At 38.4% G+C, this 124,444-nt stretch overlaps 3 protein-coding genes across 9 annotated transcripts; all 3 read right to left on the bottom strand.

The window, feature by feature from the left end:
* Window positions 1–50,349: 50,349 nt before the first annotated feature.
* On the bottom strand, window positions 50,350–75,612 carry flvcr2b (FLVCR heme transporter 2b). 3 transcript variants are annotated; one of them, XM_059356304.1, is made up of 11 exons: window positions 74,348–75,612; window positions 70,386–70,527; window positions 66,677–66,817; window positions 63,933–64,000; window positions 63,593–63,696; window positions 60,360–60,470; window positions 57,536–57,641; window positions 56,205–56,316; window positions 54,305–54,360; window positions 53,096–53,245; window positions 50,350–50,927 (listed from the first exon to the last, which is right to left on the bottom strand). In XM_059356304.1, exons 1-10 carry the CDS (start codon window positions 74,918–74,920, stop codon window positions 53,165–53,167), a joined length of 1,494 nt encoding a protein of 497 aa, XP_059212287.1. In that variant the 5' UTR covers window positions 74,921–75,612; the 3' UTR covers window positions 50,350–50,927; window positions 53,096–53,164. The 3 variants fall into 3 exon arrangements, with proteins under 3 accessions (XP_059212287.1, XP_059212285.1, XP_059212286.1); XM_059356302.1 differs by lacking the exon at window positions 74,348–75,612 and adding an exon at window positions 71,265–72,038; XM_059356303.1 differs by lacking the exons at window positions 53,096–53,245; window positions 74,348–75,612 and adding an exon at window positions 71,265–72,040.
* Window positions 75,613–76,032: 420 nt separating this feature from the next.
* batf (basic leucine zipper transcription factor, ATF-like) lies at window positions 76,033–83,375 on the bottom strand. Of its 3 annotated transcripts, XM_059355740.1 has the most exons (5): window positions 83,168–83,375; window positions 82,031–82,134; window positions 81,223–81,326; window positions 80,177–80,281; window positions 76,033–77,403 (listed from the first exon to the last, which is right to left on the bottom strand). In XM_059355740.1, exons 3-5 carry the CDS (start codon window positions 81,283–81,285, stop codon window positions 77,197–77,199), a joined length of 375 nt encoding a protein of 124 aa, XP_059211723.1. In that variant the 5' UTR covers window positions 81,286–81,326; window positions 82,031–82,134; window positions 83,168–83,375; the 3' UTR covers window positions 76,033–77,196. The 3 variants fall into 3 exon arrangements, with proteins under 3 accessions (XP_059211723.1, XP_059211724.1, XP_059211722.1); XM_059355741.1 differs by lacking the exon at window positions 82,031–82,134; XM_059355739.1 differs by lacking the exon at window positions 83,168–83,375 and having other exon boundaries at window positions 82,031–82,478.
* Window positions 83,376–88,837: 5,462 nt separating this feature from the next.
* zc3h14 (zinc finger CCCH-type containing 14) lies at window positions 88,838–98,538 on the bottom strand. Of its 3 annotated transcripts, none has more exons than XM_059357214.1 (17): window positions 98,401–98,538; window positions 97,961–98,003; window positions 96,968–97,082; window positions 96,760–96,800; window positions 96,456–96,630; window positions 96,051–96,375; window positions 95,791–95,951; window positions 95,587–95,687; window positions 93,486–93,644; window positions 92,774–92,851; window positions 92,453–92,609; window positions 90,647–90,852; window positions 90,414–90,552; window positions 90,177–90,316; window positions 89,973–90,055; window positions 89,194–89,300; window positions 88,838–89,045 (listed from the first exon to the last, which is right to left on the bottom strand). In XM_059357214.1, the coding sequence occupies exons 1-17, from the start codon at window positions 98,434–98,436 to the stop codon at window positions 89,042–89,044; spliced, it is 2,070 nt and encodes a 689-aa protein (XP_059213197.1). In that variant the 5' UTR covers window positions 98,437–98,538; the 3' UTR covers window positions 88,838–89,041. The 3 variants fall into 3 exon arrangements, with proteins under 3 accessions (XP_059213197.1, XP_059213199.1, XP_059213198.1); XM_059357216.1 differs by having other exon boundaries at window positions 89,973–90,052; XM_059357215.1 differs by having other exon boundaries at window positions 96,051–96,372.
* Window positions 98,539–124,444: the final 25,906 nt, after the last annotated feature.

Below are 124,444 nucleotides of genomic sequence, written 5' to 3'. Positions count from 1 at the left end.
ATAAGGACAGTGTTTGCTCCTTTTGGGGGCAGGCTGACCACCTCAACCCCAAACCTGTAATAAACCTATTTCCAGCTCCTGGCTACTGGATGAGCAAAGCCATAATCTGATTGGAGTTCAGGGTTTGTTTCTGGGATTGGAACCTGACTTTCTCAGAACTTATGCTCTTCCAAGATTTACCAATGATGAATTGCATGACACGTAAATGCACAGAGGTTTGGAAAACTGTGTCTGCTGCTATTCCCTGAGCAGATTAACAGATGTGGAGGGAGAAAAAAAATATTGAGAGGGGGATGTGAGAGACAGACACAGAGAGGGAAAGTAAGTGTGTGTGTGTGTGTGTGTGTGTGTGTGTGTAGAGAGAGAGAGAGAGAAAGAGAGAGAGAGAGAGAGACCTCAAAAGGACTGTTGCTGCAATAAAATCATCAGGTCACATCAGACCAGTTCTCAGGCCCCCGGGTGGAAAGAGTTGTGTAATTCAGCAATGGGGAGAGCACACACACACATACACACGCATATATACAAGTCAAGCCAGCGGCCATAGTTACTGGAAAAGAGTGAAGGGGTGAACAAATATGTAAACACATATCAACTTCATAGACCTTCATAGCTAAACAAATGAATGGGAGGTCTGGATCAAACTACAGCATTATATTACAGCAGAGTGTGTGTTTCCGTGACAGAGGGATGGTGTGTGGCTGTGTCTGTGTGTGTGGAGAGAAGGAGGGGGAATAGAGACTGTGTGAGAAAGGCAGAGACACAGAGACAGTGTGAGATTATAATTTGCACACCGTTTAAATCAGACTATGACATTATGTAAAATGTATTACTCTGGGAAGAAATGAGCCAAGTTTGCAAGTTTGGATTAGAAATATGAGAGGCAGAGAGGTGAGAAAGGACCGACAGGCAAAGCTGAATCCCTTACAGCGCAAATGTTGAACTTTTGAAAGAATAGAGACATGTTCTTTAATCTTTCAAATTAAAAGTCAAATAAAAAAGCAAAGCAAAATAAATAAAAAGCAAGCTGTGTGAAATTATTTTTGGGGGAATTGAGGTGGTGTGGTGACGCAGCAGAGGTGCCAAAGCTTTTGCTGCAAAGAAGCATCATCTGATTAAGCACTGCATGGGCCAATCAAATACATGCGAGCACACATTTCTGGTGGATTGACAGTGTTTCTCTGCTGTTTACCTTTATGGCATCTGGTATGCTGTTAAAAACAATTTCTCACTCAAATCGAACTTGATTTTGGAGATTGTCTCTACATTACTTGGTCTCCTTTGGTCTACTTTGACCAGCAGCTTGGCTAATGTTGGCAGATATTTTACTATATTTACAACACTACTTTTTTTTCACTAGCTTACTCATTTTATGACTTGTGGCTCAACCCTTTCTCCAATAAATTACAGGTATACAGTACTAATTTGCAACAGCAAATACATTGTGAACATGTTTGAAGAATTTCCTCTGAAAACGCTGATTGACAAAATATTTCATTTGTTTTCCCTACAATATTAAGATGTAACAATACAATGTCAGCAATGTTTGTTTGTGGTGTTGTTGTGTGACTTTGGCGAATCCAAACTAACCCTTTAAAACCCCAAAGTCACACAATAACACCAACAAACCAATTTAGGCAGCAGTAAACCAGCAATTCCAGTGTTCTGCGAGGTAAAATTACTGTTTTTCTCAATGGAGTCTGGTGGCTTTGACAACTGCAAAGAATGGCTTTATTTTCCCCTGTATACACTAAAAAAGGGCTGTCTAACAGCAAGGTAAAACTGTAAAAATACTAAAAATATAGTATACACAAACTAGGGTTGTCACGATACAAAAATGTTCAACTCGATACCGATAATTAGGAAAATATTTGATACTCGATACCATTTTCGATACCACAAGGATAAAAACAAAGACCCCAAAATTTAACAGAAAAAATTTTATTAACAAGAAAAATGCAACATGTAAAAATGAACAGAAGCACAGGTTAAATATTTATAATAAAAAACAGTTGTGCAAAAAGAAACTGCAACTATGATAACAAGGTTCAGATACTCGAAACTTTTGAAAATGAGTATCGTATCCGGATACAACCTTTTAGAATCTATACTTTTGACAACCTTAACAAAAACAGATTTTTTTAGGTTTCTAAAATGTTTTTGAATATTAATAATTTTGCTGCAGCCCCATCCACAGCAGTGTATCACTTAGATGCTGTGTCAGCTCTCCTGCCTGCTTCTATAAACTGGGAGTGTACTGACCACCATTAACTGTTGGTAATACCCTGACTATGGGTAAATACATCATACAACCCCAATTCAATAAATTCAAACTGTCCCTTTAAGGCACTCAACACATGGTTGAGGTAAAAGAAAGATTGTGATCTTGGTTAAATAATAAGCCTGACTGGAAGCCCAAGACAGGATGTGTTTACTTTTTCAATATTTAAATGAAATCTTTTCCGAACCTTCTGTGAGCCGTTTTTGTGGCCTGAAACTAACCACATGTGTGATGTGGACTCTGAACCCCTGCATTTTGTAAGTTTTGTAGTATATTAATGTTTCTGTGAATCTGGGTTGTGTGACTATTCAGCCTTATTAAGTCTCAGTTTAAGTTTGATACTTTATGAAATTACATCGAAAATACAATATCGTAATTTAAGGGTTTCAAGTCTTAACATAAAAAATGTCTGTACTCACATCATGTGACACACCAGGAAGACACCCACACACACACACACACACAGTCAAACTGCACAACATCCTGACAATAAAATGATAAAAAGGAATCTGTGTAACACTGCCAGCGGCGGGGCTCAGGTTTCCTATAGCTCATTTATTTTGTCTCTATGTAGCTGTAAACACCTTCTCCATTTACATCAAGTTATAGGTCCTGATGCTTTACCTACTACTATATAAACCCTCAGAGAAACATGAGGACTGAGGATAAAGCAGGACGTTTGTGTGGCATTTAAAGCATCCTGTGTGTGTGTTCAGCTGCGTTTCTCTGCTCGTACATGCACAGACACTGTACATGGGTCGTGAGAAAAAGGCAATCTTAAATCATGTGGACACCTGAGGGGTGATTCTCGTCAGATCACCCTCTAGGTAATGGTAACACCGGCTTTCTCCCCCATCCTCATCCCAGAAGTGCAAACCAGATTGATGAGGGAAGTCAAACCCTTAACAGCCTCTCATACAGCTGCGTCCACTCAAACAGGTAATGGAGACCGTGTCAGCGGGGCACTTTCTCCTGCACAAGCTCCAAAATGAGGACTTAAGTGGTTTTGCTAAGTTTATTATCTTTCTGCCTGTCTGGGCATACTGTATGTTCTCACAGTTACTGGGGATCAAACTGGTGAAAATAGCTATGCAGCAGCCTGTCCACAAAGAAGAAGAGATTTATGCCACTTGGCTAAAGGCTAAGGAACACAAAGCGTAAAAGTCAAGCAAGTCAATGAGCTTCAAGAGGCCCCAGCAGATGTAAGAAGTCCTGAAAACAAAGGCTTTTTTGACCTCACTTTCATCATTCGACCTTGAATTAAAAAAAATACTGGAAATAGCAACAAGCCAAACACACACACGCACATCGCAGTGCCGTACTGTGTGTAGGTCATTAAAATGGACTGCACTTAATGTCGGTCCACAGGTGTTTCATATACTGAGTTTGGAATATAACTGAACAAATGAAAACCAGGTATTTGCAAAAAAAAAAAAAAAAAAAAAACTTTAAACAGGTTTCTACAGCGGAGGTTTTTTTTACAACTTTATGTCCTACACCTTTGTAATAAAACCTCATATATGTAATATTCTCCATCTGCAGGCAAAGGTGGTGTAAAATCTAATTTCCAGCCCAACTGTCATACATTTAATTATATTTGGATTGCATGCAACTACATGGACTGTTGTTGGAGTATACAGTGCTGTTAGAAAGTTTGTGAACCCTTTAAAAATCTCTATTTCTGTATAAATACGATCAGATCTTCATCTAAGCCCTTAATATATTAAAAATGACTCAGTTTAACAAATAACAAACAAAAAAGTGACTTTTTATCTGTTTTTATTGAGCAAATGTACCCAACACTAATTATCTTTGTAGGAAGACTATGTGAACACATGCTTTCAGGATCTGGTGTGACCCCCTTTGAGCAGCAATAACTTCAACCAAATGTTTTTGTAACTGCTGATCAGTCCGGGAGTGTATCTCTGTGCCCAGAGTCCTTGTTCCCTAGTTCAATATTCTGTTAATATTGTATTCAGACCTGCTTCAAGTTAAAATATTTCTTTAAAATTATCCAGTATCCAAACCCTCCCACCATTACCCTTCTTATTACTATAATCAACTCTATACACATTATTGAGAAAATTACTTTCACTATACAATTACAAAAGGAGAGGGGAGATAAATATTGCGAAAAATGGGACTGTTACAGCCATGTAGATCTATAATATATGTATGTGTGTGTTTTTTCTTTTTCTAACTAGACCCCATTGGGTCAACAACCTTTTCTTTTGGCTTATCATTATTTTGTATATGTAAAGACATCACCCGTTCTATGTTCACTCAAAAGCAAAAAATATATAAAAGTATTATAACAAAAAATGATCCAGTTAACCCTTACCTCTTTTCCTTCCTGTTTGTTTTGGGGATGGAAATAGTTGATTGTTGTTGCTTTTTCATGCCAACTGACTCTAAATCTCTTTCCTAATCTTAACCTGTTTGGAAATGGCAAAAGCCAACAGCTTTTGATTTCCTAAACCTACAATGTTTTATAATTATTTTTATCTCCTTTTTCACTCTTTAGATTGGTTGACTAATTCTTAATGTAAATCAATGGGCTGAAATATGTAATGGAGTTGTTCTCTATACAAAATACTATATTTTCGAGAGTAAAACCTGTGCCAGTGCAATTTCATGACCCTCAGAGTCCTGATTTTATACCCCTAATCTAATCCTAACCCTATTTTTTTTTCAGGATCCCCATATGTGCCATACAGAGCGGGGACAGAGGGGAGAGCACAGATGTAGAACTGAGGAACAAAGAACCCTGGGAAAATAGCACCCCATTTCATGTTCCCATTATGTGCCATATAAATCTGGGAAACAAAGGACCCTGGGAATGTATCAACTGTCCCATCAGTCCCACACATTGGCCTTGAAGAATTTTGGCTTATTCCACCTCACAAAAGTGCGTCAACATAGTGACGTTGGTCGGCTTCAGTCAGGTCTTTCCACAACATTTCTATTGGATTAAGGTCTGGACTTTGACTCTCCAATGTTAATATGGAGATTAAGTTGGGAGGGACAATAATAATATATCTATAAAAGATCTTTACTCTAATGCAATGCATCATCACCTAACAACTTGAGTTGTTCACAATTAGCCAAGCCTGGGACAATTTTGAGTCTAACAAACCATAAAACCAACACAAGGTCCAAGTGCAAAACAGGGCCAGCTGTGGCTCAGCTGGTAGGTCCAGCAGTCTCCACTGATCAAAAGGTCAGTGGGCGATCCCTGACCATGGCAGCCTCCATGTCGAAGTATCCTTGGGCAAGATACTGAACCCCAAATTGCTCCCGATGCTGCATTCATCGGTGTATGAATGAATTCCCAATGGTGGCAGATGCCACCATTTAAGGTAGCCTCTGCCACCATTATGAATGGGTGAATGAGCACAGTCTGCAGTGTAAATCACTTTGAGTGGTTGCAAAGTGACTAGGAAATAGTTATATAAGTGCAGGTCCATTTACAAAAATTGGTTTCAAGACTGGACAGGAGACCAAATTTTAGTTTCATTTAAACCTATTTTGTTCTCATCCACCCACAAAACATTATTGGTTAATTCACATGGCCTGAAGCAAACTCTACATGGGCAGAAATGTTCATCTTGGGATTCGTGGCTTTATTCTTGCCACCCTGCCATGCACACTGTTGTTTAGTGTGTGATTCATGATCATTGACGTTTGCCAGTGCAAGAGGGGCTTGCAAATTGCTAGATGTTACCCTGGGGTTCTTTGTGACTACTTACAGTAATACATGCCTTGTTTCTTGTGAGTGATTTTTGTTGGGCGACAGCTCCTGGAGAGATAACAATGGTGTTATATTTCCTCCACTTGCACACTATCTGCCTGAGTGGATCTGTGATGGCCAAACTCTTTGGAAACGGTTCTGTAACCTTTTCCAGTCTGGTGACCATCAGCAACTCTTTGTCTGAGCTCCACAGAAATCTCCTTTGTTCGTAGCATGGCACACATCCAAGACATTTGATGTTGCATAATTTTGCTAAATTAATAAATAAATAGGCATCTTGCATAATTTGTTAAACTGGGTCCTCTTTATGTAGTTTTAGCACTTTAATTGATTATCTGATTTCATTTTACCAGCACCAATCAAGGTTTTGGCTTTTAACCAAGGACTAGCAAACAATAAGAGGTTGTTCAGGCATCAAGCGACCAGAGATCATGAGCCATCCAAACGCAGTCACAAAGTATCTTTGGTCTGGTACACTTTGACAAAAGCAACAAACTGCAATGTGCACTGAAGTTTCCCCAGTGAAGAAAAGTATTTAAGTTTTAACAATAACTTAACTGTTCAAATGTTCAGCTTGTGGATACAGGAAACTGCTCTGTTGGACTTTTGTCCATTAACATGCACAACTTCATGCCAACATTACTCAACAAAAGTGGAAAAAGTAAAATTTGTACATCTCTAATAGCGCCGTAATTACTCTTCTATTAGTAACAAGATATTTCAGCCTCGGTGTTGCCGAGTAACCAGCAGAAGCAAAGACATGCTGTTCGTCCACAAAGTCAATGAGAAACATGTTTGGTTTGTGCCTCCCCATTAATCTGCACAAGACCTCATGACTCCTTTGGCTGGCAGCTCTCCATAGGCGACAGGCTGTCTCACACTATGTGTGTGTGTGTGTGTGTGTGTGTGTGTGTGTGTGTGTGTGTGTGTGTGTGTGTGTGTGTGTGATAATGTACAGCAGGCTTAAAATCCTTCATGGAGGTTTGCACTTATGTGTATCAGCTATATTAGGGTTTGGGCCTTCATAAATAAAGGTTGAGTTTCATTTATAGAGCCCACATCCCAAACTAAGGCAGACCACTTTGTTACAAAGCATGTACTGCTTCTGTCCGACCTCCACAGTCTGATGTGGAGTTGCTGATTAATTTACAGTGGCAGGAATAACTTGCTAGTTTGGGATTTTCTCTAATCATCAAAATCCATGATTCCTTTCTTTGTTATCAGAAGAGAGGCCCTGTTTATTTAAAAATGTAAACACATGGTGCTGTAAAAGTGGAACCGCCAGATGGGAAAAAATATATATTTTTAGCCGTCTGTTAATGGAACTAAATTACATTTCAAATTTTTGTTTTTTAGATTTAAACCTTCATTTTAGTGGCATTTAACCTGTATATTTTCTGCTTTATAGATTTCCAGGCAAAGGAAATCAAAACAAAACACAAGTCCTTTACATATATTACAGACATATGAACAGGTTTACAAGACAACTGCCATACAGTTTTTAGCCATCAGGGCCTTAAATGATGTCATGAGGACATGTGCAAATGTAGTTGTTTGATATGTTCTTTTTGTTTGTTTATGTTTGTTGTTGTTAAATGTTTCTCTTGTTTTTATATCCCTATTATTTATTCATTTTTGCTTTCATTTATTTATTTTTTAATCTAGCACTGACAAGGAATGCACTTAATTCTGTTGTACATGTGACAATGATAATAAAGATATTCTAATCTATTCTATTGTAGGTATGGTAGCTCATCTACTTCCAATCACAGACCGGATTTGACTCTACAATTTACATCTCGACACCAGGACAGTGGAAGAGTTTTTTTTCTACATCATGCTAAAGTTGTCAAAAGTATCAATATTTATTTTGATGTGTATAAAGAGACACGATCTCTGGTAATTATACATGCACCGGTTTTGGACATACAAAAGCTATATATATAAAAAAGCAGATATACAATCAGTTTTTCAACTCAGCTGCGATTGATGAAATAATGAAGAAAATGAACTTGTCCTCATCCTGTGGCTGTTTTGACATTCTGGCAATGATGCCATGACATGACTAAAAGGGAGAACTATTGGAGTGCAGATACGTGTCCTGCATATCTTACAAGGTTAAAATCATCAAATGCAACAAAAGGATGCGGTAAAATTACTATTGATGGTCCAGGCGATGCACACTATTTTTCGTTGCTATATCTTGGACAACAAATCCATGATTAAATCAGTTGGCTGTTAGCAGCTGGTGGGCAGCACCTGTGGTGTGTTATGCTATGGAGGTAACAGCTGCACCGCGTTCTGGCTGTGACCAGGTTTGGTTATGCCCCCCATACAGCTTCATGCCACACTGGGAGTGTTTCAGAAGCGCAGCAATTGCCTGCCTGCTTGGTTGACTTGCAGATTTTGTTGATATGGTCATTTTTTTTCTCGATATCCGTGCTAATAGACACACAGCAGGACTGAGAGTTTACCATAAATAATTGTACTGTAGTACTTCAGCTGAAAACAGTTTGGAGTTTAACCCTTTAACAGGCAAATAACTATATTTGGTAACTTCAGGTAATATTTCGAGAAAAAAGTTGCAAATTTACTAGATTAAAGTGGAAAATCTACAAGAAAGAAAAAGTTGCAGATTTAAGAGATTTAAAGTGGCAAATCTGCGCGAAAAAAAGTTGCGGATTTACAAGAAAAAAGTGGGGAAAAAGCAGCTTTTTCCCCCCACATTCGCCACTTTAAATCTCATAAATGTGCACATTTTTTTCTCGTAGATTTCCCAATTCTCGTAGACTTTTTTCTCAAAATATTATTTTCATATGTTTTTTTTTACACATTCTAGCAGTATGTAATATCCAATATTCTCTAGGGTTGAAATTTGGAATTTGCAAGTATTTCAATGAGTGCTCTATTAAGGGTTTAAGTGGTGAATCTGGGAGAAAAAAAGTTGTTTTTTTCCCATTCTTTCTCGTAAATCTGCGACATTTTTCGCGCAGATTTGCCACTTTAAATATCTTAAATCTGTGACTTTTTTTCTTGTAGATTTTCCACTTTAATCTAGTAATTTTGCTACTTTTTTTCTCGGAGTGTTACCTGAAGTTACCAAATATAGTTCTTTGCCGGATAAAGGGTTAAGACACTTTACATCAGTGTCCAAATTTCTGTCAAAGAGATTAAAGTAACCAGATACATTTACTCCTGTTCTGTACTTTTGAAGAGGCATCAAGTATCTTTTTTTTTATACATCTGCATATACTAGTACTGCATCAAAGTTTAAAGTTGGGGTATCGTGACAACCTAATGTCATGCAGTAGCAAATCAGATAAAATGGTCAGTGTGCGAGTGATCCTTTGACTCGCTCATGTAGGATTTACAATCTGTAACTCGCTATGATATTTAAACAAACATTGCATAGTTTTCAAGCCACATCCTGTCGTCACTGTAAACAAAAACTAATATGGGCAGTCCCCTCTCACATTCCCACTACATGCTCCAACACACCACAATAACATTTGGACTTGGCAGGCTGCTCTCTTAAATACAGTCAGTGATGTCCTGATGGAAATGGCCTCACACGGAGCTCCACTCTACGTGTTCTTTAGTCTCAGGAAGGTGTTTCCAGTGACATTTAATGCCTCAAAACAAACTGTTGCTGCTTTGGTTTCTCTGTTCTTCAATGCTGAGATAATCAGATTTATCCAAATGGCCAAATCGGATGTGTAAACATACAAAATAAGATGTCTTCTTCCTCTGTCACTGCTGTTCACCCCTCCATGTGCAGACCCCAATCCAGTTTCTCTTTGTATCCCATTCCAAATGAAATAGTGGTTTCACTGTGGCTGTAAACGGAGCTGATCAGCTGTGTTCTGTTATGTTTGCAAAAAGGCAAATAACAAACATCCTGATAGTTGAGCTGTGGGCCGTCCAGCGGTCCACTTCTCCAGCCCAGTGCCTAACATGTTTCTTTTATTACACGGATTAACTTCTAAATTCAGTTTTATCTTTTCACCACCGCAAACATAATCAGTGTAATGGGAAGCAGAAACCCACCCTGCGTTAAAAACAATCGCTTTACTATTAAAATTTCCAAAGATGGAATAACAAATAACATTTCCACTTGAGAAGCTTTATTGAGTAATTCAGCTATTTTAATTAATTTCTCAAGTCAGTAATTTTGTTTTTACGGCTTTATGTTTTCACTTACATTTTGGCATATTTAAATAGGATCCATTAACCTCCAGAGCATAGAAATGCCAAATAAACACTGCAAACCTGCTAAGCATATTGACAAGTTAGGATTTCTCTTCACAGTAACACCATGCTCAAATTGATTTATGATAGTAACAACCACAAGACGGGCCAAACTACCATTTGTCCTACAGCAGGCCATGTTTGCTAGCATTGTTAGCTAGCTGGGTAGCTATTTGATGCTATTGGATATCCTTTGTGGAAAAACTAGTCATTGGTTCACTGCGGTTACACATAAGTTTAGTTTTTGGGGACGACATAAAAGTTTTGCTGCAAATCTCTGTGAGCTAAACTATAATTACCCACAAGCCCTTTCTTCTCCTCCCTGTCCCTTCATGAAAAGACAGTTGTGGGGTTTGTGCTTTATACTTGTTGCTCCAACAAAGACTTTGTTTAAATACACGTGGTTGTTTAGGACACTAGTGTGGATGGATGTAGTCTCCATGATGTCACACATGGGTTTCTTTATTAGTTTGATTGTTAAATATTTTGTCCATGTCTCTCACAGAAAGAAGGTTGCAGTGTGTGGAGTTTGCATGTTCACCCTGTGTCAGCACAGGTTCTCTCCAGGTCCTCCGGCTGCACCCACAGTCCAAAGACATGCAGTTTAGGTTAGTGGTGACTCTAAGGCCCCGTTTACTCGAGGACGCTTGTGGGTAAAAACGACAAAATATTTTATCGGAAATGCCTTTTGTTTAGACGGTGACGGCGTTATGGGGCAAAAATCTGAAACCACCTTCCAAAGTGGAAAAGTTGAATCCGCTCCGCCGTAGCGTGTCCGTCTACACTGACAAGATGCAAAACTCTGCTCAGATCTGCTCACGTCACGTATGTGTTTACGTCACATACATGCTCCAGTACAGGAAAATAAACAGACATGTGGGATTATTTCCAAGCGTCGGACCTTCAAGCTGCTCTGGCAGCTCTAATAAATTTAGAGGAGTCTTTCCACCAAATGTACAGGATATATATCTGGAATTACCTCTATCACATTTTGGATGCACCGATTGGTCGGAGGCGAGCCAGACGGCTTTGGACGAGACCTGGGAGATCTAGTGGATGGTGGAGAACTTTGTGGAAGGAGTAGCTGATGAAAATACGTGGCGTGAAAACTTCCACATGCCAAAAGATGCTCTTATCGCTTTAAGTGATGCCGCCTGGCATGCATACAATCCAATTCACACACTTTTGCGTCACCGTATGCAGCAGATTTCCTCCCAAAAATGCTCGTCTAAACGCGGAATAAAAAGTGAAGATGCAACGCCACTTTTACGTCTTCTGTTCAGACCGTCATCATGTAAACGTAGCCCAAGTTGTCCAAAGGTGTGAATGAGAGTGTGAATGGTTGACTGTCTCTAGAGCCCTTTTCATACTACACTTCCACGAAAGTGCGGTAACAAGTTCTGCCTTCATTTGGCCTTAGGACGTTCATATTGATTCTGAAATGGCTAAATATTGCCGTCCATTCATATTGCAATCCTGCATTGCGGAACCAAGTTGGAGGAGACGGTAGTGCGGTGGAACAAAGCAGCGGCAGTATGTGTACAATCAGCAACTGCATTGGCGAGTGCATTCAAAACAATAATGGCGGAAGACTTGCATGTCGTGCTGTGTCACTAGACTCAAGCAAAGTTGTTTTGCATTTTGCTGAACTTGTTTAGATTACTGTGAGACTCAAGTGAGAGGCGTGTTTCTGATGAAACGGTCCACTTCCTTACTATTAACCAGGTGTTGGTTGCACAAATAACTAGAGGTGGGAATCAGCAGAAGCCCCACAATATGATTTTATCCTGATACTTGATTCACGATACGATATCATTGCGATTTTAAGCATTTTGCGATATGTTGAGTATTGCAATACAATATATTGCGATTAAACTGTTACTGTAACTGCATTTTGTGTCCACAAAATGAAATGTAATCAAGAATTGTTTTCTCAAATAAGAGAAAATTCTCAGTCTATTTATCTCACTTCAGTCTTTTTTATTTTGCCGCAATTAGAGTCAAACCCACAGACTGACTGTGTAGTCAGTCAAACTGAACTGAACTGATATCAAACACGTATGGACGACAACAACTGCAGCATTTTCTCAAACTTTCCTCAACTTTAAGCTTCACTGCTCTGAATTTTTTTTGAATGAAACCTAAAAAAAAGCCGAACTTTGCAGCGTCATTTCTACAACTTCCTGACAATGTGTTTGGTTGATGCCCTTATTAGGGGTGTGAAAGCTCTGAAAAATTAGCCTTGTTCCTATTAAAAAAATGTCACTTTTATGTTTATGTTAAGCACACACAAAATGTATTCACATTTAAATAAATTGCACAAAAACAAATGGTGTAAAAGCTTTCCTTCTTCAACCTTACTAAATCTTAGTAAGTCATTATTACTAGTTGATTTTTCCTATCCATGGTTTATTTATCTAAACTGTTAAGAATCCACCCACAGCAAATGGATTTTAAGTTTGACGAAAGAAGAACAAGAATTGGCTTATTTAGAGGGAATTAAGAATACCGTGCATGCTGGCATGACATTAGCATTTAGTTTGTTTATTCAAGTTTCCAGAATCCGCTCAGTTTGCACGCCTGCTCTGCTCTCTATCTGCTCTTCCACAGTATATTTATGGTGTCAGCACTGCTAATTTTAGTTTGTACGTCCGTGAGGCGTTGAAGAGAAAATATATGCCATCACATACACTGCTTAAGATAAGCAACACTGTCAAAGTAAGTCAAACAGCAGTGAGTTTGTCTACAATGAATTAAAGTTGCAAAGACTCCTTTGTAAAAATGGCAGGTTTGTTACCAGTATGGTAATATAAAGGGGCTGCAGATAACTTTGAATACTGTATGGGAAAAAAAATTAAACTTCCTGAGCACTGTCTACATAACATTTGCCAATCTACGTGTGCATTTTGCAGATTCAGTAATGATAGAAAGTTTATGGTAGTTCAGGATGAGACGTAAGCCTCTGTAATCTCCAACACATCTTATAACCTGCCATTACCCAGCACAGTTTCACATGGCCTCCGTTTTTGTTAATCCACTATTATACATGGTTTACTGTACATTGGCAATTAACTTACCCAAAGCTTCCTCTTTTACGTGTTTTTTTGACAGTTTGTGTAATTATGCTTGCCACCAGGAATCGTTTCCATGAATGCATTTTTAAGACACTGCTACTTTTCATCCTCTAGCAGCACCTTAGTTATGCTTGAGTAGAATTCTGGGGTTTTTCAGCCCTGACAATTACACCTCGTCTCCCTTGATTACGTCAGATCGGTCATGCAGGATCAGCTCTTTCATCAGAGCTGTAAATGTAGGCAGAAACCTCGGGTTGGACTATTTTAAAGTCCCATGACGGCTGTAATCTAAATTTCTGGCTTAGATTTCACACCATCCATTACAATCCGATAAGAAATCAGGGCTACTAAACAAAAGATGGAGATCTAAGAGCAATCCTCCCTCTCGTCAGGAAATAAAACTGTCCAGAGACACTTAAAAAATGGCTTTATGGTGAAATGTATCAGGGAATTTCCAGAGAAGAATCCCCCTACCCATTTAGCTTATCTTAAAATCAGCTGTCCTTTGCCAAGAAATGCTTTAACCCTTAGATCCGCACAGGACGGCCAGCAAACTCTGCCGACATTCCTGTCTTTAAGAGGCTGTAGCAGGTTCGAGTGAAGGTGTCAGGAAGGAGCCGAAATAAAGCGCCAAAGTTAAGCTACATAAAGCCCCTTGAACTCAGACCTCAAGATATCAGAAGGAAAATGAGTTGTATAGGTACCCGTTCACTTTATGCTGATTCAATGCAGTTCGGGGACAAAACATGCACACTGCAAAAAAAGAAAATTTGTATGAACTCAAAATTTCAAGGCAACAAACTTCGATAAAATTTTAAGTTGGACAATTAAACTAAATATTTTAAGTTTTGTTTTTGAGTTTGCTTAATGCTGAATTCTTTTTTGTCAACTCAACTGTAAGTTGCACTAACTTATAATTTACATTGTAATAACTTGTCAGCTAATATTGCGACCACAATCAAAATTTCACTGCTTTCCCACATTTCACAACAAAGAAATAAGAGTTAGCATAACTATTGTCCCTTGTTGTGAACCCCAACTTAAAGATATAAGTAACAATAACTCACAAACTTGTTTTTGAGCAGACAACTGGCTTCCTTTGTTGTGCTAACTTACATTATTGCCCTAAATGTCAATAATTTATATTTCCAAGTTTTACCAACTTAAATCACTGTTTTAGGCCAAAAAATACAAGTTGGCTTTCTTGCAGTGCAGTATAAAGCAGTTTTTCCAACCCATTTTATAAATGTTGTATTTTTAATATTTCTTTACATTGTAATCCCTAAACAGTCCTGGAAAATCCATTTTTTGCAGAAAACCAAAAAGTATTTGATACCACATTACAATATGGATTTTTCTATGGTTTTCTTGGTGTTTTAATGTGGCATTTCAGAGGACTTTTGACATTTTTTATAAATTCCTTAGTGGTCAAACATTGGTAAATTTGCAATAAATCTATCCAATAAATGGTATCAACTCAAAAAACAAATGCAAAATCTGAAGGTGCATCATTTACTCCCATCACTTTATGTTGAGCCTTTATATAATCTAAACCAAAACATTCTTAATCCCCAGGTTCTCAACTTTAAGACGATATATACCATTTCTATCTACCATCTATTTTTAATCTTTATCTCATCCCTAAAAATCCCCTGCCCCCTAAAAAAAAAAAGGGTCGTTATCAGGTCTTTAAGGCTTAAGATAAAATGTTCACAACTTGCCAGTAAAGTCTGCTATTCTCTAGAATAAGTGTTGTGACTTTATACCAAAATCTAGGCTCTGTGTTTGAACCGTTTCACCAGCCTGAATTACTGTAAGATCCCCAGCGTTCAGTGCCCACTCTCTCAGAGGGGTTGCAAGAACATCTGTTATCATTTTTTACTTTTAATGACATAATGTTTTAATGTGGGATTCAGGCTTCACCCATACCTCCCAACACAACTGCACTGATTCACCAGGCTTTTTAAATGAACAATTGAGCCAGCAGGTCAACCATCAAACACCAAGAAAATTACAAACTTACTGCACAGTCAAAAAAGCTGGTGCCTCATTGTGAAATTGATTCTGCAAGCTGACCGGTGGTCTTAAATCATTCTGCTATTGCATGCATGACAAACCAGGCCCCCTGCTTAAAGAAAACCAGTTTGTTTTAACTCTTTAATCTATTGATGTAGAGGCTGCAACCCACCCCACACATTGTAAAGCATGAGTCAGAAAGTAAACAGTATCTGTGATGAATTTCCCAGCAGTGGTAAATGTCCCATACATGCTGGGTGGCAGTGACACTCCGGCGTCTGCTGGTTCACTGATGGTTTGCTTACTGTTGCTTTAAAACATTTATCAGATGAATTCGATAAATTAATCCCGAGGCACGGCTTCTCTTCCAAATGTTCGGCCTCACACAGAGAGTGCTGTGCTTGGAGGCAATCAAATGCAAACATGTTGTGGTTTTACTGATATGCTCGAGTCAAAAATGTGTCATCGCGCTAATACGAGCTAAAGTATCAAAGAAAATAAAGCCATGGTCTTACATAATCGCCCCTCAGCATTGATCAATCACAGCTATTCAAATGTGCCTGGGAGTGGATCCCACATAAAGATTGCAACTTCAGACTGAAACATTGACAATTACTGAGCACAGCGCCAGAGCTGCTGGGAAGGACTTTGGTAAAGAACATAATCTGGCAAAGTTGTTGCCCAGCCTGAGAGACAGTGAATGTGCAGGTTTATCTCTGCCCAGAATAATGGCCCCTGGAGGCTGTCTAGCACTGTCACTGGGCTCTCGTTAGCATCTAGCTGCTCACCGAGAGCAGAGTTGTGTTACCTCAGGGGATCAGGGGTGCATAGCCCCTCATCTGGCTCTGATTTACGAAAATGAAGGTGGAAAAGTTTTTTTTTCCCTCCCTTCTTATTTTAAAGGGGGTAAAAAAAACCTTTCATTTCGGCACTCCTACTCATTTCAGCTTCTCAATTAACTTTCTTGGACTGTCAGCGTTTTGGATGCTTTCACTTAAAGGAGGTTACATGAACTCGACCATGCAATTGCCAATTTAATCACCGCTTAATGCCAAGAATTTACAACAAAGAGAAGGAAAAGGAATTCAATTTCATGTCCAGCTTTCATCTTCAGAAAAGATCTATTACTGTATATAAAAGTCAACTGTACAGGATTATGTGACAGGACACATGATTAATGTATTGCTTTGAGGAACTAAGAATAACCCTGTGAGAAATTACCTATTTTTCTTCTTATCTTCATCAGAATCTGAGCCCCTCACTCAGTATCTTGCATTGTGAACCTTTGATGGCTAAAAAAAAGAGTTTTTCTCAGAGAGTAAAAAGGAACTAAAAGTATTTTTATGCTAACTATGGACAATATTTGCACTCTCATTTCAAAACTGGTTTTATGTTCCCAATTCTAAATTGTACCATATGTTCCAAAAATTACTTTTTGCAAAAGCACGTCCAGCAAGACCTAGAGTTAAAAATAGACACCAGGGAAATTTGGAGGTGGTTCAGGTATGTTGTTGGTTAGCTTCATATGGTAGATCCATTGGAGCCTCTCTATTATGATCAAGTATATCTACAGATGTGGTTGGAGAACAGATTTATAACAGACTTGTGTTAGGATTCTTTGGCTGAAATCAGATTAGATGTTAATCTTAAACTCACAGCCATTACTGAAAGATGCAGGGTGCTTTAAAAATATGTGTATATTGTGAAAAAAAAACTGGGATTGGTCTCATGAATCATGAATTAGTCTGAAAATATGGGAGGACTGAGTCCAAGTGGTTATGTAAAGATTTATATGCACATACAGTACTGTGCAAAAATCTCAGGCAAGTTGTGAAAAAAAAATGCCTAGAAGAATTGATGCTGGTTTGAAAGCAAAGGGTGGTCAAACCAAATATTGATTTGATTAACATTTTTCTTCTGTTCACTCACTTTGCATTTCATTAATTGATAAAAAAAATAAAAACATTTCTATTTTTGAAAGCATTCTTATCATTTCACACCTGCCTAATACTTTTGCACAGTACTGTACATAATATAGACAGACTTTACCATACTGCAGCAAATCAAAATTGCACTCCTAAAGAAAGGGTTGGACATTTTCGGAAATACTTTCTTACTTATGTCCATGCATACATAAAGCCAAGCTGGAGCCGAGAGTTTGTTAGCTTAGCTTAGCATAAAAAACTGGAAGCAGGGTTGGCTCTGTACAATGGAAAAAGAAAAATCTAAAAGAAAAAACCTTGCCTGCACATATCTCTAAAGCTCACTAATGAACACATCATCTCACTTGCTCAAAGGTGTGTAGACTCTTATAAAACTAATTCCTTTCAATAATCGTCTATGATCCAATAGAAATGTAATGTGGTGTCTGCATCTGCAGAGACGCCGACCTCTGCCTGTATTTATCCATATCTTTTTATTCTGCTGTGCTCAGAACGTTTCTCGGATCGCCCAAAGACATGACAAAATGTAAAGAGGTGAAACACCAAGCGGACAAATCTCGTTCTAAAAACGAGTGATGCTGGAGCTTTCTTCACTTTTAGCTGAGGAGGAGGAGATAAGTGTAAATGTGTTGTTTCAAAACCGTAACAGGCAATTCCTGCACAGTATGCTTTTCATCTGTATGAATCAGAAATGTAAAAAAACTTGTTGAACTGTGGATGTAGCCAAACAAACTGTTCCCCCTGGTTCAGACTTTTATTAGAAGCCAGCATGACTAGCATCAGATTTAGAGTACAAATATGAGAATATTGGTCAATCAAACACAGGACTTTCCCCCAAGAGACCGGCATTTGTGTGTAAACATCATTAACTACTTCACTTTCTGTAGTTATGTCAGCTACGCCACTACACATCTGTGCATTTATTTTATTTTTTTAATGCCTAACCATGTGCATTTTTGCTCTACCCTAGGGAAGTATCTTTGTTGCCTTAACCTTACCAAACTGCAACAGTTTCATGATATTAATGCCATGTTTACAAAGATGACACACTGCAAAAAAAGAAAAGTTGGGTGAACTCAAAATTTCAAGGCAACAAACCGATAAAATTTTAAGTTGGACAATTAAACTAAATATTTTAAGTTTTGTTTTTGAGTTTGCTCAACTCTGAATTCAGATTTTTGTCAACTCAACTGTAAGTTGTATTAACTTATAATTTTACATTGTAATAACTTTTAATCCTTACTTCTGCTAACTTCTGCAATGTGCTGCACGATTGTAATGCTGCTATGAAATGTCAGCTAATGTTGCGACCACAATTTTGAGTTAGCATTGATACGCTAATGGCTACTCTTGTAGCTAATAACAGAATTTCACCACTTTCCCGCATTTCACAACAAAGAAATAAGAGTTAGCAGATCTATTGTCCCTTGTTGTGAACCCCAACTTGAAGTAACAACAACTCACAAACTTGTTTTTGAGCATACAACTTGCTTCCTTTGTAGTTGGCTTTTTGCAGTGCATTACATTTATATATGGGGACGTGTTGATCTCCTGAAAGTGGTAAAGGCACTCAAGGGAATATTGGTATATTGCCCAAACAGCAGATTTGCTATGGGTGTAAGAATTTTTTAGGTGCAACCTGAACACATTTCACTCATACCTTTACTACTACTCACACACTGTCACACTGAAAATGAAGTTCATGAGGTCAATTAAAAACAGTTTTAAAAACTGTCAAGTTTTGACATACACAGGTGCTGACTGATAGTTTTCTTACTCATGAGTTTCCATGACTTGCTTCATCTGACATCTTTTGAGATTTATTGTATTATTATATTAATCATTATCATAACTAACCAACATCATCATGCTCATACGGTTCTAATATTAACCAAGAATTCCAACCAAAGTCACATCCCACATTTCTCTTTTCTGAGCTTTTTTTGCCCTGATTTTTATTCCTTTCTTCCTCCAATAGTCATTCTTAGAACCACGTAATATGTTTTACATCTATATTGGCCGTGTGACTTTGAGCGTTGCACTGCATGCCATTTACTGCCTGTAATACTTTACAATCTGCAATTTTAAGCTTATTCTGCTCACTGCAAGTTGTGGTAGATAGAATGACCAGATAAATGCCTGAAATGCAAATGTAAATACGGGTTCAGATATAGAAAAGCTCTTTTGAGGGAAGACTCGTGAAAAAACAAACAAAACCAAGAAGCTGTGCAACGTTTTAAAAACTTTCCATTTCCAAAGATTATATCAGTTTTTTCCCCTTACTAAAGACCCCTCGGAGACTATTACACTTACCTTTAAGTTTTACTAACTGTGACCCAATACCCCAAAGTAAGTGCCCATAAAAATGCCACAGAAATTAATTACAAGGAAAGTTGATCTTCCCATTGTTAATTTGCCAGTTAAATGTTGGCGTCCCAGCGGGAGTATAGAGATCTCAGAAAGGGCTCACTGGGAGAGGTCATTATTGTGGCTAGCTCTGTAAAGATACTATTTCAGTCCAGGAAGCTACAGGGTTATGGCCATAACCACAAACACACCGAAAAACACACGAGTTCAACTTTATTCCACATGGAGAAGATACAAGAGAGAGGGGCTTTTTGCTTTGATGCTCCGTCTGTCTTTTCTCAAGAATGAATACCATTATAGAAGGTCATTAAGATGCCTGCCTAGCAACCCACTGGCATCCGACTGCATTATGTTGGCTGCGAGCCTGAAAAGCAAAGAAAACATTGGCCCAAGTGATGATCCGGGCTTGGCTGAAGGAGCAGAGAAGATATATTTTCAGTAACATGACATCAATAAGAGCAGTGTGCCCGTTTGTTGAATCATATCTTATCATGGATGTCAGCCCAAAGTACTTTTTCTTTTCACGGCATCATACCAGAACAGTGTTTGCTTTTACCACCACCGCCGCTGATACGATCAGCATCAGAGCAAAAAAACAGATTACAATACTACGGTCTCAGCTACAAGTCTGCATTTCACAGAATATCTTTACAGCACATGAGCTAATCCATAGAGGACATGCAGCGCCCTGGGAATGGCTGGCCATTGGAGAATGGGGGGTATACGATTAGGAGACATGGTTCTTAAAAAGTCTTACTATGAGCAATCTTCCCTGACCGGCCGTAAAATTGTCTCCCTCTCCCTAACCCTCTCTTTCCCGTTGGCTTCGGCAGCAAGTTTCCATGAGATCGCAGTGCCTTCCTCACTCTCAAGAGCCTCTGAGATACCGCACAGTAAATGTAAAGCGATAATTCACTGGAGGAAAAAATGACTGCATGGCTAACTGGTAAAGACACGGTTGGGCTGGAGGACAATGAGAGGCGGATGACAGATTGATAACGGAAGAGACGGAGCATGTACTTCTGTTCCCTCCATTATCGTTTTACAGCGAATACACGCTGTGGTATGTCTGAGGCCGGACTGAATTTGATAGAGCGCATTCAAACCGCCGAATTTTACAGAAGCTGTAGGAGTTTAGTGTCTAGCCGGTTCGAATTCATTGTGCATCTGAGAATGAATGGCTCAAATTAAAGCCTATTCACTGCTCCCCTGGCCAATATTTACATTTTTATAGAGCCAATAGAGCAGGTTGGACATAATGTAAAGGCATATATTTGCGCAGGTATTCCTGTGAAAATGGGAAATTATGGTACTCCTATCATGACATATGTGACAGCATTTAAAACAGCAAATAAATTTCCCTCCAACTTGGTGGACAAGCCAAGACTTTGATAGCAGCTCTTCCAAGAATCAGTAAACACAAGCTGCACTTAGACGAGGACGGCATTACAGCGAGCATCACAGCGGTATTCAGCACATCTGTCAGCAGGTATTATCAAACACTGGTAGCATGACAATTACTCCCCGGACCTATTTACCGCCGAATTGGTGGGCGCCTCACAGGTGCAAGCAGTCATCTGGGAGGTATCAGAGAAAAGGAATGCTGAGGAGGAAGCCAACAGCTTAGTAATGTCAAGAGGTTAATGTTGGTTTAAAATAGTGAGGAGGACACGAACGTCTCTTTATGCTAAATGTAAGGTTGGAAGGTTGGAAAAGCCACTGGGGTTGAATTTGCCCAATAATATTTGCTGATTATCAGTGTAAAAATACTCTATTACAGGTCCTGAACTCAAAACATTACTTAAGCAAAGGTACATAGTAAGTATTTATAGTCTTAAAAGTGTTATTTTTTCCCTAAAACTGGAAAAACTCAAAAAAGTTGAGAAGCTAAGTCTTGTTGATATTCTGGACTGATTTGACTGAGTTTTTGTTGAGAAAAGCAATAAACAAAGTTGGAGGGGAAAAAAATTAAGTATTTAAAGTTAAAGTCATCATGCAAAATGGCTTCTTGAAAAGGTGTTACAGAAGATTATATTTTTTGTATTTAATCACTCACAAATTGTTGATGAGTCTATTTTTAGATAGTTTGTATACTACTGTGTACTTTTTTTAGTACATCAAATCATGAAAACATAGATTTTTTCATGTAAAATTAACTGTAACTATAAGTTCCAGACAAATGGAGTGGAGTTAAGAGATGTTTCAGTTGATGATTCGGTTTCTTCTAATGGCTTCTATCTTCTAATTTAATGATCATTAAAATATAAATGTAAAAGTACAAGTGACAAAACTGCACTTAACTACAGTACTTGAGTAATGTACTTTCCATCACCGCTGATCAATATATGATATACAACGTGCTGAAATCACTCCCTCATGCAATCATTGAGTGCTTCCTACAAAATATACACTGTGGTTTAGTCAGCACTGCATTATCTTGGGCTGCTTTAATGCTTAATTTCCCTCCTGTGAAATGAACACAACTACTCATTTATTTGCATTGTGCATACACTCAGAAAGTCAATTGCAGGTGCATACTCTAAAAGCTCAGAAACTGACAATGACTCCCACTTTTTTAAATGTACATCTTGGCTAAACGCAAAGAAGAATTGTCGAATAGTATTGAACATTATCCCCATTTGTACAATTCATTTTATCAAAACTACAAAGACAGTCAAAGCAGGTATACATACTGCTTAAGACGTCAGATGACGTTCATTTTCAGAATACTAAAGCCTGAAGTCTTTCATTACAGATGCTTTTCATATGTCAGATGAGTTGTTACATTATCTGTTGCAGACATGTCCAGTGACTTTCTTCTCTTGTCTTGTCTTGTCTTTCTGGTGACGTGTTATTAAACACTGGGGATGCCTGCCATAAGCAATCTGCTCTATTTCTAACCTCCGACGTGCTCAATGAATTTCCCACCGTCTTATCTACAACTGAAACTGAACAAACACAAAATGCTGTGGGCTGTGAGACTCAGTGATTGTGTTATTTGGCATTACTAGCACTACCTTGGGAGCTATTATTGCTCTGAAATTTTGCAGTGAGGGGACAATTATCTGGCCTCTTGAGCTCGTGAGGATGATGTCATTAATTGCAGTTCTATCCTTGTGTTGGACTTGGACTTGTGTGCAGCAGTATCTGTAGGTCATGGACACATTCTATATGAAGGGGTGATAAAGACAGAAGACTTGGAAAAGGAGCTAGGAAATGAAAAGGTAATAGCTGGTTTTCACAGATTTATTGACCTTGAGGACCACTAATGTCAGGGTTGCAGTGTTGAGAAGAATGGGAAGAATGTCGAAAATACATCCTCCCTGCTGGTTATGGCAACCATTGTTTGTTTTTGCACCTGTGAGCCGGGAAAGAACATAAAAATCCTGGTTGGATGCCATGGTGGAGAGCAAGAATCAGGATAGTGGCATTCAGTAAGTCACCATTTCATGTTATGGGAGGAAATAACTCAATGTATACGGATGGAGGTGCACAATCTTGGAAAAAACTAAACTGACATTGCAATTGCAAAAATCATCTGGGTGGTTAAGGGCCGTGATCACCCAGAAAAAAGGCTTGTACATTTTAAAGTTAAATGCATTGATATGGTGCACTTTAAGAACAGAATTAAGAGAATAGATCTATGAAGACGATGGTGCTCTCTTTAATCATAAGCACGTTGGTTGTTTAAATATGAATGCTGATGACACAGCAAAAAGTCACAACCACTAAGCATGGTAAACAAGACAAGGTGCTTGTTTCAAGATGGGTCGGCTTAGTTGGATTCACTACAGAACCCTGATGCACTGAGGATAGTCTGCCCCAGCTGAGAGTCACATTGATAGCAGGGGCGAGGTCTGAACGACATCACAGCTACATTCACCCCTCAGCCTTTGCAAGCCAACCTCGATCCAGTCTCGGTGCACGGTCAGTGATAAAATGTGGCCAGCGAGGGCCAGCCAGCACCGTGGTGAGGTCTCACAAGTGGATCATCCCACACCGACTGGCCTTCTCTGACCTGCCAAGTTGAATTCAGACAGGCAGAGTGCACGGATTGCCACTCAATGGACACAACACTAGGGAAGAAGTTTACTGCATGTACGTTTACTGGAAAACTCAAAAGGGCCGATCTAGATAGTAGTTTTGGGAGACACTTGACACTTGAATCATCCAAGTTTTCCTTTTTTATTAAGCGAAAAAAAGTTGCATTGTGATGACTTGACACTGCACGTCCTGTGATGTTACTACTGCACATGGCAATGTCAATGCTAAAACAATAAATCATGCAGCCCTAATGGAAAAAGTTGTAGCATGAATTGCAAGTAGTGAACTGTTCTGAATTGAAATTATGTACTTTTATTCATTTTTTTTGTTTAACAGGATATTCTTTTTTTCCAAAATGTGCAGTGATATCTGACATTTAAAGTGAAGCATTTCTTCTGGATTTTACATTATGATTTTGATTCTTTATACATGAGAATAAAAAAATGAAACATTCCTAAAGCTTGAGCTGATGCACTTTATTTTTGTATTTCAGGATTACCCTTGAAAGTAATTATGTTCAAATGTTTTTAAAAAATGGACATTTGACCCCAAAATGATGTGTGGCCGTTGAAGTGTCAGCTTGTGGGGTTCCCAATAAAAGAAAAAATTATTTTACACAAATGGCTTACATTTACTGCCGCACTGTTCTCGGCAGTAACTTTTACCCTGACTTGTGTCCATATAACTGGGGAAGCAATTATTCAACTTGAGTAAAATATGATGGCCGTTTTTTTTCCATCTCTGCCTGCAATAATCAAACCAAATCTTCACATGAAGGCCTGTCCACTCTCAAATGAAACTGTCAAACATCTTGTAAGTCATCCAGAACCGCAGAAACACTAAAAAGCATTTTTCCAGTGTAGGTTTTATGATCAGGAATAAGGGAGTTGCTAAACTGATGTCCGCCCAGCAACTGACTTGATTTTGTTTCTCTGTTAGGCTTCAGTTTGCGTCTCCATTCATCCCCGCTCAGCTGTCATCCCTGATATGTACCAAGATAAATCGCGCTTTGCAAACATGAACGTCTGACAATGCGGGATGAAATAAAACACCCAGTGCTGCAGTCATCCAGCTGTTCACTGTCCCGAGGTTGGAATGTGCTGCCATGTGAAGCTCCAGAAGAAGACATTCATTAAAGGATTAGGGCCCACACTTTGTACTGACACAAGAATGAGGGCAGCTGAAAGGAGAAGAATGAAATGATCAAAATGATATTCAAGCACCATTTTGCGCATGAGAGGAGATACTGGCGGTGTAAGTAGCGACAATCAAAACAAAGTGCAAAGATCCTCCCTTTTCTGAGGCAGCGGCCTACTGGCAAAGATAACAGCTGAGGTGGAATCCTGCCGTGGCTAAGCCTCTTTAGTGCACTTTTTCATGTCGTGCCTTAAGGTGTCAAAGAGGCTGAGATCAAAGAAGCCATGGCCACTTTAGAGTTTCTTTAAATGGAGCAAAGATCAACAAATTGTCAGTAGCCTGGGAAGACACTTTGTCTCTGGAGAGCAGCAGCAAGTAATTCAAAAGATGAATTCAGAAAGTAATTCAGTTAGGGAGCGTTTCATGGGAATGCTACTAATCTTCCAGGGCCTTCCAGTAAGAGCTCATATTTTCAATTTCAGATGTCTGCACCCTCCTCAAGTAGTTCATTCTTTGGTGTCCTAAAAACTAGTCTTAAAGTGTTTCAACTGCAGTTCCAAACCAAACAAAGGCATTACATTTCTTTGCTTGTTTATTGAAAGTTTCAATAATAGGCAATTTGGCAGCGACAGTAGGAATCCTCAGCCGAAAACCATAAAAGTGGCAGTATGTGTGGTCTGGTGCTGCCATTGCAGTGAACTCCTAAGAAGCAGGAGGACGAGGGCCAGCGTATTTCCCGTAGCATAACACATGCCGACAGCAGGCAGACATGGCAAACTGGACTCCCCTTGTTCTCACACTCGGTGCCAAATTGGGGGAAATTCTTCCAGTGGCAAGTATCAATTACTCACTTTAAACAAACATCCAAGGCTTTTGAATATCAACATGGTGCGTGCATGTCTCCCTACAGGGCATCTGATATGAGGAGACCACACACACGGAGTCACCTTTCAGCATCACCTTTCCCCTCAAACTCAATCACTTTCCTCATTTGCATCATCAAATCACAATCAAGACTATTTTGGGGCAATAGTGTGACCACAACTATTTAACGTGATCACTCACTGATTTTGGAAACTCTTTCCAAGAAACTTTTCACAGTGTATATTTGTGGACGATTAATATACTTTAAAAAATGATCAACGTGAATGAGATCAGTATGAGCACTTCCACAACCTACTGAAATGTACTAAACATAAATATAAAATGTAATAATTAGACATAAAAATGGATTTAATATGTTGTAATGTGCACCTCCCCAATCTCCAAAGAAATACAACATATATTCAATATATACATTAATAAATAAATAAAAATAGGAATTTTGTGAAGTTAGGGTACTTCTACTACTGAAAACTCCTAAACATATATATATTTTTTTTTTAATTGAAAATATTAATAATTTGATCTACTGAATTAGATCAAAACAAATTAGATCACATATGTTGAAGTACAGTGCCACAGCCTACTGAAAATAGACATATAATCAACATTTTGGTAAACTATATTCAAAATATTCCACTCAGTCAGAGAAAAACGGGCAAACGAGCAAAGGCGTTAAGAAACAGGGTGCGCTGAATTTATAACAAGGCTAAATGAGAGTGTCATTGTAAACTGGAATTTGGCATAATGATTGTTTTATCGAGATTAACTTGCTTTTTATAATCACTGGAAGCCAAAAACGTAATTAAAAATTCAGTTCAATTAATCGCCCAGCCCTACTCCATATGTCTCTTTCTCTCAGATATTAATCATGGTGAGAATGATGACAGCATCAGCAGCAGACAGCAGGAAAGACTTTCTCAACACTATTGTGAAGGTGTCAAAAAAGTGAAGTGAAGTATTAAATTCACCAGAGAGATTCTGTGTGATGCCGCTGTATTCTGTAGTCTTTTTTTTAAACAGTTGTGTCACATAAAGCATCAGTGGGGAAAACACATCCATCACTCATTCTGAAATGTCTCACTTACAAATCGCACGCAGGCGAAGTCAACAGCCATGAAGTCTGCATCGCCTGGCTCGGCCCCATCTGGTACAGATATACAGGCGACTTCAAATGGTCAGCTTCAGCCTGAACACATATCACACAGCGGTCACGTGACCATGTGGTCCCTGTGAAGCAGAGAGCGGTACAGATTACATATTAAAGTGTGGAGTAGATGTGGGTAGATCACACCATTCATGCTAAGGAGGGAGCAACTTGCAGCTAATAAGTTGAGTCTGCTTGAGGCAAAACCACAAGATGACAGAAGACGTTTCATTGGCTCTTGGTGGGTGTGTGTGCTCAAAAGAATATAAAAAACATGAAGGCACGCTACTATAACTAAACCTGCATGTTGGATTATTCCCTAGGGAATTAATAAATAGAAGGGTTTATGATAATGCTCCATTTGCAGTTAAGTGGTGGTGTTTGATTGCATTTTAGTTATACAGCATACATTTATACAGTATATAGTGTATACAAACATTTAACTCTTGCAGATTATTGCACAAAATGACAAGATGAGTAATTTCAGAATTTAAAGGGGAGTTTTTTATGCACACATTTTGCATTTTATTCTAGACTCACCAGTCTGCACAAATGCTTAAGAATCATATATGTAGACTGTGATGCAATGCAGTGGCCTACTTCATTAAGTGGAATCTTATGCATGACTAAACTGAAATGGGTCACACAACAATAAATAATAGTTATGCAAAGATTAGCAGTTATTACATTTTCACACTCATAAACTGCTCTGTGCAATCATGATAGGTAGCTGCTCAAGCTGACAAAGCTAACAATAGCAGACACCTCAGTGGTTTAGAGCAAAAGGTAAAATAGGTAAATGGGACATGGTCGACACACATATCTAAGCCAAAACATGCTGTTCAATGATGATGTAAAATGGGAAGATTTTAAATTACATATACCACAAATATAATCTATAAAATATATTCATACCACAAATTACAAATAGACATACCCCCCTCATTCAAAACAGCATGAATGCTATTAACTTTGAATGACACCCATCTGCATGTATGTTAATGACGCTGGCATGAATTACACAATATTTCAAATGCTTTTATGGCATTAAAGTAAAATAAAGTTTCCACTTAAGGAAATGGTTTTCAATTTACAAAAATAAAATCATTATGTAGTACTTCTGCTAACCGATCAAACTCAAGCACAAAACAGCAAAAATCATAAATCAAATCATCAAACAATTTCCTATTTAACTCGCAGTTCACAAACTCCTGTAAGCACATGGAATGTTTCTGTTCCACAAGCAAATGCAACAAATACAAAAAAAATAGTTTGGGATGAACACACCACAAAACATTCAACCAACATTTTGCAGTATTGTTCATTAATCTCCTCACTGTTGATTAAAGCAGCAGTGGCTTGTATGTTGTCTTTTCCCGGCGTGCCCTGACCTCCGCTAAGTCAAAATCTACCTACAGCGGGACCGCTGCAGCAGAGAGTCTCATTAAATATAGGTATGATGTTACCACCTGCACTGCAAAAAAAGAAAATTTGGGTGAACTCAAAATTTCAAGGCAACAAACTTCGATAAAATTTTAAGTTGAACAATTAAACTAAATATTTTAAGTTTTGTTTTTGAGTTTGTTCAACTCTGAAGTCAGATTTTTATCAACTCAACTGTAAGTTGTACTAACTTATAATTTTACATTGTAATAACTTTTAATCCTTACTTCCCCCAAATTCTGCAATGTGCTGAATTGGCACGATTTTAATGCTATGAAATGTCAATTTTGAGTTAGCATTGATACGCTAATGGCTACTCATGTAGCTGTAACAAGCAGCGCCGCTAGCATCAGTTAGCCGCTTTCGCTAATGAATTTCACCGCATTCCCGCATTTCACAACAAAGAAATAAGAGTTAGCAGGACTATTGTCCCTTGTTTTGAACCTCAACTTAAAGATATCAGTAACAACAACTCACAAACATGTTTTTGAGCAGACAACTGGCTTCCTTTGTTGTGCTAACTTACATTATTGCCCTAAATGTCAATCATTTATATTTCCAGGTTTTACCCACTTAAATCACTGTTTTAGGCAAAAAAAATACAAGTTGGCTTTTTTGCAGTGTGGTAACACATATTTACATAAAACAAAGACCTACATTTACAAAGGATGTGCAGTTAAGGCAGATATTCTGCTTCGCCACTGAGGTTTTGTTTTTAGCTGCAGTGACTTCCTGTTAATTGCTTTTGATAGGGTGGCACAAGAGATGTTTCTTAGCAACCGATTTAGACGGTGCAATTTAGTAAATCACTGGTTTGAGACTAGCTGGTAGTTACTGAGGACTTAGGGAGGAATTTACACACAAACTATCGTGACCCAATCCAGCATTGGGTTTTTCTGTGAAAAAAACAACACAAAACCGTGGCATTGTTGTCCATCCACTCAGACGTAATTTTTCTGTACAGGAAATGTCCATTATCAACTGTAAAAGTTTTAAGTTACAACCAAAAATAAAGGGTCTAGATTAAAGTAGATACCAAAAAGTGAATACACTTCATCACTTACAGTCATGGAAAAAAATATTAGACCATCCTTGTTTTCTTCATTTTCTTGTCCATTTAATGCCTGGTACAACTAAAGGTACATTTGTTTGGACAAATTAATGATAACAACAAAAATAGCGCATAAGAGCTTAATTTAAGCGCTGATATCTTGCCATTTTCCATGGCTTTCTTGATAATAACCAAAATCATTATGAAGAAAACTATGGAAAATTGGTGGAAATCAGCGCTTAAATTAAGCTCTTATGAGCTATTTTTGTTGTTATCATTATATCTGTCCAAACAAATGTACCTTTAGTTGTACCAGGCATTAAAATACACAAGAAAGCAAGGAGAAAACAAGGGTGGTCTAATAATTTTTTCCATGACTGTAGAAAATCCTGACTATAAATCCAGCATTTATTCACGAAGCAACCGCTTTGTTTAGTCCCCAGACAATAACAATGAAAAAAAAAAAAACATTTCTGTCCTCAGTAATGTAAATAAATTCTTAAAGACAAAACATCAGCCTTTAATTACCGGCAGATAACACACCACAGAGATGCTCACCGCAGTGGTCTTTCACCCCTGCTGCTAAAAAATTACCAGCGATGGCGGGATGACGTTAGCTGTGAAAGCTTAAGCTGGTGCACATGTCAGCAGCTCTGCAGGCTTTAACATACCGCATGGGCCTGTTTGTGTGAAAAGTATTGTGAAAAAGAGTCAAAAGTCCAACACTAGCTGGGAAATTGAAAACATGAGGGCGTTTTCACACAGGAAGGGACAGGGAGGCTTTGATTTCTTAAAGTGATGACAGTGCAAGGACACCTTATACAGAAACCTCTCTCCCAACGGCACCTTGAGCAGCTCTCAATATAACAAAGACTTCAAAAGAAGTGCAGTTTATGGTGGTACTGTGAGAAACAAATGCTTATGATGTAATTTTTTCATTGACAGTATGCTGTAATGTAATAGTAATACTGACCTAGGAAAGGAAATACCCGATCTGGAAATGATCACACTTAAATTGGTGTTTGGCAGCACGTATCATCCGCAACAACAACAAGTAGGGGGTCAGCAACCTTTACTATCAGAAGAGCCATTGTGGGCCAAAATAACAGAAAAAAATAGGAATGGAGCAGCAAACCTTATTTTTAGCCTACCAACATTAATAATATAGGTCATAATGAGTAATGTAACGAGGACCCAAGTGCAAATCAGAGGCTGTAAAAACCGACTAAATATCTCAGGAGATTTGGAATTGAAAGCTAACCTAACAAGGGAAATTCAAAACTCGACTTGAAGTTGGCAAAATTTAGAGGTAACAGGTCCTGCCTGTCGACTTTTATAAGCTAAGAAGCACATTTTAGTTGACTAAAATGTTTTTAAAACATTTTTACTCCCGTATATCAGCTACATATTTTAACAATTGAAGAATACACATTGCTTTGGGCCTACACCAATGATAAATTACATTTAAAATGTGAAGGAATACACATTTTGTATATTTTTTTTGTCACAACCACAGGGAGCCACTGCAGATGGCCTGAAGAGCCACAGGTTGCCTACCCCTGTTCTAGCAGGTCCAGGTTGTTATCAGCCTATCGCACTTTCAGTTTCGTACGAAAACGGCTGCCGTTTAATTAAATTTAAGCTACAAACCACTTTTCTAAGTAGAATGAGAGCACGTAATTGCATAAAGTAGTTACAAGGGCGACGTTAATACCGGAAGTTAAATATTTGGTTACGTAAAAAATGTGACACACTGAAGTTAAGTGATGTTACTTTAAATGTTATTGTTTACTTTTGGTTTCACATGCAGCAGGAACACTGGTCTACCACCCAGGTTTTCATGCTTTATACTAAGTTCCAATGTTTCCCTTACAATTATATTAGGGGGCGCCCCGCCCCCTAAACGGCACCCCCCGCCCCCCTTGACGATGAAGTTCATTTGATTTTCTATATAGCGCCAGATCACAACATAAGTCATTTAAGGTTACCTTTCCTATATATCTTATCCTTTTATTTAACAAACTAAATCCTTATGTTATTTATTCTATTACTGCTTTCAAAATAACAGAATCCACCACAGAATTTACAAGAAGACTGTCAAAATAAGATGCCTTAAATAAAACATACATGAACCTTTATTCTCCTTTACAATAATTAATTAAAATATGTAATGATTAAGATCAGTGTATATAATGGAATAGTGGCATTAGAAGTGGCAAGAGGCCACTAAATTTGGGCTCTTCTGGAGAAAAAAATAATTCTCCCCTGGGACCCCCACTAGCCAGCTAACAGCAGCACCGTAACAAGTAGGATAACGAAGATTCAATATCACGGTATCTCCTGACTGTGAAAATGTAATGTGAGGTGTTTCTCTTATTTAGCTCTCAAAGTGCACAAGATCGATGCATGCCAACAATACACATTAATATGAGCTGATAACAACCTGCTGGACCTACTAGAAGGTAGGTGCCTGCCTGCAAATACTTATGGGATGATAAGTGCTGATAAACTCTCATTCAATAGTCTGATAAAGACTGAATTGCCTGAAGGAAAGTGGTTTCACTGGTTTTAATGTAAATGACCTCCAAAATCCCCATTCACTGTTGCAATGATAGACAAAAATCTAATCAAGGAGTCACACTACAACTATCAAACAGGCGTTATTTGAACTTCAGGGTTGTGCAAAACCTCTCTACTGTACATCCAATACAAATAAGTCTGGTCAGGGACTGATTTGAGGTGGCAAAGACTACAGAAGGGAAGTTGAAAATCACACACAGTGAGAATGGCTCTCGACCATGAGAATAAAGATGAAGCCGGGTTTTCATATCAAACTAATAAGAGTCATGTGGGGAGAAAAAGGCATCAGCAGTCCACACTGGGGATTGATGTGGAGAGTAGAGTGAGAGATCATGGCAGCACTGTGTTTTTCTTGCGCTGTTGCGAAAACAGACAGCAGGACTCTGTGCAAGTAGCAGCCACTCTATAATGCGTGGTTTTAGAAGCAAATGAGCAATATAACCACTAGTGACTCTGTACGCTGACACCATTTATCAGCATAAAACCACAACAAGCTGCATTGTGTGATTCAAATCTATTTTGTCAATATATTCAGCAAAGAAATTGCATTTCAAAACCAATCATGCTCTGATCAATTTGCCATTTTACTAAATAGAAACATTCTTACACGCAACTTTTGAAACAAGAAATGTCTTCTTTGTGGAGCTCAAACTAGAGTTCATTGTAAAGATGATTGGAGCCTCCATCAGATCACTTTTCACTGGGAACAGCTTGCCGAAGGGCCCTGTAGGCTTCAAGCAAAACCCTAATTTCCTTGCAAATCCCATACAACAATATTAGTTTTAAACCAGCAAAGCATTTTACGTCATCTCAAGAGAGCAACCGTGGCCAAAACTGTAGGAAATAGAGTCACAGGAAGGATTTAACACTTGTGCCAAAAGACTCAGAGAACTGTATGAATTTGAATGAGTTCATATTACAGGCACAGAAGACCTCTCTGAGACTGCTTTCAATTGTTTATGACAGCATTTTTCACATATGAATATCCAATGTGATAATTATACGATACTATTGTTATTGTTTATAACCTGATCCTGAGAAAGTAATTAGGCATGCACATTATACATTGGGTAGATTAATCATGGGCCAATAATGGGAGATTTATGTATCGGCTGAGCAATAACGAGCCAAAATGCATAAATTGACTTCACAAGCATCCACAACCTCTGATACAGTAGATGTAATATGCACCTTTTTTGAGTAGATACAAGTTGGGTTTCCATCAACCAATTTCTATACACATTTTGAGGATTTGCATAAGAAAAACTTGATGGAAACACCAAAATTTGACAAAGCTTTTGAAAATGCACATAAAGTTGTTTATGCTCACTTGAGGTAGTTTTTGTCTTTTTCAAAAAATGTGCTTAATGGGAAATGGAAACGTTCTTTCTGAATAAGTTCTGACATAGCCATTTTAACTCGCATGACTGATCTACTTGTTTGCTGAAGGATTAGCCTACAGCAAAACATTACACTGCCATCTACTAACAAAAGTACGTTTATGCAGCTTTGTTTATTCGCTCTAATCCAGTTGATGGAAACGGCAGCTGTAGCTTTGTTGGTAGAGCGGTTGCCTATTTATTGGAAGGTTGGTGGTTCGATCCCTGATCATGGCAGCATACATGTCAAAGTATCCTTGGACAAGATACTGAACACCAAATGGCCCACCGATGCTGTGTTCATCAGTGTGTGAATGAATTCCCAGTATGAATGTGTGCGTGAACAGGTGAATGAGCGCAGTCTGTAGTGTAAATCGCTTTGGATAAAAGCACTATATAGGTGCAGTCCATTTAATTTGATTTTCTTTAATGCACCTATTCAAAATTTCACTTCAAATTCACTTAGAGTACCAACACCCACATCAAGACACAATTCAGTATGTCAAAATAAAATTCAGTATGTCCCAATACATAGTATGCCGATGCTGTATGCCTATATTCGGTCACCAGCATTGATTTCTTACCCATAATCCTTTGCACAGCATATATATACAAGTATATGATCCAATGGAAGCATGGTATCATAAAGTGGCATGTACCATTTGTATGCATACTGCATGACATAGTGCACATTTCAGAAATGCAGCCTACATCCATAAAGTAAAAGTAAAAAGAAATTTAGATTATTTGGATTTTTGGCTAAATGCCTTATATATACATATACACACTATATATGTATACTTTACGAGACAACCCGGTCTACTAAAATGATGTTCCACAATCGCATTCCTAATTGAGTTCGAGTAAAACGCATCTTCTCACGGACTATGATCCCTGTTTTTAAAACACTGTTAACATTGGCATCTGTAAAAAAATAAATAAAAATGTTAAGGTTAAGGGAAAAGTTTGTTTTTTCAGTTTATATATATGTTTGTTCCGTGACTTAAGTTTTGTGTTTGTTTGACCCATCCATTCACACCAACCTCTTCCTTGTGCAGACTTTGATTAGAAATACATTTGTGATTAACCAAAAAAAACATAATCCTTCAAAAAACATTTCCTTAAAAAATATAATTGACAATGCATTTTGTTGTATGGAAATTCAATTTATCAGGCTGAACCAGAAGGATAAATAGGGTCCCGATATTCGTAAAACTAATTTGAAATCATTCGTGTACTAAAATGAGCAGACTGTGTACTTGTATGATTGTGTAAGATCTATTAAAGTTAGCACATATGACTCAATATATTTAAAATTTGAAACATCTGCCGTTTCACAGTTATTTTATATTGTACATTCATTCAACCACTTCGATATTAAGTCCTTTGACCTTCTAGAAATAAGTGCAGACCAGTCACATTTACTTTTTCCATCATATCCTTTTGCTATTTGCTGATAAAGCAACCAAAGTTCCCCTCATGGATCATTAAAGCTTCATCTCAGCTTGTGATTAACTTTAGTTTTACTTCCAGCAGTGAGTGCAGGGAAAACCCCCCGACAACCAACTATACAGCATGTGATGCATCATCAGCCTGTATTTCTCTGAGAAGGATATCTGTTGCATCACTTTGCATTTCTGTGTGATGACAGATGTTTTGAAAGGGATACGAAAAGACCAAGACAAAAGCAAGGGCTAATTGCTGTGGGGGATTATGATAATAACTTCAGTAACTTCCCTTACACTGAGGCAGAGGGTGAACTGGGATAAAGGGGAATTTAACAGCCATTGAGCTGCGAGGAGCCCGTTTGACCCTGCAGGCTTTGATTCTGTATTTAGTGGTAGACTTAAAAAATACAAGCGTGCATGCAGACACACATGCATTCTTACCCACAAAAAGAAAATATTCACTTGACCAAAGTATAATGCTGTTAAGTGAAACGCAGACTAGCTAGCTAGCTAAACACTGGGTGTGTTAGAAATGTGTCTTTTTTGATCAATTCTTAAAGAAAATCCAAGGCTGTTGAGGCGGTGGGTTCGGTAGTTGACTAAACCAAGCCAAAACCAGCTCTTGCCGCTGCTACACATGCATTGGGCTTTGTGGAAGTCTTAGACTATGACTGATCATAATTCACTAACCTGGCTTCTATTGGAGGGCTGATGTAACTTCCCTTTTCACTCTCAGTGATCACATTCACAGTTGACCTTTTCTTGCCAGGGGATCGTTTCCAGAGGAATGGTGGGTTGTTGGGTTTTTTTTTACCTCGCTAAAATCCAAACATGAAGACTTTATATGATATTCAGCCAGAAGGGCAAAAAGGCAAACAGACGGACAGCTGATGTAGCAAATCAGAGATCTGTGTGGTGATTCATACACCTGCTCTGTCCAATAGTGAGCTGAACAAATGAGAGTCGGCCAGAGGATCCTGGACCAAGTTTTGTTAGAGGGGGCCAGAAAATGACTCAATAGCAGGTTTTTGATGCAGTGAGTAAATCAAAGAGGACAAAGATTGTGCACCATGGACCATAAGAGCAGGTGCCTTAAAATGTATTTTAGTTAATCGGTTAGTGAAATACTTGTTACCGAAAAACTTAATCAATTAACACCTGATTCCGAAACTCCCAGACGTAGAGTATTTATACATTTTATTATATTCTGTACAGTGATGACAAAATTAGAGACTTTTTTGGGATGTGTAAATCTCTACTCAAGAGGCTTAATTCAAACTTCTGAAAGATGTAAACTTTAATAAATCTTCATTTACATTATGCATTTTATTTTATTTCTTTTTAATTATCAGTTTCTTAAAGGTCACCCGAGGCCAATGTTAAAGCCAATGCAGAAGTGCCTTAAACCTGCATTCTTTCTAACGGCCAGCAGGGGGCGACTCCACTACTTGCAAATAGAAGTCTGATTACATAGAATTCTTCTTACTCAATTTATTACCTCAGTAAACATTTTAATAAGTTAAATGGTCTCAATCTAGTTTCAAGTCTTTCAATATGGCATAATGGTGATTTAGTAAATGATTTAGAGGAAAATGGACAATTAAGCAGGGTATCTTTTATGGCAGGGTAACCTTGTAAGTCCATCTACCATGGTGACCTGTCAATAAGGGCCGAGGTGTAGCAATAGGTTACAATGGCAATGTGTACATTCAAATAGCCGTGAACTTGTTTTTTAAGCCCGTTTTTGTTTCTTTGTTAGCCAGAATTACCGACCACATTATATCACAGTTAACATGAATTCTGAATGTACCTTGCTAACCAAACTAGCCAGCTGTTGTTATGGTTAACTATTATTTTAGCGTCTGCTTAGCTAACAGTACCTTTAACCTTTGTAACCAACACAGCTCTCTGTCATCCAAATATGGCCCCTTCTGGCTATAAAAAATCTAATGGAAACATCCAAAATGCTAAACTTGAGGCTTCAAAACATGTATTCATGTAATGCTTGCATTGGTGTCTTTGTAAAGACAGTTACATTGAGACAAACGACAAACTTACATTACAATATGCTTAATTGTGATGTGCTATTTAAAATGTATGTGCATGTGAATATACCTATATTTAATAAGGTGATCAATGTAATGAGTTTAGAGCATTACATTTATTAGTGTGTTTTCAGTGGTGAACTTACTGTACTTTGCACCAGTGTTAAGGCTGGATTAGTGCCTGGATGCTATCGTCCAACAGCAGCTGTGTTTGTTTGGTGAATCACAAACAGGGTGTGTTTTGGATGAAACTCTGCCTTCACTTTCTAACATCTTCATCCAGATGATTGTCAGTTAAAGAATTCGGTTTTCTTGTGATCTCAGAACCTGTTTGGTTGATCAAAGTGTATATAGAGGTGATGTGGCTACATTTTCCATTTTTTATGGCAGGTGATTGATCTCAGGGGTATTACTCTAAGAAGATTCTCTTTGAACACATGTTGGTGGGCGTTGGTGTCCAGCTGTGCTTTGGAACAGTGGAGCATGATGTAGTTATACTGAGTATAAAAAGAAAAATGGGGTTTGATTATTATGGCTTGTCGACATGTTTCTGAAGCTAATGTGGAGGAAAGGGCAAAGATTTCAATGATGAGCTGTGCAAGTACAAGCACAGAATACGGAAGGCTGAGAGCAGCATCAATTCTGGAACAGGTAACTGAATGATCAATGTTTTTTGGTTTAATACAAACCGTTTTTTAAATCACAACGTTGGGCTCAGTGGTCGATGCCTGTCAGCCATGACGATGGATAATGGCATCGTCCATCAGCCCAATCCTTTTTGCTCAATGTTTTGTTACTGACCATCTTCACTAATGCCCAGTTCAGGCTACACAATATTTTTGGTTGACAGATGGTCACTGTGTCATATTAGGCGATTACAGAGCTATAGTCTTGCCATGACTTAGCTGAGAGTTATTACTAACTGCATATTGATCCCAAACCAATCAAAAGCCACTTTATATTAGCCAATTAATATTCAGCTTGGATCCATGCAACTTCTGACAATAAGTTTAGCATGAAACTGGGGTGACTAATCTGAACTGAACTCATGTGGCAACAATTTCAAGATTGTGTTGATTCTCCCCATACAACATTAGGAAGATCAGACCCTACCTGACCGAGCATACAACACAACTCCTGGTACAGGCCCTCTTGATATCACAAATAGACGACTGCAACTCTCCATTTGCAGGTCTCCCTGCATGCACCTTCAAGCCTCTGCAAAAGATCCACAAAGTGGCAGCATGTCTGGTCTTTAATCAGCCCAAAAGAGCACAAGTCACTCCATTACTCATCTCTCTGCACTGGCTCCCTGTTGCAGCCTGCATCAAACTCAAAACCCTGTCTTTTGCTTACAATATCGCAAATTGCTATATTGCTTGTGCATTTCTATTACTTTATAACAGAAAAAAAGCCATTTTTGAGTTGTTGCTGGATGTCGCTCTCTACCACTTCTCTAACTTTATGGCATTCAGTAGCTTCGTTTAAATGTTTACAAGGTTGTTGGCATGTGTGGTGATTTTGCTTGTTACCAAATACTATCAGCATCTTTCATCAGGTCTCCTCTACCATCCAGGTTATAAGTGTGATGTGTGAATGTCTCCAGCAGCAATAAGTGAACTGTGAAATGAATAATATCAGTCCTTTCACTGATTTAGATCTGCCGTCTACACATTAAACTGGAAACTTTAGCAGTGAACACAGAACAATAACCAGAATCCAGGTGTATTCAGGTGTTCCAGGTCCCAGGTGCAGTTCAGATCCATTTCGACTCTTGTGCAGGCAAAGTGAAAGCAAACAAGCTATGGGTGTGTGACACATTTGGAGAAGGACAAAACCAGGCCCTCGCTGGTCTTCATTAGGACTGAGGTCATCATCTCTGGCCTGTTTTCAGGGAGGAAGGCAACCTTGTCCTTTCTGGGCAGAAAACTGAAGGTGGATGATATGAAGCGGATAGGATTTAGCCTGTGGGCAGGGTGTGAGAGGATGCTAGAAAACAACAACAGCTTGACAGTGCAGAGTCTGAGGATTTCCTCTGTCAGGCCTTGCATTTGTCCCCATGTTTTCCTGCCAAAAAATGTTAATTCCGAATAGGGCTGGGTGATACGGCCAAAAACCTTCCTATCCTGATATAGGCCACTTCATTTCAACAATTCATATGATGATATAGCATGTTTTCTACTAGAATAAATTAAAATTCTATATAATAACCATGTTAAAGTCTTTATTTGGAAACTCCATGTTAGGAAAAACAGCACTTTGGTTCTCTATGGTTCTCTCTAGCTTCATTCCCACAGACAAGGACCAGAAGATAAGATGTTGACAAAATGATGTAAATATCTCAGTGCATTTCTGAAACTGTGATAGAAACAATATAGAAAAATACATACATTTCGACAATATATATATTGTCACATAGTCCAGACCTAATACCCAGGTGAAGATGTCATAAAGCGTGGCAGTCTGAGTCGGATTAGTAGTTGTCCATCCAAGTTACTGGTAAAAATGATGAAACCTGTAACAACTCTACAATGACACTTGTTGGAAATTATTTTCCGCCCTTTTTCAAGTTTATGTTTAGACTCCTGAGGTGTTTTTGGATAAGATACGGTGTATAAATTGTCAGAGTGCCTGTCAGGTGACAAAATGCAGTCTGTCTGTCTGATGGTGTTGAAGTTTCCATCGGATGAAACAAGCACTTAACCCCGACAGATATGGCTGGATGCCACTCATCCATCTATTGACCTTTTTATTACCATACATCACCAGTTGCATTGGACTTTATAAAATGAAATGTCCAAGATCACAGTGCACTGATGAGTACTTTGGCTCTGAATAAATGCTCTCCTATTGGATTTGTCCAAAAGCAAATGGGAACAGTGACAGCTCCACTGTGACTGAGAGCTTGGATCCATACAGGCCATTTTCAACATTACACGTCCTTCTGGTTCACTGGATTCAGACCTCTGTTTGAAAAAAAAAGTGGTGAACTTTACAGTGCATGCCATATTTTGTCTTATGCGAAACATAATATTTCACACAGTACAGTAAATATTATGTCATTATGACGCAGTGCATGGATGTGTATATTATCTGCAGTGTGAAGTTAAAGACCTTTTTTGCCAGAACAAGTAAAAGTTTGACGGTTTCTATTAACAGACATCAATCATTCCTGAAATCGTGTCCAGAATTAAAATTGAGGGTTGCTCACATAATAGAAACGTGTCTTTTTATTACGATTGCTGGTGGAGGGATTGAGAGTCACATTGATGTAGATTGATTGTAGCTCTCTCTCTTCAGACTGAGGACAAATGCCGCAGTGGGTGATTAAATCCAGGCCCTTCGCTTGGACGCTTCTGGGGCGGATTTTCCAAGAGCAAGGGACTTGGCGCCGGGGATCCTGTGTATTTTCCACCCTGATCTCTGCTTGGCAGGGGCCTAAATAATAAAGCTCTTTTTACTGAGCAGCCCGGGGTTCCCTGTGTACAAACACAAGCCCTGCCCCCCCTCCGGCCTCTGCTGTTTTAACACGACCCGTCACCATGGGGGTTTACCTCACACCCCACTAAGCTCCCGTCCTGCAGTTGTCTGAAAGTCAGCCCCCACTCTGTCATGGACTCACACTGGGGTCAAGCCAATTTGGTCTTGAGGTAATTTTACTGGGACCAACGTGCACAATGAAAGGCTTGATCAGTGAACACAGGAGGCAGCTAACAACTGACAAACATCTAAATCAAATCTTGAGAGAAAAAAAAAATCATGGAAAAAGCTCCAAAAAGGTGAAGGAGGTCATTTAGAGAGTTTTTACACTGTAGTGCCCACTATGCCTACACGTCTCTGCCAGTCAATATTCCACATATGTTTTAGTGTTTTCAATGTTATTTTTAATTGCATCATGGAGTGCAGTAGGGTGTGAGACCAGTACGATCACGGAAATGTAGCAAGCGGTGATGAAACGTCCATTCATGCGGCCATGCATGGATGTGTGTTTATTTAACTACTGTGCAGGTTAATCTGGGCCCTCAAAGCCTGGTGCTGTGTGTTAGTGCCAAGGCTCACAAACCTTCTGAGCTCTGATCGGCCTGCCAGCTTTGAAACCTGAGGCGGCCAGAGAAGACTCCTCCGAAAACTACGGCCCAAGCCTGTCCTGCTCTCAAAAGACATTTAAAGGTAGGGCAAGGTAAGATAGGATAACTCCTGCATTTATACATATGTTACATGAAGTATCTGTACAGTAGAGAAATGCTCCTACAGTTGTGTTGGTCATTACAGTGTGTCACTAACAGGATTTGGTGGCACCTTTACCTCCACATGCCCATAAACATAAACCATTTTATAGAGATCCAGTCTCCAAGCAGCTGTGTAGGCGGGGGAATACACTCTAAAAAGCCAAAACAGTAGCTCGGGCAGTGCAGGAAAAATTAAGTGATTTTTCCATTTTTACCGGCTGAGCCATTTCTCCCATGAACAATAAACCAAAACAACACAGAAACCTCGGGGAACACTGGAAGAAATTAGTCCCCAACTGCAGTAGCTAATCAACACAGCCACAACACACACCACAACGCCCTTTCTGTGTGACAGAATTAAAGGCATATCCAAGTGTGGCACCCAAAGGTTTTGTGCTGTAATCATGGTGAACCACACAAAAACTCACCATGACATCAAGTTATTTAAAATTTGAAGCTAATTATAGAGGAGGGATTTTAATGAGATTGTTTGCATGCTGCTGAAAAAAACAGATTTAATGAGTGTCAAAGTAGTTTTGACGGGGGCAGTCTGCAAAAAACTTAAATCATCTTTATGGGGCTGAGATGTAATATAACAACCCACACAAGAGATATGGCTTCTCTGAGTTCAGGACTGGAGTCAATTCTTTTTCATTTCCTGCCCTACCTGAAGTCTACTGTATGTTTCAAACATATGTGGACCTATATGCTTATTTTCAAGTTTATACTTTTTGGATACATTTTTGGATGCTTAAAAAACCCCACAGTGTTTTCATACTGCCCCTCTATTCCCCCTCTGTCTCAGACACTGTGTTGTAGCGTCTGTCTCTTTAAGCCCCCTTCTCATAAAAGTCTACTAGGGGCGCAACAAATATAAATTAAAATAAATATATTGATACATATTATCCTCCTTAAGATACCCCTTCATTTTGAAATTCCCACTTTATATTTATGGCTTTTGTTAAAAAGAATAGTTTGCTTTTCATTTTAATGCCTGGAAGATATCAGTAATGAATCTGCCAAATCATAATTGTGTTGCTTTTTTGTAACAAATTTGGTATAATTGTAACTGATTGTGTTAAATAGAAATATGATATTGTCTCATATTGATCGTAGTCCCCTGTAATGAACTGAGTCAAATTGGTATCATGGCAAACTTTACTATATCAAAAAATATCGAGTCATTGTCCAAAGAATCGATACAATGTTGTGTCATGATGAAAATTTACACCATTAATGTCTGCTCTGGTCGGTCAGTGTTTCTCTGTGCTCACGGCATCTCTGTACCATACATCACTGCAGCTAAAGGAATGACTGTAACAGAGTATGGCAGCATTTTTACCCTGAAGAATTACCAGTACAAGCTTCAAAATGAAAAAATATATATACAATTGAACACATTCCAGCATGAATGTGATCCAAATTTGGGGATAAATAACCCACATCGGCCGTCAAAATCACCAGCTTCTCTAAAATTAGCATGAAGCTACATGTAGCATTGAACCGGCTGCAACAGAGTAAAGCAGCACCGCCACTCTCTGCCGTGCAAAATCACCAATAAAAGCTTCATAACCAAAAACTAAAGAATCAAACATGTTCCATCAGGAATCTGATGCGAAACCGGGAAGTTAACATCGGCATCCGAGATTACAGGTTTTCCTGACCATAGCATTTAGCATGTAGCAACATGTAGCAGGGTATTTAATGTAAACAATACAGTATCGTGCATGGAGCAGGCAACCACATATATAAATCTGTCACAAGCTTACCTTAGTTCAAGACAAGACTAAAATATACAGTTTGAAACATAGGGTTTACAGCATTACTTACTACTTAAATTTGGTCAGGTTTAATAACATGCAACACTGTAACATTATATAAATATATCACAGAAAATAAGGACGTATCTTAAGGCATATCTTAAGGGCCCATAAGAGGGGCCCGTTTCACAAGTGCCAAGAACACTCAACAGATGAAATCTGTGTGTGTTTTTGTATGTTCACAACTGAAAACCAAACATAAATTTTCTTTGTTTAGTATTTCAAACATTCATTATCTAACAACTGGAGGAGGCCACACACAGACACACACAAACACATAAAAAAAAGGGTGACTCAACTAAGAAAATGAGAGATATCTTTATCTCCTCTGTGGAGTGAGGAAGAAGAAAACACTGGTACCAAGCACAGCTCGCCTGGCGCCAAGCCACTGCCAAATATCAAGAATCAGTTTACAGTTTGACCTCACAGCAGCGCCTCCCTTTCTCTGCAGTCCATCTGTGAGTGAGTTTTATTTCTCCAGAATGTGCATGGATGAGGTGCTCGTTCAGCAGCCTCTCCAAAACACACCGAGTGGCCATCTGTGTATGACACAGTCTGTGCCGCACTTACTTGTGTTTCACTTTCAGCCCTAGGAATACTTTCATCTCCCTCTCTTTCAAGTCTTTGCAGTTGTTTCGACATCCTCCTCGTCAGCTAGAACCTCCTGTTTCTGCTTTTCTCATCTCTATAAACTGCTATAAAAGGTTTTTATCTATTTCTTTTTTTCCCTGTGCTCGGGAGCACACAGCTCGCTCTTTACTACTGTGTGTTGTACGTGGCCAGCACCATCAATCTCTGTTGCTGTTTGAACAGGCAACACAAACAGGAGGCACTGCGTCACGCGGTGTTCGCCTCAGCCTCCCCCTTCCACGTTTCTCCCTCATGCTTCATGATGTCTATCTGCTCTCCTACACTAACTAGCAGGGTTTGGGGGCAAAATCATGGTTTAAATCTAGCTTCTAACTAGTCGTGAGAACACCTACAATCCCCTCCCTAAACCTTGTTTGACATAAACAACATGCAGCTAATGCTGTTTTCCTCCCAACTCTCTAAACAAACTAAATATAGTGTTTGTAATTTTAGCTGTATTTTAGGTTTTGGGGTTTGTGGGTGCAGAATGGATCATGGTGCGGATAGTTGATAATAATCAGTGAAGCACCAGCAGGCAGATAGGATCAGCCACCCTCAGGGCAATGACGTACTTTACGATCATGCAACAGCGTTGCAGAATAAACCATCATGCCACGGATCCTCACACAAGAGTATTCAGTATTTTTGCTTACGGGCTGCGCGCCATGACAGTGAGGTACACCATCGCCCATACTGTGGTAATGCTGGTAATCTGTCACATTACCATTTCTTCAAGGCCGCATGCACCCGTGTCAAGGAGAGGGCGATGTGATGATATATACTGCTAGAGGATATACATACCATTATACAAAGTCAGATATCCTTTAAAAGGAATAATTTAACATTTTGGGAAATACCCTTCGTCGAGTTTGTGCCAAGATGAGAAGATTAATACCGCGCTCATGGCCAAGCGATAAAGGAACAGTTCAACCAAAAAAAAACAACAAAAAAAAACACATTTTCCTCCTACCTGTAGTGCCGTTTATAAATCTAGATTGTTTAGGTGCGAGTTTCAGAGTGTTGGAGACTGTAGAGATGTCTGCCTGTTTTCTCTCCCTCTCTCATTCTTCACTTGTGGTGCTCTAAAAACGAAAAAAACGAACATTTTTAAAACAGCAACGTCTCTTCTCAGAAATCTATGCTTTTTTTCCTAGAATACTTCCTACATGAAGTAAGAAGTATACAACACAACTGATACAAAGAGAACCAACATCTAAATAGACGAATAGCACAAAATGTTTTTAATTTAGGAATGAACTTTAAGTATGAAACGTGAGATTAGCTTGGACTGGAGGGGGAAAACTGCTAAGTGCGTGCAGTTAAAAAAAAACACCTACCTCTAACCCTCACTAATTAACAATGTTTGTTTAGTATGTACACAAACAGAAATATAAAAACTAAAATGTGTGTTTTATAATAATCAAAGCCTACTAGAGACGCTGCACAGGGATGCTGGCTAGATTAATAAACTGTTTTAATCAAGAAACAGTCACATATTCTCAGTTTAAACTCCATAAGACACATCAGAATGGTATGAATCTTCTCATAACTCTCAGATAAGCAGATAAGATCAAAATGTGCCTTTTTCTCGAAAGCCAAGAAAAGTTGATCTTCTCTTTAACCCATTGACGCCGGGAAAGCATTACCGCATTTCTACCATTAAAGCCGGGAGCGCTGTTGCGTCACTCTACCATTAAGGCCGGGACAGCGGATATGTCATTTTGTAGTATTTGTATTTTTTCCCACCTATTTTCGGTCTCTTGGACAATGAAATGCATCAGAATCATGATCAGAATACATGCGGGAGTGTCACAATGCAACATCTGACTTTTCTAGAACTTTAAATCATGGCGGAAGACGACTATAGGGGAGGAGCTCAGCAGTAAGTGACGTAAGAGATCTGATGAAAACAGCGCCGATGATTTAATTGCTGATCCGGACTTTGAACCCTCGGAACCAATCGACCGGCATTTGTGGATGGGGAATATGCTTTTAGACGACATATTTTCACCGAAGAACAGACAGATTTGTGGCCATCTGGAGATAATAATAATATTATTAATAATATATTAATATTAATAATAGGCTAATTGATTGTGATGATGATATAAGAAATCATGACTGTTTATGTCTTATATTACTTTATGCGTCGTTGAGTACCCTGAAAAGTGCAATATATAAAATGTATTATTATTATTTATTATTATTATGATAATTATTTATTTTTTTATTACAGTAGGCTAATGAGAACTATGTCTTGTTCTTCCAATGGTCATATCATGTTTGCTTCTTGCTAATGGGCATGTATTAGTATTATGCATAGGATTTTTTATTCAGTCAAATGTAACATTTGCTGAGATTGTTGATTTTTTTAAAATCTTTATTGAAGGTTTGGACAAATAAACTCAACTTCGCATGAAAGCCACGGGTATAAGCTCTCAAATACTTTTTGAATTTCATTTTTATCTGCTACAGAGGCTGAAAAATCTATTATTTAGTAGGTGTTGAATTTCCAGAAAAACTTCAGGTTTTAGGGGGTCATTTGAAAATCACCCATAGGTTTTCCAGGCATTTTTTTCCAGGTGCTTTAGGCCTTAATGGGTTAAACTATGGTCTGGGTGAATACTAGATTCTTACTGGCTGCAGAGTGTCCATTAATTCCGGGCAATGGACACATTCCAGTGAAACTTTAGATTTTGATTGCAAAATGCATGAAAATATAAATGAATGGTCCTTTTTTTTTTCTTTGGCAAGTGACCATGGTTTAAGCGGGATAATGCCGTAAGAGGTGTCAATTATCGGGAATTAATGACACCGTGTCATCCATTATTTCCTGATAATGGACTACTTGTGGTCAGATATTATACTTCTCAAAATCTCAATGTTGTATTAATCCATTTGCATAACTATGACTTCTTTATGGCAATATTGGATTATTTTGAATCAGTGTGATGAATTACCTCTCAGTTATTTATATCAATCATTATTTTATTGTAGTTTCTTCGTTGGATTTCTAAAAATTTAGTGAAATGTAAATCAGTGTCCAAATACAAAAACTGTATATTGTGAAAGTAAAAAATGTTGTCGTCCACTTCTACCTGTGTCACAGATGAGCACACGAGATGGTGAAGTGTGTTTTTGTGTGTGTGCGCCAATAAGCACCAAGTAAGACATCTCCCTGTGACCTAATATCAATAACAGTCATTTAAGAAAACATGCACCTGACGTTATCTTGAGACACACTTGAGTTACAATTCAGAAGAATCAAGCCAACAAAGAAATGACAACAAACAAGCAGAAGCCCTAATGAGTACAAACCAAGTGACCTAACTGTTTGCATGTACAGTAAGTTATTCCAGCAGCAGTGAAATGTCATATGCATACAAGGGGCCTTATTCAAACATCCATCTCTACATGTGGGTGGGCAGGCCGTCAGGAGTTTCCCCAGCGAGCCTGAGGTCACACCCTGCTCGTCCTCCTCCTCCTGTGACCTTCCTGTCTACAGTTCATTTATTCCACATTAATAAAGGTCATAAAAAGAAGGAAATTCTGTAGCGTGGCATGCTGTATAAATAGTGTTGACACAACAAATGACTAAATAGGGCAGTGTTGCATGGGTATGATGTCAGCCCTGTGCCTTCCCGATAAAACCAAACATAAATCTCTTCTTCTCTTTCTTTGCATTTTCCCATACTATCTCTCGCCAAAGTGTTACAATAATAAAAGTAGCAATTGATTCATGGCGCATAACTGACAGCTGTTTTTTGTGAGAATGACTTAAGCTAGATAAGAGTGCAGAGAGTGGTATTTTTATGCCATCTTCGCAGCTGGATTTTGCATTAATGGATAGTATTTCCACAGATCCACGTGCAAATGAACCTGTAGTACCAGGAAAAAGTCATGACAGAAAGTTTAACAACCAATCGATGCCAAGGATCAGTCATTAGCTAACTAGAGAACAATGAGATCATCAGAGAATCAGTCAAATGGGAGCTGCTCTCAGAGTACTGGCCTACAGTCAGGATGATCTCATAACTGAGCTGCTCAGAGGCAACTTTATCTCTATTTATGCCAATGAGAAGTTTAATGTAGTCATTTATTAAAACCAGCACTTAAAATCAGCCACAGTATTCATTTTCAGAGATGATAGGATGACGGCAGAAAAAATATGGTACTGAAAACACAAATTATACCCACAATGGACATTGATTATGTTTTATTTTTTTCTTCTGTGCCCCTGACATGAATCCTTCTGGGCCTTCTTGTTCATTCGAGGAGTCAACCATGTTTATACGTAGCAATGCTGCCACCCTGTGGCCAGGAGAGGCACACACAATCCTGTACTTATTTATACATTATTGGTGTGTGTGTGTGTGTGTGTGTGTGTGTGTGTGTGTGTGTGTGTGTGTGTGTGTGTGTGTGTGTGTGTGTGCTAGAATTCTATCAGGGCAAGGTACTTAAAGGTATTTGGAAAAATAAAAACTAAAATAAAAAATGGTGGGTGAGTATTCTTCCTTCCCTTAGGTATAAGCATCAATATGACAATGTAAAACACTAATAGAAAAGAATACACATTGTAGGATTGGGACTCGAATTTTCAACTCAAGTACAAGTAAAATTACTTGTGTAAAAATTTACTTAGATGAAAAAAGTAGTCAGTTAAAATCACACAGGTCAGTTAAAAGTCAGATCAGTTAAAAGTCAGGTCAGTTAAAATGTAGTAGGCCTACGCAGGCTATTTATGGTAAAAAATGAGGATGTTATATGAACGACACATTTAGCCTTCAAAATAAAGTGCATAACCATAGCCTGTATAAATGACATGACGTTATGTGCATATACATAGCACACCACAGAGCCTTAATGTCCAAACACACACAATATTAATTTCCTACAAAGTAAGCATACAACTGATTGTCAAATATTTCCGCACTATATCCAGAAAATACATAACTACACTTTGTTTTTTTAATGACCGCCAATAAATTTAAAAAAAAAGGGGGAACACCACAGCAGTTACAAAAAAGCATTATTAGGCCATGTTTTAGAAACAACAAAGAAAACTTCAGACACGAGTTATATCCATCACCATCAGTCTGTTGTTGAACTCACCTGTCTGAACAGCATTTAGTGAGACTCGTGCATCATGAAGTCCTCCTCAGTCTGTCCCAGGTCCAACTTCTCTGCGCGTAAATTCCCAGTAATGTAATGTATAACAATATATAACTGCAGAAACAGCAGAAAGTCCTCACGTTCTCAAGTTTTAGCATGTAGCGCGTTAGCTAGATAGACCCAGAATGCACCTGTTGTGCACCTGGGGCTGGATTCACAAAAGTGTTCTTAAGATAAAACTTAGGAACATCCTTTTCTTTTCCTTAAGAATTTTCTTAACAATTGTCGTATGTCTTAGGAACTTATCAGTTTTCTCACTTAGGATGTTCTTAGATTTTTAACTTAAGATCATTCGCCAGAAAAACAGTTGCGGGCCTAGGGAGCCTATATTGTCTAACCAAGACATGATCAGGGAGTGTCAGAGGATCAATTATGTCTCTCAGAGGCCTATTGGTGGTTTTTGCTCCCTAGCTGCCACCCAAAGAATCTAAAAGTAATAATAGTAAGGAAATATTATCAGTAACTTGGCCTACTTAAATCATGTATAGTGATTAATTAAGTAGTATCAAATACAACAACTGCCTCCGTGATTTACTAAGAGTACATTGTAGTGTAATCTAGGAATATGTCACACAGACTGAAAGGACATTTAAATGATATGTCAACAGCCAAAATAAGCTAAAAAGCTAGGGTTAAACTAAATATTAAAGAAATCAAATAAATGTCATAAAAAAAATCTTCAGGTAAATCCATATCAAGACTTATTTTTTCACTGTAGCTGTTTTCAGACTGCTGAGGGCTTCTCTTAAAGTTGTGAAGAAATATGAGAAGAAATTTAAGAACTTTGTTTTCAAGAATCTCATTTGTTCTCAAGTTCTTTGTGATGGAAAAAAAAAAGAAAAGATAAGAATTTCTTCATGAATACCAAATCTTCTTAAATTTCATCTTAAGAGCAAAATTAAGAAAAAAGTGTCACTTAAGAAGAATTTTTTTCTTAAGAATGCTTTGTGAATCCGGCCCCAGGAGTGTTTGATTTGGGTCACTTAGGGTGCATTATGACTGAATTATGTATGATTATGTATTTATATATAAATCTAAGATAAGAAGACATAAGAAGATACAATTACTTAAATAATAATTGCTTTAAAAAAATAATTACCAGCCTAGGGAGTCTGATGATAATTATTTAAATGAATTTAAATAATTTATAAGCCTTTTTTATGAGGCCTTAATTACTCATTTAAAAAGTAGGTAGCAAAAATAACAAAAAGAAATTAAACTAAATGTCCCTGTGAAATGAAGTGGAGTAAAAATAGTAACATAAAATAGAGATACTTCTTAAAATTACAAGTAGGCTACCTAAAAATGTACTTAGCTACTTTTCACCACTGGTAGGCTATATTTAGCTACGCAATTGTATCAGTAAAAGTTCGTACTATTTTCTATTTTTGTTCTTGAGAGAGCACCTTACCTTTATCATAGCAGCCTTTAAAATTAGTAAAATTAGTTTTTCACAACTGTTTGTTTATTTTTCCTTCATAGCACAAGAAAAACAGAGTCAAGGGAGATCTTCTAACCTGAACTTGTGATCACGTTGTGCTTTGATCACTGGAGAGAGACAACTGCTGTGTGTGGATCTGTGTTCACAATGATCTATATGGCTTTCAGTTCGTAAGAGATAAATGTAAAGAGTGATGTAAAGCATGACACCAAATGAAGAAAATAAACTTTACAAAACAGTTTTATTTCATGTTAAATAAGTAAAGTATACATTTTTTGGATAATTTCTACCAAAATCAATCATAGAAACATGGATATTGTATTTACAAGGTTAGCTGTTTATGCAAGAACAAGATTAACCACTTCATTATGAAATATGTGCCTACTGAACATAATCAACTGTATACTTGTAAAATACTGACAGGTAAAATTGTACAAACAAACATTGAATAAACTTGTCATTTAGATTTATTAGAGATATTCAATTTAAACTTCAATATAAAAATATTTCTGAACAGTGAATTTTATATGCTTAAAATTGTGCGTTAAACATCAGATTTAATTCAGCATTTTAGCTTTTTTTTAATTTATAAATAGTTAATACAACACTGTACATCTAACTCTTCCTAGAAGGGACGTGTGGTCTCAAGACTTCATGATTGTTCTGTTCTATCTCAGCATGTTACACTGGAACAGGAAGGAGATCACGACCGTTTTCAAAGCTTTAATGTTAGTGTCTAAAACCTGGCTTCTCTGATGATTTCCGGTCCAGCCAGGCTCCCATTCTGGCAGTCTGAAGGTCCCTATTGATCAGAACAGGCGTGTTAATTCAACACTTTTATGGATTAACACAGTAGTCGATTTTTGTCCCCCGAGAGTCAAAAGAATTCATGAAGAACGCACACATGACCCCAACACAGGTAAACATTGCTGTACGTTCTGTCGCAACCTCAAAAGATAACATATGACTGAAAACATGAGGGTTTTTTTGTTTGTGTCATATTCTCCTACCTGTACATGTTTCTGTAGCTTTAGGTCATTGATAGACTTAAGGGGCAGAATAGTTTTATTTGAAGGATACACTCGCCACAAAAGGACAAAAGATCAGTTAAAAAGCTGAAGCTGCAAAGCAGTGCAACGGTGACCTCTGACCTCAATATATCTGAATGCAAATGGGTTCTATGAGTACCCACAAGTCTCATGCAGTTTGGAGCAAAAACATGCAGTTTTTTTCATGCAACACAAATGCGTTATTTTGGCCTACTGTATTTGAATATTTGTGCATACTGGGGTCCCTAAACAGCCTGTGGATTGTATGAATTAGGTATGACTGAAAAGTTGAGACTCTTGTGGATTCACCCTGCCTAATTGTATTCATGTCTGTGTGATGTTTGTCTCCATAGCAGCATGTTATTGTAGTAAGAGCATTTTTTCCAAACTTGACCTCCCTTCATAAAATGAGCTGCTGTGACCTCTAGGATAATCACAGCCTTGTAGAACTTTACAAACACAAACTTGAGACCTAGAGCATTCAGGGGCTTTCCTTGGTATATTGACAATGAGGAGGTTTCTCAGCAGTTTCCAGAACAAAAGTGCTTGCCATTCAGATTCAGATGCTGAAAAAGGCAATTCTTGCAGAAATCATGAAAATGTCAAAAGTTATTGATACCAAATCAAAGCCTGGATTATTTTTCTAAAGTGTTCCTCTAAAGCTTGGTGTCTTTATGTAACGACTCAAACATTTATATAACAACCTAAGACACATAATAGAGCATATAAATGGCCTTAACATACTCATATCATGATGTGTTAATTCCTTTACTATTCTAAACTTCCAACAGTTCAATAGGCACCTAACCAAAACGCAATGTTTTTGACATATTTATGTACTATAAAAACTTGACACACAGCAATGAGCTGCATCTCAAAATATTTTACCAGCTTCCAGATCATGTACACCAGTTCTATGAGGCATTTACTGTTGACCTGCTATCTCCCCCAAAAGATGACCTGCCCCCTTACAAAAGACAGTAATGGGTCTATGGTCGGAAGGAGGGGAGTGTAACAGGTTTAGGCATTTCTTCTTGCAGCACAGTTTTTAAAAATGTCTCTGTACACCAATGAAGATCTTAACCCATAAGAACCCAGAACTATCCCTTATTATGGGGGATATACAACAGACCAAGTGAACCACATAGAACACATTTCTGATGTTTTAAAAAAAAATACTACGCCTAAATGTCAAAGATCTGTGATGTGACATATACGTTACATTGGGCATTTATGGTATTTATGTTTATGATATTTCTTATTTTTGAATTAAAAAACTAGACACATTTTCTACTTACAGAAACACAAATTTGTCTTTTTCTTTGCATCTCCACAACATATAATAAAATTGTGACATTAATCGTGCTGTTGAACAACAAATTATTTTTCAGATTTGTTTTTAAGTAACAAAATAAGAATAAATCAATAATAAATAAAAACAAATTACCATTTGCCTTTTTTGTTTTCATCTCCATAACATATACCATAATTGTGACTTTAATAGTGCTGTTAGACAACAAATTCCAATTTCAGATTTGTTTTATGTAACAAAATAATAATAAAACAATAATGAATAAAAATAAATAACAGTGCCTCTTTTGACGGCTTCTCAACAAGCTACTGTAGCTGTAGAACACTGAAAAACACACTTATGTACTAGAACATTTAAAATGTTTGTGACACCCGTGTCACTGTGGGTTCTCATGGGTTAATAAAGCCAGCTAGCATTGCAATTGATGTAATTGGAGAAAATCAGGCTTGGTGACAAATAAAAGCCTCATCTTTACATGATTGTGTGAATTATATTCAGCGTGACAATAAGAAACAGTGAGGGAGAGAAAAGGCAGATTTACAGGTGGAAGGATGTGCAGCAGGTGTTGGTGATTGCAGACAGTGTGTGCTGATCGCTCTGTGCTCCTACCTTTGTGTATCTGCGTGTTGAGCTAAGATTTGAGCAGATTTTTTTTGTGAAGGCAGAAAGGTTTATTGATCAGGCATGTGAAGGAGGAGTCTGCGGCTTGGAGATTAGCGCCGTGGCTCCGTAGTCTTGTCCCGTCATCTGCCCCTCCGCCTAAAACAACAGCTACTGATCACTTCTCATTCAGCGTTTACAGAGGCATGAGTCTCCAGGCTGGGATGAAGCTGCTGCGACAGAATCTGATCCAACAGGTTTTTGTAATTCCCCAACAGAAATCTTGCTTGAATTAATTAAAGTCACTTCAAATATTCTAAAATGTCAAGCAAAATTCAGCTTTAATGTAAAAAAAATAGTTTGACATTTAGGTTAGGTGAGAAAATTGATATCACCTCATGTTATGTTGTTCACTCTGTTAGCATTACTTGTGAGGAATATGACTGAATATGATTTGTTGTCATCAGTAACTTCACCACAGAGCTTGGAGACTCATGCAGGCATCCAGGCATCAATAATGACCATTTTGTCCATGATTTTGTCACCTCCCAAGGGAAGCACCGCAAAGTTATGCACCCAAAGGTTGGAAGTTACAAGGTGATAAAACAGAAAGACATTATAGCAATAAACATCCAGACAAATACAATAAATACCCATGGTGTTAGTCAGTTTACACATTTTCTAACATGCAAGCAGATGCATGCTCCTCTTTTTTGCAAGAGAAAGATAAAAACTCCAACATGGAGTAAAGACAGTGCAGCAGTATTGAGCCATATCCAGAAATATCATTACGAAATGCAGGCCGAGTCATAAAAGACGACAAAAATAGACACAATGAGGAGCACAATGTGAGTTATTTCTGGAGCAGCACAAGACGCACATGTGACTTTGATTGCATGCCTTTCATGCAAACTTACGAAAAGAAACTTAACTCACAGGCCTTTTTTACAGCAGTCAATTTGACTCATCATTGTAGGAAAAGCCTGTGCTACTTTAAACATAAACAATGGCTCTGTCTATTTAAACGTCTAAGTTGTAACAGAGCCTGGAACTGAAGCAGTGAAACAGTATATATTAATTTTATGATATGCTTTTCCTTTTGAGACATATCAAAATGTCTATGAAAAAGGCTTATTCAAAGTACACTACCACCACAGTTGTTACCCTACAGTGCAGAAAAACACAGCATCACACCCCCTTTCACACTTTCACACTCACTTCTGCTTTGGCCAACCGGTTTGCATTTTGCCTCCGCAGATCTGACTTGATAAAACCTACACAAAAAAGGAAACAGAACAGGAAAAGCCTGCATGAGATAAAGACACAAAGTGTGGTTGAACGACATGGTGTAATACAGGTGACTGTCCAGCAGGTGGCTCCTGTGCACAGAGACATCACAGTGGTGACTCTATCCAAGTATAACAGCACTTTGTTAAGGATTTTCCAAGACTGTGTGGCAACAAATGCAAATGTGAAGAGAGTACAGTATACAGTCTAACTCAAGTCATGCTTCCTATTCCCTCCAAACTCTGCAAAGTTGCACAAAAGCTTAATCATTACCCTCAATTTCCACTTAAAGAGAATGGTTTCAAAAACAAATGCTTACCTTTGAGACTAGAGAGTCATTCCTGTACATGCATTTTCATGACAAATCATATAGGTCTCTCTTTATCATAAATGAGGAGTTTCGTTGTGGTTTTCTCACCTTTCCTCTTAAAGCTGGCATGATGACCACAACAAGAAGTCCACTCATGTGTCAAAATAATGAGTAAGTTTCAAAATACACTGAGTCACTTTGTTGACCTTTGTGAGCAGACAAGTCTCATTAAATAGTCTGGCTGGGTTTTTTCTACTGTGCACAATGTTTAGCTTCAGTGGCTAATGAATTCTTTAAAAGTTATTCATTGCTCATAAACCTCCTCAATGGGCCATGCAAAAAGACTTGAGGGATGAAGTATTGTATTTAAAGGGCCAAGTTATCCCCAAATCAAAAATACATATTTTCTCTCTTACATGTAGTGCCATTTATCAATCTAGATTGTTATGGTGTGAGTTGCCAATTGTTTGAGATATCAGCCATAGAGATGTCTGCCTTCTCTTGAATATAATGGAACTAGATGACACTCAAGTCGCCAAATAAAACATTTCAGTCACTCAACAGCAGTGTGTCTTTCCACAAACCATGAACCGGTTACTCAAGATAATCCACTGAGCTTGCTGTGAGCAGTTTCATGTAGGAACTATTTTCTTTCTACTGAACTACACTTGCAAAACTTATCACTGCGCAGAAAGAAACATGCACCTACTAAAGATAAGTGGCTCTTGCTCTTGTCTTGATAGTGTGAAATGTAAACATCACTGACTTGGCAAGCTCAATGGTGCCAACTCTAGACTTCCTTCCACATAGTTCCATTATATTCAAGAGAAGGACGATATCTTTAATATTCAGCAACTCACACAAAACAATCTAGATAGGTGATAAATTACGGATAAGTTTTGATATTGGGGTGAACTTTAATACAACAAATCTGTGTGTATGTCAGCATACGTGTGTGAGCATTTATGACAGTTTTATAATTACCTTCTGATGAGACAAAGTTTCCACTACTTGGTCAATGAACAACAAAATGTTTACAGCACCACCCACTCACTTGTTTTTCAAGAAACTTCAGCTTTGAGTTTAATGAAAAACATCCGTTTTTGAGTTGGGAGATCAGAGGGAAGAAGAAAAATGCATGTGGCTGGTTACACACTTTTTTTCCCCAAATATCAGTAAAACTGTTTTAATGTAACTCATTTAAGGGGAAAAAGGAAAGATTTCTAAGAACTCTCAGCCCTGAGGTGCTTCTAAGTTCAACCTACGTAACTGTAAGTACGTGACATATTTATTTCAGTATATGCAACAATAAAACCATATTTGTCAACATGTTATATTCTATCTGTGTCATGACATTCAACCCTGAAACAGTCGTCCAGGTGAAACAGTAACCATCGTCTGCATTCTTGGAATTCAACAGTTTTCCCACAGAAACAGCAAACAGAGACAATTGTTAAGCATAAGACCAGTAGCTTGCTATGACTCTCCACAGCACGTGTTTCACAGAGAGCAAGCTCTTACCTGTCATTATTGTGCCGATTAGAAGAAAAACACAGAGGAAGATGTTTCCTGCCAGCGTGTTGAAATGGTCGATGATCTTCCCCTGGCAGATGGTGAAAATAATGCCAAACACCTGGGTATGCAGAACATGTAACTGTTAGGAATAAATCTGTTGTTTGCACGCACACAAGCAACCTTCACAACCCTCACAACCACAACAGAAGAACGATGGGAAACAAATGTCCTTAAAGAACCTCGTCGCTCCAGTTTCTCACTCAGCAGCCAGGCCTTTTAAGAAGCTGTATATTGATATCTTCTGGGGAAAATGCAACAATAAAAGGACCCATCTATGGTCTGTTGACAGGCAAGATTTGTGAACAGTGGTAGCATTATGTGTCAGATAAATTTGCATGGCTCCCACATGTTCATACGTGGTTTGCAAGAATTATGCTTGTTTTGTCTGTTGTTTGTTACAGATCTGGTGAAACAAGACCCAGATGCATAAACGATGAGCATGTACAAAACTTTTTCCTACACATAAACTATGTGGTTAAAATGGAAGAATGTGGGGACCTCACGCATTCTTCACACTATGCATTCACAAGGTTTAAGCTAAGATAGTTGTTGGTAATATGAAGGTGAACATGAAATATCAAGAGAGAGATGCAACCTTATAAAAAAATGCAGCATCAAAGGAACACATTTAACTGCATGGATTCTGGAAACTGTTAGTGTTATACCTCTGCCAAGGAGGTTATGTTTTCAGTTTGGTCTGTCAGCATGATTACAGAAAAACTACTCGGCCTGATTTTTATGAAACTTGGTGGAAGGGTGCAGCATGGGCCAAGAAGAATCCATTAAATGTGTATCTGAAACACTGGGCAGGTTCACAAATTATTTTCCTCTTACTTTAACATTGTGAGATAGGGCGCTATTTGTGCTGCATTCATGTGGGATCAAAATAATTGGAAAAATGAGTTCCTGACTGGGAAAATTACCCTTTAAGTTTGATCAATAACTCTAAAAGTCTGAGAAAAGTTTGGGACACATTTCATGGCTCACCTGATCCGTTTCCTTCATTATTCATATGCAAATACTAGAAACGGCTGTCACCATGTTGTGTAAACGCTCCAAGCAAAATAATACACGTGCATCCATGTTGTTTCCACATTACAGCGATAAGCTCATGAACACACAGTAATCAGACTATGTAACCTATGTATTGTTATATATATATACCCAGGTCTCCTTGTGTACAACCAGTAAAAACAAATATTCCTCCTCTCACTATCCCGCTGGCCTTTTCTTCATTGTTTTATGTTTTGCCTACAGAAGAGTTCACTGTGCTGCACCTGTGCTGAGCAGTTGAGGAGTCCGGATGAGGTTCCTTCTGACTCTGGGTATGTCAGCTCCACTGCAAACTCAAAGCCCAGCGGCAGGTAGCCGGTCATGAAGAATCTGGACAGAGACACACAGTAAATGTAATTGTTAAATCACATAGAACTGCAACTCTTCTTTCTACTAAATAACAACATTTCTGGCATTAAATGTCAGTAACACAGCCTGGATTGTACATGAATGGGTTAAAGCGAAAACACACCTCCTACACAGGTGCAGTTCAGTGATGTGTTCTGCCTCTCCCTCTATCATAATAACTTGTAATAATAATAAGAAGTGGATGATGAGCTTTGTACATACTAAATGTCAATATCCTCCTCTATTGTTTTGACAGTGTTACACAGGAATCACAGGTTCTGAAAGCTGTCCACTGTCACTAGATTTATTTCTCACTAATAGCATAACATTGTCTTTCCACTGAAGTGACGACAACTGAAACTAAACGGCAGCAAAACATCAGCCTGCGTCAGCACATACTGTATTTCCAGGCACATTTCTTTGATCTTTACATACACAGCCTCTGCCTATGAATACACTTTCATATCAAGAACATACAGCAATGATATGTGACGGTTATTGGTAAGGCTGTGTAAGAATTTGTCTTAGATGCTATTATAGGTTAAGAAAAAATATGTGGAGCGACAGTTGTACGCACTGGATAAAATGAAAGAAATGTTAACTTTTTGAATGGAGTATGGTTTAGAAGGAATGTGAAGTATGCTGGAGGTAATTTAGTCTCTAAATTAACAAATTAAGCATTCTGTGAGTTATTTCACTATTCAGCCTGAGTCGCCTGAGTGAATGGCATACACTGGCTGGCATTATGTGTGCATGTATGGTACATTGTGTAGGTGTGCCGTTACAAAAAGGGTGAGTCCCATCTAGAAGCCACAGAAAAAGTGTCATGATTTCACAAAAACCACATAAAGATTAAGACTAGAAGTAAAATACTGCTCCGTACAAGATCTGGTTTAAACTACAAATGGAGGGCCTAGTCGATTATTTTTACTTCAATTATTATTTTGGTAACATTTTACAATAACCATCATTTATAAATGGTAAACAGATAGTTTATTAATGTTTAATCATCATTTATAAACCGTATATAGACCATTTAGAATGGTAAATACATAATGTATTAATGTTTAACTAACTACATAATTTATAAATGACAAATAGAAGGTTTATTAATGTAAGTTTATAGTTCATTTACCAAAAACAAACAATTTAATTATAATTGATAGTTAATTAATAGTGTTAGTTGCACTCATTTTAACATTTTTAACACCATATTAAGTATGTTAATGATTTTAAAATGATTCATATACCTTTAAGAAATTGGTTTAAAACATTTAACGATTAAATATGTATAGCACTTTGTAAATGGTTAATAATTGGTTTATAAACCATCTATAAGCATTACTTAGTTGGTTATTGTAAAGTGTTACCATTATTTTTTTGTTGGTTTTGATAGCAGGATTAATAGAGAATGTATCATCCTGTGCAAAAAAAGTAATTTCAAAACTGTGGCCTGCATGTTTTTTCTTTTTCCATGAGCAGGAGGCAGTGTGATCTTTGCTCTTCCTGGCCTTTAATACTCGGCCAGTGTGTACAGAAGCAAGTCTTCACCTGAGGTCATCCTGTATGTAGGCTGTATGTGCAAATGATTATCAAGCCAAAGTTCACCTCAAAATAAACACGGCTGTAAATTATTATTTTAAATGTCAATAGAAATATTGCACTTGGAAAGTATATATAGGTTGCATACATTTCAAATTGGTTTCCATTTCTGATTCATTTTAGGTCCAACTGAAATTTTTTAAGGTCTTTGGGTGGAAGTGTTTTCTGATTACATTTGAAAAATTGATCATGCTGTTTGTCTGAGAAGATTTTCTTATCATTTCATTTTCAGGTACTTGGGACTACTGTTTTTTCTATATATTTTATCAAATTTTAGAAGCAAAAAAGAGTAGTCCCATGTACCCAAATAAATAAATTCTATAAATAAATATTGAATGATGTGAAAAAGGCTGTATCTTGGAAACTACAAGGAGCACAATCAATTATTTGAGATCTATGAACTCATCAGTTCAATATCAAAGATATGCACTCCAAGCAGTGTAAAATAAATTGAAATGGAATTTAATATGGAACATCAGAAAAATGTTGTGGCAGTTTTCTTTATCATACAAGGTAAAGTCTTTGGGCAAAAATGGGTTAAAAAACCTGCCTTGGAGGACACAGCCTCTGTGTAAGGAATGTGCAAATGGTTAGAGCTGATGTTAATGAGCTCATCCAGCTTGCATACTTATAATCAGTATAGTTTTGGTGACTTTGTTGTAAATGTTTCTATATACAAATCAGTTTGGTTTCCCGTCTCTTGACTGAATGAATTAAGTGTAAAGCAAAATCATTAAAAATAAAACATTCCTTTGGTACAACCCTAATTTCAAAAGAGTTGGCACACTGATAGAGTGCATACCACTAAGGCTTAGTCCCTGTAAGCAGACTGTAGGGTTTGAATCCAGCTCGGAGCTCTTTCCTGCTTGTCTTCCCCTTTCACTCTGTAACTCTAACTATCAAAGTAAAGCTGAAAAAATGCCCCCCCCCAAAAAAAAATATAAGTATATAAGTAAAAATCACAGTTAGAGCGTTACATATCTAGTGTTTTTCACAGTGTCCCAACTTTTTTTGGAATCAGGGTTGTATATCATAGTCTTTCTATACCCAAAAAAATAATAAATGTATGAATGAATGAATGAATGAATGAATGAATACCCCAGAGCTCCAGCGGTGATGAAGACCACCCATAGGTGTCCCAGATTGAGTGTAGCAGCATAAACTATCATCCCCACCAGAGACATGAAGTAGACTGCGAGCGTCGTCTGCCTGGAAAAACAGATGAAATATGAACAACACTGAACACTATGTTCATTATTATCATTATAAACATACACAGTACCGCTGAATTTACCGCTCTTAACTTTTCAGTAGGTATGGTAGAAGACCACTGTAGCTTCAAAATAAGTGTGATTGGTTACAAACAGCTTCAACATTTAAAGGTGCCTTGTGGAGATTTGACCACTAGTAGCACTGTGGAGCTATGTTATATGAAACAAAAACATCACATAAACATCATTTCATTCATCTTGAAATTAGTCTTGTTCACAGTGATCATAACAATTTGTAATAACAATTAAATGTTTTAATTAACAGATGTACTGTAGAGATTGTTTACTTTATTAATTACTTTATTAATCCCAGAATGGGGAAATTCAACCTCAGCATTTAACCCATCCATGTCAAGTGAACACACCATGCAAGGAGCAGTGGGCAGCACATAACTGCGCCTGGGGAGCTATGTGGAAGGGTTAGGTGCCTTGCAAGGGCACTCCAGTCCTTGACATGTCAGTCCTGGGAATCGAACCGGCAACTCTCATGTTAGAAGCACGATCCTAACCTCTAGGCCACAGACTGCCCAAGATGAGCAATCAGAGTAGGGCTGGGCGATATGACCCTAAAAGAATATCAGGCTATTTTTGCGATAACGATATACTTGACGATATTACGAAATACTTAAAAAGATATTAAAAATATGATTTTTTTTTGTCTGTATAAATAAACAAAAATCTAAAATGTAGTGTGAAGTGCAAATCTCAACAGTTGCCAAATACAAAAAAAATTACTCTTGACTCTTGAGTATGAGCAAATAATAAAAATATCCATTTAGGGGTTTCGGGGGCATATTTTAATGACATTTTGTAAAGGAGAATAAAGGTTCTTGTATGTTTTATTTAAGGCATCTTATTTTGACAGTCTTCTTGTAAGTTCTGTGGTGGACACATTGTGCTCTTGTTTTGAAAGCTGCATGTGTTTAGCAACAGAGATTAAGTAGCTTTTTGTGATTAAAACAACTTTAATTGTTAGCTAATATTAACTTTACGCCAAGAAGTAGGAATGAAGTAGGAATGTTGCCAATATCATGATATGCATTTTTTTTAACCATAAAAAAAATATACCGATATTATCGTGAACAATACGATATGGCACACCCCTAAATCAGAGTGAAATTAAAATATGTATGAGAGTAATTAAAAATATTTGGTTCAGACAACAAAGCCAGGTGGGGTTGAACATGTCCCTGCGTGTGTGCCACAAACACACCCGCATTTCCCCATTTGCAAAACAAAATTTGAAAGAAGACTGAGGGGGGTCGACTGAAACCCCCCATAGGGAGGACACTGCTGTCTCTGCGCAGCCAAAAGACACACAAAGGCCGGAAAGGTCAGCGTTAGAGCAGCATGCTACACCTGGACAAACAGACACAGAGCCCCAACAGCCAACACATAAACACTAAACAAGATTTGCAGCAGGATGAGGAGCGAACTGGCAATAAACAGAACAGACCTAATAAACCTAATGTTGGATACAAAAGACATGTAAACTACAACTTCAACTCTCTATGTATGTTATTTGATTCCCAACAGTTCTCCAGGAGGACAAACTGTTGTTCTTTACTTCCAGTGGTGGAATGTAACTAAGTACATTTACTCAAGTATCCAGCTTCCAGAAGCTGTTGGATATATGCTCCAAGTATGGGGTTGAGTTTAACGTACAGTACAATGCAAAAAAAGAGTGTTGTATTGATATGTAGGACCAAGGAAGATCAGAAGCTGCACTTTCCAATGTTTTACCGGTCAGGGCAATCCCTCTGTGTATCTAACTGTACGAAATATCTTGGGCACATCATCACTGACAAGATGGAAGATGATGCTGACATGTACAGGCAGAGACGAATGTTGCATGTCTAAGCAAACATGTTAGTCAGGAAATTCCACTACTGTTCTGATGATGTGAAAGTAAACTTGTTTCGTGCTTACTGCACCCCTATGTATGCAGCCCCATTATGGGTCAGCTACAAAAAGGAGACCCTGCGCAGACTTCAGGTAGCATACAATGACTGTCTGAGGATACTAGTGAAAAAGCCCAGGAGTAGCAGTGCTAGTAAGCTCTTTTGTGACTCAGGGCTAAGCACTTTACAGGCTCTCTTGAGGAACCTGATGTTTAAATTTATGTCTCGACTTGATGAGTCACAAAACTGTATTATAATGATGCTCACAAGCCCAAGGTGCAGCTCGGTCAGATATCAATCATATCTGTGGAAACATTGGTATGGGTGCCTTTTAAAACTCTCATGAATAAGAGTATGTTTGCATGTGTTTATGTATCTGTTGTTTTTTGTTGTTTGTCTTGCTATTGGGTCTAGAGCCTGTAATAAAGTTTATATATTGTACTCGAGTACAATTTTGAGGTACTTGTACTTTACTTTAGTATTTCCATTTAATGTAACTTTATACTTCTACTCCTCTACATTTAGAGGCCAATATTGTACTTTTTACTCCACTACATTTAGCTGACAGCTTAAGTTACTTTTCAGGTCAAAATTTAACATGAATAACATGATCAATTACACATTTTTTCATTAAACCTCAAAAAAGCATATTAAGTAGTTAAGTAAGTGTATATGTGGTGAATATGGCATAGCTTGTCTACCTGCACTCTTCAATTAATTTGTAATTGATTTTTTTTGTTTTTGTTTTTCTGTGTTTTGTTTTGTTTTTTAACCGTAATTATGTGTATATACATATCATCAAGCCGCCTTGTGCATGAAATGCGCTCTATAAATAAAGTTGAATTGAATTGAATTGAATTGAAAAATGTTTCCAATCTTTACTAAATTAAAACGCTGCTTACATAAATGCATCAGTCCAAATAATCTAATAATATATTTAGAATATGTACTGGAATCGCAGTGGGTCCATTCTGCATAACGAGTACTTTTACTTTTGATACTTTAAGTACATTTTGATGCTGATACGTTTGTACTTTTACTTCAGTAAGTTTTGAATGAAGGACTTTTACTTGTAGTGGAGTCATTTCACAGTGTGGTATTAGTACTTTAACTTAAGGAAGGGACCTGAATACTTCTTCCACCACTGTGTACTTCTTACTTGTAGGTTTTAGTTTTGTCCAACCAAATGCCACAGATCAGGGAGCCAACCATCCCTGCAATGACAATAGTAAGGCCGATCCTCCCAGCATTCACCTCTTCTCCCTCAAGGGGCAAGAAAGATAGACATAGATTAGTGACCTTACATACCAAGAAAAGGTGAGGCAGTTTGAGAGAAAGCAGACATCATTTCAAGCAAGGGAGTGAATATGAGTGAGTTTCTACATTAATCTGGTGTCATATAATCCATTTTCCTTTGCTCCTACTGACAGATTAAATAAAATAAATAAACATATTGTATGTCTATATATATATATACACACACAGTAGGGAGGACTTACAGGGTAATGCTCGATGATCATGCGGTTCAGCAGGGTTCCAACAGCATAGAAACAACCAACGTTCAGACCTGCAAGTTGAAAAATATTGTCAAACTCAGTCTTTAACCGCAAACCACAGGACAAAACATCTGTTAGGAAACACTGAAGTTAGATAAGTTATAAAATATTATAATATGAGCAGTCACATTTTTTGCTTTGCAGTTGTGTCAAATGACCCAAATCAGGCTGGTTTCCAAAACAGAGAGATGTCTGAACCAAGGATTTCTATAAAAGGACAAGTCTGCACAGAGTGTTTTTACTTCAGCAAAAGTTTTAGATACCGTCAGTAACTCAGACACACAGAAAGAACATACACCTGCATTAAATAAATAAATGAAAGAAAAGAAAACGTTCATGATTTCAAAGTATTAGCCTACTGTACTAATGAGCCTGTTACTGTAATATAACAGGACATTGAGGATTAGCAGCTACAGCTCAGTTGAACAGACAGGGACAGGTGGAGCTGCAGCCTGCAGGACAGAGTGTGCTAATCACAGGTAAATCTGAGACCATGTGCATGAGCTCTGCATAGTTATCAACAACCCAAAGATCATATCCAGAAGGAGCTCTTTGGTTTCAGGACTGGCATGGGTGCACTTGTGTGTGCATAGACTGCAAAATCTGGTGTCGAAAAACAAGATAAAAACACTAAATCTGAGGGAAAAGGTACTCAAAACAAGTGAAATTATCTGTCAATGCAACAAGATAATTTCACTTGACAAGATTTATTGAATTAAGATTGTTAAATCTCGTAATAAGATTATAGTAGACATATAGTGTAAAGTCCATCACTTAAAATACGAAATTAACTCTTAAAACAAGATAAAGTCGTTTTTTATCTTGTAAGAACCAAATAACTGGCAGTAGTTGGGAAAGTGAAAATAACAAACAACAAGGTGAGACAACCCTCAGTTCTGATCACTGAAATTGAAGTCATTCTAGATACTACTGATGACAATTTAATCTGGTTTAAAATGAATACCAGAGCCACTGAGGACGCGTCTCCTTCTTTATTCTATTTTATGGTGAGTGGACACCAGTGTTTATGTGCATTACCACCTACAATGAGGTCCCTGATCCACTAGGCAGCCTTTAACAAAACTCACTGACAGAAAAAATGGAAACCCTGTGAAGATTCTTATGTTTGCAAGTTCTTGCGTCACCTCTTTTAGGACTCTACAGCTGCATCGAAAACATTGATTGTTAAAGATGAGCTAAGTTAAACGTCCCCTGATGACACAATGGACCGATGAACAGCCACAGCCCAATTTAACCCCTTAACACTCTAAGAATAGTCACATGAACTGTGTCACATGAAAAGACATGGTAAAGTCAAACAAGGGCAAGTGTTTCCTTAAACTGCTCACAGCTGTTGTTGGTACTTGGAGTGACTTGACAAGCTCAATTATTTTGACTGCAGAAACTACAAATAAACTAATTTCAAATCTCAAAGACCTTTAACTTCATTAAATGTTTCCTTCTGTCAAATCGATCATGTTGTTAAACATTGTCAGACTATAAACAAACTTTGAACCCCTCCAGGAAGTATGCAGTCTCTTCTCTATGAGCTTTTGAATGACTAATTACTTTTATGACGTTTATTGATAAGATAACCCTGGTTACACTTTAATGGGAGACTCACTTGGATATACACATATATGGATTGTTTAGCTTTCTGGCCTGCAATTTTTTCAGTGGTGGAAGAAGTATTCAGGTCCCTTACTTAAGTAAAAGTACTATTACCACATTGTGAAAATACTCCACTACAAGTAAAATATCGTGCATTCAAAACTTACTGGAGTAAAAGTACAAAAGTATCAGCATCAAAAAGTACTTAGAGTATCAAACATAAAAGTACTCATTATGCAGAATGGACCCACTCAGACTGTTTTATATATATTCTAAATATATTATTACATTATTTTTATTGATGCTTTTATGTAAGCAGCGTTTTAATTTTCTCAAAGTAGGGCTCATTTTAAATACTTAATATTCTGTAATGATGTTTAATTAAAAAAAAAAAAAAGTCTAATCCCTTTAAATTGATCGGAATATTTTTGTTATATTTTGGCCAGAAAAGAAACTAAAGCTGGCAGCTAAATGTAGGGGAGTAAAAAGTACAATATTTGCCCTAAAAAGGTAGTGGAGTAGAAGTATAAAGTTACATAAAATGGAAATACTCAAGTACCTCAAAATTCTACTTGAGTACAGTACTTCAGTAAATGTACTGAGTTACATTCCTGAATTTTTTACTATCTTGGTTCACTCTCACCGCTCAGGCAGCATCATTTTCAGGTGAAAAAGCTCTAAATACCCACTGTACACTACCAGACAAGAGAGAAACAGCAGATAGACAGAGTTAGCGATTAATTGATGAACAAAGTGGCGCATATAACAGTTTAAAAAATCAGATATTTCTCTCAGAAGATGGTGGAGACCAAAAACAAAGCTAAAACAGAGTGAATACTGGGTTTAGATTCTTTAAGATGACTATGAACACGCCTCCAAATTAATGATATTGTTGACCAGGAAGTGCTGGATGTGTAGATAGGTACGGTAGCTATTTGCTTACAAGTTTGTCATTTCGACTTCAGAGGTGATTATACTGTACGTCAATGTAGATATTTTCAGCCCTGCCTGTGGATTTTTTCAAAATTAATTAATTTAACACAAAGAAAAAACTGTGGAGAAGGGTGATTGCTGACCATAAGTGATGATGAGGAGGATGAAGGGCTTGTTGCGCAGCAGCCTGAGAATAGAGGCTGTGTAGGAGTAGTGCTCTGGTGGGATGGTACGAGCTGTTGCCTGGGCCTGAGTCGGAGGAAGTTTAGGGCGCTCCTGGAAGACTGACATTTGGAGAGAACAAAATCAAAGTTAAACACGGTGAACACAAGTAACAGTAGCTCCAACACGTGTATATAAATTAAATTACTGGCGACCAAGGAGATTTTCGGTGCAATTTGTAAGTTTGTCAGCAGCATTAAGGAAAAACTTCTGGCCTGATTTTCATGACACTTGGTGGAAGGGTGTAGCATGGGCCAAGAAAGAACCCATTAGATTTGGAAGTGAATGCTAATCACGTGGTGGACACACTAATGAATTTTCAATCACTTTTGTTAACAATACAAGATAAGGCATTCATGCTGTATTCATGTGCTGTCAAAATTATTGGGAAAATTAGTTCCCGATCATATTTCATAGCTCACCTGATTTGTTTTCTTTGCTCTTCATTGTCATGCAAATACTAGAAGCTAAATGCTTTGAAGAATAAAATATAAATATGATGGTGCATTTAAATGTGTGTAGAAATCATTTGTATGGGAAGTGGTGATGGCATTTTACAAATGAAGTAGAAAAAACCTCTCTACTGGTATTGGTATCACTTTAAGGGTACATGGGTCTGAATATTTCACAAAAGTACTGTATGTGATTTTAAAATATGTAGCCACCAAAGGACACATTTTAAGGGAAATATAAAAGTAACCGATTAATACTGTTAGACACCTTATTTCTTTTCTTAACACGGAGAAAAGGGCTACAAACTTCTTAAAAGTGAGAGGTGCATGGGGAACAAATGAGCTGTGGAATGGGACAAATTCAGACGCAGCTGGACAGGTCCACACACGTACTCTTGTCAAAACACCACCACATGATGCATGGTGGCGTGTGAATAGTTCCACTGAGGGTTTCTCAGGCTGAAGGACAGTCGGACCGTCTGACTCAGGAGAGCCATCTTTTAGGGGTGACAACTGTGACGTGACCTGTTTTAGTCTGTCTTTTCCATCGAGTGAAAGCACGTGTCCTCAGGCTTCCTGGGGAAACACAGATGTCGGTCTTTGTGGCTCTTGGAGCTGAGCCAGCCTTTTCTCCCAGCCAGCAAATCAGAACTGAAGGTTTGTGTTCAGTAACCAGTAATCCTATTAAACTCACCGGCTCGTTGAGTTTTAAATGATCTCAAAAAAAGTCTGTGAATACTAATTTTTTCTTTGCCACCCCTGGTGATTCCCCTTTAGTCAGTCAAGCAGATCCACTCCTATTGCATCTTCATGCAGATGTTCTCTGTGGTTAACTTTGGCTGTCAGTGTGTTCAGAGCAAGGTGCCGCAGCCAAACTTCTTCTCTCACCTCTCTTTGCACACACAGTTTATGCAAATCTCTGAATCCTGGGACTTTGTCTGGCCTGCTGACTCACCGGCCTGTTGCAGGGCTACAGATGGCCCTGCCAGCAGGACAACCCTCACACATGGCATCTTGCATGTATGTGTGAGGGTGTTCTATGTGTGTGAGTATTTATGTGTCATATCATGAAACCACTGCGGCCAACTGGCGTGAAGTAACTAAGAGCAGCATAAGTCACATCCATTGCCCAACAGAATGAATCACATGACCGAAAGTGGAGGAAAGTCTGTAAAGAATCTGTATCTGTAGCATATTTATCTTTCTACTCTATATCTCTCATTCTCTTTATACTAACACGGACAATCTGGATGTTGTACATGGTGCCACTATGGAATGCCTTCACAAGCATCCTTTTGTGTTTCTGAATGTAGAACGCTTACGAGCGCCCCCGCCCTCCCTGTCAGACAGGACAACAGCTTTTTCATGCAACTTGTTCCTCCTCTCTTACAACTAACCAGCCCACAATTCTCACATACTAACTAGGCCTGCTTGATCATGACAAAATCATAATTTTGATGACTGAAACCATGATTATTTAATTAGTCATTGACTTTCGAAAGATTGTGTGCTTATTGAACTTAATAAAAAAATGTCTTGGGCATTTTTTTTTAGATTATCTTTAAATTAAACTGAATACCAAACAAAAAAATATATAAAAACAACATTTTTAAAAAGCAGTTGCAAAATGGGTAAATTAAATTAAATACATTCTAAATGAAATGTAATATATTCATCGACATATAAAAATAAATATATATAATACATAAAATTAAATCCCACCAAAATAAAATAATCATAAAAGAAATAATATAATTTAGTATGCAAAAATAATAATAAAACTCTATATTCAAAAATTTGGGATACTATATTCAAAATTGTGTTGTGGCATTTTTTATAGAGTGCTTGGCAGCCTTATCAGTGCAGGAGTCACTAGGGCTGACTCCTGTTGATGCATTATTATTATTATTGTATTGTTGTTGCATATTTGAAATAAATCATTCAAATCAAATCAAAATCAAATCAAAATCAAATCAAATCAAATCAAAATATTCCACTCAGTAACTTTCAAGGGCCGTGTTGGATTTATGACATATTTATGTAACTAAACGTGGCACGATAATCATTTTATCTTTACCATCCTGATTTCATAATTGTTGGAAGCCATAATCATATAATCATAATAGTTACACCCTTATTTGTTACTCTACTCTGACTAACCCTTCTGTTACTAATTTGTTACTTTACCCCTGAAATGGCATTTCACATGATTCTAGTTTTCCCCATATTAAAAATAGAAAGAAAAATAAATATGATTGAGATTGAGAGACTGAGATAATATATAAGAAGTGGTAGTAGTTGGGTGATAAGTAAATGGGTTACAAAATCTTGGGATAAAAAAATTTAAAAAATTTAAAAAAAGAAGTGGTAGTAGAAGGACAAAGAGCAGGAGACATACAGCCGACTGCAACTCTGCATTTTTTGCTAACAGCTCACATCCTCTGTGTCACGTCAAGTCACGCCACTTCCCTCTACCACAAAATGTCCTTCTGTGATCATAGATCCTCTTTTTCGAATAGCTCTATACCAAATATATACACAACTAAATAATACTGTTTAGTATGCTGAACCACTCTTATAATAGGGTGCCTGTTCCTGTGGCATCTCTCCTGAACTTACTTGTACCACAATAGTGTCTTTTTTGTGAATCTCCCCCTCAGGGAGGGTTTTGTGTTGGTGCAAACATGCAGGTCAGCACTTTCCTTGTCCACTGAATGGTGTCTCTTGTAAGAGTGCTCGCCTGCTGTAGATTAAAACCATCATCAGGTCAATCTACTGAATAAGAAAATCGCACTGGCCTGAGCAAAAAAGGGCAGAGACAAAACACGTGAAAAAATCTGAGGGAGAGTGGCTGAGGTGATGTCACCCGTGACTTCATTCATTTAACTCACTCTGACTGCTTCATTGATCACCTCGGCTTTCTATCCATTCACAAAAAGCTACTGGTTACACAGAACAGTAAGATCAGTTCTGAAATAGCATGGACATCCAGTTAATCTACATTTTATGTAAATTCAAAACTGACGAAACTGCAAAAAAACACATCACTCTTCATGGTGTCTAACCAAGCAGAAAGTTTCAGTTCTATATGGAGAGATTTTGAGATATGCACCTCTGTCTGCACGGCTAGATAAAAATATTTTATTGTACAATTCATGTGCGACGTGAGAAATCTTACCGCAGACAACAAGGATGAAGAGTAAGGTCGCCACTCCTGCTGTGATGTAGAACATGATGCTGATGTGGTGAGCCAGCTCGTCCATGTCGTCCACATTAGGCACCAAGATGGGAGGCACAAGGAACCCGATGGCAATTCCCAGCTATAAAACAACAACATACAAATAGTACAGATCAAGGAAAACAGTTCAAAAGTCAACACACATTAAATTGTTGCCACTAAATCTCATATATAGTGACTGAATGGTACAAAGACATGTGTATTTAGCCTCTTAACAATCAAATACTGCCTTTCTGATGCTGCAGCAGAGTTTAAAACAAACAATGAAGATATAAAGCACATCAGATCTGAGAAATCCATTGGTACCACGTGTCATGCTGACTTGTCAGGAAGAGGGTGAAATAACACTCCTAAATAAGGCTAAGTTTCGAAAAAACTGACATGGCCATTTTAAAAAGGGTCTCTGGACCTCTGATCTCAAGATATCTGAATGAAAATGGGTTCATAACATGCCCACTTCATGCTAACCCCATGCAGTTTGATCATCATCTCATCTGAAACTTGCATGTGCAGGCCAGTGAAACATACCACACACAACTTTTTGCCCAACAGATCTCAGATCTCTAATTACTACATAATCTGGCTGCTATATGAGCACATATGAACAGTATCTAGGTCATCCAACGTTATGTTAAAACAGCTAAACAGAGAAGTACGATACTGGGAGGTTTCAGCAAACAGTTAACACAATTTTCTCTGGACTCTCACACCAAGACACTAGAAGCCCTATGTGACTCTGGCATCCAGTGCAGCTGCATAATCTCCAGCCAGCTGCCTCAGTATGAGGACCTTGCTTTCAGATAAGATATTCACACAAACCTGGTTTCCCAGGACTCCTATGGAACAAGCGGTGGAAACCTCTTTCTCTCCGAACCACACTGAGGCGAGGTAAGAGGGAATGCCAAGGACGAATACTGTGGCTATTGAGCACACAAACTGGCCAAAAAAGGTGACTGCAAACATATTGGGACTGGCACTACCAATTTTTATCCAAGCACCAATGCAGTTAAAGGCTGACCCAACAAGGACAACATCCCGGATTCCCCTGTTGTCCAGAAGCCACAGGACGGGTAGAATGAGTGGGATGTAGGTGAGCAGGTAGATCATGGCCAACCAGTCGATGGCCAGAGAGTCAATGTTGTAGAAGCGCATGAATATGTTGCTAATAATGCCGTACTGGAGCCACATGAAGGCATTGCTGGCTGAGACGGCGCTGAAGAGGAACAGCATTACCCAGCGACGGTGGTAAAGTTTGGTCTGAGCTTTGGGGACCAGCTTTGCCTGGTCACCCTGTAAAGCCTCGACGTCTAACCGTGACCCAATAGAGATGGCTCTGCCGAAAGGTCCTGGAGTCCACTGCAGAGAAGAGAGGCCCAGAGCGAGATTCTTTGCAGCCTTGGGCCGAGGCCATTCTTCACCGCCGGGTTCAGAATTTGCATGGTTGTCTTTCAAAGTATTGTTTTGGGGCATTTTAACTGTCCTAAAGTGGGCCCCTGGAGCGTGAGAGGTGAGAGATCTTAAGATTTCAGAGCTTGTGTCCCAACAGCTCGCTGTCCTGTGTCCAAACTGCCTGTGGTAGAGAGATGCTGTCCTCAGAGACACCAGAGAGTGAGCACAGCTGGAGTGTCCTCAGTCCATTCACTGACCCTCTATACGTATGCATCACCTTTAGCTCTGTCATGTGACATTAATATGGGGAAATCTTCCAGTTCTACTTAACTCCTTCAATCTTGGCCCAGTGTCATCTCTTTACTTAGCTGTCCAAATAGGAGTGATTATGGAAAACATCTCATTTGAAGGATTTTGTAGTTTGTACAAGTTAATGTTTCCAAATCTTTGTTATTGATCACCTATGGATCCCTGTGCTGTTAAGGGAAACACCTAGAATATCCCTCTAATCACTTTATATGCATGCTATTTGACAAATAGAGTTTATGGAGATGGTGGTAGTGTCTTTAAAATAAGCCTACCTTTGACTTATATTCTTCTTGCACCATTGAAGGATGTGATATGATGAAATGTGCTGATAAAACTGGATTGAGACCTGTATTGCAAGGGTGCAGGTTTTCTCATCCGGTCAATTGTCAAGACTTTGCAAATAGATTATCATGCACAAATGAAACGAGAGACTTCTGATAAGGTATGAAAATAAACTGATATCCTGAAGTATGTTGACTCTGTGGACGTGTCAGCAGAAAAGTGAGAAAGCAGGTTTGTCAAGGCAGGTTTGAATGTTTAACCTGTCTGAGGACCAACCCTTCAAATACACAAAGACATTTAAACCAGACAATGTTTTAAAAGACTAGATGCTTATTAGAAGTCTATCAGAAAAACAATAAATTGTTTTTGCAACATCCAAAAGCCCAGTTTGTACTCTGGGTTACACTCAGCTAATTTTCAAGCACTCAGCGATGACTTTTCAGTGACATTTTGCTTGGAGTTGTTGTACTGTAAGTTGACTCAAGTGTTGTTTGTTCAGAATCTTAAAGTGTTAAATAATTGCAAGGCTACATTACCAGCGGCACGATACTGATCTTTACACACCTGTCTGCTTATTCGGCTGCTAATGTGCTATTTAAAATGCTGTGTTGCCTCTAATTTAGATAAACAAAATGCAATAGGAGCACACCAATGCATCTGCATTAAAGTAGAAGGAGCATCATGCATGTCAGGAATTTTGTCAGTTATATGAGTGACCACCAGTCAGTCAGAGAACTTTGGGGTATCCAGAAAACAGTTTTCATGGGTTATGGAAATGCATTGTATTGTATTATCATTTTTTAATTTGTCAGGTCCAGTCTCAAGTTTGGGTTGGTTTGAGGCTGTCGAGTTACCTTTAATATTTAATATAAATAGTTCAGTATGACCACTGCAATGTCTTCCTCTTTCATCTCTCAGCTTTTAACAAACTGCAACACGTCAAGTCATTAGATACTAGTTAGTTCTTCGACAGACTTCAAGAATCTGTCCTCTGGCTTTTATCTATCAGACTAACAATGCTACAATGCTTGTAGACAAAATAAACATTCTTGTATTTTACATCCTTTCATTTTTTCCCAATTGTTGTTTAGGTGTTCACTGGGCCAGGGACAGCATCAGTGGAGAAGCTTTGCCAGAGGACCAGAGGGGATCAAAATCTTTACACAGCTTCAAGAGATGACTTTTCAGTGTCTCTAAAAATTAAAATGTCGTTTAACTCTCACAGTAATATTGTTGATTTATACAAATTTGGATTCTTTATTGGTTTGTTTGCAACAATGTTACCCAACTAAACAAAGAATGCATTTTGGTAAATGATTGATTATTGGAGGTAATTTTTCATGGAAACATTGCAGAAAATGCTGATTTTTACCTCTCAAATATTTGTCTGCATTTTCTCTTATTTAATGTAATGAACTGAATACATTTGGGATTTTGACTCACAAAACAAGACATTTAAAGAGACCACGAGGACTTTGGGAATCTGGGATGAAAATTGTGAAAATAATTTACATTTAATTTGATAATGAAAATAATTAATTGCAGCCCTATTTAATATATACTATATAACATTGCAAAAACTGTAATGTCTTTACCTCTCACTGTTTATTTACAATACTTCCATTAAAAGTAATATAGGAATTGAGATTGGCTGTTTAGATGTATCTCCCTGCATGCTTGTTTACTGTATATTGCTGCCATTCATATTCTGACAAGAAAGTGATGCTGTGGTTTGAAGGCACAAGGGAAGCACTGTGGTCGCCTGAGCGTGCGTAATTACGCAAACGTGCCAAATCGATGTGGGCATATCCGCCTGATCAATGGTTAGTGGAGCCATTAGTATTAATCAGTGATCAAGTAGGTCAGTAAGCTAACCTGACCTACTTACTGACCAGGGGACACTGTGTGTGTTCCACACCTACCTGATTCCCGAAGACTCCGATAGAGCAGGCGGTGGACACTTCTTCTGACCCGAACCACACTGAAGCGATTCTGGACGGCATCCCGAGGATGAACACCTGCGCGAAGGAACAGCAGAACTGTCCCAGAAAGGTGACGGCGAACAGGTTGGGTTTGACGCTGGCCACTTTGATCCATGTGCCTGCACAGTTGAGCGCAGTGGCCACCAGCGCGATGACCCGGAGCCCCTTTTTGTCCAGCAGCCAGGTCACCGGGAAGATGAAGGGAATGTATGTCAGCATGTAGATCATAGACATCCAGTCTATGGTAAAGGCGTCCACGTTGTAGAACTTCATGAAAATGTTGTTGATGATGCCGTATTGTATCCATTGGAAGGAGTTGCAGAGTGAATATGAGCTGAACAGGAGGACGATCATCCAGCGCCGTTTGTACAGACGGGTGGGTAGCGGCGCTCCTTGCCCGGCAGGCTGGCTCTGATCTTCGGCGCGCTGCACCGCGTCACCCGCCTCCACCTTGACATGGTTCTCCAAATCTTCGTTAAGTTTAGTGTCTCCTAACGCTTGTTTCTCGGTCATATTAAACTAGTGCTAAATATACTCATGGAGTACACACTTTAGTCAGCTACTGTGGGTCAAACCACTGCAAAATAAACTGAAAGTGGCTGAAAATCGCCCTGTTTCATGGGTGAACTATGAAACTTCCAGCGCTTTCCGATCTGTTATGGACAGATAGGTATATCTGCCTACAACGTCATGTTTACAGCTAAAAGATCAATCAAATATATATGTAGTAAAAACTCCGGAATAGTTAATAAGTAGTGAAAACTCTAGGCTACAACTTCCACTTTGAGCGGCATTTCCTCCTTGAAGCTAAGAGTCGAATTTACGCTTAAAGCCTTCACAAGTTCAGTTTATAAGAGTAACAGGAAATTTCATGAATGAGTATGATCCTTTCAGGACAAGATTTCCGAGAGTTCACACGTGTAGGAGCGCCTGCTGTGACCCTCCACCCGGACCTAAAACCGCTTTGGGATCTTGAAACAAATCGGTCACCGCAGACACAAGGGCGGAGTTACAAAAAGTGTTCTATGTGGTATCTGGGTAGCCTGTAACAGGGAGATATCCCATATTTGCAGTATGTAACTCCCTAAATGTCGGCCATTTCTACTCTGATACTATGGAATTTGTAAAACAAGCCCATTACAAAAACCTAAGTACAACTGTATGTTCCAGTTTAAAAACAATGCAGATATCACTTTCTGTATTTGGTCCACCTGCTTAATAATAATTGGAATTATCACAAAAACTTGAATGACATGAAAACCTCTGTTGCGTTCAAGGACAAACATTCATTGATACCCACTCAGGGCAGGCCATGAATGATTATATTTGTGCTTTACAACACACTTTAACTTTAATCTACTGGTGAACAGTGCCACCTAGGGATTGCCTCAATAAAAAAATTAACCATTAAAGGAAAAGTTCAAATTTTTGAAGTGGGGTTTAATATGGAACTTATCCATAGTCAGCGTGTTACCTGAAGTAAATGGCTGTCTGTACACCCTCAGTTTGGAGAAGAAAGCAGGAATACTGGCATGGAAGTTTAGCAATGTAACAGCAAAACAAATTTTAGCCACCGAGACAAAGTTAGTTTAATTAGTTTATTAGTTTTAGTCTATGCAAATTTTGAACATTTTCACCACTTTGCCGTGCTATCAGACAGCCCTTTCCCAAAGCTTTCTCCAAAGCATCCAGGCTTCTTTGACAAAAACAGTAATTTTACCTTGCCACAGCAACTTCTGTGGGGTAAAATTACTATTTTTTCAATGGTGTGTGGATGGATATAACGGTTAGTTCCCTATTGGAAAGTGCTGAAAATATTCTAAATATAGAATATACTGAAACTGATATAATTATATTTGTTTTAGATGGCTAAAATATGTTTTACTGTTGCCCCCGTACATTGCTTAGCTTCTGTGCCAGTACTCCGGCCTGCTTCGCTGAACTGGAGGCAAGCAGAGCGCCATCTTCTGTATGTAACAAACTGACTGGATATGTAACTCATTCAGCCCTACTTCAAAATATCTGAACTGTTCCTTTAAGGTGGTTAGTCACATTTCCCCTGTTATCAGTGCCAGTGCAGACTTCACACACTCTGCTGTCCTGGCAAAGAAAAACACTGCATGAAAGCATGAGGTCAGAAAGTATCACCTAAAAGGCATCACATTTAATAAATATCTTTTAGCTGGGTCTTCTCCCACATCATCACCAGTACACAAGTCAAGACCCTTTGAATGCCCATTCTTCATAGCCAGACGTTGTTTTTTTTTGGTACATCAAAGCCTTTTTTTTTAGGATCTCGACTTTACATTCCATTTGTCCACAATCAAATCTGTCAAAATCTCCTGAGCATTATCGATCTACATTTATACACTGAAACATATCAATAAACACGAGAAACTCAAAACATGACAGGATGACAAAGGTGCTCTCCATGACACTGAAAATTCACAAAAATACTGTATTGTCTGAGTCACCTGAACCAACAGCAGGTTGGCTTTTTTCTCCCAATGTAAACATAGACTGGTTGATAATTCTAACCATTAAAGTTCACATTACTGACATTAATCAGGTAGAAGCAAAGAGATGAGCACAAGCAAAATAAATAGTTTTGAACACCGCTTGTTACAGTTTGGGGTCCATACTGTCATTGTTTGGTAGACATATTGGATTGTCATGTTAATGTTCATGTTTTGAACAATGATTAACACTTATAGACACATCTCCAGTCAGTCTTTCTCTCCATTGAGGTCAGTCATCTGTTCGCAGTACATCTGCAGTAGTCGGTCAGGTCAGTGCTGGTAGTGTGGTACAGGGATGTGCTGGTGGTGGTAGCTGCTGTGATGAGGAGAGTAGAGGAGCTCTGGGGTCTGAGGAGTCAGCCCGGTGCACAGAGGTTCATGGCTGCTCAGCACGGACGACAGGTACTTGGCCTCCTCAGTCAGCTGCTTCACCTCCTTCCTCAGGGCAGCGTTCTCCTTCTCCAGGTTCTCACTCTCCTGGAAACACAAGGATAGAATGTTTATTTGTTTATTAAGGACACGAGTGGTTTAACTAGTGTGTGGGTTGTTGGTAGACTGACAAGTAGGTTGGCAATTAGTGCCAGTGAAGCAATTTTGTGTTTCATTTGTTATTATTATTGAATTGTTGTAATTTATCAGAAGCAAATACAACAACAATGACATAAGGCCAGGGCAAAGGTTTAATCTACCCAAGATTTTGGTTTATGATCAAATACTTGCAAAACAAATTACTTTTCCATCAGTTTCAGCTGTACATTAGTAAATGTGAGCAAGCTGACACACTGAATAAAATATGAAAACTATGCCTCATAAGTATAATCTTAGCATTGCCACTGAAAGCATTTTAACATGTTGGGTTTAGTCTTAGACTCTCAGCATTCTTTTATTTCATGGCAGCCATTAGTTTCCATTCAGTTCAGTAGGTGTCAGCATCAGCATGTTGAAACTTTGATTGTAATATATATGTACTATATATTGTTCTTTTGCATTAGCAGAGAATAATACCATGATATCATGTAATATAAGTATAAGTATATATTTCATTTACTTTTAAGACTATACAAATTGTGTTTCTCTCCATCTTGAAATTAATGAAGACCAAAGGATTCTTGGGACTTAGTAAAAATACAAAAAAAATACAGCATGCCCTAGTTTGCCTCAGGTAATTTGAAAAAGTCACTGTCCTTTAACATCAACCTATGAATACTGATTCACACACAAACTACCTGCAGCTCACAAAAGCACCACAATCTTAAAAGTTGCCATTCTAACATTTTGGATGACATACGTATATTTTCCAAAACAAGCTCTCTAAAGTGTCTTTCATACTTGTCATCAATTTCAGAGATCGTATAAGTAGAGCAAAGTGTGCGAGTGGTTGAAAAAGATCTTTTTGGTGTGGGAATAGCAGGCGAGAAAAACTTCCACTTGGTTAAGGTCATCACACCATGGCCAGAAGATTATAATACCGAGCTGTGAGTCCTTACTGTCACAGAACCTTTGGGCAAACCCCTGTACTTGCGTCACTTAGCCAAATACAGCCCACTGCTATCAGCGCTTTACAAGAAGTGACTGCCTTCTTTCTCCCCTCCTGCCCACGACATACAATTTCAAGCTCATTTACACAGAAGAAAAAAATACTACTGAAGAAACAGGAAATAAGCTACGGTGTCATAGAGAGGGAAAATTCGCCTTCCTGTTTATCTAGTGAGACGAGAAAAGCCACAGTTCTGTGGTCCCCGGGTGTTCTCTGTGACTCTGAAAGGCTTTAAAGAGATTGATATATGCCATATTTCACTGGAAGGATTCACATTAATTCAAATCTCTGGATCAACGACAGCCTACACTGTGGCTTTTTTGAAGGTCAAAATCTCTTCAGTTTATCTGATAAAGTTCACAGAAACAGCTGCTCTGAAAACATCATGGTAACGGAGTAAAGACAGTGCAGCACAAATCATCTCAGTTTGAATGAGAAAGTAACACAGATAGTGGAAATGTGGTCAACATGTTGAAGTGTGAGCTGATGTAAGTTGTGGCAGCATGTTGAGTTATTTCAGGGTATAAAGGATCTATAACATTAATTGCATCATTTCTGTTGAAGTCAATGTGTTCATAGACGTGCTGCACGCACAGGTAACTGAAGATTTAAAATCTAGATAAGGAAGCGTCTGCACAGTTTTTTAAGTTGAGGACTGTTTTGTGCCAAGTCAAAAAAATAAAAGCTGAAACGACACTGACTACCATCTATCATACGAAATGAGCTGCACAAAAGAATAATGGGGACGACAAACAAAGCGGCTGGACCAAACAGCCACGGAGGGATTACTGATCGGGCCTACTGGGCATAGGCCCAGGGGTCCAAAGTGTAAGGGGAGCCAAGAACTAGCCTTCACCTACAAAATATCACTCCAAGAGACACATACCAACCAGGGATAGACGATCACAAAGAAACATAAAACAACTACAAAGCAACCAAAACTACCTCGAGGAGGTGCATAACAGCTTCAAAAAAATACAAAGAGACTCAAAATGACTATGAGAAGAGGAAAAACAACCACAACGTAATTAAAAAGTAACTACAGAGAGACAAAAAACTACAACAAAAAGTGTTGAAACAGACAAAAAATGAACTACAAAAGATCAAAACAGTTACAAAGTAACAGAAAACAATTGCAAATACCAAAAAAAAACGGACCTCAAAGAAACACAAAATGACCGCAGAGAGATGTGTAACAACTAGTTGTTGCCCAGGGGCCCATTGTCTCATCGTCCGCCCATGCGAACACCCTTCTGTTATCATATTCAGCGCTGCAATCTTTGGTGCTGGATTCTGCTGCAAAAGGGAGTGAATGCCCACACGTGCTAATTTATTCCTTTAGCTTCTACAAACACACAGAGCAGCATCCAAGTGTGCAGCCCAACAGAAGCCATGACACATCGCCACATGGTCAGGTAGCATTTTGTAAATATAGTACAAAATCATTCCTTTGGCAAAGCCTTGGGGCTGCACAGGCATCATTAATAGTTACCGTATTTTGGAAGGGTAGCCTAACTAATCTATCTGCTAAACATCCTGTGTGTGTGTATCTACAGAGAAATCCTTACATTTTCAGTCTTGGCTTTATCAAGGAACAGTCATGTTCCATTAGTACCATGAAATATCTTTTTGCACGTGTCTCTGTGGCAAAAGTCAGTCTTAAACTGTGTTAAGTATGAGTGTGGTGTGTAATGCAAAGAGAGAGCTCCTCACCAAGTGCAAGCTGTCAGCTTTCTGAGTTTGCCTCATCCTGCTCTTCTGAGCAGCAATCCGGTTCTTCTCTCTCCGCATCACCTTCTTTGCATCATCTGAGGAACTCTGAGAAAACACAAGTGTTGACAGTTAACGTGTGTGCAATGACATAAACATCAAGTGGCAAACTGACAGGCACAAAGATGGTCCTCACACTTGAGGTCTCTGGCTCTTGCTGATGGGTATATGTGTGAAGTGGGATTGTCGCTTGTTTTAATGACAGTTTGACAGAAGGTACACCTAATGGGCAGGGTCGGGGAGTGGCTGAGTCATCGGTTAGGTATAACGCACACCCTGTTTCATGTCCTGAACACTCGATTTTCTTGGTATCGTAATAACTAATCCATTTCAAAATGCTGAGTCAGTTGAACATCAAAGAGATAACAAATTCATTATCTAACGTCTTCTGAATTGTCCGTTAATGCATTGCAGAAAACCCCCCCAAAACAACTAATGCTGCTGGAGATTGCTTAATCGACGTAAAATGAGGCTTCCAGCTTGTACTACGTATAAAACAACAGCAATATTTCCACAACACTAGATCAAGAAAATGAACAACAACGTGTGCAAGAGAATGGCACATGTGAAGTAGTCTCACGTGCAGAGGAACGTACAGTACATACAGTTTTTAACACGCTGTCTGTTCCTGACAGCTCTCCAATCATTCACAGTTTGAGAGACTTGCTAAAACAAAGGATTCCCACAACTTGGACGAGTGATACATTTTGCAATTCACAAAAGCCTACACTTGAAGCGAGTCATGCCTCCTGCAGCCCATGTGTGCATGTGAAACACTTCTGAAAAACTGTGAAACGAGCCAACAGATAGAACTAGTGTCTCTTTGATAGGCTGTGTTGCTGCCCACTAGATATGCATCAAACACAGCATCCAATCGCAGATTTTGTAGCGTTTAATTCACATGATTTGTATTTAATCCATAGATCTTTAGTGTAAATAGGAGTAAACCAAGTACATTATTGAGAAAGTACATGAAAGCGCACACTTACCGGCCTGCTTCCAGGTGATGGGGACTTGTAGCTTGTGTCATTGCTGTCAGAGCCCTGAGCCATAGCCAACCGCGGCGACTGAAACCGTGTGTCTTTGTCCACTTCTGCTTTGTGTTTTTGAGTATGTGTGTGTGGTTTGTGTGTGATAGAGAGAGAGAGAGAAAGACCGAAAGAGAGAGTCTGTGTAGCAGAACCAGTGCTGAGAAGAATTTGGCTTAATGAGGCTCTTTCTTCCCTCTTTTCTTTCCCTTTCTGTCACTCCTCCTTCTCTTTCACTCTCTCGCTCACGCTCTCTTCCTTTATCTCTCTCTCTCTCTCTCTCTCTCTCTCTCTCTCTCTCTCTCTCTCTCTGTGACACACACACTGTGAGACTAGCTGTCTGTCTAATTAGCTGTATCTGATGTGGCTTCTGGTAAGAATCTGGGTAAGTTGCATTAGACTGGAAGTCACATGTCTGGTGGAAAGTTAAAGCACATAAGGTAATCTTGTAAACTCCAGAAAAATAACATATTGGGGGTTTAAGTTACAATTTGAATAAAAATGGGTGGATATTACCAGTATCAGAAAAAGTTTTAAAACTGACCTTGCTCGCTATATATAAAAAAATGATAGTGGTTCAATCAAAACGAAATTAAAACTAACTTTCACTTAAACGCCCAGTAACCAGATGCATAAAACCACTTACCACTTAAACCACGTAAATATTCATCTAATGATGCCTTAAAATAATTTGTTGCATAAAATCAACATGACTTCCTTCGGATGTTGTAAGGAAAAAACCCTTTGACCTCAAGGTGTTTGCCCTTACCTATTGAGTATTCTCTTGTAAGCAGGTTTTTTCTGCAGATTTTTTTAAGAGACCCGTACCAGTCTCTTTAACGTGAAACAATTTACTGGAAAATAAAACAACGGCTGAATGTATAGTGATTGAGGAGGAGGGGTAGATACAGAAACACAATTTTCAGGAAAGGAAAAATGTTAACCACCAACATGTATTGTGTTAACATTTCGTCACACTGTTAAAATAATCGCCATTTTTTTGTCAAAATTGTTTTTTTTTTTACCTAAATCATCTCCTCATGACGCCGGCCACCTATGGTAAAATCGCCTACATCCTCAGTTGATCAGATCATGTGATTTTACCCCTTTAAGATCATCACTTCTTGACAATTCATAGGCATCAGATAAGAACCCAGCAAGGAAGAGCTAGAGGGTTTAGTTTAGTTTATCACTGTTTTATTGTTGACACTAATATTGGTAACACTTTATTTTGAAGGTGTCTACATTACATGACATGAGTGTGTCATAAACATGACATGGGATGTGTCATGAACATTAATGACACTTTGAAGTAACATTAATGCTCATGATGCTTGTCATGTCATGTTTCTGACAGGCTTGTGTGACTCTTATGTAGACACCTTCAAAATAAAGTGTTACCATATCTTGCTTCAGTCACAAAGGCATGTTCAAAAAGTCAAGCCTAAGTAATTTATTTCTCTTAAGTTACATAATTTACACACAGTGTTATTACTATGCCAATAGCCATCCTTTGTTACATCCTTTTTGAGTGAAATGGTCAATAAATGTCATATGTTACACTTTTGGTGAAGTTTTTTATGTTTCCTGCAAAACTTGAAAAAATGAGTTTGGCGATTATTTTAACAGGGTGACGATTTGCACTAGCATCAGCAGCTTAACAATCTACAACTTCCAAAAAGTTGGGACGCTTGAATTCAGCGTGAAGTTCATCAGTTGGCACATGAAATATATGGTCTTCGTACAGTTTTTAATTGAATATTTGTCACAAACAATTAGCAAATTGTCACATTTTATTTTATTCACATTGTCCCAACCTTTAACGTTAGCTAGCCAGATGTTAGCATAACAGTCTCGTATATTAACCATATTAACACTCATGAGCTAGTGTTTTATCAACACTCACCACTTTTAGTCGACTCCTTTAGATGTTTGGATATCTCTGTTGTTCACAGTAATATTTTTCATTTCTTCGAGGGTTGGTTTTCACAGAAAGATATCTCACTACTATTCTGTCAGCTAAAGCTAGTTCTTGCCGCGCTGTAACCATGGTAATTGAAGTGCACACAGGTGCTGTATTATGACAGTAACTGCCGTTAAAGGTAAACACTGGGAGGCAACCTAAGAGACCTAATGCAATGCTGCTAAATTAATCACAGCTTGGGGAAAGATTTTGCATATGTGACACATTTAAGTTTAAAACTTTAGTAGTAGTTTATGCACAGATATTGACCCTACTAGCAGACTACTTACTTTCTGTTATATCTCACAGGTGCTATTATTCACATTTTATGACTTTATATCAGTGCTTTCTGTTTCTGCTTTAATTAGTTGTTATCATAATTCCTTTGCAGTTTAAAATATGGAACTATGTATTGGTTCATGTTTGCCATGGGTCCTAATTTAAAGTATCACTCACTAGGAGCAGCATTTTTCTCAGTCTGATCAGGGTATTTTTGTTTTATTCAATATACAATTAAACTGTAACTCATCTAAATAAATGTTATTTTTTTCTTGAGATCATATTTATAGAGACACAACTAATACTGTTTCTGGAAGAAATACATTAACATTTTGCTGTGGTTGTTGTTTCTTACACTAGTTTATTTTTGGGGTCCCTGGTGACCCCAGTTAATAAGGTAAATATGTTGGTAGGATGAAGGTTAACCCTGCTGCAACCTATTTGTTTCACTTGTCCTTATGTATCTGTATATGTCTTTGTGCAAGCATGTTACAAAGGCATAGCGGGCATTCCCTCTTCCTCTTTTTTTAGCAGCCACATCTGATACGTTTCGACCAAATCCTCAAGAGACAGTACATCCTAAAACTCCACATGGATGACTGAGTTGTGAATATTTACACACACTTCATGGTAATTTCCAGAAGTGTACCATGCTTTCTTGCACCAGCTGCAATAAGGTGAGGCTACGTGGAGGGCCGTGGGGCTCCCCAAAACCCCACGGAGAATTCCCTCACTCTATTTCACTCTAAATGACTTTCTGTGAAGATGAAGTGTGGGGAATCTTCAAGAAAATGTACAGTATGAGGAGCTTACATGTACACAGTGGTGTGGTATGACACATACTGCAGCTTTAACAGCCAACAAAATCTGCATTAAAAAGTCACGGCGGACTGCTGCATATGTGACTTCTTGTATTATTTTCTTGTTTACCTCCATCACGAGGTAGCATTTGGTGATGCAAGAACAAGATTTTCTTGTGAGGAAAAAAAAAGAATCAGGACCAAAACAGCTTTGCTCGGCAGAACAGCCCTCCCACACAAAAACATGTTCTACCATCACAGGAATTTTGAAGAGCTTGGGCAAGGCCAGACATTTCTAATACTTGGCATTTAACGCTGTCCAAAAGAGTTGAGACTGTAAAAAGAAAAGAAAGAGGAGGAAAGCTGATTAGTCAAATTCTGCTTTAACCAGGGCACAGACACAATACAGTACAAATATAGAAAAACAAAACAAGTCTACAGCTTTGACTTAGTGCGGTGAGTTTATTTCAAAGCCTGAAATGACCTGAAGCTGCAAGGGATACGACCAGGCCTGAAGTAATTAGATTATTTACTTAAGTAAAAGTACTAAAATATATATAAATTATACATTAATAAATAATATCAGCTTAATGTACTTAAAGTATTAAAATTGCTCTGTCAGTGCTTTACTATTATATGAAGATGATAAAAAGTACTGCTGCCTAATGTGCATGTTGCATTTAACTGCTGTAGATGTGCAAGGGATTTTAATGACAACTGCTAAAGAAACACTTTATCCTTCAGTTTAACAGAAACATTTACATTTAAAAAAAATGGAAATAAATGGTTTTCACTGGACGGGAAGGGTGTCAAAAATATGTTAATCTTTTTTTTCCTTCATTTAAATTTTATTTATTTATTTAGTCAGATAAATGTTCATGGTTTTCACTGGACAGGAAGGCTGGGAAAAAAATAATTAATTTAATTTGTTATTATTATTTTTTTATTATTACAAGATTTCTCTTTGAGATGTAATGGAGTCCAGATATAATGTAGTATAAAAATGGAAATATTAAAGTAAAGTAAAAACCTCAAATTTAAATATAGAACATGAGTAGGCCTAAATGTATTTAATTTTTATTTATTTTTAAAACATACAGTTTTTAAAATGTTGAATGGATCATGATCATTTCACATTAAAGCAGAATTGCTTTTTCTGTGTTTGTCATTTTAATTCTGACGTTTTTCAGCGAGCTATTTGCGAGCTATTCCATCTGGAGATTAGTAAAACAAAGAGAGCTTTTTGCTCTCTTTTAATTCTGCAAATAATCAAGCTCTCAGAAGCAGCGAGACGTCACAAAACAGGCTTGATAGCAGCTTATCAAACAGAGTTCACACTCAACACATTTGGTCACCCAAATTCAGCCGGACTAAAATGTAGTATAGGTGACAGCTGATAAGTTTAAATTAATATCAGCAACTGCTGTCACAGTCACTCTTCTTCTTCAGGCCTCAGTTAGTTGGAAAAACCCCTGCAGGGCCATTTATTTTGTGGTCTCTCTTCCTTGGAAATGACTGTGGGAGGTTTCTAATAAGCACCAAATTATTGAGAGAAAGTGAAGAATCGTGTCGGCGCTGATGACCGTAAAAATAACACTGAGACACGTATTGTGAATTTAATTATACTGAACAGAGTATTCACTTCAAAACAAAGGCCATTTATGAGTCATAGCAAAAGTGTAAAGTCCACTCTGTAGAAAGTTGACTCTGAAGTCAGCATTTGAAAGTTATCATCAGGAGATACACATGTACAGCACAGTCCTGAGAATTATGCTGATATAAAGTTATTTTAACCACTCAGTTACATATGAAGAGTTGGGTTGCTGAAATAATGACCACTAGGTTGCCTGGCACAGGTCAGGTCACCTGCTTGTCATTTAAAAAAAAAAGAATGTGGCACTATGTCAATGCGGGAAACACTGAACTTTCCACCCTTAGTCCTAAGGTTTAGACTATACACATACTTTTGGTTCTCTTTGTTTTAAAAATGATTTAAGGCAGGAACATTTCTGACTTTGATGCCACACAAGGTGTTACAAAATGCTGTATTGTTTGCACGTTGCGTCAGTTTCAAGAAACACTTCCTCCTTAACTGAAAAATGATCCATTTATTATTCTGTCATACCGTTACAACTAAGACAGGAAGACAAATCCTAATATCATAGATAAAGCTGCGAGGAACTTACACCTGACATTTCAGTCTGATTATGAATGATCTCATCTGTATTCCAGTGAAGAGTGTTGAAATGCAAAGAAGTGATCGGAGTGATAATAGATACAACTAAATACACACTATGTTGATGATTTGAATGAACCTAATAAAACATCAGGCATCTTTTGAATGTGAGAAGCCAATATGGAAATTAGGTTACAATGCCTCATTTCAATTGAATGGATGAATGAAAGGGCATGGAGTTTGTTAAACAGCCTATTGAAACTGATAGTTTGAAGAAAAGCCTCATATAGTAGTTGAACTGGCGCCACCTATCTCATGAGAGATATTCAGGTGGTTGGTGTAGTAGCAGGTGTGGTCCAGGTGGAGGCGGTGTGGGACAGCTGCAGCAGCTGGTTTGTGTGTGTTTTTGGTGAGACTAAGAAGAGGAATCCGCTGGTGTGTGGTATAAATATGTAAGGTTTGAGTGTTTGTATGAAAAGAGTAGTGAGTTGTTGTGTGTAAAAGACTGGGTCCCGCTGTATTACTCAGGCTGCACTACAGCGTCTATTCACAGGCGCGATCCCACTACTGAGCGGCACGGGGGCTTTGACCTGCTCCGTTTCCGACCTGGGCCGGTGCACCCCTCCTTAGACGACCTGGTGGTCCCGAGCTCCCTCAGGAGCACCATATCGATACCGAACTTAGTGCGGACACCCGATCGGCATAGTCCGCTGCAGCTCAGAGCTCCTGAGCTCAAACGCTCCGCCAGCCTCAGCCTCCCGGTAGCTTGGATTACAGGCGCGCGCCACCGCACCCGGCGAGGAAGAAGCTCGCTCATAGTGCTTATGACTTTAACTGAAGTGACGTCACCAGGGAGCGCGCTGCAGCGGCCTCTAGCGGCCGGAAATAAATCTGTTTATATTTCATTTTTTTTCAATATATTTTAGTTTTTTTGCAGATTTTATATTATTATGATTATATCTATTATGTATATATCATAGAGTTATCTACATCATTGTTTTATTTGTTTTACTTTTATTCTATTTCATTGTATATGTTAATTCCATTTAATCTTTTTTTTATGTTCCTGTGTCCTATTCCATTTATGCTGCTTCGACAGCAAATGTCCCCTCGTGGATAAATAAATGTCTATCTGTGATAATATGCATTTCTGTTGTGGTTTCATGAATGAGGAGAACAATAGGTGGTCGTTTAAAGCACATTTACTCCATACGTCGGATTCAGTTCTGGCATGCTTCAGAATGAATGAAAAGGTTACAGAGACTGAAACTTCTTATATACTCGTCGTGGCACGGTGCCAGTTATTCTGGTACATTGAAGGTTGCTTAACTTTGAGTTTATACGGTAAAGTTGTCAACACACGTAATATATGTGGTCATCTGTGGTCAGCTTATAAGGTCAGCCTGTCAACATCTTACTCAAGTGGTCAGAGGAGACACAAGTCTTATTCCTCAAATACACACATTCCTAAGTATAAATTTATGCTGAGTTTATGAATGCATGCTGTGCAATTACAAAGAATACATCCTAACAGTCTGTCTGTCTGTTCACTTACATCACTCTCTGTCCAGTCTCCATAGTACACAGCCAATCTAGATCAGAATAGCTATACATATGTTCTCTTAACTGCGTTATCATAATCTTTTCATAAAAAATGAAATATTCCATTCTTCTCACTTTTCTCAGAAATCATCTCGAAGAGCACACAAACTATAACATGTGATTGGAACATAGAAAGAAATGTATATTTATATTCTTTGTGGTTGTTTTTTCCCAATGTAAAGTCATTTTCTTAGTATTCCCCCATTTTGATATCACATAGACAAATACACAAATCATCACAAAATGGGATCAGATTTTCTGTTGGACAAATACGTTTTGGACATTTTTATATTTGAACAGTTGTTCATGAATTGCTCACCTTCTACAGTGAAGTCGAATGAATCAGTCAATGTACAGCTGTAATGATGAAGCCTGCTCATCATTTATTGATGACATATACATCTTGACTTCATAAATGAAGTAACTCATATAGTATAGTATATTTGTCAGCATCTCATGGTATATACATTTGGAACAACTTCTTAATTTTCAGCGAATCCAATCTTCCAGCTTGATAGAGTTAAGGAAATATATGGTTTTCTAATAATAATATAAACGAATGAATAAATGCTATGTGCTGCGGCATGGGCTTGTGCCTGATCTGAGAGATAAAATCTCCACTGAACAGCCAAAAACTATCATCCTTAACACAGTCAGTCCTTTATAAAACTAATTTTTTTTTTAGATCATCTATCAGTGGTAAACATGTGCATGCGCTAATATTATTAAACATGATAAATGATGAGATGACATGGGTTTAAAGTTCATTGTGGAGTACTTTAATATTCTGAGAGCATGAGCAAAGAACCTCTTCATCTTACAAAAAAACTTGTAAACTCTTAAAAATCTCCAAACAATACATTAAAATGAAGTGAAGCAACAATTAAAGAATGAAAATATAGACAGATATCTTCCATCGCTTTACATGTTGACCTTAGGCAGACTTCTGTCTGGATTTTATTAGCTGCAAGAGAGAAAAACAGACAGCATATATTAGGTGCAGAAAATATAATACACATGACCTTACTTTAATAACAGCTTTAAAACTTTTATTAGGAGAAAACCTACATAAATTAATCATAATCGATTATCAACAGGCTCAAAAATCCAACCTGCTCTGTGTTTTTGTCCACTTCAGGGCGTGTCTCGGAGGCACAGATGTGGTTGGGTGGTAGAAGGTACATCCAGCCCGTTTACACTGCCCCGCAAAACGACAAGGCTGTAGATAAGAGAAGCAGAATTTAGAAAATCAGGCTGCACCTTAGGACGTGAGCACAAAGCTCTGACTTGAAGTATGAGAGCAAATAAAAGTCACTTTCAAATGCAAGTACTTCCCCTTTAAATAAATCCTACATTCATTCAAATTACAGAGTTTTTACATCTTTTTAAAAGTCAAATTCAAGCACTTTCAACATGCATTTTCAAGCTTCTCCTGCATCTTACAGCTGTGGTGAATTTCATATTTATATACAGTTAACTGATTATTTCAGTCCACCGTGAAAGCATGCTAGACAACTACTTTGTTTATTATCAGTTAAATAGTTATCTTGGTTGTTAGGTCCATAAAATGTCAGAAAACAGTGAAATTTGTCCATCCTAGTTTCTCTAAATCCATGTTGATGACTTTAAATGTCTAGTTTTATCAGTCCAAAACCTAAAGATATTCATTTTAATATGCTAAAAAACAGAAAAAGAGGAAAATCAAATCCATATTGAGACTGAAAATAGCATGTTTTTATTGCCATTCATAGAAAATTTCCAATTTCAAGCACTTTATTCAAACCTTGAAAACACCAAATTAAAATTCAAGTGCTTTCAAGGATTTCCCAACACTTGTAGGAACCCTGAAATCACCATGACAGAATAAGAGCTCCATATTAAAATGTTCTACCTTAGGATGATAAAATGGACAGTCCATCTTTTTGCACTCTGGGAAGAAACGGCACACGCTCGCTGTTTTCACTGGCTGCGCTGCTGTAAACACAAAGAGGCAAGTTAGAGGTGCGGACTAGAAGATGTTCACATCCTCTATGTGTTGCTGCTTTACTTCAGGCTGAACAATGTGTGTTGAATCACAGATGTAATGAGAGAGTACCTGGCCTGGGTGGAGGAGCAGCTATGCTTCTTCGGCTGACATGAGTGAAGGGACAGTCTGGCTTGGTGCACCTGGCGTCGTATTTACAATTAGGATGCACGAAAAGGCATTTATCCCCAAACTTGCAAGTTGGAAAAGTCCTTCAGAGAAAAACAAAGAAATGATTGAAATTAGTACTGAGCGATAATTAGTCCATTATCATTATATTTCTACAGCTCATTTACAGTAAATACTCACTTGCACTGTGTTGTAGGGTGATGGTACATACAGTCATCTCCACTTTTACACACCGGCCAGAACTTGCAGCGCTCCATCGCCTTCTGTTTCTTTAAAGGGACGGCATCCTCTTCCACCATGTCAATGTCCATCACGTCGTCTGTCAAAACAGGACAGAATGTAAATCTTTCACTGAAGCACTTTGTAAATGTGTTTGTAATACAAGTTATGATTATTGTGATAAAACCCCTCACCTTCTGCTAACGTGATTCCTCCCTGTAGTCTGTGAAGGATGCTGAGTTTGGGCTCCCTGTTGACGTGGGCTGCTCCCTCTGTGACTTTTGTGGGTGGTCTCACCTCATCCAGCTCCATCTCACAGTCTGCGAGATTCCCCAGGGGACTCGGCACTCCATCTAATGTTACTATGAACTTAGGACTGGCAGAGTCAACGCCCTCCTTACTGGTGTGACAAAAGAAAAGAGAAAATGGTATATGTGACAAATGCTCATGTATAAAAAGAAAAAAAGTATTTTTACTGACTTGGATCACTGACTCTCAGACTGTAAATTGAACAAATCTTTTTATTAAGTAATTTCATTTTAACTAGTGCGGCGCCCACAGCCATGTAGCTGAGCATACGGCTGTCACATGACAAATTAATGAAAGTCACGAACCTGACGATCTATTATGAGACGCGAACAAGTCGACTCATTTCTGCTGCTCAGCCCACAGCCCTGCGGCTGAGCCTCTACAGCTGTCACATGACAAATGAACAAGGGACTCAAACTTGAAGATGCAGACTTGAGTAGCGAACTAATAATTTCCAATTCCTGTCCTGACTGAGCTTATACAGCTGCCACGTGACGAGGCAACATACTGCGTGAAAATGAACGAATCAGTCACTGAAGCCCCTTTCATAGTGCCGTTTCATGCCGGGACATTTAGGGCTCTGTAACGCCTGGCCTCCACTATGAACGTGCTGAAGCGAGATGCAGGGATCAAATGATCCCACCAAATTTCCGCCTCCAGAGGTAGTCTCAGAGGCGGAAAATTGGTGGGACTGTTGGATGCGGGACCACCATGAACAGGACAGCCTGGCAAGCTGGGACATTTGACATCTACACACCTCCAACTTGGTCCAACAGTTGTTGAATCACAGTTCACTGCGGCCACCGTTCATTGTAAACAAAGCCGCATGCTAACTGTACACGTGGTGTCCGCCTCTGATTGTAAACAAACTGCCGTCGCTAACTGTGCACAGAGTGTCCGGTTCTTGTTGTAAACAAACAGAGGTCGCTAAGTGAACACATGCTGCTGCAGCACGTACATACTGTATTGCCACAGAACTAACTGTGTAACCTATTAGCATTGTGCTACTGCGCAACACTGCTGCTGCTCTGACTATAATTTCCTCCCACCTCGTTCTGCAACGCCAGACTGCACCATGAAAGGGCACGAATATCATGCCTCCGTGGGATCACTATGAACACCCTAAGGCGAAAAGACGTGTGAAGGAAGTTTCCTGCATGGTGGGACATGAAGTAGGCGGCGACCTACTTGATATTCAAAACGCTAGGCCTTGTGGGAACTTGTGAAGTTAACTCTGATAACACCATGGTTGAGGGGAACATGTAGATCAGGGGGCTCTGTCCTGATGTGATGTATAGGGCAGGAAGATAGGGCCACATTGAGACTTGCTGAAGAATCAATGCTGGGAAATACAACAGATATAAGTCGAGCGGTGTACGGGACTTTGTTGTACTGTGAAAGAGCCATTCGGGATTGTGCGGTGTATGGAATACGAATGTGCTAATAAAACTTGCTGAACAGAGTATTGAGTGCTTTGTGTTTGGCCAGCTCACCCATTAACTTAGTGCAGTTGTCAAAATTGCCACAACAGACAGCCCAGTTCTTTGCGGATATACTGTGGGACATTTGCGGGATGGCACTATAAAAAGGGGCTTGAAACTACTCATTACTCCCCTGTCACATAAAAGATTAGTTCAAAGTCAATGATGCATTCACGCACAACAAACCACTAACTCCCCCTATGTGTGTACCTGGCCTGGACAGTGCGTGGTATAGCTGAATGGACTTCTCCTTTGCCCTGAGGACGCTGCTGGCTTCTGGCTGCGGATTCTCCCAGCTGGGGTCGGCTCATTATGAAGGAGCGAGTATCAAATGGCTTTGACTCGCTGCCTGCTGCCACCTCAACACCTAGAGATACATCACAAAGACATACAAATCACTGAAGACAATATTCTGGGATATTTATTATTTTTTGAATATTCTAAGTTCAAAAACATTTGTGAGGGAACTTTTTATTACAGTGCTATTCTAAGGTAAACCCATAAAAGGAAAACTTTGCAAAAAACACTCACCATAGTCACCCTGCTCGCCTCTATCAGTGCTCTCTGTTATGTCCAGCTGGAGGCGTGAAGCTAAAGATCTCGCTGGAGCTGTGAGGAAAACATCAGTAGAGTCATCAGTGGAGTAAAATACTGACAATTTTAATAGTACTATGATTCTGGCTTTTAGTTGGCAGAGTGTTGAATCATTTTAAACCCCACCGGTTTGAAAGGGATGCTTTCTTTTAAAAAAATTATCTATTTAACATTGCCAGAAACTGTAGAAACAGAAGTTATTGTTGGATTTTTACGGCGGGACATTTTTGTGGGATTATGTGTGACAAACAAACTTTTCAGGAAAGTTAACCAAAATTTAAACTAAACATTGAAATATTCAAAATCATTCTATTCTACATTGCTCATTTTAAACCTCCCCCAAAAACGCAACACTCCAACCAGTTGCTGTAAAAAACATAACTTTCTGAACCATGACTGAATTAACTGAGACCAACAGGCACGTAACAAAAATTGTGTATTCTCTGAGGGCTGTTTACGCTGAGTGGAGAAGTTGGAAAAAATGTAATAGTATTGGTCACACTTATTGACACTTGGAAAATTATGCATATAGTTTCCACTTTTTGTCAAGAAAAAAGTTTCCATAGAGGTGCATGACATACACTGCAGAGGGAAACAAGGCCACAGTGAGTAAAATTTGACAGGGACAGTATTTCAACTCTTCACATACCAGGTGTTCTGGAAGGAGGTAGTTCTGCGGAGGTGTAGGTCTGAACCCTGGGGGCCAGGCTGTGGAGGTGCTCCTGGACCAGCTGGATGGCTGCACTCATCTCTTCAGTGCTAGCGATGCGAGTACGAGGAGCCACAGGAACAGTCTGTCTCTGTGGTACTGTGGGGGAAAGAGAGAGGTCAGTGAAGGAAAGTGGTAACAGGGATGCATGACCTGCAGTTAACTCATTTAGACCTAGGCCTGTCTAAAAAAAACCAACACCCTCTAAAACCTAAGCATGGTTTCCAAAAAACCTCCCAATGCCAGAATAATTAATTTCTCAGACTCTGTAGCTGACAGAGACATGAAATAAATAACATTTTAAAGGTTGGACCCTTGGCTTTAACTGTATAGAATTATGTTTGTCCTGAAATTCATATCATAATCAACATCATAAAATGATAGGAAGAATTATCCAATTTCTCAGCCCCTGTAGCACATGGAATAATAACCACATAAACCCCTTGCTTTGACTGTAAATAATTGCCTTGTCCTAAAAAACATTTTTTTTAAAACATCAATTAACAACAACAACAACAGGCCTCTGAGTCACTCCCCTCGTCCGTCACTGTCTGTCACAGACGTGCATGAATGCGTGTGATTTGGATGGTCTTGTCACTGTTCAATTTTATTTTCTGTCAACTCTTCCGTGTGGAGGCCTGGAAGAATTTTGTCTTTGTTTTGTTTTTCCCCGTTCGGGTCCCACGCGTGTATTTAGGCGAAACATCATCAGTTATGAGTCTTAAAAAAGATGAGATCATCCAAAACACATAGAGGTTGAATCTGGTTTAAAATGGTTAAATAACAGAATGTTGGTTCCTGTTTAGACAGAGTCGATCTGGACAGAAAACACAAAAGTTGCGTAGCGTTCTCACTTTTTATTCTGCATTTAGACAATCGTCTTTAGGGGGAAATCTGCGAGACGCAAAAGTCTGCTTGCTTTGATTGGTCATTCTCAACCAGATGCACTGCTGGGACATCCTGTGGCTACCAGTTAGCGGCTAGCACCAAAACAACATTGTTTAATTGTGGAATTATGGATTATTATGCAAAGAAATGGATCAATGTGGGATTTATTGGTTTGGATAAACTCTTCAAAAAACACTGTTGTTCCATGCTGGACTATAAAACCTCTGGAAGGCGTACAATGACACTAGGGGTGCACCGAACGATCGACCAGCCGATCGATCGGCGCCGATTTCCTTAATTTTGCGGGATCGGTGATCGGCCGATTCTTTTACGTCAAACCGATCTTATCTTACTCGGAGGCCGGCTCGTTAAGAAGAGCCGCCGTTAGCAGCAGTTAGCTACAGTTAGCTCTGTAGCAGTACAGTGTGTATGTGCTGCTGCTGCAGGAGGTGTTCACTTAGCGATCTCTGTTTGTTTACAACAAGCACCGACAATCTGTTTCTTCTTCTACAGTTTGGCATCTAGCACGCCACACTCTATAATCAAATGCTACGCTGCCCCCGTGTGGAAGGCACCAGTAATACAACTTTTTTTCCTTCCAGATATGATGAACTATTCGATTTGTTTGATTTAATGACTATTCGAATATTCGAAAATCGATGCCCATCCCTAGTTGTATGTATGTTGTACTATAACGAAACGAACGACACTTTATTTATGGTTGCAGTTCTTTTGTTAGTATGTCCTGTAAATTGTTGCTATTTATTATAAGTTCAGTATTTATTAACTACCTCAGGCATTGTGATTTCCTTTATTTGTTAAAAAAAAATACTGCTGTGTTATTGTTTTCAATAAAATAAGATTCAAACATTGAAGGTTCAATTAGTTCAGAGTTGTAAAAAAATCGGTATCGGCCAAAATCGGAATCGGCAGGTCAGGGTTTTTAAAAATCGGCGATCGGCCAGAAAATTGCAATTGGTGCACCCCTTTATGACACCAAAGACCTCTTTGAAAGCTACAGGTCCAACGGAGCGACTGCATCCATTCAGGAGCTATTCAAATATTTATGGGCACAACTGATAAAATATTTTGTTGTTTTCAGCCAAGAGTGTGTCGTGTAAACAAGCCCTTAATGGTAAAATGTTGAACATACTTGTGGGATAGGCTGTAGTTTTGGTGATCGAGTCCTGAGCCTCAGAGATGGCTTTCAGTATCAGATTCCTGTTGGCTTGCTTGGCTGGAGGGAGAGTAGGCCTGAAACAACAGACACCACAGTAATGTTCAGCTCAGCAAAAATCAGCTGTCAGATCATGGCTCTAGTTTGAAAATGTATGCCATATGAAGTGTCAACACTGACTTTCGTTCTGGTTTGGAGGGCAGGGACACTCTGCTGGACAGGCCTCTGCCTCCGTAGCCTGTGTCCTCCTCTTCCAGATCATCGCTGTCTTCGTCTGCCACTCGGTTCACTCGCACCACTGAGCTTGCTACCGGAGCCTTGCGCTTCCGTGACAACTCCTCCTGCACAACAAAGAGAGCAGATTATTATCCTCATTCCCTTCCTTCCCTGCATCTGTCTGATCATTTGTCAACAGAAAGTGGCTCATCTCCTCACAGTACCTTACTGGATCCCGTTCTGGAGGTTCTGCTGCTTCTGCTGTCCTGCTGTCTGGAGTAAGAGGATCCTTCTGAGGGTCGGCATGTGTCCGCAGAGCTCACTGATGTGAACCTGCTCTGACCCGGTCTGTAGATTTCAGCTGTGGGTCTGCTAGCTGCGCTGCGTGTTCGACCATGGTTGGTGCCCATTTCTACAGGATCCTCAGCGATGAGGTCGTCATCCATCTCTGGTTTGATGTCAATAACAGCTTCTAAGGGGAGCGGCTCCATGAGGGGTTTAACAGTGGAGGTAAGTCGAGAGGAACTCTTCTCCAAGCTGCTTCTCCTGCTAACAAACAGAGGTATTTAAGTACATTTGCAGGCTCTGCCGTCAGGACAAATAAATCATTCTAGCTTTGCATTTGGCACCTGCTTTCATGAGCTGAACTGGACACGCGTGCTTCGGTCCTATCAGAGCGTGAGCTGGACACTGTCAGCACCTTCAGATCCTCTGCTCTGCTGTCCTCGTTTACAGATGAGCGGCTCTTCCCTGCCACAGCACCACTCTCCGACTGGAGCTGATGTCGACTGAGGGATGCAGGCTCTGGAACAGCCATGTAGGCAAGTGGAGAAAGAAAACATGAGCTCATCGTCACTAAAACTACACACTATGTGCATTTGGTAGGTAGAAAACAGTTTAAAAAGTGCAGAAAATCAACAATATCTGACTTACCGACTGCAACAGATCTTAACTTCTCGAGGACACCCTGCAGCCTAAAATCAACAAATCAACAAACCTCCGTTACAACAGATGGAGTCGTGTCGAGAATAGCCAAATAGAGATAAAAAATGCCGCTTCTTTCATATGTTACAAGAAAAGCAAAAACTTTTTGATAAAAAATGTAGTATTAGCCTGGAAATATACATCATTTTCATCATACCATGCTGTGAATTTAATAGTGTTGTTTCCAAGGAAAAGGGAGAGATCGTCAGCCATCTGTTGGGAGGTTTTCTTGTTTGCAACCATCACCATAATATAGTCTGGGAGCTCTTCATCTAAATTGGCAAAGAGAAGAAACAGATAAGTTACAGCTAGTAATGTGTGCTGGGGTGGCTAGTAACTAATTAAAAGTGATGCAAATAAGTAAAAGCTTTGTTATTTTTTAGTACTCTTCGTGTTCCTTTTTAAACTTTCACTAAACAATATGATCATAAGCAGTGCCCTACATAACAAAGCAATTGATTTGATTGGCAACATATAAAGATAACAATGGATACAGGCAATAATAATAGGCTAGGTAGCTAACAAGTATATTTTAAAGTGATCTTATCAATACCTCCATGTAAATACAAACTTTAGTAAAATAATTTCTTGAACAGAAAAGTGCAATAATGTCCCTGTGTGGAATAATATTATGAAGACTGTGAATTTTATAATTCAGTGTGCTTACAATTTGCTGTCATGTTTTTATTACTTTTAAAAAGTGCCTTTTTATTGTCCACTGATTAATGTTTTTATTAATCAGATTAATGTTTGTATTGCACGATCCCCTCTGCTGTTGTAAGACTAGCCCCTGTTGTGGGACTAATAAAGGAATATCTTTAAAAAAATGTTTTTTTCTGGGAAGTAACTATGTTGCACAGTGTCTACTTACAACCTGATGCACAGCAGATGTGACACTAATTATTAGAAAAAGAAACTTGAGACCTGGTTTGGGCTTGACCCACACAAATCAACATTGAAACACAGCATAACTCGTATTTGGAGTACTTTATCTTAAGTACCTTTATATTATTCACCTGAGTATGTTTGTCAAATTATTTTTTTTTACTTTGACTTGAATAGTTTTTCTATAAGAAATTGTACCTTTACTTGATTAAAGATGTGCAGTACTCATCTACTGAATGTGTGATTCTGCATTTTATTTACTTACCAATATATGCTCCAAGTTCTTGAAGCTTGCCCTTGATAGCAGCCTGAAACAGACCAAAAGTCCAATAGAGATGAGAACTTCACCACATAGCTAAATAAAGTACGGACAGCATCCTGGCTGCACTGATATTATTTATACACAGTTGTAACTTGTAACCGGTTGTAACCGACAATGCAGCGCCACGCATTGTTACTGAAGACTTTCCCATAATCAAACAAAAGTCTGATAACACGTATGTAAACCTGCCTGTTGAATACGTTATCTTTTTAGGTAACAAACTCCTTCACGGCCTTGAAAAATAAAACCATGTTACCATTCTGCCCGACTGAGAATTTACGCAAACGTGCTAATGCTAGCTAGCAACGTCCATGCTACTCTCACCGTAACCAGGCGTTAGCTCCGGAGCAAATCACTCATATCCATCTCATAATGGTACTCACTCTTATCTTCTTGCTGATCTCTGTGCCAATCTCCATGTTTGTCGTTTTATTCAAGTAAATAAGTTAAAAAAAAGAAGCGACTGTTTTTCCAGCTTCACTACTAACTGTTAGCCAACAGGGACAAATGTGACGTATGATCACGTGGTCAATCACGGTAGCCGAACGGAGACAAAATTAGATCAAAACAATTTGATTTTTTTCTTTCAGTAGTTTTTAAAATAGACATAATAAAGAGATAATAAATATAATGAAAGATGATAATAAAGATCTTATCTCTGTGTTTTTATCCATGGTTTTAAATGTTTATATGGAATCGTATTGCTGCCACACTAATAATAAGGCTCAGTATCACATAACAATCTCTTTTTCACGTTTTAACAATGTATTTATCACTTTATAACATGAAAATCTCACGTTATGACGTGAAAATATCTCTATCTTAAAATATCATGAAAATATCACGTTATAACATATATAACCTAATAATTTTATTACAAAGACTTAAATATTTTTAATCAAAGAGAGTTTCAGGCTCAGACACAATAATAATAATAATAATAATAATAATAATAATAATAATAATAATACATTGCATTTATATAGCGCTTTTCTAAGCACTCAAAGACGATAGGCAATAAATAAACAAAATAAAAAAATAAAATAAAATAAAATTCAGTGGTTTAATCAATATTAATTATGTCAATATTACAATCATCTGGCATCAAATTCACACAATATAAACATATAAAACAAAACATTTGTACTGGAGCCACAGGCTGCAGCTTCAATCAAAAATGAATCAAATCAAATTACTTTGAAATTAAGTGTTTCTTGATACAAATGAATGGTATTTTTGGTAATTATTTACGTGAACTATTGGATTACAGAATAAAATCAAAAGAGTAGATAACAACCACTCTGCAATTAAAACTGTTGCTGCTGTTTTGGTCCTTTTATACAAACCAGATGTAAATAATGCAAGTGGTATTTTGTGGCTGATGTCTATGTGAATAACCAGTAGCTGAATAAATATTTCTGAAATAATTATGGTAAAATAAAGATGTGTAGCTCAGACATGGCAACAATAATTTTGTTGAGTTGGTAGTTGTACTGTGTGGAGTGTTTATAAATGAATGGTATGAAATGAGAGGTATGAAATACCATTCCTTCATGAGCAGAAGAGTGCTGTATCCACTAGATGGCGTAAGAGACCAAAAAGAACACACCACTGTGATTTTCTTTTTCCCCTCACACAAGGACATGTCATATTCCATCAATGGATGACTTCCTTCAGCAAACAATGTTTGTGTAAAAACTGATTCAGAAACCAGAATCACTGACAGACGAGTCAAATAGTACATCTAACCATAGTTTTAAAAACATAATTCTGTTAACTTACACATTTATCATGGGTAGATTATGATACAATTATGGTAATTATTAGTCTTTTTGTGTTTATTTTGCATTGTTTTGTTGTGGTTTTGTGTTTCTTGGAATATTTTGTGTATTTTTTGGTCATTTTGTGTCTCTTTGTAGTTGTTTTATGTGTCTTTGTGGACTTTTTGTGTCTTGTGTTCTTTTAGCATCTCTTTATGGTTAATGTGTGTGTTTTCATGTGACATTTTGCAGGTGAAGGCCAGGGGGGGCCCCTGACCCTTTGGGTCCCTGAGCCTCATTCAGTAGCCCATCCATAGTCAAGTTAAATATTTAATGGGCCACATGCAAAGACATTCTGGGTGTGCAAGTACAATACATTTGTGTGAAAGAGAATACATAAAAGTATGAAAAAAACACAGTCCAGGTATGTATTAAATGTATTATACTTTAAAATAACATGAAATGCATGCAATGTACTTTACTGCATGTGTCCTTGTCTTTCTAATCGTCCATAGCTGTATGTTTCCCTCAGATATTATTTCCTGTTTTGCAGCCCCTCAATGCCACCCAACAATGACGGGAAGGATCTCGCTCGCCGTCTAGACAAGCGTCTAACACACTCTCCGCCACTGCCGTCTGCTCCGTCTCTTTGGCTGCTTTGTTCACACTGTCTGTCTGTGTTAATCAATGCTGATGCACAAACTGTTTGATGTGGAGAAACATCAGCTTCGTCTATTTTTTTTACAATCACGATGGGCCGCAGTTATATAAGAACAGACACTGACCTCTCTTAACTTTCCTGTAGATGCATACTGTATATACCTATTATCATTATGAGTACCATAGAATGTATTTTTTTCTTTAAATGTGTGGGTGAAGTACACTTATGCTACACCCCACTGAGTTTTACATCTGCACTGTATGAAAAATTACTGTTGGATAGAACAATGATGAGTTTGGTCTCAAGTTCTGTCAGCGTTTGCAGTCTTGCATCAGAAGTTCAAGTAAGGTAACGAATACAGCATCAGTTCCCTGGGGGATGACAGAGCAAGGTTATTCATGCATACAAAAGTGTTTATTGGTCCCACAGGAATATATATATATATATATATATATATATATATATATATATATATATATATATATATATATATATATATATATATATATATATTATTATTATTATTATTATTATTATTTTATTTTTTTTAACCGCATTTTAACCCAAACCTGAAGGTCACATTTTCTTATAAACCACCAGAAAATCATGGACTCATACTTGACCCTAAGGTGACACAAATCACAATCAGCTGTAGCTTCCATTTATCTTCCAGACTAGTTTCCTTTTCTGTGTGTTTTCAATGTGATTGAAAGAGGACCTTGAATGCCCCGGACAGAAACAGTGGTGTACGGCAGAACAAATTCCACTCAGGGCAGAGAGGTGCTCTATCTCATTGTTGTTCATTTCTCTAGTGCTTAATTGGATCAAGGCAGAGGCAAGACCGGTGCAGTGACCCTTGTAACAATAGTATTGCAACAACATCCATCAGCAGAGCCAAAACAGCCTTTGTACTGTACTGTAGCATCGCATGCAGCCAGTCTGCCCTGCTGCATGTTCTGAGGCATGGTGTATTTTTAACATCCAATGTGTACGCTCTCCTCTTCAATGTTACTGTGTGATTTTGGTGCAGTGTACACCAGATGCATGCTGTATTGATCATTACAGAGGCTAAAGGTCACATCCAATGATCTTACTGGACTATTTCTTGCCAAAAAAAAACCCCCCTCTACATTCTGTGACTGTTGGCAGCTTCATGAGGTTAACCATATCATTATCTTGAGATTTTCATGTCATTGTGCCTGTAGGGACCTCTGGTTAAGCCTTAGCTCACTGATAGCGCTTTGCAGCCCACACTGTACACAAGTGCTGGACTGTTGCAGGATAAATTAAATGATGAAGATATAACATATCAATGGGCTTTTACAGTTTGTTAGGGAAGGCAAGGTTGTTTATATTGCACATTTCAGCAACAAGACAATTCTAATTGCTTTACATAAAAGTGTATTTAAATGCAATAAAATAGTCAAGAGCCAAGAGAATGGAAACACACACAGGCTAAAATAGAAATAATTAGGTATAAAAACAAGAATAACAGCCACAGTGTAATGTGGGAAATAAGTGATTATTTGATTTAATTAAAGGCAGCTTTAAAAAAAAAAAAATCAGCTGCATTCACTGTAGATGGCTATTACATTGTTGCATGCATGTTATGTCTTATAGACTCCACATGCTATTTTTATAATGTTCATCATATTTAGCTTATTGATGGTCACTATCAGTGCATTAGCCATTCATGAGATGTCTGTGGTAACTACTGCTGGTTGCAGTGAACAATCAAAACATTTTTAGATAATTTCAGTCATAGGTTGGACATTCTTTTTCACTACCTGGGTCTTACTTTAATTACTATTTACTTTAGATGGGTTTCATTATGTTATGGTGACATTTGGTCAAAATTGGGGATGTTGCAACCTTCAGACTTCAATAGCCATTAATCTTTAGATCACATACAAGCCTTAAGTCTCTTTATCAGAAGATTGGAAATGTATTTTGCCCCCAAACCATTTAACACTTAATAAACCAACAACAGTATTCTCAGACTCGTCATACTTTTGTTTAAATATAATTATCACACTAGGTGCTTAATTTGCATGGAAATTTTGCCAACAACCCAGCAGCATCAGATATAATAAGAAGTGAAAAACACTTCTGAGAAGTGTTATGTTAATTCTAACTGCAGCTACCTTTTGTCATCTGTACTGTATGTATGCAACCGCAAATCCTGTGTCCTCTCCTGCACAGACTGCTTTGGTAATTCTACTTCCCTTTTCTTTGAAATGTTTTCACAAACTGAAAGACTTGACTCGTGAATCAGCTGATAAACTTCTGTGAATTTTCAACCGCAGGTGCTGTGATGACGATAGTTGTGCCACCTCTTCCTGACCCACAGACAGTGAAGAGCTGCTTCTGAAACCTCTTCACCACTGGGGAAAGTAATACTCTTCTAGTGTCATGTTGCAGCTTGGATAAGACAAGATCCTGCCTTGAGGCTGGAAAGAGGGAAAAGAAAGGATGGAAAGGTAGATTACAGAAAGAAAAGCCTTTAACAAAGACGTGCACAGGGAGATAATTCATTGCACCTGCTCTGACAATGTACAGAAACCTAATACAGGCTTTCCTGGATATGATGACACTTGAACGAAGCTGCTGCAGCTGGGTGTCGGCACACAATCACATTTCAATATTACACACGTACACACGCACAGAATGCATACAAAGTCACACAGTAGAAGAGCAGCTCAGATTTTGTGCACAAACTAATAATGAGACAGAGGTGGTGTCAGAAAAGTTCCAGTGGATTCATGCAGCAAAAGACAAAAACACCAAGCAATCAGTTAAAAGTGCTTGTTTGCAACCATGCGTGCAACAATATAATCTATTTTTCTTGAATTGTTTTGTGTATTGTGTCGAGAGAGGTTGACTCAGGAGCTTTTTTGACTATACACCCACATGCAAAAGAGTTAACCCAGTTATGATTCACGACATTTGAGCGTTGAAGCTTTTACTCATTAGTCTGGCAAGGAAGTGAAGGCCCATTAAGATTTACAGCTGGTCTAATCACTGTTGCCAAACCTGCTGGAGGTTCAGTGGAGGGACTCGGTGGGTCACTGCAGCACCGAGTCTGGAAGAGTCAGGGTTACACAGCTGGCAACATTTTCAAATATCCATCTTTGTGTTGTGTAGGAGTGCAGGTCAAGGGTTGAACAACATATTTAGAGAATTATACAACCTGGAAAGTGGTCTGCATTGCTACAAATCCACTCTGAGGAACTCTGTGAACTATGCACTGCAGTCTGTAATATGTGAACTTCTGTTACAGAGGTCTCATCAGTATGTAGGTTGTGCCATTACCATATTGCATCTACATTTATTATTAATTGGCCCTCAGGAGAACAGCATCATTTGTGAGGACTGAGTGTTTTGTTTGTGTTTGTATGAACCTTTTTTCTATTTCTTTACACACACACACACACACACACACACACACACACACACACACACACCAGCCAACCACACAGACTGAGCATGTTTTGGTAGCTTCTTCAAGAGACAGGAACTGGTTGTTAAGAACACACACTCTTGATCTGAATGATCTGAATGTATGAATATACAGAATAAGAGGATTTTAGGATCATATAAGGTAATTAATAAAATGCAGGATTGTATGATTGATTTCTGAGAAGACATTTTCAAAAAAATAGTTTCAAATTTGGGAAAATATTAAAATTTGCTTTGTTATTTTATTAGAAGATTGATACGTATGTCTGTGTAATATAAAGCTTCAATCAGAACCCAGTTAGTGTCACTAAGGATAAAAGGGGAGTTTGTCTGTAATCTCTAAACCCTATGTTCCCTCAGGCCTTTATTCCCTCAACCCTATGTTCCCTCAGGACTATGTTCCCTCAACCCCATATTTCCTTTAACCAGAGGTGAGACCGAGTCATTGTTTTGCAAGTCACAAGTAAGTCTCAAGTCTTGGCCCTCAAGTCAAGTCCCAACTCCAGACAGGCAAATCCCAAGTCAAGACAGACAAATCTCAAGTCAAGTCAAGTCCTAATAATAAGAACATTTTGCAAGAACATTCTTCAAACCCATTTTGGGGGGGAAAACAAGTGCATAACAAGAGCATTTTGCACTTTAACTAGTTCCACAGCTGCTTCTGTCCTGTCTTGTCTGTCGTTTTTTCTCTCACTAGTTTAGCACTGCTGCTACCAAACTTACTTAGCCGAGAAGCTAGCGTTAGCGTTCATTCAAAACTTACTGTTCTTCGTGCAACTTCAAATGTCGGACGAAGTTGGAAGTTGTTGCGTCTCCGTCTGTAATCTTCAAATCGCATATTTTAAATACTGCAATTTGCTTTTTGTTGACCACTTTGTGGTTTTTATACCCGAACGAAACTATCTTTGGTATAATTTTTGCCAATTGGTGCGGTTTTTTAACAGTTCTTCTTGATTGGATGGATGCTGTCGGATTAAAATAACGTGGATTGAATTTGATTGGATGTTGTGCTGACAGCACACGTCAGACACACAGACAGATAGCGAGAGACGCACACATTTACACAAAGAGAGATAGAGTGGTCCTTAGTAAAATACTTTTTAATCTTTGGGTTTTGGGGAAAGTTGTCTTTTCGAGTCAAAAGGCTCAAGTCCAAGTGAAATCACAAGTTATTAAGTCCAAGTTGAGTTGCAACTCTCTTTACATTTTGTCAAGTCAAATAAAAATTCATCAAATTCATGACTCAAGTCTGACAGTCTAAGTCATGTGACTCGAGTCCACACCTCAGCCTTCAACCCTATATTCCCTCAAACCTGTGTTCCCCAAGGCCTATGTTCACTCAAACGTATGTTCCTCAGGGCAGTGCCTCTGCTACTTCTCTCCAACCCTAAGCCTCACTAAGGGAACTTGGGGACATTTTCATTCTTTATGCTAAGCCAACTAGCTTGGAAAGCAAATCACAGTATTTCCCAAACATAATATATATAACTTTTCCTTTAAAGATTTAAGCTAACTGGGTGTTTACAGAGCAGGTTCTCTTTTTTCAAGCAACAAATGTAGTATTCTGACTTTACCACTTATTTCACACACAGAAATCTGTGGTTTGCTTTTTATTGCTTGGCTTGTGTTGATGCTTTAGGCCCAATAAAAAGTGTTACACCAACATTTTATGTGAGGTTATGTGTAATGGATGAACATTTTTATTTGTTGAGGAAGATGCGAGCACATATTTATTACCAATGGAGAGTATATCTGACAGGAGGCTATTAGAAAAGAATATTTACAATGCAGCAGCCATTGTAATTACATATAATTAAAAATCAATAAAAAGGTATAGAAGAAGAACCTAAATGCATTGGCTGGAAGCACAATAATACGGAAAGTCTCATAAAAAGGAAACCACCAGGTGCATCTGTTAGGTTCATACTTAAAACCAAGGTGTGAAAATTCTGGGCATTGTAAGTACACATAATGAAAACCTAACAGGAAACAAATAACTACATTTTGACTTTTCATCCACATGTTCTACATGTCAGTTGTTTTTCTTTTACTGGCTGTGCCTGCAAACTGAAGGTACAGGACAATCCATTAATTTGAAATGCATATCAATGCACACTACACTGCAATATCAGTATGTTGGTTTTTTTTTAATTTCATATCTTATTTTCTGCATACAGTTAAAATTATTCAGAATCTTTTGAAAATAAAGTGTCAAGTGACAGCAGTACTATCACTGCATTAAGTCAGAAACACAGCCAAAGTACAGGATACTTTCTGACCTTGATCTTTGGAAAAATCAGGAGTCCCCTGGGTCTAAGCCGACCATGTGGTTTTGCCCAGTTTTTATTGCTTCTCTGAAATATAAAACAGTTGTTCATAATTTGCTGCATTTTGGCCTCTGCCTTGTGTGAATTCAGAGAGCTTTTTGACCTTTTATGATCTTTATGATTTGACCTAATACATAAGAGTACATACATTGCAAAAGTATCAAATATTACACTTTTGTGCAAAAGACCCCCGCTGATCTTCTCTGATATGCTCCAACATTAAAAGTGTATTAACCTAACACATGCTTTTCTCTCTGGGACATGCTTTGACCCCGGTCTTGACACTATGAGCCTCATATGCGCGCAGTTACTTGATGCATTCGGTGAGGATATGTTGGTCTGAGTCAGCGGCAATGACAGGTTTAGTTTGCAGCTACTCAAGACACTTTTCAGCCGAAGCCTGTTAAAAACCTTCCCATCTTGGCATGCCTCACCGAGTCATGTAACAACCTCTGCTGATTGCATTTGCAGCTGGTTGGCTTCAACAAGTGCATTTTCCCATTTGAATGGACAACATATGTGGAGTCTCTTTGTTTGCAGAGGTTTTTCTTTATACTGTAGATTTCAATAGCACTTTGTATTTGTCTAAGGGGCTGACACTTGCTCCTGAGGTTCCCAAAAATATTTAAAAATTAAACAAAACGAGAGTCGAATAATGCTTCAAAAGATATATTCCAGTAACATCATCATCGAGATTGCTTTTAAAGAGCTGCTATGTTTTTTCAGTAAACATGAAGCCACAGGTTTTCTTTGACCTTCTCGAACAAAGTCTTTTTCTCCCCCCTCGTACTTTATAAAGCACATCACGTTCACGCTATTTTAACTAATAATCTCCTTATAAAGACAGAATAAAGGAGAGCCATTGTGGTGGATGCGGTGTGATTATGTTGTGGAGCAAGCTGTGCGGCTGTTTGGCTTTAATTAGAGTATTAGCAGGATGCCGAGCCGTGCTTTTCATCAGAGGACCAAAGGAGGGAGAAGTTTCACAATGAGACCCCCTGCAGAGCTAGTTTATCACTGATGTTGATAAGACTAATCTCCTCTGTGAATATTGAGATATGATATTCAATGAAACCTTATAATAATTAAGATTTTGCTTTTGAATACATTATAGGACATTATTAAGCTGAAAGATAGATTATTATTTTTCAGCTCCCGGTTAATGGTATGGGGTCTGATAATTTATCAAAGGTCAACATGACCCTTTTTTCTACTTTGGCAAAAGATTAATTATTAATACTATCATTTTTGGTCAATGGGTTTAGCAACATGTTAGAACATGTTTTATTCTTTCCTGTAATTTATGTTTTATTTTCAGCTGATTTTGATCAGCCTGACCTGTAACACTCTAAACACTAAATCACTTGGAGATGCACTTGTACACCCACGTGAAGGACTTTTCCTGCAACAGGAAATATTCATTTAGACAGGTTGTGGGTGTGTGGTTTCTTATTGTATGTGACTCAGTGTGAATGCACAATCACATTTCCTCAAACTTCCAAAAACAAAGAGCAAGAAGCGGTTACTACTAATATTCTTTTATTTATACATCATGTCCATATTGCACAGTTTCAAACATAATCAACACAATCATTTTTAAAAATCTAAAGACCTGTCTGATAATCACCTTTTGTACATTTTTATGTCAAGTGCAACATGCCAGAATATTACAGCCTGCGCTATTAAGTAGCTACAACAACTTTTGAGGTTGTTAAGAAATGGTGTCAATTTAAAACCGATGCTGCAAAATGAACAAAATAAGAAAATAAGAACAATTAAGGGTAATACTAGGGCAGGATGATCAAATAGAAAAAGGGAAAAAAATGATCAAAGAATAAAAAAAAGAAAGCTAAAAAGGATAGTGATAGGCCGAAACACACGTTTTCGCCAACTTGCTCAGTCATTCAATAGATGGAGAGTATTTAGGAATTTAAAAGGATACACAACTAATCTTCCTCCTAGACAGGTATTCAGTTGTTTCACCATCATAGATGCATTACCTCATATGCATCCTAGTACTGGGAATAAGTTGCGTCTTTCTTTTACTTGCAGATCAATTGGTGTACCGTGGAAGTAAACAACAGAATAACGGGTAGTACAGTTTGGAAAAATTCAGTTAGCATTATCAAAATCGCCAAAATGGAGAAGCACAAGAAAAAATTTTAAAATATTATAAAGATCAACTTAACAAGGATGCCAAAGATCATTATTCACAACATAGATCTGTACGACCTGACAGCAAACAGATGCAGATGCAACATTACTGCCTCCACCTTCACCCCTGGATATAACAAGCTACCTTGTTGGTCTCACTATGGTATTTTCTCTTTTTTCTTCTGCTTCTCCATTTTTTTGCAATTTCAATAATGTTAACTTTTCAAACTGCACTACCCTGCCTTCTGTTCCTTCCCTTCATGTCCGCTAGTATATGCATGTCACCTGACAAAGACTGATATTTTTACGACATGACGTGATGGTGCTTATGAAAACACTAATGATTTTGTCCACAGGGGGCGCCAAAATCACCACAAAAAAGTTTCTAGTAGTTGCTTTAAGACCTATCAACCTTCTACTAGAGCACGACACATCACCATGAAGCCAAACTGCATAGTCACTGTTAGCTAAATTTAGAAGGAAAATGATTAAAGTGCTCTACTGCTGACTAATGATACATTACAAAATTCAGTGTCTACTTGGGGTGGGTGGATTGGGACCTAATGGCTGAATGTCAAAAAACATTTAGAATTGGTCTGAATATTTCACTGTCTAGTGTCTGGCAGATGGATTTAAACTGATCTGGAATCCCACAGATGTCTTGGACCATCCAAACAACAAGTTTCTTAGAATGGTCATTATGCGGGCATGGCCTCCAGGTTTGAACTTTGACCTCTCTGTCCTCTCAACTCATCTATCAGCACCATCGTCTACGTAGCTCCACACCTGCACCGCCTACTGTTGTCTCTACTATGTCTCTCTGTTGGTAAAGATAGGAGGAGGAATATGGTGATGAACTCATTTATAAACATTTCAAAATGATTTTTTTGGATATAAAACCTTCATTTGCTGCTTTCTGTCCTCACAGAATAACTCCCCATAGCAAAAAGGGCAGCTGGTTAAAGGAGTAAATGAAACTCTGCAGGGTGAAACAACAACAGCCAAAAAAACTTTCTATATAACTTTTCAATCTCATTTAAGCTTGTCTTTCAGCACTTTCATTGCCCTCATACCCCCAAAGGCCTGGAGCTATAATTATCTATCCAGTGCGCTGTGAATGGGGAGCAGCCTTAGGTTTCCAGATTAATTACCTTTGCGTGAACTTCACTGCTGGCGTTACTGCATGAATAAAGCTGTCGGACACACTACACCTGACGGCTGAGAGAGGGGAGGCTGACACTGAGGAGCTGGACTTATCTCAGAGGGTTAAACAAGCCTTGGGAGATTATGGGTGCTAAATGATGAGGAACAGAGTCTGATGACAAAGAAGTTTTTTTTCTTTCCTCAATGTCACATAGGGAAATAAGGATTGTTGATTTAATAACTTGCTGTCTAGTTGGATTTATAATTTAATTTAAACTTACTGACGAATGTTGTGCTTTTAACGGGAGCTTAAATAGTGAGTGATTATTTTTAAGTCATCAGTAGAGATAATAGTTTCACAGGAAAGATATATTTTCATGGAGCCAAACGAAGAGGCACAACATCAAATCTGTCAGGGCTTTAAATAATTTCAACCCTTTGCTACGCATCTATTTTTGATTACAAATTTAAAAAATAATTTATTAGCTTGAAAGCCTCCTCATGCTGTAAGCACACATTGGCTATTGCAAATTCAACTTTTAAGCTTTTGCTGGCAATTTTTTATTTTCTCTGACATTTTCTCTAATCTTGTTACAAAGGTCACTTGTAAAAAATATAAATGAAAAAAAAAAAAAACGGCATCTGGCATAAAGGCCCATTAAGTCCCTAATGTTATTCCTTTTTCCTGGTCTCGTGTTCTGAAAGAAATTCCCCGAGGGACAGTCCCAGAAGTCTTCTTCAGCTTAATCAATTTTAAGGAACTTCAGTGGGGAATTCCTTCATTAGAGTGTCACAAGTAATACTAACATGATCAGGGCTGAATACCTGCTCTGGCTGAAGAAAGATAACAAGACCATTAAAAGCCCATTACTACATCAAAGTAATAATTAGATTTTTTTTATTTTTAACATGAAATTATATTATACACTAGTCATGTTGTCAAAGTTAAGATCTGAGGCCAGACAGTCTTAAAATTGGAACTCTCTGAGCCAGACGACCGACATTTGTGGAACTAATTATGTGCAAAAAGATGCCAAGATGCCCTTTAAAGCTGCTGTGATTGATGTTTCTACAATAACAATGTTTCAAATGATGCTCCACTATGCAAGCAGTGACCTCTAGTGGCTGGCTGTAGTAGTAATGAAGGGACCAAAGGGGGAAGTCAGATGACGTATATAAAGAGCGACAAAGTCCACGTTGGGTGGTAGTGGGGAGGGATGGTTGAGTCAAACAAACAAACAGACTTATTTCAGGTTGTTCTCATTCACAGTTCATTGTTATACCTAGGAAAAGTAATTTACTATAATTCTTAGTTAGTTGTGAGTGACCCACATTGATGTTTATAGTTAGGCAGCGACCTCTAGTGGCTATAGTAATTGATGAAGGGAGCAAAGGAGGAAGTGAGACAACGTAGTATAAAGACTGAGAAAGCCCATTTAGGAGGTGGTAGATGGGTCAAAAACAAACGCAGGACATTGGTTTTTACAACCAAAAAAATATGTTGTTATTTTAGGTTAACTAGTAAATTAATTTCCATATGTGGATACATTAACTTCTATGTTACCTATGAAACTGGGCCCAGTAGTTACACAGGGAAGTAATTATTTTAACCCTGATCTTTTCTGAAACTTAACCAAGTAGTTTCGTTACCCAAACCTAACCAAGTAGTTACACAACATTAACCACATTTAAAACAGCAACCATGCTACTGTTTCACTACGTAAAACAGATCATATTACCTAAACAGGTAATATTTTGCAAGATATATAACTGCCCATGAGGATACATAGGTTATTTTTAAATAATTTCAGGAAGAGAACTAACAGGTAACAAACTTATTTATTTTAACTTAAACCATGATCTTTTCCATCACTAAAGCATTTCCTTTTTTATTGCCTAAACTTAACAAAAAAATGTTCACTACCTGCTTAGAACTGGGACCATTTCACAACATGTTTTGCCCTGCATGTGCAAAACTGACACAAAAGAGGTATAGAAGCGTAGGGCCACTGAACAAGCTGCTGTATTTGACGAGTTAGGAGTGACAATGTTAATGATGGAAATTGGGGTTGTGTTCACAACTTGTTTATACCGCCCCCAAGTAACCACAAAATCAGTTATTGCAGTTGCAATTACTGAGTGTTCCGTTGCTTGTACATGTGAGTATTTCTCTTATACACAGAGTGTGTAAGTTTGTGTCTGTGTATGGTTGCGTATGTGGCCATTATCCTCTCTGTCACCATTGTGAGTTGAAAGTTCAGCTTGAATGCTGTGTGAGAACGCCCCAGGCTGTTCTCTGGGGAATTTTACAACCATCAGGGGTCACAGCTCTGTCTAATGCATGTGACACATTAGCAGGTAATTACAGACCACAGTCTCTGCAGCTGTATGAAACATGCCTGTGCATGTAGACACAAACACACAATTACAAGTGCATTTATCATGAATCATGAATCATGAATCGTGTCACTGCTAAATAATAAATGCTAACATTTTACACATGTTTACGTTGTCATCCGCCTACAAAAATGCACTTTTTCCAAAATGTGTAAATAGATACTATTTTTGGACAAATTTAAAGGAGATACATTCTGGAGTAGTGCATTAGTGGTCTTTGATAAGAAAGGAAAGTGCCCTTATCATGTTATCTTCCTTTGTCTGGATTACTCAATTCACCACTCTGTGTTTTTGGTCTTTGATTGTGTCCTCAATCTATTTTAAAAAATGGCACAGGCGTCAGAGGAAGAATTAATTTTAAGACAGTGTTCAACCTAACAGTGGTCAGCTCCATTTGTTCAATTGTTAAACTTAATCAGCCATATTGTCTGTGAAAACAGGGTGAGATTTTTCTTCTCACTTCGTCCATGCTTCTGACAGACATATGGGGTCTAGATCAACATACTGTGGATCCACGATGCAGACAATGTGAGTCAGAGGAGTCATGGGAAGTCATCACCTCAATCTGGACCCTGTCTGGCAACAACAAAATCAGAGAACTCATTGTACGTCTCCTTCCCATGGAGGAAACAACTGTCAGTGGTTATTCACTGTATTTTCACCTCATCTATCAACACGTGCCATGGGCGATAATAAACGAGGGGAGGATGACTAACAATGGTACAGAAAGCAGATTCACATCTGCAGCGTTTCCCACCTGAACTTTAGAGGAAGAATGAAAGACTGCACTGTGATGAGCTGATGACACAGTGCATGCTCAGATTGGCACCAATACCCTCTGTGACCCTGAACAGCATACTCCAGTCAGGGATGAAAATTGAATGGATGGGAACTATACTATGAATTCCCAGTTTACTTTTCTACATTAAATGCATATGCATACATGCTGTTGCCACCGCCATTAAACCAGGGTTTGATGTTGTTTAACCATGCGTACATGTACACAACTGGCTGCACTGTGAACAGAATTCTTTGCGTATTTGCCATAGACTGTATAAAATATGGACGTAGCCTCAATGACGTCATCCATAGGGTTCTGAAGAGCGCAAACTTTGTGGGTGTTCCCACAGTCGCCATTTTTGCAAAGCTGACTCCGCCCAACTCCCCCGGATAATCCAAAAATGGGCAGAGAGCTGGATGACCCTTGATTAAACTTTATTATGAGCTGAGTGATATGTAATTAGCTAAATATTCTTACCGTAGATGTTGGATTGATACTGGCTTATAATTATTATTGTGTTGCCTATTAATAACTTCTACTCATAGGTATGATTATCACAAACGTATTACATTTGAAAATCTGCGGGTTGTTTCTCAGTGCAGATGTGTCAGTGCGTCTGTTAACATGTAAAATGATAATTCCCCATAGCACTATTAAGTATGTGTTACTGTAATGATGTGACAATGACAGGCTGTCTGGGATTATTATCTGTAATATCAATTAAGAAAGAATGGCCATTTTATATTTATATTTACTTATTTCAGTACATTTGTAACACAGACACCTTTTGATTTCAAGTATTACAAAAATAAATGATAACACTTCTGTATTACTTATGACTTCAATCACCATACCGGTATAATAATATTTTCTTTAATTCACTCCCGTTAGCATTGAAGGCAGCATTAGCTGGCTAACAAACTACTGTGAACGCTAATAATTGATCATTTATAGATAAAATAAAATGAGAATTACACTCACCATGGGCTTCTTGTGGAGCAGTGGCACAGCTCACCACACAGCAGGTGGTGTTATTGTTATTAGTCCGATGTTTGCCTGTAAAACTCTCCGACAGCCAACAGGGAGAGGTTCCAGTGAATTAGCTGCAGTGCTAGTAGCTACAGACACCTAGCGGCTAATGCCGTTAGCTACGTCACCTGTCACTCAAAGTGGGGACCCGCTTCATTATGCAGAATTTTCTAAACTCAAACAAGTGAGATATAAAATAATTCACGCCCCTCAGAGTTGTCATGGAAGGGGAAATCAGCTTTTGAGAGTAGAGGCAACGTTGGCTGTAAACCAGGCTGTAAACACATTTCTTTCTACAGTGAAATCGGATATTTTAACATGAGAGTCAATCTAACTTGCTCCCTTCTGCAGCCAGCCTCAAGCGGCGAGTCGAAGAAGGCTTCACAGCTCAGGACGGGAGGTTGCCGCTTGGTATTTGCCTTGGTACAACATTTGATACTAGAGGATTCCACCAGGGGGCACACCATAGAAGTCACAACATAAAGAGCTACTGTATTTGCAGGATGTAAATAACAAACATGGCAACACTCCAGGATGTTACTATATAGATAATAATGTGATCACGGCAGAAAAAGAGACAGCAGTGCCAACATAAATTATATGTAAGGCCCTTAAATAAAGCACATCATGATGGGTTCTACTCCCACACTGAGTATATCTTTATATATTCACTCGGATTAGGACCATATTTTACAAAAAAAAGAACAAAAGTGCTGTATTGAAGGAAACTAGCGAATGAGACCAGAAGAAGAGGAGAAGTAGGGTAATTTTCTCATAGACTTTGATACAATCTGGTTTCTTATTGCAACCAGTGGAGTCGCCCCCTGCTGGTCATCAGAAAGAATGCAGGTTTAAGTCACTTCTGCATTGACTCCACTTTTCAGACCCAGAGATTACGTCCAGGTTCCACTGCGCCCGTAAGTGGTCAAAGAAGTGTTTCAAATGAGTTGATTAAATGTGCCATATTTAATTGTCATTTCTGTAAGCTGACATTCAGTAACATGTATTGCTACTTTGTCATTTTTGTGGCCATTTTTTCAATATTTCTTTTCTGGATATGACAGAACAACGAAGATACACGGCTGCCCAGAAAGTTGCAATAATTTTATTTTCAGACAAAATCTTCTTAATTGTGGTTTCATTTTCATTGTGATAAGTTTGGAAGAGATTGATAATACAGTTTTGAGAAGATATATACTTTATCTCTCAATATATAATATAATAAATCACATTGTCACAATCATTTATTGGACAGAGGTAAAAAAAAAATGTTATTCCAACTTTATAGACGACTGTGTAGATAGAAAGATATTCTTAAGCTCACCTAATAAGCTCAAATATGATTGAATTCTAAATGAGGAAACAGCATATTTAAAGCTTTACTTGCCAATAATTTCTTTTTAACAATTATTGCTTTAATAAATATTTAGATGTCTAGGGCTACACTGTGGTGTAGTGGTTAGCACTCTCGCCTCACAGCAAGAGGGTCGCAGGTTCGCCTCACGCCTGCGGCTCTTCAGCGTGGGTTCTCTCCGGGTACTCCGGCTTCCTCCCACAGTCCACAACTTAGGTTTAATTGGTCAGTCCGTAGGAGTGAATGAGAGTGTGATTGTCTGTATCTATATGTCATATGCCTGCGATAGTCTGGTGATCTGGGGGGTGTACCCCGCCTCTCGCCCAATGTCAGCTGGTATTGGCTCCGGCCACTGAGACCCGAGTTAACGACAATGGATGGATGGATGTCTGTGACTGACTTATCTTATTGTTCATACATCAGTGCATTTATCAGCATAAACTGTATTCCTCAAGAATGTTTTACTTATGTCACAACAAACTGGTTTTATGTGAATAAAAAACCCAGAATGGTGTCTGACATTTCTATCTATTGACATCTGTGTCAATAAACAGTCAATAAGTCAGCAGATCTTTTGTCCCTTGCTGTCTCTGAAGTTAATACGAACTGTCATACCAAGGCTTCCTTTTATCCGGCCACAAAATGTGTCACAGCAGTGAAAAAATCAGCTTTGAGCCTGCGGTGTAAATCCGCCCTGACAGGACTGCTGAGATAGCTCTGCGTCCACGGCAACGCTCACAGAACTGCCTGCCTCGCCGTCCACACGGCAACAAAGCTCACACAGCAGGCCTCGACCAATCAGGACGCTCCAGAGGTGACAGGCCCGGGCCAGGTCTTCCTTTGCTCTCTGTCGCTATGGCTGCTGGGTTTTTTGTTTTCCTGAGAGAAAAAACCTGGTGATAGAGGGAGAGAAGAGTGACAGAGAGATGGAGAGGGAGAGAGAGAAAAACATTTCTCTCATTTAGTGAAGTCCATAAAGCTTTCATAGGGTAAATATTCACTATATTACACTCACAATGCAAATAAAGGCTACACGTGCATACTTAAATCTGAATCATAGCCGGTTCTGTGTTGGTTTGCATTAATGTGAAAGTTCCACCTGGGGATGACTCGTGGATAAATGTGCAAGATTATGTGGGTGGCACATTTATTTTCAGTTTGCACCTTTCATATTCTGCGGTTTGCACATGCATATACCGTTTCTACATTTCCATGTACATCTGTTGGGCTGTCTGCATTGTCTAGACATTGTTGTTACCACATGCTGATATTGTGGGATATTAAAAAAATCATAATAGTTGTCAAGTTAGTCCGCTAATGTTGATATACAAATGTCATCTGAGTTAAGAGCAGCCTGTTGAGAGTTTGCACACTGTCCTACTTGCATAGATACACAATAGAGGCTGCAAACTTTCCAGAGTTGTCAACCGTCTTTGACTTTTTGCTTGCTGCAAATGCAAAGCAATTAACGGTCTATTTTACAGTTTGAAGTGCATCTGCATGTTAAATAAACTCTTCCTATAGAGAACCCCCCCCCCCCCCCCCTTAAAATTACCATTTGTATATCACTTACTCACCACATGTTATCTTAAAGTCCCCCTCCACTCAAACTTATGTTTTTCTCATGTTTATGTCCTTTTCTCCTAAACGGGTGAGATGTCTGTGCATTTTCCTAAAATCTGAGATTCATACACACATTGGCAAGCTAGATTCAGTAGGTCACTACTCAAAAAGCTAATCAAAAGCCGTAAAAAGGCTGAAACCTCCAGCTAACTTCAAGCTAACAAACAACATAAAGATGCTAACTACACTCACCATTCTGATACGTCTGCTAGACGCCAACTTTATTGCACAACAGACTCCTCATCTGAGTGCGGAAGCTCACAGATGTTTCCTCTATCCGAGAAAAGGTAAAAGATTCAGACACTGCTGCTATATTCTTCAGACTGTAAGTTGCAGAGCTTGTGGTTGGCTCACACTGCTCTTTCAACGGTTAACCTAGCACGCAGGCAGTGGTGGTGAGGATGAAGAGAAGATATTCTTGCAAACCCTTCTCAAAATGTTTTTTTATGTGGTAAACCATGGTAACCAAAATATTAGTCATAGCTTTGAACTTGTTAGGAGAACTTTTCTTTTATGTGCAAGAACCCAAAAATGGCAGAAATTGTAGTAAATCCTTAATTAAAAGTAAATGGGAGTCAAATTTAACAACAGAATATCTATATATAAAACTATGTGGTACTTAATGCATTACATTTCAAGCTTCATTTATCAAGTCATATGCTAGGTACTTCCTTTACACGTGTTTTTGCCAAAATCTAACATTTCAGTGAGCAAGTCCGTGGCAAAGTAAATATAACAGTGCTAAAACATGAACTAATCCATTTTAAAAAGTCCCATTTTTACAGACTCTCTAATGCACCAGTTTAATAATGTCCATAAAGACATCCTTCAAGTTATAACAGTGCAGAGCTGGTGCACTTACATAATGAATTTTAGCGAGAGGCACTGAAGTAGATCTTGGACAGGAGCCTAGCAATGACTGAATCTCAATAATGCTTACACAGTAAAAGGAGGCAGTAGATTTCCTAAATGCAGAGGTTAGTGTGTGTTTGTGGTGTTCATATAAAATAAATAAGACCAACTAAAGCTCTGCACATTGATGCATTTAGTATACCCTTAATAAAATCCACTTATGGTGTTTTGTAGGACCTGGTTTCTGTTTAGATTTGAGACTAATTGTTGACCACATAGTTCTCCTGGATCTGCAGAGGTAGATAAGATCTTCCAGCAGTGAAATATCTTTGAAAAGAGACAGCCAGTCACAATGGATTTATTGTGTGTGTATCCTGAGGTGACCTTTATTCTCTCTCTCGGTGTGTGTATTATTGCTGGAGCCTGTTGGAGTCCATCTGGGTGCTTGGATTTGGTCGCTTCGATCCATGCCAAGAACAATACTCCTTCCTCCTGTGGCCTGGCTATTCTGCTGGCACCGCTTCACTACTTCACTCTACACATAGAGTCTTGGCACTGCACCCTGACCAATTAAGAGAGACTGTCAAAAAAATGTGAAGCCACTTCAGGGTGATAACCTTCGGTTCTGATAATTAAACTTTTTGTCTTATGTTATGTTTGGTTCAAACAAAGGGTCCGTGGAGGGAACTGGTGTTAATTTTAATTGTAAATTGTAGTTTACAAAAATTACTCAAATTTTCACCTTTCTTCTGCCAAACTGACTTGTTGACTCATCATGATTGAGTGGGCATAGATCTGACATATGAGAAAGTGAGGGAATATATTTTCCCACCTCAAGAGAATTATAAAAGACGCCAGGACTTAGAAACATCCAGAAGTGTGACATTGAAGTCATAGGACATCAAAGGCTACAAAACCTGCCTTAACCCTCACCCAAGATGTTTTAGTTGCCTTACTAATCACCTCACTGGATGTCCAAATGACCGTTGGCTAGACTCATCCCTTGAACAGCGATTATCCAATCATAGCTCTGCAGCTGTAACTAGGCATGGCAGGCCTGTCAGCTTTGGATTCCTGCACATGCTGAAGCATGGCGGCTGTAGTAAAAGTGATATTATGCATTTAAAGATTCAAGGGTGCTTAATTTTATAGCCGTCCAAACCTTAAAAAGACCAGGTTATAACCTAATATATCGTGGTCAGTGTTTGGTCAGTGCAGTTTTGCGATTTTGTGTGCAATGTGTTACAGGAATAGTTCATGGTAGTGTCTATAATGTAATTATTTTGGGTATTAGTAGAAAATATGCTTTGTCCCAGTAATACAAACAAGTAATAATACACTTCATGATATAACAAACCCAATAAACCAATAGTGATTTTGCACCAGTCTGTGCTTGGGCCCTAATAATTACATTTGATATGAAATAAGTGAAGTAAATTACTGTCCAGGCACGTGCTGCAAACATAGAAGAGGACAACGGACGAGCAGCCTTGAAACAAAGTGTGATCACTCACTCAGCTCAGTCAGTCACGTACACACCCATCTGTCGGGCTGACCTTGGTGCAAGAAATGCATTACAGGGTGTGTTTACTTAAGCTACAAGCATCCGGTTAACTATCTTACTATCTACAGTATCAGAACAAAACAAACAAAGAAAAAAGTTCAAACTGGCACATAAACAGCTGTGGTGGGGAGATCCGGAGGTGGAGAAATTAGAAAAAAAACTTTATTTAACTCACATGCTAGAACACGAAAATGTCTGAAAATGTTTATTTTCTCAATCATTCAGTCTTACGCTAGGTTCTTCTCCTCCACACATGCAGACCAATTACAGGCCTGCACAAGCATAAGAGAGTAGTGTCAGAAATTTTTTAAATAGGAAGATTTGACAAAAATACATGTATTTGCGAATTAATGGTGGCATGATACTGAAGGGGGGGGGGGGGGGGGGGTCCATTAGTTAGACTTATTTACATTGCAGAACATAGAGTCCGGTGTTTGTGTGCTACAGCTAATGGTGCGTTCAAGGTCTACACGAATGTCAGAATTTTCTACATTGTTTCCGAACAACAAGTTCTGACTTTCAGTGTAAATTAAGCACACCATAAGGCGTTACGGTAGGTACATGTTAGACCCGCCTTCAAAATAAAAGCAAACACATGTAGCATGTTCAAAATAAGAGCACATGGATGTGTTAGCAGAGTCCACCACAGAATTTACAAGAAGACTGTCAAAATATGATGCCTTAAATAAAACAGAATAACTCTTATTGTCCTTTACAATAATTCATAAAAAAAATGCAATGATTAAGATGGAATAGTTGCATTAGAATGTGCGAGAGGCACCAAATTTAGGCCTTCAGATTTCTGGCAAAAAAATCTTGTGGGAAACACTGGTTCTTAAGGCTTGACAGACTAGACAGATAATAATTTGCCCAGCAGTATGTTCAGGGTAATGAAAAGAGGAGAGATGTTTTTGGGTCCTTCACTGAGTCAGCTTGAAATGTATTTGGCTGCACTGGGAATTACATGTACAAACTTCTTTTTATTTATGTAAATATGTTACAGTTAATTTAAAAAAAAAAAAAAGGTTTAAATAAAAAATATTTGGGTTAAGGCATGGAGTGGAAAAATAACTCATTGAGTTGAAATCATTTGCTGACAGCTTCGTCCCCCCCAGTTCAAAAATCCCATCTGCGCCCCTGGTGACAGCTGATAAAATCTGCCAGCACAATCAACACTCTGCATCTAGAAATGACTATGAAATCGGATGAGAAGTCTGCCACTGTTAAATGACATATGCAAGAACAGACAGCAAACGTGACCATGCAAAGCCACACGGAGCTGCCAACAATAGGCTACTTCCCTTCACACACATCATCATATTTACTAGTGTTGCCTAATGAAGGCTCTTAAAATCTCTCTGGTGTTCCTCAACTCACATTTCACTGCTGACATGTAAACACTTCACTGGAAGCGTGTGGTGGACCACATGCAGCCAGACTCAGTTTGGAGATAGACATCTCTCCTGCACAGTCTAGGTTCAGACAGCGTGGGTGATGTGTGAGCCACGGTGTGCCAAACCATATGCTGTCCTCCCCTGACAACCACAGAGACAACTGAGACAATAGTCAACATCAAATAGCAAAAGCTGTTTGCTGATATTGAACAGTGTTTAATCAAACTTAAACAAACTAATTCAGTTGTTATTGTGGTGCCTGGGGATATATCAATATAAAAAAATATATCGATATATTTTTAAATGTGATATGAATTAGACCATATCACATATATATAGATATAGTTAAAAAAAAATTTTTCTTTATATATATAAATGCTGCCCTTACTAGGGTTTGTCATATTTAGTTATTTTGTAATGTTTGTTATTTTTTTCTCATATAAATATATTTATTTCAGCTTTGTCTTTTTTTTTTTTAAAACACTTTATTTTTGATTTTTCACGTATCATATGAAACAATTATATTCTCTGTTTTTCAGATATATATTTGCCTTTGACTTTAACTGAACATTTGCTCTCACTTTGCGATAAAAATCGGGATATATATCGTATATATCGATATTCAGCCTAAATGTATCGGGATATGACTTTTGCTCCATATCACCCAGCCCGAGTGGTGCCAGTCATGTTTATTCTTATTTTTGGCCTTTACCTTCTTAAAAAGGTGGCAAACATTTACTTCAAAACTTAATTTCTATAAACACAATCTGACAGTTTCTGTGGGTAGAAACTAGGGTTGTCAAAAGTATCGATACTCAAAAAAGTATTGATACTAAAACGTTGTATCCGGATAAAATACTCATTTTCAAAAGTATCGAGTATCTGAACCTTGTTATCATAGTTGCAGTTTCTTTTTGCACAACTGTTTTTTATTATAAATATTTAACCTGTGGTTCTGTTAATTTTTACATGTTGCATTTTTCTTGTTAATAAAAATATTTCAGTTAAATTTTGGGGTCTTTGTTTTTATCCTTGTGGTATCGAAAATAGTATTGAGTAACAAATATTTTCATGAGTATGGGTATCGAGTTGAAAATTTTAGTATTGTGACAACCCTAGTGGCAACACTTTCTCAACATGTGCTTATTACTAAATCTTCATTGATTGAATTTGTTTTTAAAAAAGAATCTTATCTAATCTATAGATTAGAATGTAATTGTTGCTGATCTTTGACACGTGAAGCTATGGTGCATTTGGTGAGTCAAGTGCTCCACTGGACTGTAAATTTAGCTTGTGTCCCTCAGCTGGCAATCATCTCTTCACTCAGCTGAGACGGACTAACAAAACATCACGGCACAGAGTTTTCCCACGACCGCCTGTCCTCGACAGTTGGCCCTGACAGTTAGCGTGACAGGTGCACGTCTTTCACTATGCAGTGCATTCGGTGTCGCTGCTGCTCCTCCGTCATGACCTTGACTCATAAATCAGCGGGGAGGACTTCTATGTTTGTATTTTCAGACGTCAACATTAAATTTTCTTATGTGCACATTGTCCAATTACAGGATGTGATATTAGGTTATTACACGAGTCTGTTTGGACAGAGTCTGCATGTGGAGGCGTTCACGCTGTCATTGTGTGTTTTGTCTGGATCTTCAGTTTTGCCTTGAGGGACAAATATGATAAGGATTATTCTGTTTGTTTCCATATGTACAGAGACTTTGTAGGTGAATAAAGTTTGGAGTCACATCAACCAATGATTGACAGCCATTTAAATAAAAACAGCCAGCCTGTATTGAAATAAAAACATGCTAAGCCACTTTTACTTGGAGTTTCTGGCTTGAAACTAGAATCCTGTCTTATTTTGTCCTTCTATCCTTCTGTCCCTCCATACATATGTCCCGTTCTTTTAAACGCGATATTTCAGAAATACCTGTGAGGAATTTCTGCAAATTTGAAAAAAATGTCAACTTGGACTAAATGATGAAGAGATTATATTTTAGGTGGTGAAAGGTGAAAGGTTAAAGTCGCTATGAGCTCATGTTAATCCCATTGGGAGGATTTTGTCAAATTTAGCAAGAATGTCTACTAGGACAAATGCATGATTTTATTTTGGAGGTCAAAGATCAAGGACACACTGTGATATTGGGGATAAATAAAGTAATTTTGATTGATTGATTGATTTATTGATCACAAGCATGTTTCTGGACATAACTCAAGAATTCAAACGCTAATTATGTCAGAAACTTAAAAGGAGTTAAAAAGAAGTTCTAAAAGGATTAAATTATGAAGGGACGACATTTTATATTCAAAGGGTCAAAGGCCAGTTTTGCTGTAAGATTGTAATGTTCTTTAAAAAAAACAACACTTTTCTGGTGGTCATTATTCAACCATAACTGGGGGCATTGTGACCATATTTCACATTTGGTTCGATACTGAATTCCATTCTAATCTAGGGCTGTCTTTAAAAAATATATATCTTAGTTGGTCAACATTTAATTTTGTTGACTAGTCAATTAGTTTTGTAAGTTTGTCGACAAAGAAACGAGGAAAATTACCATTCTGAAACCAGAAATATGTTCATAAATTTCATAGAAATATGTCATGCAGCATGAGAAAGCATTAAAAAAATAACTTATCAACAATAAATATTAGTCAGCTAAGAAGAAGATGACCGATTAGTTGACTAATTGACTTAGAGGGGGCAGCCAGTACACTAACCTTGAGTACCCACTTTAAAACGATAGCACAGATGTTATGTTCTGCAGGGTTCGTATAAATAATACTTGGAGTTACAGTAATAATGTGTAATATGAGCAGTCAAGAAAATCCCTGCAGCATGATATTAGAGATAACAGGCTCTACAGAATTCAAATAGGGTTCCCACACTTTATAGAATTGGTCTGTTTTTGAATGTAATATACATGTAAGCTACTCTCATGGCACTAGATCAAACACCACTCTTTGCCAGCCTTTAACAGTTGGTACTTTTTCATTAATCCACTGCAAAAAAATATTCTTTCTCACTGCATAAGTAAAAATACAATACAAACTCTTATTATGTTTGGATATTAAGCGTCTGCTTGGGAGGCCCAGTATGAGAGACACAGGGTTCATCCCCAGTTTTAAGCCCAATATCTTCTCTATTTCAGATAACCTAAAATGTTTTAAAAATTCAAATGATAGTTGGACACTTTGAAATGTCTACACCTGAGTTAAGAGGATATTGAGTAAACAAACATTGGAAACAGTCCAGTTTGGCATCAGCGAGCCTACTAGGCCAGAGGGCAGATATTGTAACACCAAAAATAGACGATGTACCATGAGCCAAATGGAGCAAAAACCAGAGCTTCTATTGTCCCACCAGAACAAACTTTACAACACAACAAACTTGTCTTCGCCTTGGCAGCACACACACTGTTGAGGAAAGTGAAGCTGGTCCACTGAGAAGGGATCGAGCACCCATCCCAAACGCTCTGCCCAACCTGCCCTCAAACTGAAAGTTTTGACCTTGCTGTTCAAATTGCTGACTTTTCGACCTCTGCTGAAGTTTGCCTTGACCCCTGCACAAGTGCACAATGCCCCTGGCTTCGGCCGGATGCCGCGAATACCTGGAGCGTGGGTTTACTTATGGAGCAAGGCGTGCCAGCAGCGAGCACATGAGGAGAGCAACAGCTGCTGTGTAAAGCTGCTTGTTATGAGCCTGTGATACTTTCGCATACCGAACTATCAGTGAGTATGGATATGAGAAGTGGCACGCTCAGGGGAGTGACACAGATATGGGTGTAACTGATGTGTGAATGTGTCTCGTGTGTGTGCAAGTTTGTGTGTTTATGATACACAAACCATAGCAATGTGCAATGCATATAGCTGCATGGCATTCTTAGTGAGATATGCACTGCATGTGCACAAGGGGCATGTTAGTTCGTGTA

The sequence above is a fragment of the Centropristis striata genome, chromosome 18 (genome assembly GCF_030273125.1).
Source record: "Centropristis striata isolate RG_2023a ecotype Rhode Island chromosome 18, C.striata_1.0, whole genome shotgun sequence".
Classification (NCBI taxonomy): Eukaryota; Metazoa; Chordata; class Actinopteri; order Perciformes; family Serranidae; genus Centropristis; species Centropristis striata.
The sequence above is the reverse complement of the archived record's forward strand: the minus strand, read 5'-3'. Positions and strand labels throughout refer to the sequence as shown.

Bases quoted from the DNA above. Each gene is read 5' to 3' on its own strand.
- batf (XM_059355740.1), bottom strand. From the start codon at position 81,285: ATGGCTCAGGGCTCTGACAGCAATGACACAAGCTACAAGTCCCCATCA. The intron at 80,282-81,222 runs GTAAGTGTGCGC...GTGTTTTCTCAG, and splicing joins CATCACCTGGAAGCAGGCCG to AGTTCCTCAGATGATGCAAA. The intron at 77,404-80,176 runs GTGAGGAGCTCT...TTGTGTTTCCAG, and splicing joins AAGCTGACAGCTTGCACTTG to GAGAGTGAGAACCTGGAGAA.
- flvcr2b (XM_059356302.1), bottom strand. From the start codon at position 71,915: ATGCCCCAAAACAATACTTTGAAAGACAACCATGCAAATTCTGAACCC. The intron at 63,697-63,932 runs GTAAGTCCTCCC...TTGCCCCTTGAG, and splicing joins TGATCATCGAGCATTACCCT to GGAGAAGAGGTGAATGCTGG. The intron at 57,642-60,359 runs GTATTCATTCAT...GTCTCTGTCCAG, and splicing joins ATCACCGCTGGAGCTCTGGG to ATTCTTCATGACCGGCTACC.
- zc3h14 (XM_059357214.1), bottom strand. From the start codon at position 98,436: ATGGAGATTGGCACAGAGATCAGCAAGAAGATAAGA. The intron at 98,004-98,400 runs GTGAGTACCATT...GGTCTGTTTCAG, and splicing joins AGATCAGCAAGAAGATAAGA to GCTGCTATCAAGGGCAAGCT. The intron at 97,083-97,960 runs GTAAGTAAATAA...TTGCCAATTTAG, and splicing joins AGAACTTGGAGCATATATTG to ATGAAGAGCTCCCAGACTAT.